The sequence below is a fragment of the Pseudorca crassidens genome, chromosome X (genome assembly GCF_039906515.1).
Source record: "Pseudorca crassidens isolate mPseCra1 chromosome X, mPseCra1.hap1, whole genome shotgun sequence".
Lineage (NCBI taxonomy): Eukaryota > Metazoa > Chordata > Mammalia > Artiodactyla > Delphinidae > Pseudorca > Pseudorca crassidens.
Window position 1 is genome coordinate 90,875,139 of NC_090317.1, and position 142,896 is coordinate 91,018,034.

Sequence of the window (142,896 nt, forward strand, 5' to 3'; positions counted from 1 at the left end):
TCAAGTTCCTTCAGTCCCCACCATCCTCAGGCCTCAGTTTCCCTATCTGCCGGATAGGAGGTGGTGACAGGGCTCGAGCTAAGACTTAGGAGAAGGCAGCTTGGTCTCTCTGCCCATTTGCCTCTGTCCTTCCCTGTGTGTATCTCTGTCTCCCTGTGTCTCTTTTTTCCTGACCCTGTTTCTTCTCAAGTCTGACTCTCTGTATTTCCCTCCCATTTTTCTATGCTACCATGATACATCTTGCTCTCTCTTTCTGTGCTTTTATAAATGTTTAATGTTTTTCCTCCTCCCTTTCTCTGTCCTCCCATGTCTCTGTCTGATTGTCTCTCTCCTTCTTTATCTCTTTTTATCTCTTTGTTTCTCTATCTCTTTCTTTGCTCTCTGTATCTTTTTCTGTTTCTCTTTTTCCCTCTCCATTCATCTCTCTGAGTGTCTGTACATCTCTCCCACTCTGTTTCTTTCTGCTTGTTTGTCTCTTCCTTAGTCTCTCTCTCTGGCTCCTCTGGCCTTATTTCCATGTCTGTCTGACTACTCACGTACCCATGAACACACCCTCCTGCACACAGCCCCATATGAAGAGGCAAGAAACCTACCCCTGCCCCTGACTTGCCCAGTGAATCTGAAGGCCTTGGTCTCCCTGTCTGTAGGGTGGAGTGACAAATATAGAGAAGACCATCTTCCTCCGCTTATGTGACCCATTGTATAGACAGGCTAAGAGTTGGGCCCGGGGTTAGGGGTTGTGCTGGGCTAGAGATGGATCTGTCAGTGTGCCCACCACCAACCTCCTCTAGGGTCCAGGGCACCTGCTGTCTCTCCCTAGGGAGAGTGTCTTGCCTCCTCATCTCCTCATCCATCTCTTTCCTCTCTGTCTCGCCATGATTCTATCTGTATCTCTCTCTGAGTTCCTGTCTCGCTCTCCTTTTCTGTTCCTGGGTCTCCCCCTCTTTCTTGTCTCTCTGTCTCTCTTACTCTTTCTTTGAGTCTCTGTTTTTCTTCTTTCTCTTCATGTCTCTGTCTTTTGCTTCTTTTCTCTCTCTCCATCTCTCTTTGTTCTTTCCTCCCTTCTCTCTGTCTCTGTTTGTCTCTTACTCTTTTTGTCTCTATCACCACTCTTCCTTTATACCCTCATTCTCACCTCACCACCACCCCCAATCTCCCTCCAGCCCCACTGCCCCCCGTCCCTGCACCTTGTACCTTGGTGGGTCCAGGACTGCCCACCCCTCCCATGGCAGGGGCCCAGCCCCGCCACCCCCAGTTATCACTCTCCAGACAGAGATAAAGTTTATCTCGAGGCTGGGGGATATGAAAGCTCCTTATCAGCTGCCCCACTAGAGTAAGTGCTGCCCCAACGGGCAGCAGGCAGCAGGCCGGCACCCTCAACTCTCCTTCCGCCCAGCCCCTCACCCCAGGTAACGTCCCTATCCCAGCCCTCAAGGGAGGGTCCCTCGGGACTGAAGGGAGCAGAGCTGGGATATGGGGGCAGATAACTCTTGGGAGAGTTTGAGGTGGAGTTTGAGGATTAGGTATGGGGGTGAGGAGTCAGAGTTTGGAGAACAGCTGTGGAGTTTGGGGTAAGCAGATATGGGTTTGAGGAGCAGAGAAGGATCTGCTTGAAAGGTCCCATTTGGGGATCAGAAATAAGTTGGGAAAGCAGAGACAGGGTTGGGGATCAGAGCCAAAGTTTGAGAGAAAGTTGAGAAGCTGGAGATGTAGTTTAGGGGTCGGGGTGGATTCCAAGAGTCATGGAAAAGTCTGAGGGTCCAAGTCTGAGGGGAGCGGAGGTAGAATTTGGACAGGCAGGCAGAAATGTGTCTGATGATTAGAGATGGCTTATGGGAGCACAGGAGGAGTTTGAGAACAGAGATAAAATTGGAGTACAGAAAGAGTTGGGGCCAGAGAGGACACCTGGGGGAGACACAAAAATATTTGGGGGCTAAGATGGGGTTTAGGGAAGGCAGACATGAGGATTCATGTGACAGAACAGATTTTGGGGGGTAGACTTGGTGTTTGGAGTGACAAAGGGTTGGGGCAGAGATGGTTTTAGGGGATCAGAGAGAAGTCACAGGGAACAAATATGGGGTTTGAGAGGTGGAGATGGGGGTAAGAGCGTGGAGCTAGGGTTTGGCAGGCCAGAGACAGGTTTGGGGGGTCAGAGAGAGGATTGGGGGCAGAGACAAGGATGTTGTGGAGTAGACAAGGGCTTGGGGAGCAGAAATAGGTATGGGGGGACAAGAGTGAGCCTTTGTGGAGAATTCAGAGACAGAGACAAGTTTGGGCGAGTGAAAGTCAGATTTGGGGCAGAGGTAGGATTTGGCAGGATGAAAGCATGTTTCAGGGGTCAGAGGTGGGGTATGGTGGGCAGAGTTAAGGGATCGGGGGAGCATAGATACCTTGGAAGGAGTGGATGGGAGGCAGGGCAGAGAGAGGTGGGGTTTGGGGAGTAGATTTGGGGTAGAGATGGGGATTGGAAAGACAGAGGTGGTCTGGAGGAGCTGTCAGGGGATTCAGGGGTGGTAGACACTTTGGGGACCAGTGGTGGGTTGGGGAGCCTAGAGCAAGCTGGGGGAATAGCCTTGAAGTAAGGGGCAGCAGGCCCAGGCTTTGCCTTGCTGGGGGCTCTTGAAGGGCTGAGACTGACCTGGGCTGGTTGGTGCGGAGGGTTCAGCTGCTTTGGGGATGTGGCGAGCTCAGTGTGATCCCAGGGGGTGTCCTGGCTGGCCTTGGCCTTTGAGGCTCCCTTCCTCCTTCCCTCCCTCCCTCCCCTCTCCCTCCTCCCTCCTCCCCAGGGAGTGGCTGGTGCCCCAGTGGGTGGGGCGGGCCAGGGGAGGGGGCGGGCCCCCCTCCTGGTGGGGCACCTCTTGGGCAGTGGGGGCCTTCCTCCACCCCACCTGCCCACCTCATGGATTCTTGGACCCTGTTTGACTTGGGCTTCTGTGGATTTCAGTGTCCAGCCAAACAAAATGGGCTGAAGCCAAGATAAAATGAAAATAGCAGATGTGGTTTCATGACCTCTCGGCTTTTCAGTGAGTGTTTGTAAAGCCCCTACTGTGTGCTTAGCCAAGTGTGGGCTGGGCCCTTATGTATGTGTCTTCTTGGCCAAAGGGAGAGGAGGTATGTGACTGTACCCATTTTGCAGGTGACAAGAATGAGGCTCAAAGAGGTTTGGTGGGAATTTGAATCAAGATGTCCGTGGGACATCTTCAGGACCCAGGCCCACCCTGGGGACCAGGCCAGGACTGGCGGGAGGCAGAGGCACATTCACTCAGCGCCCCACTTGGGGCTTACGCCAGCTCCGGCCTGCCCTGGGGCAGCAGATAAGTCTTATCAGATGGAGGCCAGTGTGGCTGTTGGCTCCGCGGTGGTAACAGGCTGTCTTGGGATGGGGGGCGGGGCTCGGTGGGGGACACCCAGGGACAGCGGCCTCAACTTCTTGCCCGCCATGCGGCGTTGGAGGCGGGAAACAGGTGGGACTTGGGGCTGGTTCCTCTGTGGACCCTTGAGTAGGATAGGGTGGGGGAAGGGAAGGAGGATTGAAGGGATAGAGAAGGGAGAGAGGCAGAGAGACAGAGAGATGGGAATGGGGAGATGCAGATAAACAGAGAGAAAGAGACCTAGAGCTGGGAGGAGACAGAGGGCACAGAAAGGAATGAGAGACAGAAGGGTGAGAGATGCACAGAGAGAGCCGGAGACAGTTACGGACAGATAGAAAGAGGGGCAAAGAGAGCGGGAGGCAGGTAGAGATGGACAGAAGGGGAAAGATAAAGCCTGAAAGTGACAGAGGCCAAGGATACAGGTGGAGAAACTGAGAAGGGAGAAAAAGATGATGTAGAGAGGGGGACAGAGACAGAGATTCAGAAACAGAGAGTCTGAGAGGAAGTCCATGAGACCCCAGGTAGCAGCCTGGGGTATGCCCTGGGCAGGTGGTGCCAGGGTGGGGTGGGAGGGGGTGTGGATTGATGTGGACCCATGTGGCCTGTGGCTCTGCCCTCAACTTGCTGAGAGGGACCTCCAGAGAGTCACTGGACCCCTGCGCCTCAGTCCCCACCTTGTTGCCCTGTCCTGCCTCCCCCAAATAGTAACAACGGTGACAAGGACCAGTGTCTCATTGCTGACACAGACCTGTGCCTGGCCTGTTCTGGGCACTTTCCCCATGTAAAATCATTGAACACACATGTATGCAGTAGGTGTCCAACTTGGGTCCCTGTAGTGGGTAAGACTAACCAGTCAATGGCCCTGGGACTCCATGGGACAGGGAGCTCCCCTGACCACCCATTCTGTAGATGAGGAAACTGAGACCCACCAAGGGCAGAGGGCAAGGATGGAGCCCTGGGTCAGTAGGGTCTGCTCAGTCACTGGCCCACCCCAGAGGGAGTTTACCATCCTCATCTTACCTCTCTGGGCCTCAGTGTCCTCATATGCAAAATGGGAGATTTGAGGAGGAAAGAGAGCAAGGCCATTTATTGAGCTCCTGCTCTGTGCCCCACTCTGTGCCAAGCCCTTGTCAGTAAGAACAAGGACAAAGACTCCTCTGACTCAAGTGGCGATGGTTTCAGGACATCCACTCTGGAGCCAGTCCACCCTCATTTATAGGCTGCCCTTATCAACGACTGGCGTGTGGCCTTGGGTGAGTTACTGTCCCCTCTGGACCTCAGTTCCTCATCTGAAGAGATGGGGTAATAATAGCGGCTACTCCATAGGGTGATGAGGGTGACTAAATGAGATTTAATCCATTAAGTGATTTTAACTCATTTGATTCTGAAATCTCAATAAATATTAAGTATTCTTATTTATTCATTGAGTACCTACTGTATACGAAGGATAGTATTTGGCCCTTTTTTATCAGCACTACTACTAATTCTAGTACTAATGCTAATAATATGCTGACACCAATACCAGTACTAATTCTAATTACTACTATTCTAATATTGATATGAGCACTAATGCTAGTTTTCATAGTGACAGTAATAATAATACTAACTGTAATCTAACACGAGTACTTTATGAATATTAATACTAATTCTAGAACTAATATTCATTTTAATTCTATCAACGCTAATGGTAATAATAATAATAATTCTGATACTAATACTTTTCCTAGCATTAATATAATAACAACAGCAGCATTATTTTGCCCTGCCACCCCAGGCACTGTACTAAATGTTCTTCATGCATAATTTTATCCTATTCTCACCAGGTCCTTGTGGTATAAGTGCATATAATTGCCCCCATCTTCTAGACTGGGAGTAGGTGCAGAGAAATGATGTTCGTCTAAGGCCCTGGGTTCTTGTCTCAGCTCTGACTGATTTGTTGCATGATTCCTGGGGAGGCCACCCTCTGAGCCTTAGTTTCTTTGCCTGGAAAATGGGTATAATCATAGAATCCACCTCAAATGTTGTTGAAAGGCCACTCAACACAGGGCCTGCCTGCACGCCATAAATGGTGAGCTCTGTAGTGGTAACTCTCCTCATTGTTACTATTACTAGAAATAGCGGTTGCAATGTTGGGATGAGGTAGGGAAAGCTGCCCCCCCCTTGGGAAGGGCAGGCTGGAGGCATGTCTCAGACAAGGGTTTGGCTGCTGGACCTACAGTCCATTTCTTCATAACTGGAGCAGAGAAAGGGCTCAGGAAGGGAAGTAAAGGGTGGGGAGTGGGGGCCTCAGGGCTCTGCCTCCATCAAGGGCCAAAACCCTGTGGCTCTGAGGCCAGGCCTCACCCCATTCCCTCCCCCATCCCTGTGGAGGGGGCATAGGCCCAGAAGCCTGTGGCGGCAGTTCAGCCAGCAGGGAGGCAGCTGGGAGTGGGCAGATAAGGGAATCGGCAGGGCCAGGCCAGGCTTTGGGGGAGACCGACGAGGGTGGGGGCAGGGGTGGGGGTGGGTGTTTGGGCCAAGCATCCTTTCCATCAGGCCTCCATTTGAGACTCAGCCCCAACGGCCTTTCTTCCCCTCTCTTCCCGGAAGCCTTCCCTGACTTGTTCCCTCCCTCCTGGCATCTTCTGGGGCTCCAGAGCTTGGTCCAAGCCCATGGCATTTGGATTATTCTTGTCTAAATCCTACTTGGTCATGGTGTATAATCCTTTTATATGTTACTGAATTCTATTTACTAGTATTTTGTTGAAGATTTTTGTATCTATATTCAAAAGAGATACTGGTCTATAGTTGTCTTTTCTAATTATGTCTTTGGTTTTGGTATGAAGTAATGATGGCCTCATAAGTTCATTCCCTTTTATTGCCAAGTAATAGTCCATGGAATCGATATACTATAGTCTGGTTACCCATTCATCTGCTGATGGACATCTGGGTTGTTTTCAGTCTTTTTCTTATTACAGCAAACCTGTAACTTACAAACTCATATGTCTTTCTCTGTGCACACACACGTGGAAGAGTTTTTTCCTGGGGCAGGGGATACCAGTCTATCCATCCATCCACCTACCCAACCATCTATCCATCCACCCATCCACCTACCCATTCATTTATCCACCCATTTGCTGCCCTTCCTTCCTTCTTTCCTCCCTTCCATTCTTTCCTTCCTTCCTTCCATAAATCATCTATCTCTAGGCATATAACATCTGGGTCCAAGACAAGCTGTTTTGTAAAAATAGGCAGGAAACCTGCTGCAGCCTTTGGCAAAGCCTTTCGTGTGCTGAAACTCACATCCTTAACCATCCTCTATTCCCAACATTTTGGGGGCTCCCTGGGAGTTTACTCAGAGGGCATGGCTGAACTACCACCTGGAGACTGTTTAGAGACCAGAGTCCACAGGACTAGGGGCTCCCTCACCTCCAGGAGATCCTCATATGTACTCCTTCATCCATCTCTTATTTGCTCAGGGACCGTACTCTCCCCTTTCCTCTTTTCCGGCCTCATTTGCTGTTTCCTCCTCTTGTTCCAGAACTCTAAATGTCCCTGGGCCTCTTCTCTAGTTGACATTTTCTCTCTTGGTGAACTCATCCAGTCTCCGTCTTCAGAGTATCTCCAGAATCTAACCATTTTTTTTTTTATCACCTCCCCTGCCAGCACCAGGATCGCTCACCTGGACCACTGCAGTGGCCTCCTCCTCAGGGTCCCCCAGCTTCCACCCTCAACCCTGCAGTCTATTTTCCTCACAGCAGCCAGAGGAAGCCTGTTAAATCCTAAGTCAGATCATGGACCTCCTCTGCTCAAGACCCTCCTGCGGCTCCCCTGTCATTCAGAGTAAAACCCAGAGTCCTCTCCATGGCCCGTGAGGCCCCACGTGATCTGTGCTTCCACTTCTCCCACCTCACCTCCTGCCGCTCCCCCTCACTCACTCTGCTCCGCTGAACGGCCTCCTCCTCGCTGTTCCTCACACATATTAGCCACGGCCCCTTCATGCCTCAGGGCCTTTGTACTGGCTGTACTCTCTGCCTGGTATGCTCTTCCTCCAGCTATTGGCGCGGCTCCCTCCCTCATCTCTTCAGGTCTGTGCTCAAATGTCTCCTTAGTGAGGTTTCCCCTGACCATCCCATTACACATTGGAAACTGCCCCAGTGATTTTTATCTGTGTCACCACTTTTCCATATTTTCTTTTTCTCCAAAGCACTTATCCTCTAACACCCTTGATATTTTCCTTACTTAATATTATTTCTTTTCTGTCTCTCCCACTAGAATGGCAGCTCCACAAACATAGATGTGCTTATCTCTTCTGTTCAACACTGTGTCTCCAATGCCTGGAACAGGGCCAAGCACGCAGTAGGTGCTCAATGTATGTTTATTGGTTGGTTGACTGAGTAAATGGTGGGGGAAGGGAACAGAAACAGAGGAAATTTGTTCTTGTCCCATCTGTCTACTCTGTCAGGAGCTGAGCCTCAGTTGAGATGAGTCTGAATGTACCAGATCCAAAGGTAGAAAGTGCCACATTCCCCGGGGATGAGACCAGCTAAGGCGCTCCAGGACGAGGTAGTATCATCTGGGCTGTGAAGGCCCCATGGGAATCACAGAGATCTTGGGGTTCAGTCAAGCCAATGTGGTGGAGGAAACAGCAGGCAGCACTTGGAAGGAGTGAGAGGAATCAAAAAGGGTGAAAAAGGATGGGCTCACTGACAAGGAGAAATCTGTCAGGGGCCTTGAATCCGAAGGCGATGACCCTAAATTTGGTCCTCAACGATGTCATACCCTGGTCACTGACCCCCAAACAGCTCAGAGACCTCACGTCCTAGACAAACACCCATACATAAAGCTGAAACAGTAATTAATGAAGAGTTCATATTAATTGAAAGTTATTAATTTATTGGGGCAGCTTGGATGGAGGACACTCAGACATGTTGGTCCCAAACCTGCCTCAGATCTTCCAGCAGGATGTGTGAAGTGCCTAAGTCCTCAGTTCTTAGAGGTTTCTGGGCCTGGGCGAGGGTTTGCAGGAAGGAAGGGAAAGGGCGACATAGCAGGGGACAAGATGGCAGAGAGCTAGCCTCCATCACAAGGAGATGTAGTTGGACACCTCAGTGAGGTTTCTGTCAGGGTCTTGGAAGTAGATGGACATACTTTTGCCCCCTTTTTCCCCCATGCTGGGGACTGGACCCTCCTCAATGGGGACATCACAAGCCTGAAATGGGAGGAGAGAACAAAAGTCATTCATCACAGTCCATGTGTGGGACCAAAATTTCATTCTTTACAGTGGCCTAGAAGACCCCTGTATCTTTCTCACTTCATCTCCTACCATTCTTCCCTCCCTCACCCTGCTCCAGCTACTTACTAGCTTTATGACCTCAAGAAGAGTACCTAACTGCTCTGTACCTCAGTTTCCTCATCTGTCAAATGGGGATGATAATGTACCTAGTGTTATCTAGTAAGTTGCAGAGTCAGAATTCAAACCCAGGCAAGTCTGGGCCAAAGTCCATACCCTTAATCCCGATGCTTTACCCACTTTCCTTCCAAACCAGACTTTTTCACTGATATTTTCCAAAGCAGTCCAGGTCAATTTGCATGAAGTGTATTTAATACCTCAATCTGTGTTCCCCAAAAGGAGAACAAATGACCCCTTCAAATGAAATCATTTTAGGTATTACAAGGACACTAAATTAAATAACAGTGAGTCAGAAATTATTCCCTCTTCAATCCTCTTTCAGTCCTCTGATTATACAAAGAGGAAAGTCTCTGGTGGATGCGAAGTCCTTAACCACTTGCCACATCTAAATTTGTCAGCCCAGAGAGTGGGGCAATGGAAGTGGCTATAATCTAATGGCATTGTGATGCTTTTATAGCTGTTTGTTTTTACAGTTACCTCCCCTTTATGCCAAGATATAATGGGTTTTCATTTACTTGGTTGAACATTTTCTTTTTACATAAATGTATTTATATAAATAGAGTTTAGGTATAATTTTTTTCACAAGGGTGATGTAAGGTTTTCTTTTAAAATACATTTGTGGGCTTCCCTGGTGTCGCAGTGGTTGAGAATCCGCCTGCCAATGCAGGGGACATGGGTTCGACCTCTGGTCTGGGAAGATCCTCCTAAGCCTGTGCTCCACAACTACTGAGGCTGTGCTCTAGAGTCCACGAGCCACAACGACTGAGCCCGCATGCTGCAACTACTGAAGCCTGCATGCCTAGAGCCCGTGCTCCGCAACAAGAGAAGCCACCACAATGAGAAGCCCGCGCGCTGCAACGAAGACCCAACACAGCCAAAAATAAATAAAATAAGTTTATTTTAAAAAAATACATTTGCTTACAGGGAAAAATGATGTCAATAAAAATAGTGAATAAACAATTGTGCATAGATCTTATCTGGATGTGATGAAACCTGTTATGTCTGAAGTTTGAGTCATGCTTCTGTTTTCACTGCATCTGCAGCAGCTTTCTCAAAAGAGGATGGAAGTCTGACTCACCGCGAGGTGCTGGACCATTTCCTTCAAAGGCTGTGATCAAGCATATATCCAGGGAGCCAGGGACTGGGTGAGCGGCTTTGGGTTCAAATTCCTTTCCCGCCTCATGGAGGTTAAATTTCTGGTCTCCAAAACACAATGCTTTCCGGTCTCCCTATTTGGGGAGAGAAAACAACCTGGAACTAAACCTCCAAGATGAGTGTGAGGCAAAGCCCCCTACCTACCCCAACAAGGTTAAAAAATAAAAAGTAGAACAAGGTTTTTGATGAAAAACAGCAGCCCGTTGTCCCACACTTGTCTCATTCCCTAGAGGCAAACTGCTTTCAACGTGTGTATATGTTTCTTCTGGAAATTATTTCCATACCTCCAAATAATATGTTTATACTACCCATGGCAGAGACTGCAATCTGTCTACTTAATATACATTTCTCCCCTTTTCTTTTAAACACAACCCAAGTTTCAGTGGGGTTTATTGTACACCCAGCTTTAAAAACCTGCATTTCCCAGCATTCCTTGCTGGGTGACCATGTAAGAGACGATGAGATGTCCGCAGAGGCTGTGAGCAGTGCATCTGGGAACCTCCCCACCCCACTAAGCTGATGCTTTTTGCCCACTCACTTCCTCCTTCCAGCCACTGCCCGAGCCCTTCCTGCCTACCTCTGGACTGATTGTTGAATGAGAGAAAAAGAAAACTCTATTTTATTTAACCCGCTGGTAGTTAAATTTTCTCCCACATGCCTCCAAACAATCCCTAACTGATGTGCCACTATGTCTTGATTTAGCAACTTCAGACATTTTCTATCCTTTCCCTGTTAAGATAAATGAGAATTTAGCTCATCCACATTACTACCCCTCCCAACGAAATTCTGTCATCGGTTTTAGCTCGTCTTTTGGTTCCTTTACAATTTTAAAATAACCCACTTTCGTCTTTATGTTTTGATGGACGAACATAGTATCTCATTGGCCCGACTATCCTCTTCATCCTGCCTCCCTCTCCTGTGCCTCTCAACTTCTGCCATTTTTTAAAAAATCATTTTATGTCCCTTTCATCTCACCATGATGGATACTACATCCATTCTATCAGAAAATGACTTTATTTCACTTGAATGATAGTTCGGCTGAGTATAGAATTTGAGGTTGTAGGTTATTTTCCTGCAGCCTTTTATTTTTTATTTAAAAATTTTAATATTTTACTTTTTAAAATAAATGTATTTTATTTATTTATTTTGGGTCTTCATTGCTGTGTTGGGGCTTTCTCTAGTTGTGTTGAGTGGGGTCTACTCTTCTATGCAGTGCGCAGGCTCTAGGCACACGCAGTAGTTGCAGCACACAGGCTTCAGTAGTTGCAGCACTCGGGCTCAGTAGTTGTGGCTCACGGGCTCTAGAGCGCAAGCTCAGTAGTTGTGGTGCACGGGCTTAGTTTCTCTGCGGCACGTGGGATCTTCCTGGACCAGGGATCGAACCCATGTTGCCTTCATTGGCAGATGGATTCTTAACCACTGCGCCACCAGGGAAGTCCCTATTTTTTTATTTTTTTAAAAAATATTTATTTATTTGGCGGTGCCAGGTCTTAGCTGCAGCGTGCAGGATCTTTTTTTTCAGTTGTGGCATACAGGCTCTTAGTTGCGGCATGCATGTGAGATCTAGTTCCCTGACCAGGGATCAAACCCGGGCCCTCTGCATTGGGAGTGCAGAGTCTTAACTGCTGGACCACCAGGGAAGTCCCCTCACAGCCTTTTAAATATGTGGCTTCGTTGTCTTCCTGAATCTGGTATTGCTGATAAGAAGTCTGATGTTAATCTGTTTTTCATTCTTTTTATAGATGATGCACCCACCCTACTACTGCAGCTCTTAGGACTTTTCTTGATCCTAGATGTACTGAAATTTCACTCAAGTGTGTCCAAATAACGGGGGTTGAGGCTTCATATGCCTCACTATCATTGTTGGGCCACGCAAGACCCTTCTCTAGTTTTATTTGTATGTTTAATCTTTTTATCTCCATTCTTCATTCCTGTCCCCACCCTGGGCAATGATTTTAATGTGTTTGATGTTCATCCTTTGGTTTTTCATAAGTTATTGTAAAAAGTGTATTTTTTATGTGTGTATGTTATAAATGGTACCATGCTATAGACCTGATTTGGCTTCTTCATTTTTCATTCAGCATGATCTTTTAAGAGCTGTCCGTCTTGCTATGTATATATCCAGTCTGATACTGCATAATTCTATTTTTATGCATAGCATTCTGTGTTAGTTTTACATTTTTTACCCTGTTTGCCATTCCATGGGCCCCTTCAGTTTAAGACACATTCAGTGTCTGTGCATCTCCCACTTTTGAAGTTCCAAATTCTCAAGGATTGTAGTCAATCTCTGGAAACCTCCTTTTTACCTTGAAGCTCTTTTTCTTGAGACCTTTCCTTCTGATCCAAACTGGACTGATTGTTTTCTAGGTATCTTTCTGGATCTTCCTCTTGGGATCCACGGTGTCCTGACTTTTATGTCTTTCTTTTTCTTGGATTAAGCACTCATTTTGATATAGCATATTCTCAAGTAATTTTCAAAGCAAGTAGACAAAGTTTCTGCATCTTTTTATGTCTAAGAATGTTTCATTCTGTACTCACCTTGATTAATAGCTTGGTCACAGAATTCTAGGTTGAAATGTTTTCCCTCAGAATCTTGAAGTTGTTCTTCAATTGTCTTCTGGTCTCTGACTCTTGGGAAATCTGAAATCTGCGTATTTCCTTTTCCTTTGTAGTTGAACTACTTTTCTTTTTAACCTCTCTGAAAGCTTCTAGGAGATTTGTTTTTATTTTGATGTTCTGTAGTTTCATAGGAACATATCTAGGTGTCAGTGTGCCAGATACTCAGTTAACCCTTTCCATATAAAGACTGGAAAGTTCTCTTGCATTATTCTATGATAATTTCTTCCCTTCCTTTTTTCTCCATTCTCTCTCTGGAAGTCCTACTATTCAGAGTTTGGAATCTCCTCCATTGATCCTTTAAATTTTTCTCACAGATTCTCGTGTGTGTGTGTGTGTGTGTGTGTGCGCGCGCACGCGCGTGTGTGTGCGCACACGCGCGTGTGTGTGTGCGCTTTGGAGTTTTAAGTTACTTTTTAAAATAGTATAATCAAGTTTTACCCCACCTGCAATTTGGCATTTGGGGAAGTGATTACCTTGAAAGTCATGACCTCCATGCCCAGGATCTTAGAATAAAACATAGAGGTGTCTTTGATGCTCTTTACTGTCATCACAATGTGGTCAAGTTTATGGATAAGACACAGGGAAGGGGTCTGACTGTTGTCCCTCCATGACTAAAAAAAGAGAAAAAAGAGAAGAGACCACACTGCCACTAGTCACACCCATGTTTCCTGTGTTTCCTTCTCCCCACCTCCTCTCACCTCCTCGGTGACTATACTTCCTTCTACCCCCGTTTCAAGGGGAAAGTCCTGGGAGGAATCTTCAGTACTTATTGCTCATGTGTAGATTCATAAGAGTCCATGTGTCTGCCATGACCACTCTCCACTGTTTTCTTGTTCTTTTCCTCCTTCCAGAGGGATAGAGGTGAAGATAGGGGAGTGGAGACTGAAACCAAACTCTCCCTTGTTTTCCCTGAGCTGGAATTGATCTCTTTTGTAAGCAATGATAAGACACAGAGGAGGCCCAACCCCATGAGTACAAGCCCTTTATTGGCCAATTTAACCCAGTCCCCTCCTTTCTCACTCTACAGTTACGATAACAGAGGACAGGACAAGAAGGGAGCATCTCAGATGCAATAAATGTTTCTGGGCATGTGTGCCTACAGATCAACCTTGACACCCAGTGGGAGGGCACACCGCCCCACCCCTCACTTCCTGCCTTCAGCACACCTCCCACCAGATCTTTCTCTTGATTCGCATTCTTTAGTAATTTGTATATTTACATTTCATCTGCTACAGGATTATAAGATGCCTGTGCACTATAAGTTGCAGAGTATAGTGGTTAAAATAACAGATTCTGGAGCCAGACTGACATTTTACTCTCTGTGCCTTGGTTTCCCCTTCTGGAAAGTGGGCATGATTTTATATGTGTTTTATAGGACTGCTGTGAACAATTTTAAAAAAACGAGTTGGGGGGAATTCCCTGGTGGTCCAGTGGTTAGGATTCAGCACTCTCACTGCCAGGGACCCAGGTTCAATCCCTGGTCGGGGAACTGAGATCCCACAGGCTGGTGGGTGTGTGTGTGTGTGAGGGGGGTGACCAAAAAAAAAGGGGGGGGCTTAGGACAATGCCTGACATAGCAAGTGCTGTAAGAGTTAACAATGATGATGATGATGTCATGGTCATCTTGTTAAAATTCCAGACTCTCTACCAGGACCCACAATCTCTACGGCCTCATCCATTGCTCTTGAACTCCAAGCCACATTGTTCTTTTGCCTGTTCCTCATAAAGGCCATCCTTGTACCTTTAGCCCTCAGGCCCTTATTTTTTATTTATTTTATTTATTTATTTTTGGCTGCGTTGGGTCTTCGTTGCTGTGCGCAGGCTTTCTCTAGTTGCGGTGAGCGGGGGCTACTCTTCGTTGTGGTGCGCGGCCTTCTCATTGTGGTGGCTTCTCTTGTTGCAGAGCACAGGCTCTAGGCACGTGGGCTTCAGTAGTTGTGGCACGCGGGCTCTAGAGCTCAGGCTCAGTAGTTGTGGTGCATGGGCTTAGTTGCTCCGCGGCATGTGGGATCTTCCCGGACCAGGCCTCGAACCCATGTCCCCTGCATTGGCAAGCGGATTCTTAACCACTGCACCACCAGGGAAGTCCTAGGCCCTTATTTTATTTTTATTTTTATTTTTTTGCGGTACGCGGACCTCTCACTGTTGTGGCCTCCCCTGTTGTGGAGCACAGGCTCCGGACGCGGAGGCTCAGCGGCCATGGCTCATGGGCCCAGCTGCTCCGCGGCATGTGGGATCTTCCTGGACCGGGACACGAACCCATGTCCCCTGCATCAGCAGGCGGACTCTCAACCACTGCGCCACGAGGGAAGCCCCCAGGCCCTTATTTTTAAATTAATTTTTATTGGAGTATAGTTGCTTTACAATGTTGTGTTAGTTTCTGCTGTACAGCAAAGTTAATCAGCTATATGTACACATATATCCCTTCTTTTCTGGATTTCCTTCCCATTTAGGTCACCACAGAACACTGAATAGAGTTCCCTGTGCTATACAGTAGGTTCCCATTAGTTATCTATTTTATACATAGTAGTGTATATATGTCAATCCCAATCTCCCAGTTCATTCCACCCTCCCTTTCCCCCTTGGTATCCATACGTTTGTTCTCTACATCTGTGTCTCTATTTCTGCTTTGCAAGTAAGTTCATCTATACCATTTTCCTAGACCCCACATATAAACAATATTATATGATATTTGTTTTTCTCTTTGTGACTTACTTCACTCTGTATAACAGTCTCTAGGTCCATCCATGTCTCTGCAAATGGCACAATTTCGTTCCATTTTATGGCTGAGTAATATTCCATTGTATACCTGTACCACACTTCTTTATCCATTCATCTGTTGATGGACATTTAGGTTGCTTCCGTGTCCTGGCTGTTGTAAATAGTGCTGCAATGAACATTGGGGTGCATGTATCTTTTTGAATTATGGTTTTCTCCAGGAATATGTCCAAGAGTGGGATTGCTAGGTCATATGGTAGCTCTATTTTTAGTTTTTTAAGGAACCTTCATACTGTTCTCCATAGTAGCTGTACCAATTTACATTCCCACCAACAGTGTAGGAAGGTTCCCTTTTCTCCACATCCTCTCCGTCATTTATTGTTTGTGGATTTTTTGATGATGGCCATTCTGACCAGTGTGGGCCTCAAAGCCTTTTACGCATGCTAATATCTGTCTCCCTGATTAGAATATCAGCTTCGTAAGAGCAGAGATTTCTGTTTTGTTCCCCACTGAATCCCAGACAACTAGCAGATGTTCAATAATATTTGTTCAGTTAATGAATATCTACTACAATAAGTAGGCCCAGTGCCTGGCACAAATCTGACTTCTATTCTGTTCTATTCTATTCTATTCCATTCCACCATGCTATACCATTCCACCCTATGCTATTTTATCCTGTTCTATTCTACTGTGTTCAATTCCATTTCAAACCATTACATTTTAAACAGTTGATTTCACTTGAGCCCCAGCTTTAAAAAAGTACTGTGCTTTTCTATTTTCATGAGTGAAGGAAGCATTAGCAAAATTCCTGAGTTCTGCTGTCCTCATGGATATAGAGGATCCATATGAACACAGAAGCAGTAGAATGAGAAAATGACTGATGTTTGGGCTTCACTGAAAATAAAGTCATATGTTTAAAAAAGTCTTATTAACCTTTTAATGTCTGTAGGATTCGTAATAGCACTCCCTTTTCAGTCCTGATATTGGTATTCTATACTTTTTCTCTTAATTTATTAAGAGGAAAAAACAGAAATTACTAATAGGTTATTAATCTGTTCAAGGAACCAATTTTTGACTTTATTGATTTTCTCTGTTGTATGATTGTTTTCCAATTTACCAGTTTCTGCTCTTATCTTTATAATTTCCTTCCTTCCACTTTCTCAGGTTCAATTTGCTGTTATTTTCCAGACTCTGATATGAAATCTTAGGTACTTGATTTTCAACTTTTCTGATCTATAGGCATTTAGAGCTACAGATTTCCCCTAAGCACTGCTTTAGCCACATCCCCCAACTTTGATCAGTTTTTGGAAATCAGCTCAACCTACTCCTCCCATTATTCAATGCCCTGCTAGCTCATTAACTCCCCGGATTCTGCTTTGCAGATGCAGAGCTCCATCCTTGCAAGTTCAAGGGTAAGCAAAGCTGGCTCTCTTAAGGAACTGGAAGAAGGCCCATGTGGCTTAGAATCCAAGAGTGAGACAGGAGGAGAAGGGGAAGACAGGGCCAGATCATGCAAGGTTTTCAAGGCGAGGTTAGGGAGGCTGGTTTTCAAAAAGATGACTGAAGAAAAATGCACAGCCTAAAAGTTGCGGGTTATGCTTTATCTCAGGACCTTACTGAGGACTGAGGACTGTAGCCCAGGAGACAGCCTCGCAGATAGCTCTCAGGAACTGCCCCAAAGAGGTAAGGGAGGAGCCTGGATATATAAGAATTTTTGCTGAAAAAAAACCCTCAAAACAACCATGTAGTCAAACATCAAAAGATTGCTGCTAATCACAAAAAGCAGACATTCCAAGTTAATGATTTTAGTGCTTTATGTATGAGAAGATGCAAGAGTCTGGGCTCATTGAAATCATTTCTCAGATATGCATGTTAACTATCTAGGGCCAGTATCCTGTTTTTCTCTGTCCTAAATTCCTCCAGGGCGCACCGCTGCGGATACAGTGGCTGATGGCTTGAGGGCAGGCAACATTCATTGTTTACTGGAATGGCAGGCAGCTTTTCCTTTCCACAGCAAGACATAGTAATCACTTAAGCTTACAGTGTGCCAAACCTTGTTCTAAGCACTACACAAAATATAATCCACTTTATTCCTCACAACAACCGTATGTGTATATACGTATATTATACATGTAAATATATATAAACTAGAGTATCCAAAATATGATTCTCTCCCTCCTGCCTCCTCCACAGGGAAGGCTTCTATCTTTCAACAAAGTCCTCTTCAAAGTCTCCTTCAGGGTGCCAGGGACCCCTGGAATTCTTCTAGCAAACCTCAAGGTCAGCGCTGTTTCCTGGCCCCTCCCCGCCTCACCCCACCCCATCCAGATGGCCCTGGCTGAACTGGCTCCCCGGAACCACCCCGAGGGAGCCGGGAGCCGAGTGAAGCAGCAGCCCACTCCTGGCAGACGTGCTGATGGCAGACTGTGTGTTAGAACAGGGACTTTCCGTGTCCCTCTGCTGCCCTCTGCTTGTCTTAGAAAGAGGAAGGAAGAGAGGACGGGAAAATGGATGAAAGCACACCGGGATAGCCCGCATGAAAGGGAAGCAGGTTACCAGGCCCGGCTGGGAACGCCCAGCCTTGGTGCCAATACCAGTGCCCCAGACCCCCATGGGCCACGCTGTTCACCTGCTTCTCCGAAATCCTGCTCCACATCCTGGCTGGCAGCCTGGAGGGCAGATGGCGCAGCATGGTAGGCTTCCTTGCCCCCGGCCTCTGGACAACCCTCTGGCTCAGTGCCTGGAGATCAAGGGGCAGGAATGGGAGGGCCACGGACCGGGGACTGCTGGTGTTGACCGAGGTAGATGGGGCAAGTATAAGGACTCTGACATAAAACTCAGCGCCTCGAAAGTAAAAGCTTAAGGTGTGTTTTAGCCAGCTCAGGCCACCATAATGTAGCACTATAGACAGGGTGGCCAAAACAACAGAAATTTATTTTCTTACCATTCTGGAGGCCAGAAGTCCAAGATCAGAGTGCCAGCATGGTTGGGTTCTGGTGACATCTCTCTTCCTGGCTTGCAGGTGGCCACCTTCTTGCCATGTCCTCACATGGCAGAGAAAAAGAAGAAACTTTCTGGTGTCTTCTTATAAGAGCACTAATGCCATCACCAGGACTTCACCCTAATGACCTCATCTAACCCTAATTACCTCCCAAAGGCCCCTAGTATCGTCACATTGGGGGTTAGGTCTTCAAGGCATGGATTTGGGGGGCAGGGCGCAAACATTCAATCCATAATAAGGGATTACTTTGTAATAACATAGAAAAACCACCCATCCCAAAGTTTTGTGGGGGACCTTTATTCTAGGGTGTGAGGCCTCTGTTCTATTTAGATTGTGTCTGCAGAATGTGAGATCTTTGATCTGTTTGGGAGTCTGTGTCCAGGGTATGAAGTTAGGAACAGTCCAAGTTAGAGTATAACCACTCTAACTTATAATGGGTCTGTTTCCAAGCCAAGATTGCGAAGCTATTAAGTGTTCTCTGTCCCAGGGTGCAGTGTTTCTGAATCCTTTTGGGGTGTGAGCCCTGGAGTCCTCCCCGTCCCCACCCCTCTCTCAACCCCACCCTCACCCTTCACTGCTAAGAGGGAACATTCATCAGCCCCATTGCTGTTCGCCTTACCTTGAGCTGAGCGCCCTCTCTTTTGAGGATGACCTGTCCAGCCCCTGGGGCATGTGAGTTTCAGATTCTTGTACCTAGACACACCCCAGATACTCAGACAGACACACAAATGCTCTGTGCTATGCATATTGTTTTTTGCATAAGATTTTCCTTTATGAAGAGTTACACAAATAATATGTGAATAGAGGTTTGTATAAAAGGTTCCAACAACACATCAAGTATATGGACTACACAGGTGATCCCCACTCCACTCTCCAAAAATGACCACTGCTGTCAGTTTCTGGTGTTTCCTTCCAAACACAGGCCCGCACACATGCACACACACACAGACACACACGCGCATGCAGTGTCACCATAACCATCTCCCACCCACTACTTTTCCTTGTCAACAGCATGTCCTGTGGAAGGCACTCCCACCCCAGAGGCACACACAGGTCCCACTCATTCTGCGGCACATCGGGCGGGGCTCTGTGGTACATCGTAAACCCCCACCATTCATTTCACTCTGCAACAGTCATTGGCTAGAAATGGACATTTACAAGGTTCTCCCAGTTGTTTGCTCCTACCAGCCTTGCCCACACAGTTCTGTGCATGTGTGTACATTTTCAAGTTAGAAGTGGGGTTGCTGGGTCAAAGGGTTCATTCGTTCAACAGACACCTAATGAGCGAGGTCTGTGTACCAAGCACTGTTCTAGGTGCTGGGGAGACATCAGAGAACAAGACAGACAAATGTCCCTGCCCACGTGGAGCTGACATTCTAGTTGCGGAGGAGGGTGTCCAATTTTAGATGTTTCACAAGGTCCTGGAACGTTTCACTCTCATCCGTGGTGCCTTTACTGGCTTCTTCTCCACTGCTTTCTGTGGGGCAGGGTCTGCAGCAGGAGGCTGGCTGCTTTGGCCTTTGCTCTCTACGAGACCTGCAGGGGCTGAGGCTGAGACTCTCTATTTGGGGATGTGGGTGTGCACGTGTGCGTGTGGCTGGGGAGGGGGATCTGGAAACTGAATGGTCCCCTGGAGAGCGTGAGGGGAAATAGGGATAGAAGAGACCACTTTATGGTGTTGGAGGGAGCTAGGGACAGAGCGATCCCCTGAATCAGGCCTGAGCAGCAACCCCCCAGGTCACACCCACAGGGTGTGCAGGAATGGCAGCGCTGAGGAATCTAGTACCGTCTCAGAACATACCATTGGGTGGTTGCTGTGTGGACAATCCTAGGGCCACACAGACTGGTTTGTGGACACCCTTGGGGTCACAGAGACAGGGGTGTGGATAATCCTGGAGTCACACAGGGTGGGGTGTGAACACTCCTGGGGCCACATAGACAGGAGTGTGACGTCCACATGAGGCAGAATACACAGTGGACAATGGGGGTCGGGCTTTCCAGAAGTCACACACATTGGGGCGTGGACACTCCTGGAGTCACACACACTGGACACGGCACACTCTTGTGATCACACAGAGTGGAGTGTAGATGCTTCCGGGGTCAGATTGGTTAGTGTTGTCAACACTGTTACAATCAAACAAACTAGGGTGTGGATGGTCCTGGGGTCAAACAGATCTGTACGTGGACACTTCTGGGCTCACACACGCTAGGGGGTGGATACTCCTGAGTCACCCAGAGTGGTTAGTGGATATTCGTAGGGTCACACATACTGGGGTGTGGACACCCCAGGGCTCAGTTAGCCTGGGGCATGGACACAGATTGTAGAATAGAACCTCTTGGGTCACTCAGACTGGGATGTGTGCTTCTGGGGTCAGACAGCCTGAGGTGTGGGCAGCAGTGAGGTCACATAGAGTGGGTGTGGACAGATGTGGGGCTACAAAGATGGGGGTTTGGACACTCCTGGAGTCACTCAGGTTGGAGTGTAGACAGATGTGTGGTCACTCAGAGGCGTGAACACTCCAAGGGTCACACGTGCTGGAGAGTAAACATTCCCAGGGTCACACAGAGGGAGTTTGGGACACTCTGGAAGTTAAACACACTGGGAAGTGGACACTCCTGAAATCACACATGTTGTGGACTGGACACTCCTTGTGTTGCACAGGCTGGGGTATGAATATCCATGGTGTTCCACAGAGGACGGGACACTCCTGGGGTCATAGTGACTGATGCGGGGACAGTCCTACAGTCACATAGGCTGTGTTGTAGACACCACTATAATCTCAGGAAAGGGATGTGGACATTCTTGTGGTCAAAGAAATGATGAGTCGGCACCCCTGGGGCTAGAGACTGAGGTGTGGACACTCCTGCGGTCACACAGAGTAGTTGATGGACACTCCTCGGTATAGACTGGGGAGCAGACACTGCTGAGGTGATAGGCTGTGGTGTGGGTGGCTCTGGGGTCACACACATGGGTATTTGGACTCTCATGGGGGGGTCACACATATTGGAGAATGGACATTCGTGGAGTTACACACATTGGGGAGTCAACACTCCCGGGGTCACTCATAAGGGGGTTTGAACACTCATGATCACTGGGACTGGGGTGTGGATACTGCTAGTGTGACACAGCTTGGGGGGTGGGCACTCCTGGGGTCACACATAATGATATTTGGACACAACTGTGGTCACACAGATTGGCATTTGGATAACCCTGGGGTCACACACTGGGGTGGGGACACCTCTGGCCTCACACACAGTAGTGTGCACACTCATGGTGTCACAGAATAGGGAGAGGACTCTCCTGAGGTCCAGGCTGGGGAGAGAATGATGCTGAAGGTGTGCATTCGGGGACCACTGATGAAGAAGGGAAAGTTCAAATACCACCTGCTCAAGTAGTTAAACAAGGAGCCCGTTAGATTGAGGCGGCTCTGATGCCTTGCAGCCAACATGAGCCAGAGTCAATGCACTTGTATCCGAGAAATCGAAATTTAAGAAAAACCAATCACAAACAGCCAACTGGGTTTTCCCAAATAAACACCCTCTTCAGCTCTAGCCAATCAAATAATCTCACTTTGCTTCTACATCTGCCCCATAAAAGCCTTGCCTGGGGCTTCCCTGGTGGCACAGTGGTTGAGAGTCCGTCTGCCAATGCAGGGGACACGGGTTCGTGCCCCGGTCCGGGAAGATCCCACATGCGGCGGAGCGGCTGGGCCCGTGAGCCATGACCGCTGAGCCTGTGCGTCCAGAGCCTGTGCTCCGCAACGGGAGAGGCCACAACAGTGAGAGGCCCGTGTACCAAAAAAAAAAAAAAAAAGCCTTGCCTGGAGCTCCTGTCGTGGAGCACTCCTAACCACTTCCAAGCACTGCCCAGTTCCAATGTTTGCTCAAATAAACTCCTGAAAATTTAAATGTGCCTCAGTTTATCTTTTAACACACGTAAGCCACACACATGACAGGCTCTAGAATGTGTGCTTCACTTTTAATCACCATGTAAGACCCACAGACTGCCTCTTTTGGTCCATATTGGTGATGCCTGAGGAAGGGAAACATCTATAATCTATGGCTTGGAAGGTCTGTAGTGCCTGTGACCTGGGGCTTCTCACTTATCTTCAGAGTTTATCTTACTGTTTCTTTTTTTTTATGTTTTTATTTCATTGTACAGTCTTACACCACCACTGAGATTAGGAGAGCAAGGACACTGAAATCTACTGTATTTAGGACTTTTGAATGTAACATATACTTTTTTTGCGGGGGGGGGTGCTGTGTTGGGTCTTCGTTGCTGCGCGCGGGCTTTCTCTAGTTGCAGCGAGCTGGGACTACTCTTCGTTGTGGTGCGTGGGCTTCTCATTGCGGTGGCTTCTCTCGTTGCGGAGCACGGGCTATAGAGCACGTGGGCTTCAGTAGTTGTGGCACATGGGCTTCAGTAGTTGTGGCTCATGGGGTCTAGAGCGCAGCCTCAGTAGTTGTGGCGCATGGGCTTAGTTGCTCTGCAGCATGTGAGATCTTCCCGGACCAGGGCTCGAACCCATGTCCCCTGCATTAGCAGGCAGATTCTTAACCACTGTGCCACTAGGGAAGTCCCCTATCTTACTGTTTCTTTATCTGTGAAATGGGGATCACTTATTTCCCACCTCCTTTGCCAAGACATTTTGAGGGTGAAGTGAAGTTCTCAAGTTAAAACTGCTTTGTAAAATAAAGCACCAGGCCTAAGACTTTTCCTAAAATTCAAAGCAGTGAACTGGCTGGTCCAGTGGCATGGGGCAAGGAGCTGGGAGAGTGGACACCAAGTTTGTAATCACGGATCTAACTGTGTGACCTTGAACAAGTCACTTGCTTGCACCAGCCTGAGATTCCTGGGGATAATACCCATCTGACAGGGTATCACAGTGACAGTTGGCTGTCCCCAAAAGTCATACTTCATCTTCCCTAATGTTGAGCTGTTGCAAAGCAGCTGCCCAGCCAGAAATTACATTTCCCACCCCCACTTGCACCTGGATGGGGTCATATGACCAGTCCTGCTGAATGGAACTTGAGCTAAAATGACATGTGTCCTTAACAAACAGTGGTGTTTTCTCCATTTGCATTTGTCCATCTTTTGGAGGTCTAGAGCCCCAGCAGAGAGTGAAGCCACAGTGTACAAGGACCCCGGGGTTCTCAGCCACCACATGGAAGTCCACCTATCAACCAGGAACACTCACAGTAGTCTGTGATGTTTATTATTGTGTGAAACCATTGACATTGTGGTGTTGGTTTGTTACTGCAAGAGAATTAATTCCTGAACACATACACAGTGTTGTGTGGATCGAATCCTCTGTGGAAATGGGCTCTGCAAGCTGAGGAGCCCATGGACAGGAGAGGCTTCTTCTGGGAGGTCCTACTGGCTTCTAGGAGCTGCTTGTCCTTCCTTTACAGCAGGCAGAACTCTGGCCAGGGTGAGGGGCTGGGAGGGCATTTGAACCTCCAAGCTGGACACTGGCTCCCCTGCCGGGGTTGGGGGGACCCTGGACATGGGACCCTGTTCTTCAGAGACCCAGAGGTGAATGAAGTGCTGGTGCTCCGAAGCTTGGTTTGGCTTTAATAATGGGCTTCGGGGTACATCTAGAGTTGGTAGAATTCAGCCACAACCTTCTATAGATGGATTAAAGACAGCTTTGATTTCACTAAATGTCTCCAACAGTGGATTTCTTCTTCTCCTTAGAATGAAGGCACTTTCTGCTGTTGTAACCGAGACCTACCATGCTCTTCCCCCACCAGTGCTGGCCCCAGTGCTTCTTCTTGGACAAAGCCCCCGGGGCTAGTGGGGCAGCAGCCAGGGTTTCCCAAACCATGCAACTTTCAGGGCCATTTGATGTTCCTATGACACAGGCCCACACAGTGTGCTGGGACAGTGCTTGTTTAAGGAATGTTATTTCTACCCCAAAGAAAATGCCTGCCTGAATTCCCCAGCTGTCCAGTGGTTAGGGCTCTGCGCTTTCACTGCCAAGGGCACGGGTTCAGTCCCTGGTTGGGGAAATAAGACCCTGCAAGCAGTGTGGCACGGACAAAAAAAAAAAAAAAGAAAAGAAAATGCCTGCCTTTCCACCAGATCCAGACATTTAAACCACATACGCTCTGTAGCTCAGTTTCCTTGTCCATAAAAAGGACATGCTAGAACCTAGCCTAGCCATCTCAAAGGGTAGTTAAGAGATTATGTGATTTGGATTCCTTTTATTTCTTTTTCCTCTCTGACTGCTATGGCTAGAACTTCCAAAACTATGTTGAATAAGAGTGGTGAGAGTGGGCAACCTTGTCTTGTTCCTGATCTTAGTGGAAATGGTTTCAGTTTTTCACCATTGAGGATGATGTTGGCTGTGGGTTTGTCATATATGGCCTTTATTATGTTGAGGAAAGTTCCCTCTATGCCTACTTTCTGCAGGGTTTTTATCATAAATCGGTGTTGAATTTTGTCGAAAGCTTTCTCTGCATCTATTGAGATGATCATATGGTTTTTCTCCTTCAATTTGTTGATATGGTGTATCACGTTGATTGATTTGCGTATATTGAAGGATCCTTGCATTCCTGGGATAAACCACACTTGATCATGGTGTATGATCCTTTTAATGTGCTGTTGGATTCTGTTTCCTAGTATTTTGTTGAGGATTTTTGCATCTATGTTCATCAGTGATATTGGCCTGTAGTTTTCTTTCTTTGTGACATCTTTGTCTGGTTTTGGTATCAGCGTGATGGTGGCCTCGTAGAATGAGTTTGGGAGTGTTCCTTCTTCTGCTATATTTTGGAAGAGTTTGAGAAAGATAGGTATTAGCTCGTCTCTAAATGTTTGATAGAATTGGCCTGTGAAGTCATCTGGTCCTGGGCTTTTGTTTGTTGGAAGATTTTTAATCACAGTTTCAATTTCAGTGCTTGTGATTGCTCTGTTCATATTTTCTATTTCTTCCTGGTTCAGTCTCGGCAGGTTGTGCGTTTCTAAGAATTCATCCATTTCTTCCAGGTTGTCCATTTTATTGGCATAGAGTTGCTTGTAGTAATCTCTCATGATCTTTTTTATTTCTGCAGTGTCAGTTGTTACTTCTCCTTTTTCATTTCTAATGCTATTGATTTGAGTCTTCTTCCTTTTTTTCTTGATGAGTCCGGCTAATGGTTTATCAATTTTGTTTATCTTCTCAAAGAACCAGCTTTTAGTTTTATTGATCTTAGCTATTGTTTCCTTCATTTCTTTTTCATTTATTTCTGATCTGATCTTTATGATTTCTTTCCTTCTGCTAAATTTGGGGGGTTTTGTTCTTCTTTCTCTAATTGCTTTAGGTGCAAGTTTAAGTTGTTTATTTGAGATATTTCCTGTTTCTTAAGGTAGGATTGTATTGCTATAAACTTCCCTCTTAGAACTGCTTTTGCTGCATCCCATAGGTTTTGGGTCATCGTGTCTCCATTGTCATTTGTTTCTAGGTATTTTTTTATTTCCTCTTTGATTTCTTCAGTTATTACTTCGTTATTAAGTAGTGTATTGTTTAGCCTCCATGTGTTTGTATTTTTTACAGATCTTTTCCTGTAATTGATATCTAGTCTCATAGCGTTGTGGTCGGAAAAGATACTTGATACGATTTCAATTTTCTTAAATTTACCAAGACTAGATTTGTGACCCAAGATATGATTTATCCTGGAGAATGTTCCATGAGCACTTGAGAAAAATGTGTATTCTGTTGTTTTTGGATGGAATGTCTTGTAAATATCAATTAGGTCCATCTTGTTTAATGTATTATTTAAAGCTTGTGTTTCCTTATTTATTTATTTTTTGGATGATCTGTCCATTGGTGAAAGTGGGGTGTTTGCAGATGACATGATACTATACATAGAGAATCCTAAAGATACTATCAGAAAACTACTAGAGCTAATCAATTAATTTGGTAAAGTAGCAAGATACCAAATTAATGCACAGAAATCCCTGGCATTCTTATACACTAACGATGAAAAATCTGAAAGTGAAATTAAGAAAACACTCCCATTTACCATTGCAACAAAAAGAATAAAATATCTAGGAACAAACCTACCTAAGGAGACAAAAGACCTGTATGCAGAAAATTATAAGACACTGATGAAAGAAATTAAAGATGATACAAATAGATGGAGAGATATACCATGTTCTTGGATTGGAAGACTCAGCATTGAGAAAATGACTCTACTACCCAAAGCAATCTACAGATTCAATGCAATCACTGTCAAACTACCACTGGCATTTTTCACAGAACTAGAACAAAAAATTTCACAATTTGCATGGAAACACAAAAGACCCCGAATAGCCAAAGCAATCTTTTTTTAAAATTTTTTTTTGCGGTATGTGGGCCTCTCACTGTTGTGGCCTCTCCCTTTGTGGAGCACAGGCTCCGGACACGCAGGCTCAGCAGCCATGGCTCACGGGCCCAGCCACTCCGCACCATGTGGGAACTTCCCGGACGGGGGCACGAACCCGTGTCCCCTGCATTGGCAGGCGGACTCTCAACCACTGCACCACCAGGGAAGCCCCAAAGCAATCTTGAGAACGAAAAATGGAGCTGGAGGAAGCAGGCTCCCTGACTTCAGACTATACTACAAAGCTACAGTAATCAAGACAGTATGGTACTGGCACAAAAACAGAAATATAGATCAAAGGAACAGGATAGGAAGACCAGAGATAAACCCATGCACATATGGTCACCTTATCTTTGATAAAGGAGGCAAGAATACACAATGGAGAAAAGACAGCCTCTTCAATAAGTGGTGCTTGGAAAACTGGACAGGTATGTGTAACAGTATGAAATTAGAACACTCCCTAGCACCATACACAAAAATAAACTCAAAATGGATTAAAGACCTAAATATAAGGCCAGACACTATCAAACTCTTAGAGGAAAACATAGGCAGAACCCTCTATGACATAAATCACAGCAAGATCCTTTTTGACCCACCTCCTAGAGAAATGGAAATAAAAACAAAAATAAACAAATGGGACCTAATTAAACTTATAAGCTTTTGCACAGCATAGGAAACCATAAGCAAGACCAAAAAACGACCCTCAGAATGGGAGAAAATATTTTCAAATGAAGCAACTGACAAAGGATTAGTCTCCAAAATTTACAAGCAGCTCATGCAGCTCACTAACAAAAAAACAAACAACCCAATCCAAAAATGGGCAGAAGACGTAAATAGACATTTCTCCAAAGAAGATATACAGATTGCCAACAAACACATGAAAGAATGCTCAACATCATTAATCATTAGAGAAATGCAAATAAAAACTACAATGAGATATCATCTCACACCAGTCAGAATGGCCGTCATCCAAAAATCTAGAAACAATAAATGCTGGAGAGGGTGTGGAGAAAAGGGAACACTCTTGCACTGCTTGTGGGAATGTGAACTGATACAGCCACTATGGAGAACAGTATGGAGGTTCCTTAAAAAACTACAAATAGAACTACCATATGACCCAGCAATCCCACTACTGGGCATATACCCTGAGAAAACCAGGAGTCATGTACCAAAATGTTCATTGCAGCTCTATTTACAATAGCCAGGACATGGAAGCAGCCTAAGTGTCCATCAACAGAAGAATGGATAAAGAAGATGTGGCACATATATACAATGGAATATTACTCAGCCATAAAAAGAAACGAAATTGAGTTATTTGTAGTGAGGTGGATGGACCTAGAGTCTGTCATACAGAGTGAAGTAAGTCAGGAGAAAAACAAATACTGTATGCTAATACATATATATGGAATCTAAGAAAAAAGTCATGAAGAACCTAGGGGTAAGACGGGAATAAAGACACAGACCTACTAGAGCATGGACTTGAGGATATGGGGAGGGGGAAGGGTAAGCTGTGACAAGGTGAGAGAGTAGCATGGACATATATACACTACCAAACGTAAAATAGCTAGCTAGTGGGAAGCAGCCGCATAGCACAGGGAGATCAGCTCGGTGCTTTGTGACCACCTAGAGGGGTGGGATAGGGAGGGTTGGAGGGAGGGAGACGCAAGAGGGAAGAGATATGGGAACATATGTATGTGTATAACTGATTCACTTTGTTATAAAGCAGAAACTAACACACCATTGTAAAGCAATTATACTCCAATAAAGATGTTAAAAAAAAAAGAGATTATGTGAAAAGTGTCTTTCTCAGTAAAGCATTATTCTCCCTGCAAGTAACAGAAAGCCCTATTAGATTGCCTTCAAGTGAGAGGGGTTTATGTCCTCCCATTACCAGAAAATTTGAGGTGGGCAGTCCCAGGCTCAATGATATTGTAAGCAGCATCAAATTTTTCCTTCCCTCTTTCATCTTGACTGTCTTTAAGCATGCTGACTTTTGTCTTCATGCTTATTGCCTTGTGGTCACAAGATGGCTGCTGCACTTCCAGCCCTGACATCTGTATCCAATGCAGGAAAAAGGGATCTGGACAAAGCTTTCTCTTAATGACGCATTGTCTTTTTATTTGAGATGGACAACCCTCCCTATAGATTATCCTTCATATCTCATTGGCCAAAGCAGCATCATATGTCCCCCTCCCCCAATTTATAACTCCAAAGGAGGCAAAATAACTATGACTGATTTAGATCAATCATAATCTATTCACTTGGTCTGGGGGAGGAACTTATCCTCTTTAAGGACTGGGGATCTCCATCTACCATCTGAAAAGAGTGGGAACGAGGTAGTAGAGAGGGAGGGAATGGGGTAAGGACAGTAGGGGAGGCGGTGGGAAGCATCTACCATAGAACCACAGAGTGGGAGGCAAGGTGAGTCGAGTTCTAGCCCTAGTTCTGCATTGGAGTTGCTGTGTGGCTTGTTTTGTCCCTTGCAATCTCTGGGCCTTGGTTTCTCTTCTGTACCAGAGGGAGTTGAGGTCAAAGGTTTCAAAGGGCACACCATGGGTTGATCGCCCTGTAGACTTGACCTGGACATGGGGGCTGGGCTCTGGAATTCACTACATGACAGCGAAGGTCCACTGACTCCTTCATTGGGGAAGGTCCAGAAGCTACTTGGCTCTTGTCTCCTTCCACCTGGCAGGGGCAAGGATCTCTCGTCCTTCTGGGATCAAGATCATTTTGGTTGTCCTTGAAGAGGTCATTCTGAGTGTGTACAAGGGACTCCTGGGGCAGAGCAGGGGCTCACATCTGGGTCCAGTTTTCAGCTTCCAGCTTCAGTTTTGTTACTGATGTCACAGTAGGTGACCTTGAAAGGTCCCTGGCCCTCTCTGTCCCTCATTTTCCCCAGTTGTTCAGTGAGGAGTTTAGATAGGATGGCCTCTGCTGGACTTTACAGCCCTAAACTGCTGAGGCTAAGTGGGCTCAAGAAAGACAGAAGAGAAAGATGAGGTCTGCATTCCTGGGACCTTGGGAGGCCCTTGGAGGCAGGGATGGGGGAGTTAGGAACTTCCAGTGATTGCAGCTGAAGCTTTGAAGCTGATGCCCACTCAGTGTTCCTACTCGTGCCTCAGAGTCCTTGCGGGAAGGGCAGATTCTCTGGTGCCCATTCCAGCCTCCCTCTGTCCACTGTTTCACTGCCACCTGAGAGCAGGGCTCAGTCAAAGCTGTTCTTCTCGTCTTGAGGTTTTGTCCCCACAGCTTCCCTCTCAGTAAAACCAGAACTTTTGTGGATGGCCTGCCTCCCTTCCTTCCTTTCTTCCCTTTTTATTATTTATTGGGTGCACTGGTGCTGGGTGCTGGGGATACAACAGGGAACTTGGCAGACCCACTTCTGTTCTCCTGGAGCTCAGAATCTGCTGGATGAGTCTGCAGCTAAGCATTAATATTCCTCATCAGGAATGTTCTAAAGGGGGGCAACCAACAGAGCCAAAGAGGGTATACTGGTGTCCAAGGGATGTTGTAACAAGGTACCACAAACATGGTGGCTTAAACATAAAAAATTATTCACTCATAGCTCTGGAGGCCGGAAGTCCTAAGTCAAGGTATGGGCAGGGCTGCACTCCCTCCAGAGGCTCTAGGGGAGAATCTATTTGTTGCTTCTTTTAGCTTTCGGTGGCTGCTGGCATTCCTTGGCTTGTGGCCCCATCACTCCAATCTCTGCCTCCATGGTCACACTGCCGCCTCCTCTGTGTGTGCATCTTCTCCTCTTCTGTCTATGTCAAATCTCCCTCAGCCTCCCTCTTATAAGGACACTTGTGGTTACATTTAGAGCCCACCAGATAATCAAGATAATCTCCCTGTGTCCAGATCCCTCACATAATCACATCTGCAAAGTCTTTTTTTTTTTGCCGTATAAGTGAACATTCACAGGTTCCAGGGATTAGGAGGTGGATAACTTTGTAGGGCTATTAGTTAACCTCCTACAGTTGGGGACGCCAGGAAGGAGTCCTTGGGTAGGTAACATCTCAGTTGAAATCTGAAGGATAAGGAGTTAACCGAACAGAAGACCGGGAGACAGAATGTGCCAGTGGCACGTGTAAAGCTCTTGGAGATGAGAATGAAAAATTTTAACGTGGGAAAACCAAGGAGTTGAGGGTAGCAGACTGGACCGTAGAGCAATAGGCGGGTTGCAGAGGCTCAGATTAGCCCAGCCAGGCAGAGGCAAGATAAGGAAATGGGCAGCCTGACAATATCCCAGTGCAGCTCCAAAGTCGTGTGTGATGGACAGGCTGAGGGCTGGCTTGTGCCTGAGAGACGCAGCCCCTCACCAGACCGGGAAACTTGGTCCGCCAGCCCCCACTCACTCACTCAGGAAGGCAGGTCTCTGGACCGGGGTGCCTCCACCAGCACAGGTCAGTGTGGACTGACAGTGGTTAAGAGCCTGGCTTCTAACGTTGGATGGCCTGGGCTGGGATCGCAGCTCTGCCACACCCTGGCAGGATGACCTCGGGCAATTTGCTTAGCCACTCTGGAGTCCCCTCCTCCCTTTCCTGCACTCAAGGTAGTAGGTACTTTGCAAATGTTAGTAATTATGGACGCCAAGAAGTCTTGTTAGCCTCGGGATATTTCAGGGGAGAGAGGTAAGAGGAATCTGGGGCCTCTAGGTCAGCATTAAGTGAGCCCAAAGCCCACTTGCTCTTTTGTGAGCTGATCTTATTGACTCTTATTGGTCAAGCTGGTTCAAGTTGGTTTCTGTTACTTGCAGATAAAAACATCTTATCTGATAAAGGTTTTTCATAATCTTTTTCAAAAATTTAATTATTTTATTATTATTATATTATTTATTTTTGCCTGCACTGGGTCTTTGTTGCTGTGCGCGGGATTTCTCTAGTTGCAGCGAGTGGGGGCTACTCTTCTATCTTCTCATTGCGGTGGTTTCTCTTGTTGTGGAGCACGGGCTCTAGGTGCGCGGACTCAGTAGTTGTGGCTCGCGGGCTCTAGAGTGCAGGCTCAGTACTTGTGGTACACGGGCTTAGTTGCTCCGTGGCATCTTCCCAGACCAGGGATCGAACCCATGACCCCTACCTTGGCAGGCAGATTCTTAACCACTGTGCCACTAGGGAAGTCACTTTAAAAAAATTTTTTTTATTTATTTGGCTGCATTGGGTCTTAGTCGTGGCGCGCTGTCTTAGTAGTGGCGGCGCGTGGGCTTAGTTGCCCCGCTGCATGTGGGATCTTCGTTCCCAGACCAGGGATCGAACCCATGTCCCCTGCATTGGAAGGTGGATTCTTAACCACTGGACCATGAGGGTAGTCCCTAGGTCTTCTTAAGTTCCTTAAAGTAATGATTTATTTCTTTTACCAGACAATCCCCTTGTTTGGGTTCAAACCACAAGTTTTGTCTCGCCTTTTGTGGACAGTAGTTCTGATGTCAGTTCCATTTTCAAAGCTTTGCTATCCTGTTTGGGTCTGCTCATGCATGTACAGCTCAGGAGCAAGCTGGAGACTTGTGTAAGTTTATGCACAGAATTAGGGGATTCCTTTCTCCAGCTCTCTCTTCTATGGCATTGCCCTCCACATTCTCCAGCTTTCAGGGGCCTGTTTTCCTGGTCCTCTGGCCAGAATGATGTCATTTCTCTTGGAGATTTAGCTGCCTACACTACTGCCATATGGTTCTGGACTGGGGCCACCACTGGGGGAAAGCCAGGAGAGAAAAAAGAAAAACAAGTCCCCAGAGATTCCCACCCCAACTCCTCCCCACACTCTTCAGATTACAGTTGGGTATTGTGGTTCTGGGTATCATGGTTCTAGGTGGAAGATCCTTATACTGTTTGAAGATCATTTTCCAGAATATGTGATCTCTCAACTCTTTTGGGGTTTCTATCTGAATTAGGATTTATTTCAACTATTTGGGCACCTGTGGCAAAGAATTTGAGAACTCTGAACTATGTGTGTGTGTCTGTCCAGTGGGTGAGGTCTCTGAGAACCTTTGGTTTCTGTATCCCATGACGTGAGTTCCCTAAGTTGTTTGGGGTATATTTCCAGGTGTTAAGTTTCTTTTCCATTTCGGGGTATCAGTCCCAGGGTGTGATGTTACTAAAGTACTGTTTCTAGTGACTGAAGTCTCTAAGCCATTTATGAGCCAGAATCCCAAGGAATGACAGCTCTAAGGTGTTTGTAATTTGTATACTTGGGTGTGAGGTCTTTGAGCTATTTTGGTGTCCAGATCTTAGAATGTAAATTCTCAGAACTCCTTCGGCATCTGTCTTGCATAGTGTGAGTTTCCTGAACCATTTGGGGTATGCTTTTAGGCATGATGTTTCTGTTCCTTTTGGAAAATCTTAATTCCAAGGCTGATGCTCTGTGCCTTATGGTATGTTGTATCTGAACTCTTTTGGAATGTGTGTCCAGAGTATGAGATATCTGAAATTTTGTGCATTTTTTCTTAAGAGTTTGAGGTCTCTGAACTACAGCATGTGTAGGATTTTGTCCAATAGCATGAGGCCACTGAGTCGTTGGGGTGGGGGACTCTGTCCCAAGATATGAGCTCTCTGAGCTGTTTGAATTACTGTGTCCCTGGGTGTGTTCCACAGTGTGCTGTCTTGGAAGTGGTTGCATATCTGTGTCCCAACACATGAGGTCTCTGAGTTTCTCTGGGTTGTTTGTTAATGTTATGATGATTATGAATTATTTTTTAGTCAGGGTCCAAGAAATGAGGTCTTTTAGCTGTTTGGGGATCTGAACTGTCTGAAGGGTATGAGGTGTCTGAGTTCCTTTGGGTCTGTGTACCATGCCATGAAATCCCTGTGTCACTTGGGGTATGTTCCAAAGTGTGAGGTCTCTCACATTTTTGGTGGTTTCTGTGTAAGGGTGTGATGCCTCTGACTACTAAGTGGTCTGTTAGAATTTGATCAGGTTTATGTCTCAAGTTGGAGATTTCTTTGCCAATTGGTTTCCATGAAGTTTGTGAGCTATTTAGGAGCCTGTTTGAAATCTGTTACAAAGGTAGGAGGTTTCTGAATAGGTTTGTTTGTTGTGGGTTTTTTTGTGGTCTGTGTCCAAGGTGTGAGATGTCTGAACACTTTGGGTGACTGGTGACTATGTCTAGGCTGCAAAGACTCTCTAGGGGGCATGTACCCCATAGTGTGAAATCTCTGGGAAATTTTGGATCCTGGTCCCAACACATGAGGTCTGTGAACTCATGGGCATCTGTGTTCATGGCCTGAGGTCTCTGAATTGTTTTGTGGCCTGTGTCCAAGGGTGTGAGTTCTCTGAGCTGTTTGGGGTCTGGGTCCCAGGATGTGAACTTTCTAATATTTGGGGATCTGAGTTCAGGCTATGAAGTCTCTGTGTTCTTTGGGGTTCTGTGTCACATGATGGGAATTCTGAGCCATTTGGGATGTTTCCAGGTGTGAAGAGTCTGTTCCTATTGACAGTCACTGTCAAGGGTGTGATGTCTCTGACCTCTATTCTGTTTCCAAGGGATGGGGTCTATTTAGCCATCTGTGTGACTGTGTGGGATCACTGTCTGTTCATGGATTGGGGTTCCAGAGCATGAGATCTCTGAGCTGTTTGGGGTTTTGTGTCATGTCCTCTGAGCTGTTTGGGTTAGCTGAATCTCAAGGAGATGAGATCACTGAGGTACTTTCCATCTATGCCCCAGAGTGAATTGTTTGAGCCCTTGGGGGGTTGTGTATCCTAGGGTAAGAGTTGTCAAACCTTTTTGGGGTATGTGTTCAGGTCTGAAGATCTCTGAGGTATTAGTATTCTGTGTGACAAGATGTGAGATCTCTGTTCTGGATTTTCTGTGAACTCGCGAGGTCTGTGAGGTTGGGTGGGAGTAGGGGGTGGAGAGAGTCCAGGTCCAAAGCTTAAGGCCTCAGAAATGTTTTCTGCTATGCCCTGAGTGTGAGATCTCTGCGCTCTTTGGGACGCTGTGTCTCAGGGTGTGAGTTCCCTGCAGTGTTTCTGAGTCATTGTCCCAGCCTATGAAATCTCTGAGCTTCTTGGGAATCAGTGTACAAGGACTTGGAATTGTTTTATGTTCTGTGTCCAAGTGTGTGAGTTCTTTGTGGTCTGGGAGCCTAGTACCACAGAATGAGATTGCTGAGGTGTTTATATTTCTTTTTGTCTCAGTGTAAGTTTTATGAGCTGTTGGGATGTATTTTTCCCCATGCATGTGAGGATTTGGGTTTTGGGGGGATGTGGGTTCAGAGTTTAAGGTTTCTGAACTTTGTGGAAGTCTCTGTCAAGGATATGAGACCTCATAACTCTTATGGATCTAAATCCCATCATGTGAAATCTTTGAGCCTTTTGGCAGATGTTTCCACGTGTGAGGTCTTTGATGTTTGTGTGGGTCTCAATTACAAGAATGAGGTCTTGTATTTATTTCTGGTATATTTCCAGAGCCTGGGGTTTCTGAGGTATTTTTGTTGAGTGTGTCATGCCATGGTGTGATGCCTTTAAGGTGTTTCAGGGTCTGTGTCCTGACGTGTGAGGTCTCTGAGCTGTTTGGGGTCTGTGTTCAAGGTGTGAGTCCCCAGAGCTGTTTCAGCCTTTGTGTTCCAGGGTGTGAGGTGTCCAAGGTCTTTGGATTCTGAGCTCGTTTGGGATGTGAAATTTCTTTTCCTTTCAGAGATGTCAGTCTCAGGGCGTGGTTTCTCTGTCCTATTAGGGATTACTTCCTTTTTTAAAAAAATAATTTATTTTATTAAAGTATAGTTTATTCTCAGTGTTAATTTCTGCTTCACAGCAAAATGATTCAGTTTCAGTTTTATATATATATATATATATTCTTTTTCATATTCTTTTCCATTATGGTTTATTAAGGATATTGAATATATTTCTCTGTGCTATACAGTAGGACCTTGTTTATCCATTCTCTATATAATAGTTTGCATCTGCTAATCCCAAACTCCCAATCCACCCCTCCCCCACCCCCACATTGGCAACCACAAATCTCTTCTCTGTGTCTGTGAGTCTGTTTCTGTTTCGTAGATAAGTTTTAGATTCCACATATAAGTGATATCATATGGTATTTGTCTTTCTCTTTCTGACTTACTTCACTTAGTATGATAATCTCTAGGTCCATCTATGTTGCTGCAAATGGCATTATTTCATTCTTTTTTATGGCTGAGTAATATTCCATTGTATATATATACCACATCTTTTTTTTAACATCTTTATTGGAGTATAATTGCTTTACAATGGTGTGTTAGTTTCTGCTTTATAACAAAGTGAATCAGCTATACATATACATATATCCTCATATCTCCTCCCTCTTGCGTCTCCCTCCACATCTTCTTTATCCATTCACGTGTCAGTGGACATTTAGGTTGTTTCTATGTCTTGGCTATTGTAAATAGTGCTGCTATGAACACAGGGTGCATGTATCTTTTCGAATTAGAGTTTTCTCCAGATATATGCCCAGGAATGGGATTGCTGGATCATATGGCAACTCTACTTTTAGTTTTTGGAGGAACCTCCATACTGTTTTCCATGGTGGCTGCACCAATTTGCATTCCCACCAACAGTGTAGGAGGGTAGGGATTACTTTCTTGATTGTGATATCCCTGCCCTATTTGGGGTTAGTTTCCAAAATTATTTATGGGGATGTGTCATGCTAGGTAGGGCATCTCTATTCTCTCAGCAGGTCTTTTTCCCAGAATGTGTGATCTGGGAAATGTTTTAGAGGCCTGTGTCTAGTGTATAAAGTCTATCAGGTTCTGGGCACCTGTGTCTGGAGATCTGTGAGTGGTTTGGGATTCTTGGTCTTCGTGTGCAAGTTTTCCAAGCTCATGTGCATCCTGAGTTCCATGATGTAGCGTTTTTGAGTAATTTGGGTTTTGTTTCCAGGCATGAGGTTTCTGAACTTTTTGGTGGTCTCGGTTGCAGAGAGTGATATGTCTGATCTATTAGGGTCTGTGTCCAGGCAGTGAGGTCACTGAGTTTTATCAGTGTCCCTTTTCCCAGGTGTGAGGTGTCTGTGTTTTTTGAGTGTCTGAGTGCTTAAGTATAAAGTCTCATAGGCTATTTGGGGTTTGTTTCTAGGGTCTGAAATCTTTGATCTATTTATTTATCTAACTTGTGTGCCAAGTTGTAAGGTCTCTGAAATGTTTCCAGGTCTGCGTCCAAGGTATGAGGTCTTTACATTGTTGTAAACTTTGTGTCTCAGGGTTTTGGGGTATCTGAGATGTTTAGGGGCCTTTGTTAGAGGGTATTAAGTCTCTGCACTGTTTTGGAAACTTTCTTCCAGGGTGTGGGGTCTCTGAGTGTTTGGATGTCTGTGTTCCTGAGTATAAAGTCTCATTAGCTGTTCAGAGCTCTGTTTCCAGAGTCTCAGGTCGCTGTACTATTTTTGGTTCTGTGTCTTGTCCCAGGGTGTGAGGCTCCTGAGTTGCTTAGGAACTTATGTGCAGGATGTCACCTTTCTGAGATGTTTGGGGTCAATATCACAGCAAGTGGGATCACTGAAGTGATTATGATTTGGGGCACAAAGTTTGTGTCACGGCTCTCTGAGCTGTTTGGGTGTGAGGTCTCAGAGCACTTTGCAGGGCCGTGCTCATCTTATATCTTTGAGCGTTTTTTTCCCACTTGCTCGCCCATTAACATTATGTCCTTTAGACAGTCCTTCCTGCAGGTACATGTGTGGCACCCTCATTCTGTTTGTGTCCAGGCCTCTGCATTGTTTTGTGGTGTATGTCAAGAGCGTGAGGTCTTTGTCCAGATTCTTAAAAAAAAATTATTTATTTATTATTTATTTATTTTTGGCTGTGTTGGGTCTTTACTGCTGCACGTGGGCTTTCCCTAGTTGCAGTGAGTGGGGCTACTCTTCGTTGCAGTGCACAGGCTTCTTACTGCAGTGGCTTCTATTGTTGTGGAGCACGGGCTCAGGCACGCGGGTTTCAGTAGTTGTGGCACGCAGGCTCAGTAGTTGTGGCTTGTGGGCTTAGTTGCTCCGCAGCACGTGGGATCTGCGCAGACCAGGGATCGAACCCGTGTCCCCTGCATTGGCAGATGGATTCTTAAACCACTGCGCCACCAGGGAAGTCCTGTCCAGATTTTTAATGTAAATCTCAGGTGGCAAGGTGTCTGAGCTGTTTTGGGGCCTGTGTCCGTGGTATGAGGTATGTGAACTATTTGGGGTTCACGTCCCGGTGTGGAGGGTCCCTGAGGTGTTTTGGTGTCCCAGGGAGTGAAGTCTCTGAGATGTTTGTAGGAGTCTGTGACTGGAGGATAAGATCTATGAACTAACTGGTTATCTATGCCTCATCGTGTGAGTTCTCCAAGCTCTTCTGTGCTCTGTGTTCAAAGATGTGACAACCCTGAGCGATTTGGGGTATGTTTCCAGTGTTGGGGTCTTATTCTGTCTCACAGCCAGCCCGTACTCCATGGCATAAGATGAATCACCCTTCCCCGCCAGTTGTGTGCTCCTCCCATTCTTGTGCACACAGACCTGTGCATGTGTATTTCCTTAGAACACATATTTAGAAGTGGAACTGCCGGGTCAAAGGAGTCACTTATTCAACAACCCCCCCCCCCTTTGAGCAACTACTGTGTACAGGGCACAGTTTTAGGTGCTGCGGAGACACAGGGGAACTAGAAATCCATATACACCCTGCTGGTACTGTCATTCTAGTGGGAAGGGGGTGTCATTTTTTTATTTTGATAGATACTGGCACACAAATTCACACTTCCATCAGTGGCATCAGGGGAACGAATGCCTTCTTACAGGCCACTGCTCTGCAGCAAGGGGTCGGATCCCTTGGCATGGCTCTCAACAAGATCATCAGATTATGGGGCTGGAACAGTCTATCGAGGGATGTGTAAGAGGGAGACGGGGATGGAACATGGGCCGGGGGAGGAAGATATGAAAAAGAGAGAGAGTCTAGTTGTTTTGGCATGAACCGAAGTTTGAATGACCCTCAGGACATTGACATGAAACAGCCCTTCTTAGATCGCATACACGAAGGGCATGAGGGTTGGGAATGAAGAGTTAAGGATGAGACTTTGCAGCTCCGGGACACACTATTGCGTGATGCGAAGATGGAACAGTCTGCTCTGGGAGGTACCACGGGGGTGAGGGGTCGTGTATTTTGGAAGAAACCACTGTATGTTTGGGGACACGAAAGATCCCACGCGTGGATCGGCCCCTACCCCAGACGGAGAGAATGGCGATGCCCTGACTGGCCTTGGCCCCGGGGGCCAGGGTGGGGATAACCCCACCCTCAGCATAGAGCCCCCACCTATCTGGAAGCCGCCTTCTGGTCCCGCCTGCGTTGGCTCTACCGATTCTAATCAACAGCGGGGGTGTGGAGTGGGTGGAAGGGTGCGGAGCGGTGATTGGCTCCTGAATGAGTAGGGCGGGATCAAGTCCTGCTCTGAGGCTCTGACTGGCCGCCGCTAGATTGTTTACCCAAGCTCTTCCAGGGTACCGAGGTTTTCCGGAATCACGTATAGGCTGCGAGCTGGGTCCTCCGGCTCCGGGCTGCCATTGGCTGCTGGTTCGGCGCAGGCGCTATGGTTCCCGGGTTGGAGTTCGGGGTTGCTGAGGCAGGGCTTTGGCTACTGGAGACTATAGGTTCGAATCCTATCTAGGAACTTCAGTTTGCGCACCTGTAAAAGAAGCTGGCATTATTGGCTGGCACAGAATGTGTCGGGTAATCTTTTCTATTCTCTTCTACCTGTTCTTTCTCTTTTTAAAACAATGCTTATTACGTCCCATTATATTGATTAGAGGATCCATTCACCATTCACAACAGCACTGAGAAAAATTCTTCTCCAGGGTTCATGACATCGTTGTATCAGGCTGCCTCTGTAGGTCTGAGCCCTGCAGCGAAGGTTCAAGGCGATCTCATGATCCTTCTTCAAGCCATCCCCTCCTCCCCGCAGAGAGGATGACTTGGAGGTTTCCTGCCCCCTCTGGACCAGGCCTGACTGGGGTGTGTGATGGTGGTGTGTGTGTAGTAGGGTGAGGGGTTGGGCCATAAATGACTAGAGAGCAATGCGTGATTTCATGCTCTAGGATAGAGGGGTGTGTGGCAGTTAAAGGAGAATTTTGAAGGGAGGCAAGTCTTAAGTCAAAGGAGTAAACTTTTTAATGATGGGATTTTAAGCATCAGGCAGGGGAGGTGTTTGGCTGAGTGTGAGTAGGAGGAGAGTGGTTCTCAATTCAGTCAACTCATAATGTGGTTATTATATGCTGTGTGCAGTTTGGAGGACCGTGTCCAGAATGTGAAATCTCATTTTTTGGAATCTCAGTTCAGGGCATGACATCTATGAGCAGACTGCGAAATTTCTCTCAGCTGTTTTGGGGGTCTGCATCACAGGGGTTTAGGTCTTCCAGACGTTTGTGGATCTCTGTCCCAGGGTGTGAAGTCTCTAAGCTCTTTGAGGGTCTTTGTCCTTGGGTATGCCGGGGTTTTTTTTTTCCTTAAAGTTGAATTTCATTTTTGTTTTTGGCATTTCTCTGACTACTAAAGGGGCTTAATATTGTTTTCTGAGCTTGTGGAACGATGTATTTAAGTTTTATAAATTCCCTTTTATGTTCTTTGATCTTTTTTTTTCTTTAAAAATTTATTTTAAAATCATTTTAGACTTAGAGAAAAATTGCAAAAATAGTGCAGAGTTCTTGTATACCCTTTGCCCAGCTTCCCCTAATGTAAAGAACTTACATAACCATAATACAATTTTAAAAGCAGGAAATGAATGATACTATTGTTCGTGAGGTGTTGTTCACCTATTTGCTGTGTGTCCAAGGTGTGAAATATCTGAGCTCTTTAGACCCAGAGCTCTCTTGGGATCTGTGTCCCATGCTATGATATCTCTGAGCATTTGGTGTCTGTTTCTAGATGCTAGGTTTTTCATCTTCTTGGTGGTTTCTGCCCCAGAGAATGTTGTCTTTGACTTGTTAGGGGTCTCTTGAGGGCATGTCTTCTCTGAGCTGTTTAGGCTTCTGTATTCAGGGTGTGAGGTCTTTGAGCACTTTGGGGGTCTATGTCCAAAGCTGTGTGTACTCTCAGTTACTTTTTATTGGTCTTTATCAGAGATTCTGAGGTTAGTAAGTACTTTCGGGTTCTGTATCTAAGGCAGGGTTTCTCAACCTCCGCACTATTGACAATTTTGTGTTTTTCTTTTTTGGATATTGCTGAAATTTATTATGTAAGTGAAAACTCAGACCTTGAATGTTTGGATTATGGTATTCTAGATGAATTTTCCCCAAATCAAGAATAAGTGGATATGTATAGCACAGGGAACTCTTCTCAGTATTCTGTAATAACCTATATGGGAAAAGAATCTGAAAAAGAATGGATATATGTATATGTATAACTGAATCACTTTGCTGTACACCTGAAACTAACACAACATTGTAAATCAACTGTACTCCAATATAAAATAAAAAATTAAATTAAAAAACTAACTAAGATGTGTGAAAGAATAAGAAAAAACCTCTGTGTTTTAAGCCAGTGTGAATAGATTTCTGTTATTAAAAGCAGAATTAAAACAACCGTTAAACTTAAAAACAACAAAAAAAAGACGAATACACTAAAAAAAAAGAATAAGCGGTTAAGTAATACATTTTTAAATTGAAGTATAATTGACCTACAACACTATGTTAGTTCCAGGTGTACAGCATAATGATTTGATATTTCTATACATTACAAAATGATCACCACGCACTACTGACATTTTGAATTGGAAAATTCTTTACGGAGGGCATTGTAGGATGTTGTATTCATTTGCTAGGGCTGCTGTAAAAAATAGTACCGCAAACTAGGTATCTCAAACAACAGAAATTTATTTTCTCACAGTCTGAAGGCTGGAAGTCCGAGATCAAGGCGTCAGTCGCGTTGGTTCCTTCTGAGGGCTGAGAATCTGTTCCATGCCTTTCTCCTAGCTTCTGGTGGTTTGCTGGCAGTCTGATATTCCTTGGCTTTTGCTGCATCACTCTGATCTCTGCCTTAATCTTCACATGGCGTTCTCCCTGTGTGTGTCTCTGTGCCCAAATTTCCCTTTTTATAAAGACACCAGTCATACTGCATTAGGGGCTCACCCCACTCCGGTATGACGTCGTCTTACATCTGCAATGACCCTATTTCCAAATAAGATCACGTTCTGAGGTCCTAGGGATTAGGACTTCGACATGTGAATTTTGAGGGGACACAATTCAACCCATAACAGATGTTTAGCATGAGAAAGAAAGGAAAGGAGGGAGAGAGAGAGGGAGCAGCCCCCAACATTCAGAAGCTATCCTGGCACTCACAGCTAGGCTATGTTATTCTCTTATTAGACATAAACAATCTCACAGAATACTAACCTCAGACAAGGTTATTCTAAGACCATGCTAAAATGAGACAAAGCAAAGCCACTTTATAATGTTATCCAAGCACAGACAAAAACAAGTTCGCTCTGCCACCCACAAGATACCAAATATTTCCCTCTTTTGGTTAAAATGAGTGACTGCTACTCCTCTATCAATTTCAGCTTTATCCTTACTCTAGTTTTCCCTCCCCATAGATTTAAAGGTTTACTGAGATACCCAATCAAAATTTCCCTCACTTTCTGACAGCCTCCAATCTAGAGTGAGCCCCCACTTCCTTAGACCCTCCCCCAAACCACTCAACTGAAGCCCAGATTCTGTGATCCGTTCTTTCGAACACCCTCTTACCAAGATGTCCCATGGTTCCCCACGTTCTTCTTCACTGCAATGAGTAATAAGCCCAACTTGTTTAACTACAGGTATGTTCCTGGGGGTGGGGGTCTTTGGCTAAAGAGCACCGACAAGCATCACCCCTGATCTCCACTCACAAGATGCCAATAGCACCTCTGCCCTCCCAGCCTTGACAACCAAAACTGTGCCTAGATATTGCCACATATTCCCTGGGGGCTAGGGTGTGACGTGTTTGAGCAGTTAGGGGTCTTTTTCTGAGGTTTGTGTTCTCTGAGAGATGTTTGGATCTGTGTCTCAGGATGGGAAGTCTCTGGTCTGTCTCAGGGTCTCTGCCCCAATGTTTGAAAGCTCTGAGCTTTTTGGGGTGCTGTGTCAGGAATGAGTGACCTCATCATGTACCAAAATCCAGACATGAGGTGTTTGTGGCACCCCCACCATCCCTGGCCATTTCATGAAGGCAGTGAGAGGTGGGGGTCACGTGATTGGTTGTGAACTCCTTCACATGGATTCATAGCAAGCCCAGCTTCCTCGTCTGGATCATGAAGTATAGGTGGTCGGCTTCCTTCAGAACCTGTCTTGCCCTTTGTTCTGGAGGTCACAGGGTCTCCTTTGACACTCTTTGTGGAGATCGTATTATAGGGAGGTATTTGTTGTGTCTCCTGACATCAGCTCCAGAGTGGAGACCCCTGTCTCTCAGGATGGGCATTGCTCATATGGATGTTGGGGTCCATCTCCCCTCAGGCCTTGTTCACACCTAGTACTACCAGTTCACACCCAGTACACATAGGTTTTGGAGGCTGGTAGACCTTATTTCAGAGTCTGGAACCCCCAAGTCCTGGTTGGATGGTAGGAGAGTCTAATTTTTTGGATCATCTTTCTAAACCTTAATTTGCTGAGGTTTTACAAGACTTCTCTGAGTCAATAGGACAATGTACAATCCACGCACCTACAGTCCCCTGACTTCTGAAAGCAGAATTCAGGGGTCAGGGGAGGGATGCAATCCAGGTAAGTGCCCTCTCTGGCCAGGGGCCAGTGTGGGTCTGAGATTGTCTCAGTTGGAATGTAGGAGTAACGTGCACATATCATTTACTATAAATGTATGTTGGGTTCAAGAAAGAGTAGACACTCTCCAGAATTGTGTCTCCATCTCTACGAAATCCACAATTTTACTTCAGCTGTTCTCTTGAGAACAGACATAATAGGCTGTATACCATGAGGCAAGGGTACACAGTGAGGAAAAAACATTGTTCCTTTTGTGAAAACTGTAAGTCTGATTATAAGAGAGACAGGTTTGTGCATTTATTCAAGAGGCAGGGGCTGAGGGGGAGGGTGCAGAGGCTCAGTGAGTCAAAGAAGCCTGAAGAGAAATTTTAAAAATAGTTTGAATGAAATGAAAATGATAATAAAATTTACCAATTTGTGGATGCAGCAGAGCAGTGTTTACTTAGAGGGAAGTTTAAAAGGCATTTTGGCTTCTGCCTTGCTCTTTCTTGGATCTCTTGCTCTAGTGGAAGCCAGCCACCATGTTGTGAGGACACTCAAGCAGCCCCTTGGGGAGACACCTGTACCACAAAACTGAAGTACCTCAGCCAAAAGCCAGCACTAACTCACCAGCCATGTGAGTGATCCAACATGGAAGTGGAGCTTCTGGCCCCACTCCAGCCTTCAGATGACTGTAGCCCAAGAGACCAAAGCCAGAATGATGCAGCTAAGCTGCTCTGAGTTCCTGACTCCCCAAAACTGTGTGAGATAATTAATGCTTACCATTGTTTTAAGCTGCTAAATTTTGGGGTAATTTGTGGTGTTTCTGAGCTCTTTGAGAGTCTCTGTTCAGGGTTCCAGTTTCCTGAGTTTTTTGTAACCTGTATCCATATCTGCATGTTTTAAGCATTCTGTGTTTCACATTTTTAGGTCTCTGATCTCTTTGGGTTCTCTCTCTGTGTTTTAGATCTCTGAACTATTTGAGGATCTAGGTCCAAAATTAAGGGAGTTCTGGGCTGTTTTTCTGTTCATGTCTAGAATGTGATCATAACTATTTGGGATCCTTAATCCCAGGGTATGACATCTCTAAAATACTTTGTACTTGGGTCCAGGATTTGAAGTCTCTGAGCCCTCTAGCAGTCTGTTCTGGATATGAGGGCACTGAGGTGTTTGGGAGTCTGTGTCTCAGGTTTCACAGCCTTGAACTCTTTGAAGGACTGTGTACAGGTTTTGTTTCTTCTTTGAGTTATATGGATTTTTATGTCCTAGAAAGCAATATCACCAAGGTGACTAGAGGCTGCATCCAGGGCACTGGGTGTCAGAGCTGTTTGGGCCACTGAGTTCCTGGATATGAAGTTTCTGTGGTGTTTGAGGGTCTGTGTCCAGATATTGATATTACTGATTTTGAGGGCAGGGGGAATCTGTGTCCTAGGGCTTCAGCTCTCTAAACGGTTTATGGGTGTTATAAGGTTCCTATGCTGTTTGTGGATGTACGTCCCAAATGTGTGGGATCCCAGACATGACTGTGACTGAATGTTGCAGTATATGACGTCTCTGTTCATGGGTATATATACCGGGGTGTGAGGTATCTGAGCTCTTTGAGTGTGTGTCTCAGGTTATGATGTCTCTCTGATCTGTTTGGGTGTTTGTTTCCCAGGATGAGAGATTTCTGATTTGGTTGTGGGTGTATATTCCAGGATGTGAGTTCTCTGATCTATTTGGATGTATATGTCCAGGGCATGAGGTTTTTGCTCTGTTGTGGGTATATGTCCAATGGTATAAGGTTTCTGATCTGCTTGAGGGTATATATCTCAGGGTATGAGACCTCTGATCTGTTTGTCATTGTATGTCACAGGATGTGAGATCTCTCTTCTTGGGTGTATGTCAAATGTATAAAGTCTCTGATCTGTTTTTGGGGTTTATGCCCTTGGATGTTAGAGCTCTGATCTCTTTGTGCGTATATGTGCCTGTGTGTGAGCTCTCTGATCTGTTTGTGGTATATGTCCCAAGATATGAGGTCTCTGAGCTCTTTGTGGATATATTTCCCTGGTTGTTATATTTCTGAGCTTTTTTGGTTGTGGTTTTCTGGGGGTATAAGTACTCTGATCTGTTGGTTAATTGTGTGTTGCAGGATATGAGGACTATTCTATCTGAGGGTGTATGTCCCAGAGTGTGAGGTCTCTGCTGTGTTTGTGGGTGTGGGTATGAGGTCTCTAAAGTGTTTGTGGGTATAGTTCCCCGTATGTAAGTTCCTTGAACTCTTTGTGGGTGTATGTCCCACAATGTGAAATCTGTCATCTATTTCTGGGTATATGTCCCAGAATGAGGTCTCAGATCTCTCTGTCCCTGTATATGTCTCAGTATGTGAGGTCTCTCTTCATGGGTATATGTCAAGGATATGAGCTCTCTGATACTTTTGTGTTCATATGTCCCAGGGAATGAGGTCTCTGACCTGTGTTTTTTTTTGGGAGGGTTGCATAATGTGAGTTCTCAAGTATGTTTGTGGCTGTATGACCTATGATGTAGGTGTCTGACCTCTTTGGGCATGTGTGTCCCATGGTGAAAAGTCTCTGAGCTCCTTGTTGGTATATATCCCAAGGTGTGAGTTCTCTGGTCTGTTGGGTGGTATATTTCCTAGAATGTAAGGTCTCTGATCTGTTTTGTTGCTGTACACTACTGTGTAAGTCTGTCTTCCTTGGTGTATGTCAAGGTCTGTTGGTGGGTGTATTTCCCAGAGCATGAGGACTCTGATCTGTTTCTGGGTGTATGTCCCACAGTAAGAAGTCCCTGATCTGTTTGTCCATATAAGTCTCTGTATGTAAGGTCTCTGATCTTTTCATAGCCGTATCAAGAGTTTGAAGTCTTTCATCTCTTATGGTTATAATTCCGAGGTGTGATGTCTGTGTTGTGTTTGTGGCTTTATGTCTTGGAATTTTAGGTATCTGGGTTGTTTCTGCAATATCCCAGGATGTGAGGTCTCCAATCTCTTTGTGTGTATAGGTCTCAGTTGTGAGGTCCTGATCTATTTGTGGGTATATTCATCAGAATGGGAGAGCTCTGATATGTTTGTGGATGTCTGTCGCAGAGTGAGAGGTCACTGATTTGTTTGTGCATATAGGTCCTGGGATCTGAGATCTGTGATCTTCTTGTCACTATAATTACCAGTATGTGAGGTATTGTTCATGGGTGTATGTCAAACATGTAAGTCCTCTGATATGTTTGTGGGTTGAATGAACCTGGTTGTAAGGTTTCTTTTTCTTGTGGGTTATGTCTCAGTGTGTGAGGCTTATGAGGTCTTTTTGGGTATAGGTCCCATGGTGTGAGGTCTCTGATCAGTTTGGGGGATTATTTACTAGTTTATGACCTTTTGAGGGTTATGACCTTTTTTGTCATTGTATGTTCCAGGATGTGAGGTCTGTGACTGTTTGTCATTGTATGTTCCTATATGTGAGGTCTCTTACATGGGTGTGTGTAAAAAAATGTTGTCTTTGACCTATCTGTGGTTGTGAGTCCTTGGGTGTAAGGTTGCTGATTTATGGGTTTAATTCCTAGAGTTTGACATTGCCAACTTGTTCGCAAGCATATGTCCCATCATGTGATGTCTCTTATCTTTTCAGGGGTGTATATCCCTTGACGTGAGGCTGTCATCTATTCCTCAATGTATTTCCCCAATGAGAGAGGTAAGGTCTCTTACCTGTGTAAGGGTGTATGTCCTGTGATGTGAGGCCCCTAATTTATTTGTAGGTGTATTTCCAGGATATGAGCTGTCTCCTCTCTTTTGAGTGATATATTCCAATTTGAGAGGACTCTGCTTCGTTTCTGAATGTTTTTCCCAGTATGTGGGGTCTCTGATCTGTTTTTGGTGGATACTGCAGGATTTGAGTTCTCTGGTATATTATGTATGTATGTCCCAGGTTGTGAGGTTCCTAATCTCTTTGTGGGTGTACATCACAGAATGGGGGTCTCTGATTGTTTGTGTGTGTTTATCAAGGGTGTAAGGCCTGATCTGATTGTGCATTTATGTCCCAGGATGTAAGAACCCCAGCTGTTTGTAGGCATTTGTCCCAGGATGTGAGGTCTCTGATCTGTTTGGGTATGTTTGTCCATGGGTGAGATTTCTAATCTGTTTTAGGGTACATATCCCAGGATGTAAGGTCTCAGATCTCATTGTGGGCCTAATTCCCAGGATTTAAGGTCTCTGATCATTTGTGTGTTTCTCTACTTTTTTTTTTTTTTTTTGCGGTACGCAGGCCTCTCACTGTTGTGACCTCTCCTGTTGCGGAGCACAGGCTCCGGACGCGCAGGCTCAGCGGCCATGGCTCACGGGCCCAGCCGCTCCGCGGCATGTGGGATCTTCCCGGACCGGGGCACGAACCCGTGTCTCCTGCATTGGCAGGTGGACTCTCAACCACTGCGCCACCAGGGAAGCCCTCTCTGTTTTTTAATGGGTGTACATCTCACGCTGTGAGTTCTCTGATCTGCTAGGAGGATTATTTCCCAAGATTTGAGATTTCTGATTTGTTTTTGGGTACATACCATAGCATATGAAGTCTTAGATCTCTTAGGGTGTGTATGTCCAGAGAGTGTAAGGTTTGTGACCTCTCTGTGGTTGTGTTTCATGGTATGAAGTTCCTTCTCTGTTCATTCCTATGTTCCAGTATGTGATGTCTGCTCACGAATTTTTTCGGGGTTGTGGGTGTTCTGATCTGTTTGTTTTATATTCCAGGACTTGAAGTCTCTCATCTGCTTGGTGGTGAATGTCCCAGAGTGAGGTGTCTGAGCTCTTTGTGTGTGTATGTCCCAGGGAGGGAGGGCCGTGATGGGTTTGTGGGTATATATTGTGAGGTTTCTGATCTGTTTAGAAGTGAATTCCAGCAAGTGATATATCTGAATTCTTTATGAGTGTATGTACCAGGCTTTGAGGACTCTCACATGTTTGTTAGTATATGTGCTGGTGTGAGAATGCTAATCTATTTCTGGGTGTACTACCCCGCACGTGAGGTCTCTGAACTGTTTTTAGGCTTATGTTGCAGGATTTGAGGTCTGTGATTTCTTATTTATTTATTATTTTTGGCTGCATTGGGTCTTCGTTGCTGCATGTGGGCTTTCTCTAGTTGCAGTGAGCAGGGGCTACTCTTCGTTGTGGTGTGTGGGTTTCTCATTGCGGTGGCTTCTCTTGTTGCAGAGCACGGGCTGTAGTGCATGGGCTTCAGTAGTTGCAGCACGTGGGCTCAGTAGTTGCGGCGCATGGGCTCTAGAGCGTAGGCTCAGTAGTTGCAGTGCACAGGCTTACTTGTTCCACGGCACGTGGGATCTTCCCGGACCAGGGCTCGAACCCGTGTCCCCTGCATTGGCAGGCAGATTCTTAACCACTGCGCCACCAGGGAAGTCCCTGTAATTTCTTTATGCCTATATTTTCCAGGTTTTTAGGTCCCTGATCTGTTTGTGGGTGTGTATTTCAGGTGTGAGCTCCCTGATTAGTTTGTGGATGTGTGTATCCCAAGATATGTGTCTATGCACGTATGTCTCTGTTCAGTTGAAGACTGGCCCTCAGCGATATCCATGTCTCAATCCCTGGAGCCTGTGACTATGTTAACTTTCTGGCAGAAGGGACTTTGCAGATGCAGTTACGTTAATCACTTTAATGCTGGGAGTTTATCCTGGATTATCCAGGTGGGCCCAGTGTAATCACTAAGGTCCTTACGTGTGGGAGGCAGGATGGTGAGAGTCAGAAATAACACTGGGACAATGCGAGCTGTCAAAGAAGGTGATGTCATGATGGAAGCAGAGTCAGAGAAGGAGATATGACACCTGAAGCAGAGAGCAAAGAGATAAGAGAGACATTTGAAGATGAAACACTGCTGGCTTTGAAGATGGAGGAAGGGGCCATGAGCCAAAGACTGCAGACAGCCTCTAAAACTGGAAAATGCAAGGAAGTGCATTCTCTCTTGGAGCCTCCTGGAGGAAGGTAGCTCTGCCAACAACTTGATTTTATCTCTGTAAGACTCAGTTTTGGGTCTCTGACCTATAGAAATGTAAGATAATAAATTAGTGTTGTTTTACAACACTAAGATTGTAGTAATTTGTTACAGCAGTGATAGGAAATGAGCACAGTGTCCCGGGTTGTGATGTCTCTATCTGGTTGTAAGTGCACATCCCAGGATGATAACTCCATCATCTGTGAATGTGCGTCTGATGGTGTGAGGGTGTGTGTCCCCAAATTTGTGGTCTCTGAGCTGTTTGTTGGTTTACGTCTCAGAATGTGAGGTCTCTAATCTGTATGTGTCCTAGGATGCTAGGTCTCTGAGCTGATTCAGGGTGTATGTCCAGTATATGAGGTCTTTTTTTGGCCTTGTGGCTTGTGGGATCTTAGTTCCCCAGATCAGGGATTGAACCCAGGTCCATGGCAGTGAAAGCACTGAGACCTAACCACTGGACTGCTGGGGAACTCCCATAGTATATGAGGTCTTTAAGATGTCTGTGGTTTGCATTCCAGGTTATTAGGTTTCTGGTGTGTTTTGGAGGTATTTCTGATGATAGTGAACTTTCTGCTTTCCTTGGTGGTACATCTACCAGAATATGAGGTCTCTAATCTGTTTAGTTATGAATATCCAAGTTGTGAGGTTTCAAAGAGCTCGCTGTGAGTGTATGTCCCTTGGCCCGAATCCTCTGATCTCTTGTGAATACTTGTCCTTGTCTATGAGCTCTCTGATCTCTTTGCAGGTATATGTCACAAGATATTCGTTCTGTGATCTATTTCTGGCTCTTTTTCATAGCATGTCTGGTCTCTGACGTACTTGTGTGAGTGTACGTTGCAGGATTTGAGATCTCTGATCTAGTTGTGGGTGTCTGGTTGTATATGGTCTCTGATGTGTTCTGGAGTATATCCCGTGATGTCCCCTGTTCTGTTTGTTGGTATATTTCTCAGAGTTTGAGATCTCTCATTTTTTTTTTTTTTTTTTGCGGTACGTGGGCCTCCCACTGTTGTGGCCTCTCCCGCTGCGGAGCACAGGCTCCGGACGCGCAGGCTCAGCGGCCATGGCTCACGGGCCCAGCCGCTCCGCGGCACGTGGGATCTTCCTGGACCGGGGCACGAACCCGTGTCCCCTGCATCGGCAACCACTGTGCCACCAGGGAAGCCGCTCTCTGATCTTTTTGAAGGCATAGGTTGCAGGGTTTGAGGTCTGTGGTCTCTTTGTGTTACATGTCCAGGTTGTGAGGTTTCTAATCTGTTTGTTGAGGTGTATCCCAGGATGTGAACTCTCTGATCTTTGTGTGTGTGTCAGGAGGGGGCGGGGTGGTATATGTCTAATGGTGTGAAGATTCAGATCTGTTTTCTGGTAAATGAACCAGGTTAGAACGACTCTGATGTGTTTGAGGATGTTTTCCCAGGATGTGAGTTCTCTGATCTGTTTCTGAATACAGGTCCTAGGACGTGAGGTCTCGGAGCCCTTTGTGGATGTACATCCCAGGCGTGAGTTCCCTGAGCTGTTGGAGGTTGTATACCGCAGGGTGTTAGATCTCTGATGCTTTTGGTGTTATTTGCAAGCGTATGAGATTTCTGATTTATATGCTCAAACATATAACAGGATGAGAGGTTTATTATGTGTTAAAGTGTGTATATCCAAGGTATGAGGTTTCCAAGCTCTTTTTGGATGTATATCTCAGGGTTGAGGTCTCTGATCTGTTTGCAGGTATGTGCCCTAGGATTTGATCTCTCTCATCTCCTTGTCGGTATATTCTCCAAGATGTCAAGTATCTTTAATTACCTATATGAGCTCATTACTTTATATGAGCTCTCTAACATGTTGTAGGTTCTTATTGCTGGGTTTGAGGTCTCTGAGCCATTTTTGGTTGTATTTCTCAGATGAGGTCTTTGATCCATTTGTGTGTGTATCACAGTATGTAAAGTTTTTTTTTCTGGTCTCTTTTGCGTGTTAGTCAAGGGTGTGAGGTCTGTCTGTTTGTGGGTATGTGTCCCACAATGTACATCTCTCTGCTCTCTTTAGATATATGTCTGAGGGTAGAAGGTCTCTGATTACTTTCTAGATGTGTGACTCCGGATGAGGGATGTGAGCTATTTCTGGTGCATGCCCCAGGATTTTAGCTTTTCGAGCTTTTTGGAGGTGTGTGTTTTGGGATGTGAGGTCTCTAATTGTGTGTGTATGTCTCTGCTCTGCCGACTTAAGGCCTCCTAAAGATGTCGTAATCCTTGTCTCATGTTCTCATCCTTGGAAACTGTGAAGATGTGACCTTACATGTTAAAAGGTACTTTGCAGATGTGATTAAATTAAGCATATTGAGATGGGGAGATTTTCTTAGGTTTTCTAGGTGGGTCCAATGTAATCCAATGAAATGAGGGCGACAGGATGGTTATTGTCAGGAACACAAAGTAATGACATGGGCCAGGTCAGATACAGTGATCTCATGATGGAGATGTTTGTGGGTATGTGTCCCAGCTTGTGAAGTCCTTGAGCTGTTGTTGGGAGTATATTCTAGGATGTGACATTTCTAATTGTTTGTGCATATAAGTCTGTAGTTGGGCAAATAATAGGTCCCAGCAAAGGGCATGTGACCAGGGAGCCCTAATCGGGGAGGAGATATGATGATGGAAGCAGAGTCAGAGATCAGTGAGATTTGAAGATGAAGTGATTATGGCTTTGCAGGTGTAGGAAGGGGCCAGGGACCAAGAATGCAGGCAGTTCTGGAAACTGGAAAAGGCAAGAAAATGGATTCTCCCTAGAGTCTCCAGAAGGAAGACAGCTGTGTTTGCACCTTACTTTAGGACTGTAAGACCCATTTTGGGGTTTCTGACCTACACAAATGTAATATAATAAGTAAATTTGTGTTTTTTCATGATACTAAGATTGTGGTGATTTGTTAGAACAGCAATAAGAAACGAATACGGTGTCCCGGGTTGCAGTGTCTCTATCTGGCTGTCCGAGGATGTGAACTCCACAGTGTTTGTGAGTGTGTGTCTGATGGTGGGGGTCTCTGAACTGTGTGTGGCTGTGTGAACCAGGGCGAGAGATCTCTGACCTGTTTGAGAGTGTTTGTCTCCCTAAAATTGTGGGCTCTGAGATTTCTGTGGGTGTACATCCCAGGACATGCGGGCTCTGGTCTGTTTGTGAGTGCATGTCCCAGGATATGAGGTCTCTGCACTGATTATTTTTTAACTTTTTCTTTTATATTGGAGTATAGTTGATGAACAGTGTTGTGTTAGTTTCAGATGTACAGCAAAGTGATTCAGTTATACATATATATGTACCTATTATTTTCCAAATTCTTTTCCCATTTAGGTTGTTCCATAATATTGAGCAGAGTTCCCTGTGCTATACAGTAGGTCTTTGTTGGTTATCCATTTTAAATATAGTAGCGTGTACATGTCAATCCCACACTCACTAACTATCCCACCCCCCCACCCTTCCCCCCTGGTAACCATAAGTTTGCTCTCTAAGTCTGTCTGCACTGTTTTTGTGTATACGTATATGAGGTCTCTGAGATGTCTGTGAGTTATGTCTAGGTTGGTAGGTCTTGGATGTTTCACAGGTATTTCTGAAATAGGAGATTTCTGATTCATTTGGTGATGTATGTATATACATATATAGATACACATATATACATATACATATATAAAAATACATATGTATATGCATATATACATACCAGGATGAGCGGTCTCTGATCTGTTTCGCTGTGTATATCCAGGTGTGAGGTTTGAAGCTCATTATGGCTGTATTTCATAGGGCTTGAGGTCTCTGATCTTTCTGTGGGTCTGTGTCCCAAGACATGAACCCTCGGAACTCTTTGTGGGTGTTCTGTGAAGATGTCAGGTATACAGTCAGCCTCGAGGTGTTTTTCCTAGAATGTGAGGTCTCTTCTTTGATTGTGGGTGTGTGTTGCAGGACTTGAGATCTCTGATCTGATCGTGGGTGTATGCCTTGGGATACAAGGTCTCTCTTCTGTGTGTGGGCGCATTTCTCAGATGAGGTCTCTGTTCTGTTTTTGCCTTTCTATCTCAGTATTTGTTTCTGATCTCTTTGTGTGTGTTTGTCAAGGATGTGAGATGTCTTCTATTTGTGGTTATATGTACCAGTTTGTGAGGTCCCTACCCTGTTTGTGGGTAGATGACACAGAACGTGTGCCTCACTTCTTTTTTGGATGTATGGCCAAGGTTGGGAGGTGTCTGACCTACTTGGAATTGTATGGCATGGAATGTGAGGTCTTTGAGCTACTTATGCGCATACATCTCAGGATGGGGTGTTTTTAATTGCTTGTGGAAGTATATCTGGGGTTGGTGGAATAAAGGTCCCTGAAAGCTGTCCATGTCCTAATCTCTGGAACAAGTTAAAAAGTCCTTTGTAGATGTGATTAAGTAATCATCTTGAGATGGAGGAGATTATCCTGAATTTTCCAGGTGAGCACAGTGTCATCACAAGGGTGCTTATAGGAGAGAGACAGAGCGGTCAGTCAGAGAAGCAGATGTGATGACAGAAATAGAAATCAGAGAGAGAGATTTGAAGATGAAAACGCTGCTGGCTTTAAAGTTGGAGGAAGGGGCCACGAGCTAAGAAACGCAGGCAGCTTCAGGTACTGGAAAAGGCAAGGAAACAGCTTCTCCCAGAGAGCCTCCAGGAGAAATGAAGCTCTGCCCACAACTTGAGTTTAGCCCATTGAAACCCATTTTTTGGCTTCTGACCTGTGGAAACGTAAGGTAATGAACTGGTGTTGTTTTATGATACTAAGATTGTGACTTGTTACAACAGCGATAGGAAATGAACAGTGTGCCGGGTTGTGATGTCTCTATCTGGTTGTCGGTACACATGCCAGGATGTGAACTCCATGATCTGTTTGTGAGTGTGTGTCTGATGGTGGGAGGTCTCTGATCTGTGTGCGGGTGTATGAACCATATTGAAAGGTCTTTGAATGTTTGAGGATGTGTGTCCCAGAACTTGTGGTCTTGTAGCTGTTTGTGGGGATATGTCTCAGAATGTGAGGTCTCCACACATTCTTTGTGTGTGCGTGTCCTAGGATGTGAGGTGTCTGAGCTGATCTGGGGAGCACATTCCAGTATGTGAGGTCTCTGATCTGTTTCTGATGTTTTCTTACCCTGAAAGATCTCTGACTTGATTGTGATTGTGGGTTGCAGGACTTGAGGTCTCTGATCCATTTGTGGGTCTCAGGTATCTATGACCTCAACATTGTGGAATATATCCCAGGATGTGAACTTTCTGATTTGTTTGTTATATATGACCCAGGGCTTGAGGTTTCTGATCCATTTGTGGGTATGCGTTGCAGAGTTTGAAGTCTGTGGTCTTTTTGTGACTTCATGTGCAGGTTGTGAGGTCTCTAATCTGTGTGTGGATGCATATCCCAGGATTTCAGCTCCCTGATCTGTTTGATGGTGTATATCACATGGTGTGAGGCCTCTGAACTATTTGTTTGAGGTCTCTGATCTGTTTGTGGCTACATGTCCGGGTGGTGAGGTCTGTAATCCCTTTGTTGGTCTGTGTCCCAGGATGTGAATGCCCTGATCTGTTTGTGGGTAGCATCTGATGGTGTGAAATGTCTGATGTGTTCACTGGCCAGTGAACCAGAGTGTGAAGTCTCCAACCTGTAGGAGGGTATTCTCCCAGGACCTGAGTTCTCTAGTCCATTTGCTTTTGGCTTGTCCTAGGAAGTGTTTGGTCTCTGAACTCTTTATGAATGTTCATCCCAAGGATGTGAGTTCTCTGAGCTCTTGGGGTGTGCACGTCCCAGGTTGTCAGATCTCTGATATTTGGGGAGGATACTTCCAAGCTTATGAGATTTCTGGTTTGTTTGCTGATATATGTGTGAGTCTGTGTCTATATATCTATATCTATGTCTATATCTATATACTTACCTGATCTGAAGGTGTGTATGTCCAGGCTGTGAGGTTACTGAGCTCCCGGTGGGTCATTTCCCTTGTTTTGAAACCTCTGACCTGTTTGGGAGGATGTCCCAAAATACAAGCTCTCTGACCTTTTAATGGGCATATGTTGTAAGATCTCAGGTCTATGATTGGTTTCTGGTCCTTTTTTTCCTAGCATATGAGGTCTCTGACTTGATGGTGGGTGTATATTGCAGGATTTGAGATCTCTGATTTGGTTGTTGGTATCTATCTCAGGTTGTGAGGTCCCTGATCTGTTTGTGAGTGTTTATCACAGTATGTGAGTGCCTGATCTCTTTGTGTGGGTTTATCCAAGGTGTGAGGTCTGCTCAGTTTGCTGCTCTTTGTGGGTTTATGTCTAAGAATGTGTTTCTCTCTGCAATTTGTGTGTGTATGTCCCAGATGGTGAGTTTAATTCCAAGTGATTGAGGACTCTGAGCACTTTTGGGGTATGTGTTCCAAAACGTATGTCTCTCTGTTCTTTTTGGAGGAATATGACAGGGTGGGAGGTGTCTCATCTATTTGGAAGTGTATGACTCAGAGCGTGAGCTCTGTGAGCTGTTTGTGCATGCATGTCTTTGGTGTCTGAATAACAGCCCCCCGCCAAGAGGTCCACTTCCTAATCCCTGGAAACTATGATTATGTTAATTTACATGGAAAAGGGGACTTTGCAGGTATGATTAATTTAGACATCCTGAGATGAGGAGGTTATCCCAGATTACCTGGGTAGGCCCAGTGTAATCACAAGTGTCCTTATATGAGGGAAGCATGAAGGCAAGAGTCAGAGAACACAATGTCGTGACAGAAGTGGAGTCAGAAAAGGTGACGTGATGACATAAGCAGAGATCAAAGAGAGATGGAGATAGAGATAGATGAATACAAAGAGAGAGACATTTGAAGATGAAACACTGCTGACTTTGAAGATGGAGGAAGGGGCCATGAGCTCGGGAATGCAGGCGGCCTATAGGAACTGGATTCTCGCTTAGGAACTCTAGAAGGAGGCCAGCTCTGCCGACACCTTGACTTTTACTTTGTAAGACTCCTTGCCAGTCTTCTGATCTGCAGAAATGTAAGATAACATATTTGTGTTGTTTTATGACAATAAGATTATGGTGATTTGTTACAGCACCAAGAATGTGCGGCTCTCTCATCTTTTGCATGTATGTCCCTGGGTGGAAGGTCTCTGATTTCTTTGGAGGTGAGTGGTTCCAGATGTGAATTTTTTGAGCACTTCATGGATGTATGTCCCAGGATGTGAGGTTTCTTTTTGTTTGTGCATGTATATTCTGTTTGCTCAAATATGTCCTCACCCCATTCCTGGAACTTGTTAATGTGTTGTCTTACCTGGAAAAGGGGACTTAGCAGATATGTATTAGTAAGCATCCTGAGATTGGGGCAGTTATCCTGGAGTACTTAGGAGGGTCCAGTATGGTCACAGTATAATCTTTATATGAGAGAGGCAGAACCTTCAGGATCAGAGAAGACCAAGTGACTGTGTGTGTCGAGACAGGGAGGACTATGTGGTGACATAAGTAAAGTCACAAAAGGTGATGTGATGGCAGATGTTGTGAGGTCAGAGAGAGAGATTTGAAGTTACAATGCTTGGATCCTCTGACCTGTTTGTGGGCTATACCACAAGATGTCCCGTCTGCCATCCGGTGTATTTTCTGGGTGTATTTTGCAGCTCATGGAGTATCTAACTTGATTGTGGATGGATGTTGCAGGCTTTGAAGTCTTTGTTTGTTTGTTTTGTATCCAGGCTGTGATGTCTCTAATCTTTTTGTCAATGTACATCCCAGGACTTGAGCCCTCTGATCTATTTGTGGGTGTATCCCCCTATATATGAGGACTGATTTCCATGTGTGATTTGTAGGGTTTTGTTTTTTTTTTTTTTTTTTGCGGTACGCGGGCCTCTCACTGTTGTGGCCTCTCCCGTTGCGGAGCACGGGCTCCGGACGCGCAGGCTCAGCGGCCATGGCTCACGGGCCCAGCCGCTCCGTGGCATGTGGGATGTTCCCGGACCGGGGCACGAACCCGTGTCCCCTGCATTGGCAGGCGGACTCTCAACCACTGCACCACCAGGGAAGCCTGATTTGTAGGTTTTGATGTGTCTGGTCTGTTGGTGAATGTCCAAGGATGTGAAGTCTCTGAGGTGTTTGTGGGTGTATTTCCCAATATGTGATTTTTGGGGAAGCTGTTTGTGGATGAGTATTCCAGAATGTGTGTCTCTCTCCACTTTGCGTGTTTATTTTGCTGATGCGAGGTCTCTGATCTGTTTGCTGTTGTCTTCCCAGAACCTCAGGTCACTGATATGCTTCTGGGTGTCTGTCTGAGGATGTGTTATCTGTATTCTCTTTGGGTGTAGTCGCCAGATGTGAGGTCTCTGATTTGTTGTATGTTCCAGGATGCAAGGTTTGTAAATGGTTTGTGGGTGTTTTGCAGGATTTCATGTCTGTGATCTATTTGAGGGTGTGTGTCCTAGGATGCGAGGTTTCTGATCTGTTTCTTTCTTTCTTTCTTTCATTTTTATTTTTTTTGGCCACGCTACGCAGCTTGCAGGATCTTAGTTCCCCAACCGGGGATTGAACCTGGGCCCCGGCAGTGAAAGTGCCAAGTCCTAACCACTGGACCATCAGGGGATTCCCTCTGATCTGTTTCTGTGTGTATTTCCCAGTATGTGAGGTCTGTGAACATTTTGTCGCTATATGTCCCAGTATGTGATAGCCCTGATATCTTCATGTGTATTGTCAAGCTTTTGAGGTCTCTGATTTGTTTCTTGCTGTTTATTCCAGGATGTGAAATCCCAAACTGTTTGTTGGTATGTGTCCCAGGTTGTGTGGTCTCTGATCTGCTTGTGGGCGAATGTCCCAGTGTTTGAGGTCTCTAATCTCTTTGTGGGTGAGTATTCCAGAATGTGTGTCTCTCTCCACTTTGCGTGTACATTTTGCTGTTTCCCAGGATTTTAAAGTATATTTCCTGGAATGTGCCTCTCTCTGGTCTTTTTTGATGTATGTCCCAGGGTGGGCAGTATCTGATCCCTTTGTGGGTGTACATTCCGTGGTGTATGCTCTCTGTCTGATGTTTTGTGTCTCAGGGTCTGAGGTCTCTGTTGTGATTGTGGGCATATGTCCCAAGACATAAGTTCTCTGACCTCTTTTAGGGTCTATGTCCCAGCATGAGAGGTATTTCATCTAGTGCTGTGTGTATTTCCAGCTTGCAAGGTCTATTACCTGTCTGTGGGTGTATGTCCAAGGGTGTGAAGTCTCTGATCCATGTGGGGGTCCCTGTCCCCGGCTGTCACATTTGTTTGTGGGTGTACTTCAAGACGTGAGACACCTGATCCCTAGTGGTGGTGTGTCTCAGGATGTGAGGGTCTGTTTTTGTATGTCCGTCAACAGTGTATGGTGTCTCACCTGTTTGGGACTCTGTGTCCCAGGTCACACGGTTTTGACCTGTCTTTCTTTGTCCCAGCATGTGAGGTCTCAGAGGTGGTTGTTTTTTTTTTAACATCTTTATTGGAGTATAATTGCTTTACAATGGTGTGTTAGTTTCTGCTTTATAACAAAGTGAATCAGTTATACATATACATATGTTCCCATATCCCCTCCCTCTTGCGTCTCCCTCCCACCCTCTCTATCCCACCCCTCTAGGTGGTCACAGAGCACCGAGCTGATCTCCCTGTGCTATGCGGCTGCTTCCCACTAGCTAGCTATTTTACGTTTGGTAGTGTATATATGTCCATGCTACTCTCTCACCTTGTCACAGCTTACCCTTCCCCCTCCCCATATCCTCAAGTCCATGCTCTAGTAGGTCTGTGTCTTTATTCCCATCTTACCCCTAGGTTCTTCATGACTTTTTTCTTAGATTCCATATATATGTGTTAGCATATGGTATTTCTCTTTCTCTTTCTGACTTACTTCACTCTGTATGACAGACTCTAGGTCCATCCACCTCACCACAAATAACTCAATTTCGTTTCTTTTTATGGCTGAGTAATATTCCATCGTATATATGTGCCACATCTTCTTTATCCATTCATCTGATGATGGACACTTAGGTTGCTTCCATCTCCTAGCTATTGTAAATAGAGCTGCAATGAACATTTTGGTACATGACTCTTTTTGAATTATGGTTTTCTCAGGGTATATGCCCAGTAGTGGGATTGCTGGGTCATATGGTAGTTCTATTTGTAGTTTTTTAAGGAACCTCCATACTGTTCTTCATAGTGTCAGAGGTGTTTTGGGTTTGTGTCCCAGGATTTGAGTCTCTGGTCTCTTTGTGGGTGTGAGTACCCAGTCCGTCCATTCTTTGGTGTATTTCCCAGGATATGAATGCTCTGATCTGTTTGTTGGCATGTATCCCGGCATGCGACGTGTCTGTATTTTTATGTGCAAATGTTGCAGGGATTGAGGTCTGTGATCTGTTTGTGGTTATATGTCCCTGGATGCTGTTTCTCTGAAATGTTTGTGGGTGTATATCTCAGCCTGTGTGGTTTTTGATCTTTATGTGAGTATGTCACAGGATGTGAGGTCTGTTCTTTCAGGGCATGATTTCCTAGAATTTGAATTCTCTGAGCTGTTTGTGTGTGTGTGTGTGTGTGTGTGTGTCCCAGGGCGTGAGTTTCCTGATCTGTTTGGGTGTGTATGTCTCACAATTTGAGGTCTCTTGAGTTATTCAATGTTCTGCATCCAGCATATTTTCTTTGAATTATACTTTAGGGTCTATATCCTAAGTCTCAGAAGGATTTCTGAATCCTGGATTTGGGGGTTCTGAGCTTCTTCTGGTCTACATTCCAGGGGTGAGTTCACTGAGCTGTTTGGGTGACTGTCCTAGAGTCTGTGGTCCCGTTTGGGACATATTTTCAGGTGTGAAGTCTTCTTTTCCAGAGGCCTCAGTCCCAGGGTGTGAGCTATCTGACTCATTAGAGGTTTGTTCCAGGGTCAAGTTCTCTGAGCTTTTAATGGGGGGATGGGGGTGGGTGGGTGCCGGTTAGTGAGTTTTCTGAGCTATTTGGAGGTCTTTATTCGGTGTGTGAAATCTCTCAACTCTGTAGTGGTCTCTGTGCAGAGTATGATGTCTCTGAACTACTTAGAAGTCTCTCTTTCCAGGGGAGAGGTGGCTGAGCTGTTTGGGTGTCACCCCTCTGATCCGTTTTGAGCCCATGTCCCAGGGAGTGAGCTCTCTCTGATGCTGGGGGTTTTGTCTTTGGGTGTGATTTTTCGGGGCAGTTTCAGGATCTGCTTCCAGAGTTTGAGGTCTTTCTGCTGAGGTCTTTCTACTGGTTCAGACCTCTGTGTCCCAGAGTGTGAGATCTCTGATCTCTGTATCCCTTGATATTGAGGTCCCTAACCGTTGGGGTATGTTTCCAAGGGTGAGGTAGCTCCTGTTGGGGGAGTCTCTGTCCCAGGATGTGAGGCCTCTGACTTACTAGGGGGTCTGTTTCCAGGGTTTGAGGTCTCTGAGCAGTTTGGGGTTCTGTCACCAGTTTATGATGTCTCTTGGGTGTTTGGGGGTCCGTGTCCTGGTTATTATGTTTCTGAGCTGTGTAGGGGTCTGTCTCCTAGGGTGTAAGGTTTGTTAACTCTGAGCATTTTGGTGTTGTATGTCTGACATGTGAGGTCTCTGGCCTGTTTGTGGGTCTACTTTCCAGGCTGTGAGGTTAATGAACTCTATGGGGGTTTCTGTCCCAGAATGTGAGGTGCTTGTGTGTGGGCACACGTAGCCAGAATGTGCTGTGTCTGAGCCGTTTTTGTGCCTCCATGATGCGAGGTCCCCAAGCTGTTGTGGGTCTGTGTCCCAGTTATGAGGTCTCTCTGCCATTTGTAGCAGACTTTGCCCAGGTTTGTGAGGTTTCTGGGCTGTTTGGTGATCTGTGTCCATAAAGGTCAGGTATCTGAAATCTTTCTGGATATGAGTACAAAGTGCAAATTCCTTGAGTGGTTTTGAGGTCTGAGTCCAAGGTGTGCTATTTCTCAGTCGTTTGCGGGTCTGTGATTTTTGCTGGGGATGTTAGCCTAGGATGTGAGGTTTCTAAGCTGTTTGGGGTCTGTGTCCAGGACGTGTGACCTCAGAGTTATCTGGGGTCTGTATCACAGGACCTGAAGTCTAGAAGCTGTGTAAAGGATCCATGTCCAGATCTTCGGATCTCTGAGCTCTTCTGTGAACTAGAATATGAGGCCTTTGAGCTGTTTGGGGGTCTGTCTCAGTGTTTGAAGGCTCTATTTGGGGGAAATCTGTGTTCAGTACGTGACATCTCTGAACAGGAATCTGTCGAGAGTGTGACGTTGCTGAGCTGGGTTAGGTCCCGTGTCCCAGCGGATGTGATTTTGGTGCTGTCTAGCATCATGTTCGTGTTGTGAGGTCTCTCAGCTGTCTGGTGGTCTGAGAAGAGGGTTTGAGGTCTCTGAACCATTTCTCCATCTTTACCCAAGTTTGTAAGTTCTTCAAGAAGTTGGTGGGTCTTTATCTCCAGCTGTGAAGTCTCTGAGCTTTGTGGGGGCCTGTAGTGAGATTTTCAGGTCTCTGAACTCTTTGGGTATGTATGTGGGTTGCAAAGCGTGAGGTCTCTGAATTGCTTGGTAGTCTTTCCTAGGATGCCCTGACTCTGAACTGTTTAGGGGTCTGTGTCAGAAGGTGTGAGGTCTCTGAACCATGTATAGATGTTTCCCAGAGTCGGAATTCTCTGAACTGTGTCTGTTTCTGGGCTCTGAGATCTCTAAGCTCTTTGGGGTCTGTGTTCAAGACTTGAGTCTGAGTTGTTTGCGGCACTGTGTTCTAGGGAGCAAGGGCTCTGGGGTGTTTAGTGCTCTGTGTTCCGGGGTGTCTCAGCAACTTGGGGGTCCATGTCTAAGGTATGAGGTTTTGGAATAACTTAGGGATCTGTGTTCAGAGTATGAAGTCTCTCGGGTGTTTCGGCGGTCCATGTCTGGGGTGTCACATCTCAGCTGTTTTGGGGGGGTTATCTGAGGCTATGAGGCCTCTGGGCAGTTTGGGACTCGATGATCAGGGTGTGAAGGCTCCAAATAGCTTGGGGAGCAGTATTCCAGATTGTGAGGTATTTGAGATGTTTGTGCATCTCTAGCCCATGAATCCAATGCAGTGTATGAGGCAGCATCTGAGGTCTCGGAGTTCTTTGGAAGTCTGTGTCCCCTGGCTTCAGTGCAGCCTCAGTGATGTGGGGTTTGTGTCTAGGTATGAGATTGCTGAGCTGTAGGGAGATGTATGTCCCAGGGTGTGAGGTCCCTGAGGTTTGGGGTCAATATCCAATGTATAAGGTCTATGAGCTGTTTGGAGGCTCATGCCCTAGGTGCCCTGAGGTCTCTGAGCTGTTGAGGATTCTGTCACCTGTGTGTGAGGTCTTTGAAATCTTTGGGTATGTGCCACAGCATGTGCAGTCTCTGAGCAAAACCAAAGGGCACTGGCTCACGTTCAGGTTGAGGGGTGATAAAAACAAGTACATATACTTGAAACACCATCTCATTGTTATCTGCTCTATACCCTGGCACGTATAGGTGCTCAATAAATATTTGCAGAAAAACCTTCCCCTAGCACACACAAACTTTTCTCTTTGAATGCAGTAGGCAGGCTTTGGGCTCAAAACTTTGAAGAGCAGGGAGGATCCAGCTAGAATTGTGTCTTATTTCTGTATCTATCTCCACTGTATTTATTTCTCTGGTTTTTGTTTATGGCCAGTGATAATGGTTTGTCCATTTAAACAGCAATGGATTTAGTTTGCTTTTTCAGTGCATTATAAAATTTAAGTATAAAGCAAGCTTATTTTAGGTCAGGATGTTATGTAGACAGTGCAAGTGGTGCACTGTGGGGAGTGTTAGTCAAATGGCTGAGGTTGGAGGACTGCGTTCCTGGGCGCCCCCGGCTCCCAGCCTCTCACCTCCCCAACCCCCACCTACACAAGGTCTTCAATCCCCACACCTTGGTTTGTTCAGTCAATAATTTGTTTTATTGATGCCCATCCCAGGCTGGGTAGGGCTGAGGGATATACAAGAGAAGAATCAGATTCAGTCCATGCCTGAAGGTCAGTCTGGGGTGGGAGCACGGACACACAGACGGACATATAAACGGACACACAGATCTGGTGGCAGGGCACACAATGTCACGTAGGGACACTACGCACAGGTAGTCAGGGAAGGCTTCCTAGAGAAGACCTCACAGGGGAAGCAAGGGGCGAGGCAGCCATCAGAGCCTTCACCTTTTGTACATTTGTGGGCAGGTAACTTTTGAGACCAGTGGACCCAAGGTGAGCACAAAGGGCCAGGGCTGGGAGGCAGCAGAGGCTCCCCTCGCCTCACCACACCCTCGTGGGTAAGCCAGCCCCACCCCCATTCTTGGCCTGCGCTTTGCCTTCTGCCACATGGGCCCGTTCCTGGGATCCACCTCCATTGTTTCCAAGGCTTCCCTGAGACAATCCACATGGACCAGGTGCTCTGCCCAGTGCCTGGCACCTCATCAACGCCCCATCAATGCACATTTTGTCCTAAGTGCTATCTACAGCCTAGCCAGGTCTCAGTTCCAGCTCTGGGTACTCCCAGCAGTCGTCGCACCCCAGGTTTAGAGCTCCCAGCACCCTTTGAGCTCCTGAGAGCCCTGGGCACCTTCTATGTACTCCCAAAGGCAAAGCTCAGTCCCAGCCCACCTTAAGGGCTGGGAAAGTCTGGACTGCCTTTCACTGGCCAACAGGCCATGGGCATCCACTGTCCTTCCAGTGGCATGTGGGTGTCCACTTCTCAGACGCACAGCCCTGAAAAAGAGACCCTACGGCTCTTAGGCCAACACTAGGAGCATGCAAGCATAAGCAGGAACCAGCCTCAGACCCCAGCCTTGGAGACCCCCTTTCTTTCACTAGCACAACGTTTCTGTGGTAGGGGAGACAGTGGGCTGGGAACCCTGGGCTCTGGTATCAGCCTGTCCTGGGGCCGCTTCCCCACACCCTTGGGGTAGTGGGGAGAGGGCCTGCAACAGACCCCTCAAGCTCCAGGCAGAAGCAGGTGCAAAAACAAACGTCTTTCTGTTCTGGGTCTGGGCTGGGGCTCAGCCCTTGGACCTCCTTGCTAGGCGATGAAATCCCAACTGCAGAAAGTCCTGGTGCTGAAAAATCACTTCCGAAGGTGGGCAGGGGTAAGTGCAACCCACGGATGGGGCTGGGACAGGGAGAGGGAACTCCTGTAGTCTGTCCTCCCCACGGCCCCGCAGCGCCGAGCATGGGGCAGGTGGGGGCAGGCAGAGGCAGGCAGGAGGCCCTGGCAGTCGTTCCTCAACAGGAGGGCAGCAGTGGGTGGGTGGGGTACGCATATTTAGGCCCCCATGGTCAGTCTGGCCTCAGACTTCAAAGGGCTAGAAGAGGTATTTGCGGCAGGATTCAGTCCCACACTTGCATTCAATACGGACCCGCTTCTTGGGGGAGCCGGGGAGCCCGGCCAGGCCAAAGTTGGAGTCCATGCGGGTGCTCTCCATGTCCACGGGGTCCACTGTGGAGTCATAGCCGGGGGTGGGGTGGGGGGGTACTTGTTAGATAGAAGGCCTAGATGAAGTTGTCCCACTGCCCTTTTTACCACGGGACCCAGGGATCTTAGGGGATGGGAGCAGGTCTGAGGTCTGGGTCAGGAAGGGGTCATGGGGTTGGTGGTTTCAGGCAAGGGCCAGGGCTTAACACTAGATGGGTGTTCAGGTATTAGGAAGATGGCCAGGGATTGGGGGTTCTTGGAGGAGGGGTGTCAGGGAGCTGTCAGGGGCAACCAAGAGGGTTGTGTCAGGCAGGGGTCAGGAATGGAGGGTCACCTGGGCATCCAGAGGGGCATCTGAACTCTCCTGCCAAAGATCCCCCCTCGAGTGTCTCAGAGGTGGCTAGTTGGTCAAGAAGGGGACTGGTTGGAGGCCACAAGGGTGTCCAGAGGCTTAGAATGAGGAAGGCCAAAGGGGGTTAGGAGTGGGGAGGGTTGGGGGACTGGGGAAATTCAGACAAGATTGGAGTCAGGAGGAGTGTCATAACTGTTGAGCCAAACATCCTCCCCCGGGAGCCCTGGGAGAAGGTGGCATGAGTGTATCAGAATGGGGGTCCAGTGGCTGGGAATTAAGGGACCCCCAAAGGGTAGGCAGGGGTCCAGGAGTCCAGATATGAGACTGGGAGTAAGAACATCTTAAAGTTCCTTGGGGAAGGGTCCTTGTGCCCCACGTCATCGTGTGTCCCTGCCCGCGGTCCCCTGCCACCCCCACCTTGCATGTTGTAATCGAAGGTAAGCTCCTCGCCTGCCCGGATGGTTCTTGTGGCAAAGAAAGCAATGCGGGGCAGCCGCTCATCAAGGTTGTCTATGAAGACGTTGTACACCTGGAGGTTGGGGTCACACTGGGCAAAAAAGAACAGTGGGAGGGTGAGGAGGGGCCCAGCCTGCTCCTCCCGACCCCCCGCCCGCCTTCGGGGTACCCACACTGTGGTTGACAAAATGGGAGATGTTGCCGTAATAGGCGGCGTCCACGGTGTACACATCCTCCACGTAGTCCAGGTCGAAGAGGTAGGTGGCGCCCTGGCGGTCGTAGATCTGGCCCCGCCGCTCTGCCTCCTCTGAGGTAATGATCTGAGGAGAAGGCCACAGGGGAGGGGAGGTTGGCCAAGAAGGTTCAGGAAAGCCAGCACAGCTCCCGACCCCCTAGCATGGCCCCCCTGGAGGAGAACAAGGGAGCAAGGAGGCACCCGCACCCTGCAGCTGGCTCAGCGGGGCTGGGCGGTGTGGACACATGCGAGGCAGTGACGCACAGGGTGTGTCAGCCCTTCTCAGCCCTCTGGAGGGCACTGGGAGTCTCAACGGTAGGCGGAGGGCGGCCACAAGGTCCAGGAGTGACAGACAGAGGTCCCCATAGTGAGATACCCATAGTAGGACATAGTGAGGGGACCCAGATCAAGGGTGAGAAAGAAGAAGACCCAGTACTCAACAGAGAGGGGTGGGGAGAGTGGGGGTGAGAGAGGCTGACTGATCCAGGGCGAGAGAGCCTGAGGCGCTGCAGGATCCAGCACTAGAGAACCGAGCCAGTGCAGGGCGGTGCAGACAGCAAAAGGAACATGGAGAGTAAGCTGAAGAGAGAGGCCTGGGAAAAGGGAGACTGAGTGAATGAGAAAGGGACTCAGAAGAGAGAGCTAGAGGCAGAGAGTTAGAAACAGACAGAATCTTAATGCAAAAGATCCAGGTCCAGAAAAAAGGCCCAAGACCCCAAGGAGTCTGAGATCACAAAAAAGAGACCAAGGCCAAAAACTCAGAGATGGAAGAGGAAAGAAAGGGGACCAGAGCACAGAGTAGAGCACCTCGCTCAGCCCTGACACCGCACACTGCCAACAACTGGTATTTAAGACAGCAGTAGGCATTTCCTCCTCCCCAGATGGGTCCCCATCTGTCCTAGTAACTGGACCATTATCCTAGCCCAGCCTGTCCTTGCCTCCCAAATGCTGGTGACGGATTCCTCACCCCAGCCCCTGCCACACTCCATCCCTCCTCTCCATCCCTCATGTCCCCTCTTCTGGGCCCATGCCTCTGGGTGAGGTCCCGCGGTAGCCAAGATTGCCCCCTCCTCAGCCTGGGTGCCCCTAGACCAGGGCCGGCCTCGTTCTCCACTCCCGGGTTTCTGCCCGGCCCTCAGACACAAGTGCCAGCACAGTACACAGCAGACACACAGCAGATGCCCATTATTTGTATCCTGCTTTCTAGCTCGGAGACCTGACCTCTGTCCAGCAGTGGTTCTATAGGCAACTCAGGCACTCTCTTCTCGCCACACCCCTTATTCCTTCCTTCTCCCTTCATCAGAGACCCACTGCCCACCACCACCCTCCTGCCACACTGGGCATAAGCCCAAGACCCACCCAGGCCTCCTTCCTTGCTCATCCTCAAGCCAGCCAGTGACCTTGCTCTTCCTACTTCTGGTCTTGACCAGCCTCCGTTTTCTCTAGCCTCCTCCCTGCCTCCTCCACCATCACCTCCAGCCTCTGTTCCGTGCTGAATGCCAATCAACAACCCCCTTAGAAGACCAAGGCCTATCCCTCAGGCCGCACTGCTCACTGCCCCATACTCCAGCTCCATTCCGTGAGGAACCTGGCTCCCCCATACCCTCAATTTTTGTTTGTTCACTCATTCATTCAGTGGATTTTCATGAGGCCTACCCTGTGCCTGGTCCCAGTACTCAGGGGTTACAGTTGGGTGGGGGAGACACAGGAACCAGGCTTTGTCCTGGCCCTCAGGGGTCAATTTGGTGGGGAAGTCACAGGGACCAGGTCCAGTCTGGCCCTCGTGGGTCACAATCTGGTAACATAGATGGACTCAGACACCCACAGTGCTTAGAGTTTAAGGGGCAGTGGAAAAAAGATACACCATCAAAGCAAACTGCAGATCACACAAGGGCTTTGACCAGATTGAAAAGTGGGGACTCTCCTGAGGGACAAAACAGGAGCCACAGAAGCATTTTGAGGAAGAGTATATCAAGGTCAGTTTCCCTCTACCTCCCACATACTCTTCCTTGTGACATCAGCTCCCAAAGATGTCACTTCTCTGTGCAGCCTTCCTGAAGCTCCCAATCCCCACCCACCGCTGCCTTCAGAAGCCTGGGATCAAAGGACAGCCTCTCCTGGGCTCATGAGCATACTGGGTGGTGTCTGGGCCAGCTTTTCCCTTTGGGCCCCTCCCCAACCAGAGGGAATGCCCACCTCCTCCTCAGTCTCCATCTTCCTGCCTGTTCTGCCCCTACCTGCTCCCCCAGTCTCCCCAGGTGTGAGTCACACTGCAAACCCTGCAGGGCACAAACGGTTCCTTCTCTCTGTCTTCTTTTCATTCCCACTCTGTAAGGGGTGGTCCACCCTGAAAACCTGAGAACAAATCAGTCCATTTCCCTGCTCCCCAGCAATTCTCTGGAGTGACTGGGGAAGACAGATGGGCTAGAAGCTGGCAGCCGGGAAAGGGTTTTGATGGGAATGGGAACCAGAAGACTCAGAGTCCAGTTGCTGCTCTGCCCCGTCCCAGATATGGGATCCTGAATGTTCTCTCCCTGCCCCTGTTTCCTCAGCCAACCCCGCCCCCCCAAATCCAAAAAACAACACTCCACCAGGTTTGGCAGCACACCAGTTTTAGACATTTGGGCCTTTTTTACCCACTTTACTAGCTTGGTGACTGAGCACTTTACTATACCTCTCTGGGCCTCAGTTTTCTCATCTGTCGAATGGAGATGACAGTGACAATCATCCCAACCTGATAGGGGCTGTTGTCAAAATCCAACAAGATCAGAGATGTGAGAGGGATTTCTGTTTGTTTTTGTGTTAGGAGTGGTTATGAGTACCGTAGCTTGTCAAAATCTAACAGGCTCCCTGATTTTGTGCGCCCTTTCCCGAGAAAGGAAAAACTGCTGCTAATTAAATGATGATATGCCATCATTTAATTAAACTAAAGCGAGACTCACTTTCATTTCAGAGTTGTTAAAATATGAAGAAAGTGCATGTTTCAGAATTGATAAAACAGGCTATGTTCTCTGCTGGGTGAGGGTGGAGATGTTCTGACAGAACGTGGAAGGGCAGCTCACGTGGAAGGACTGTCAGTGCAGAGGTGGAGAGTGAACGGAGGTCCAGATTGGAGGAGGACAGTGTGGTGAACGGGTCGGGGATATGCCCTTGATAACACCCGGTAAGACAGCACCGCAGGGTCCCCAGAAACCGCCATGTTTACAGCGTGGAGGAGTAAGGACACTAAGGAAGAATGGTGGGAAAAGTATTGGGCCCAGGGGACCTTGGGGTGCCAGTGAGATGAAGACTCTTCCTCCTCCTTGCCTGTCAGGATTCTCCTGTGCTGTTGACAGCTCCTCCAAAGGCTGTCAGTGCAGTGAAGCTAGGGATACCCACTGCTCTGGACTTCCTCTAGGACTGTTGACTCCTGTGGGTGTGGACACCTCATCCCCTGCACTGCTAACATAGCTCTGGGGTGTGACATCTCTTCCACACTGTCACTGTCCCTCTAAGGTCTGGACATCTCCACCAGAGTGTCAGGGCGCTGAGGGTGTGGACACTTCCTCCAGGCTGTCAGAGTCTCTTAGGTGTAGACCTGAGCTCCTTCAGACTGTCATTATCCCTCTGGAGTGAGGACACTTCACTTTCCTGAGTGTCAGGGCAGTGTGGGTGTGGACACTTCCTAAGTCAGACCGCCAGGGTCCTCTGGAGAGCCTGCTCTCTTCCTCAGGTCGTTCTGGGACATGGACACCTCTTCCTACAGATTGTCAGGACCCCCCCTTCTCTAGACTGTCAGGAACCCTCTGGGCTGTGGTCACCTCCTTCTTCCTCTAGACTGTCAGGTCCTTCAACATGTGGACATTTCCTCCACCCAACCACTGGGATTATCTGGGGTGTGGACATCTCCTTGTCCAGACTGTCAGGGTCCTCTGCAGTGTGGACTGCTCTGCTTCTAGACGGTCTCTGCCCCGCTCCCAGCCCCGGGGGCTATGACCCTCTCTACTTTACAGTTCCTCAGAGCAGGAGCCTCTCCTCTTCATCAGTGTTATCACTACAGTGTAGACATCCTCAGGTGTGCGTCCCTTAGGCCAATTCTGTCACTTCCCAGCCATGTCATACCCCTAAGAGACCCACAGAAATACGGAGGTGTTTGGGTTTGTCATCGTGACAAGGCACACTCATGGATTTAAATGGTCAAGGTCCAGGGATGTTAAATGTTCCCCAATGCATGAGACGGTCCTACGTAACAAAGAACTGCCCCACTCCAAATGCCCACCACGTCCCATCTTAGAAGATGACACTTGCTGTTGCAGATACTTGCTAGTTATTCACCCAAATCCCTTTTTGTTTTCCACTTGGGCATATGGCTGAATCACACTTCACAGCTGCTTTGCACTGAGGTAAGGCCAGTGACTCGGTTCCAGCCAGTAGGTGCGGGCAGACATGATATGCACCGCGTCCAGGCCTGGCCTCTCAGAAATCTCCCCTTCTGCAACCCCCAGCCTACTTGCCAGGCAATGCTGAGGATCAGAGGCGACTCTAAGGCATGGCACAGGCACAAGAGGGAAAGAACCTAGGTGGCCACGCCGTCGTGTGGAAGGATACGACCCAAATGCCCACACTGGTAGAGCAAACGGACTTATAGCATGCAAAGCCATTAAGATGTGGGGCTCGTCTGGTCCAGCGGCTAGCCTGCTGGACACAGCCCGCCTTTCCCCAGTGTCCTGCGCGGCTAAAAGAGGAGGTAGCCAACCTCCCCAAGGCATGTCTATGTCCTACTCCAGACTGTGTTCCTTTTGTGCAGATAAGTAAAAGGTGCTCCTTCTGGGTAGACACAGCTTGGTGATAAGCTGGACCCTCGTGAAATGAGAAGAGGAAGTGCCTTTTCAGGTGACGCAATCCTGTGCAGACCACACGGCCTGTTAAAAGGAACGCTGCCTGGATTTCAGTTCCCGCTTTCCTCTTTGCTAGGTACCCTTATGAAGTCAACCCAGTCTGGAGGTATTTCAACGTGCCTTTACCAGCTTGGAATACTCGCCCCTGCCAGGATGTCCCTCTCACACTCAGGTTAACCCCCTCAACACCTTTCCCACAGGGAAAGCAGGGAAGCTGCAGGCACACAGTGGGGAGAGCTGGGCGCGCACGGTGGGAACACACGTGGGGAGAGCTGCGCACAGCCCCGTCTCCCTACCTCTCCCACGTACTCCATGACGAAGCTGTTCTTGCGGATCTTCTCCAGCGTGCGGACACCCCAGCCACGTCCATCATCCGTGCGGAAGATGCAAAGGTCATAGCGGATGCCCTTCTGTACCACGCGGTTGGGGCAGTCATAGCCACAGCGGCAGCGGGAGTTGCACTCGTAGATGGGCAGCCCGGCTCGCAGGCGCACCTGGCCCTGGTCATTGTAGGCAAACTTGTGCAGCGACGCCCCAGGGCAACAGCCTCCAGCAGGTGCCCACAAACAGTCTTGGCACTCGCAGCCCACAGCCACCTGGTTGAGGGTGATGCCCTCACCGACACGGTACTCGTTGATGTACACGAAGGCCCGTGGGGGGCCATCCAGGTCCACCTCGTTCTCCACGGTGATGCGTCCCAGGTGGCTGCGCTTGGCGTTGAGCTCCTGCTCCCAGCGCCGGAGCGCCCGCCTCTGCTTGGCCTTCTGCACCAGGTAGTTGGCCAGGCTTGGGTCCAGGTGCCGGGGTGGCTTTGACCGGTGGTGCCGCCGGAGCAGCTCCCTTTCCAAGTCCTTGTGAAACTGCTTGAGAATGCGCACACACTTGAGATTCTGCCGTGGCTCCCAGGTGCTCTCTGAGTCTGGGTACCCACGCCATTTTACCAGGTAATACTCCTGTTCCTGGGGGGTGGGGTGGGGAGGGATGAGGTCACTGTAAGTGATAGACGAGACCCTTGGGCCAGCCCTCATGGGACTTCCATCCCAACGCCTGTGGACAACACCCAAACTGTTCCCCCCGTTTCCTGGAATGACTCTGTGCAGTGGTTAAAAAGCATGGGCTCTAGAGTGAGGCTCACTGGGTTCAAATCCCTCACTCCCGCTTACTATCTGTCTAAATCCCAACTTTTAATTTAATCTCCCAAACATATTCCCTCCTGCTAGCTGTTCAGTCCAGCTCTCCAAGTCATCCTTGACTCCTTTTTCTCACACTCCCCACATCCACTCTCAGGAGATCCTGTCAGCCCTGCCTTCAAGCTACATCCAGAATCCTACACTTCACACCTCTGTCACCGTCACCACAGTCATTGCTCGCCTGGAGTGCAGCAGCCTCCTCACCTGTCCCCCTGCTTCCACCCTTGCCCCTACAGTCTGTTCTCCACACAGCAGCCAGAGGGATCTTTTCTTGCTGAGTGGCAGCTATAGGATAGAGTTTAACTACACAGATTCTACAACTAGACAAATCCTGAAACTGCCGCTCCCTAGCAGTGTAAACTTAGGCAGTTATTTAACCTTGCTGGGCCTGTTTCTTCATCTGTAAATAAGAAAAAAAAAGCTGACATTTTTCTAGCATTCGTTATGTAGCAGGTACTGTTCTAAGCAACTTACATGTATTAACTAATCTAACCCTCACAACTCTATATGAGGTAGATACTACTAATTATACCCATTTTATAGATGAGGAAAATTAAGTACAGAGAATTTGGGTAAGTATCCCGGGGTTACAGAGCCAGGATCTGAACCCAAGCATGCTGGCTCCAGGCTGCTCTCTTAACCATCCTGCCATTACCTCCTCTGGCAACAATAACAGTTCCCATTTTACAATGTTGCTGGCAGGATTAAATGAGTTTCTGAAAGGAAGTGCCTGGCAGGCAAAGTGCTCATAACCATTAGCTGTCATTATCTCCACTACTGGGGTCAACATCTCAATCTTTGCAATTGGTTTGTATTCCTAGGGAGGTGGGAGGAGAGATTTATCTGGGGATTCATTCTGGCTCCTGCCCCTCTCGGAAAGCCACTTAGTTTTCCCACCTGTAAAATGGAGATGATAAGAGGGCCTACTAATCCTATTTTTTTAAGATCAGAGGAGAAAATTACTTTTGGAAACAGATGTGGGTAATTGGGGGTAAGGGGGCAGGAAGCCAGCTTCCTTGAGTCACCCCTGCCCCAGCCATGGTCACCCCAGACTCACGCGGATCTTTTTGTAATCGCACAGGTACTCGACTTCAAAGTCATAGAGATTCCTCTTGGAGATGCCAAGGGCAGGGCAGGAGAGTTTGGCCAGGCGGCACAGGTCCTGTAGCTGATTCCAAGAAGACTTGCAACACACACTGCAGCCTAGAACAAAGGGGGCCATGAAGGAACTATTGCTGGGCATCCTGGCAAGGCCAGGGGTCAAAGAGGACCCCAAATCTTCCCTGGGACTTCCAAAGGACTACCTCAGAGTCAGTGAAATTTAATCCACAGGCCTTCCCACAGGCCTTCCCAATGCTAAGACCCTTCTACAACAAAAATGTGCCACTCCCATCTCAATGCTCACTGTCCAAGGCTTTCCCTGGAGCAGCAGACTTCCAAGTGGGATCTGCTGCATGGATTGTCCTAAAGGAATCTATTCCCAGAGCTTCCAGCTCCCTCTATACCATTCCTTAAACTGCCTGCAAACCTGCCTGGAGTTCAAGACCTAATCATCCTTCTCCCCACTTTGCAAAAGAAAGAGAACAACCCCCTCCATCTCAGTAGGGTGCATTTCTCCAAGGTGTGTGGGTAGGGATGGGATTAAAACCTCCAGGGCACCAAACAAAGGCGTAACTAGAAAGACTGGTCCATAATCCTTTATCTGAAGCTCCCGGGGCCAGATGTTTTGGAATCCAAATTTCTTTTTTAGATTTTACAAGTGCAGTTCTAGGTATATCCCATACATTCCCTAACACACCCCTAGTGTGGTCAGGGCATCAAGACATAATCAAATACATTAATAGTTCTGTAGCAAAAGTCTGAATTTTCACAAACATAGAAGAAATAAAGCTGCAAGATAGTGGCACTGAACAGTCCCTCCATCTAGCCTAGTTTTACCACTGAATGATACCAAATTTAAGTTTTCAGGGCTTTTTGGATTTCAGAATTATGAATAAGAGATTGTGGAGTGGTATTAGATTACAGGAAGCTTCCCCAAATGGTTAGTGCAGGTGCCTTAAACCCACAAGGTATATTTTTTCACACTGCATTTTGATTTTCTCTGTCTCATCCACATTTCTGTGAAGGGTAAAGCTGGCCCAAAGGGGTGTGCTCTGAATTCAAGAACAGACAGAACAATATAGGTTAGTGACAGTAATTACTTTAAATATACCTGGAATGTTTTGGGGGGCTACCAAAAGTTTTCAGGACACACAGATTTTTTTACTTAAAAAGGCTTCTTTCAGTTCAAGGCATATTCTTGATTACTGTGCTTTAGAAGCCATTTTATCAAATCATTTCACAAAACCCTTATTCCAAATATAGTCAGTCAGTCCTTATCCTATTTCATCTTTTAAAAATGTTTAATATTTTCTACCTTCCATTACAAAAACCAAACATTTAAACTCATGATGAAATACTCTAGACGTCAACCTACAAATGTACAAGAGCTTTGCAAAATTATTACGTGTGCATTTCCCCCCCTCCACTTAGGCAGGCCTAGTGGAGACTCGGCCTGTACCCACGCCTTCCTTTCCCTGTGATGCCTCTCCCTTTCAAATCCTTAACTTGCTTTTGAAGCCCCGCTAACGTGGTCCCAACTCACATCAGCTGCTGTCTCCGCACTGACCACAGATGGACTCTCCTACCCTCAGAGCTCCCCCTCACACCTGTGGAACCCATCCTCCCCGCAGCTTCCCTCACCCAGAGGGGCCCACCTTCCCCAACACACTGAGTCACCCCTCCTTCCCCGCGCATGGGGGAGTCCAGCTCTCCCATTAGGGAAGCCCCCTTCCCCTCTTCCTGGGCGAGCCCTCTCTGCCGCAAACCCCTCCCTCACCACGCTGCGAGGAGATACCCTCACCCAGAAGAGTCCCCCGTCCCCTAACTCTGAAAAGGAGGTCCGTCCCCTTCCCTCCCCTCCCCTTCCGGCGTCTCGCGTGGACACCAAGAGGGTAACGGTCACCGGCGACCAATTTTCCCGCGCGCGGGCGCGGCCTCCCAGACAAACCCCCGTGCGTGCGCGCGCCGTCCGGTCGCGACCTGCGGCGCGCGCGCCCCTCCCGTGTCCCCACTTAGCCCCTTGCCCGCCGCGTTCCGAGGCACGCGCCCCCTCCCCTCAGCCCCGCCCAGCCCCGCGCGCCAGGCCCGCGCGCCCCGAGCTCCAGCCTTTCGGCGCCGAGCTTCCGGCTCCCGACCCCGTGGCCTCGGACGCCGGGGCCCCGAGCCAGCGACGCCACCCCTCCAGCCCACCCGGCCCGGCCAGCGGGCCCGCGTCGCTGCCGCCACTGCTTCACCTTTTAAATTTTCCGCCATCTTTCCCCACGGCTAACTACATTCGGGCCTAACCGGCCTCGCGAGAGGAGAGCTCGCGCGGGCGTGGCCGAGAACGCGCAGCCTATTGGCCGCGCCGCGCCGCGAGCAGCGCCCGCGCGGACCAACCGGCGAGCCGTGACCGGATCCCTCCCCGCCTCCCGACTCGGTCCAGAAGGCGGGTGCTCGCCGGCGCTTTCCCAGAGTGCGTCTGGGAGGCGGAGGCGGCGGCGGCGGCAGCTGAGGTTGCCGGAGGCCCTGCCCGTAAGCCGGTCTGTCTGTCACGCTGTCAGCCAATCACGTTGTCAGCCAGCTGCACTGGGGGATTCTCCGTCCTGTCAGACCCCCAATTACCGCCGTCAGTCCGTCACCACATTTTAACCCCAAGCAGGCCGTGACTCCCCAGGTGGATTACCTCCACATACAGCTTGCTCAGTCAGTCACCCGACTCAAATCAGACAATCACCACGACCACTGTCTCATCAGACCTCCGCCCCCCATTCACGCTGTCAGTCTGTCAATAGCAGCATCCATTCGTGCCCTCGGGCCAGCTGCGAGGCCCTCAAGGCAGACACACGGCTCTGACAACAGCTACGCTACTCGCTGCTCGTCAGCCAGCCTGTCATTCCCTTAGACTGTCCCTTCATAGCACCGACAGTCGGTCCAGCAGCCGGGCTCTCTATCTACCCTGGCTCTGGGAGTAGCTCCGAATCCTCTGGGGAGAATCATCTCACCACCGCCCAGGAAGCCACAGCCGGGTCCTCGGGCTGGCTGTGATTATGTCAGGACAGGCTGTCATTGTCAGCATCTAATGTAGCCCTGGCAGTCACGCTCTCCACTGTCAGTTGGTCACTCTGTAATTCCCTCAGGTTCCTCCTCATTCACACCATGATCAGGCACTTTATTCCCTCAGAGCACGTAGTCACAGCAGCTAAAGCCTCCAGGCAACCTGTCAGTCGTCAACAATCTGTCATTTCTCAGGCAAGGCATGCCCCCCATTGGTCGGTCAGTCAGCAGCCTCTGACCCCGGGGCCCTCTTGGGGCGGCTGTGATTCTATCCATGGACAGCCATGGGGTCAGGCAGCTATACTCATCTTTCAGTGGGTCAGCTGGTCTGTGACTCATTCAGTCTGCCCCTCATATCAGTCAGCCAGGTAGCCATTCTCAGCATCCGACTGGCCACACAGTCTGTCAAGCATGCTGTGATTTGGTCAGGATAGACAGTCAGTCACCAGATACAGTTGCCTATCAGGCGGCCACAGATCTGTCCATCAGTCAGCCTGAAATTCCCTCAGGGTAGATCTCCTTTACACATCGCCAGACAGTGTAACATCCAGACAGCCCCTCGGGCTGGGTGTGATTCCTAACAAGTCAGCCATTTGCAACATCCTGCCACCGAGGCAGGCAGCAGCAGCGTGGATCATCAGTCAGCCAGCCTGTAAGTCCCTCAGGAGGCTGCCCATCTTTTGCACCATCAGGTCACCAGCCCCAGCCTGTCCCAGGCGGGCTGTAATTCAGTTCGATTTTCAGTAGCTCACAGTGTCAGGAAACTGCACTGTCATTTCCTCAAATTGCCCCTCTCCCTGTCAGTCCATGAGTTATGTAGTCAACCAAACGGTTATACAGTTAACCAAACGGTTATTCTGTGCCTGCCAGTCCACCTGTGCACCGGTTGGATAAATGGCTGGTCAGGCTGAGGTTCCATTAGTCCCTGCTTGCCGTGAGTGGAACAGTTAACAGTGAAGTCCCACCATAGATTCCCCTTCCCTCCCTTATTCCTTCTAGAACAGAGTCCGATGCTGGTCCTCACATGCCCCCAGTCTCCCCCGGCAGGCAGGACCCTCCCAATCCCAGGAGTCCAGGAGGCTTGTCCAACCCACGAAAGTGGTTTAAGGCATGACCTCTTTCTGCCTGAATCTAGGGGGAAATGTAGAGGTTTATGGGTATTGGGAAGCATCCCTTGGTCTTCCCCAAACAGTACAGTGTAGTGGGTAAAGGCTTGGATTCTAGAGCCCAAGTACCTGGGTTCAATCCCAGCTCCACCATTTACTAAAGTGTGTGACCTTAGGCAGTTTCTGCATCTGTAAAACCTCGGATGAATGACCTTGGGTGGGCATCTCCTACTCATCTAGAAAATGAATCTTTCTGGGGCTTCCCTGGTGGCGCAGTGGTTAAGAATCCGCCTGCCAGTGCAGAGGACACAGGTTCGAGCCCTGGTCCGGGAAGATCCCACATGCCGTGGAGCAACTAAACCTGTGCCCCACAACTACTGAGCCTGCACTCTGGAGCCCGCGAGCCACAACTACTGAGCCCACGTGCCACAACTACTGAAGCCCACGTGCCTAGAGCCTGTGCTCTGCAACAAGAGAAGCCACTGCAATGAGAAGCCTGTGCACCGCAATGAAGAGAGTAGCCCCTGCTCGCCGCAACTAGAGAAAGCCCGCGCACAGCAACGAAGACCCAACCCAGTCAAAAATAAAATAAATACAATAAACAAATTTATAAAACAAAAGAAAATGAATCTTTCTGTACTAGCACCTTTTCAAGAGACCTCAAAGTAAGAGGCTACCCTGTTATTACTGTGTCCTACTCCCAGCCACTCGTCTGTTCATTCAGAATTAATTTAGTGCCTAGCTGTGTATACTGCATCTCCCAGTGTGAGGCCAATACAAGGTTTTATCCATTCCAAGCTGCACAAGTTTGACCTGCTTTTAATGTAAACCTCACATGGACTGTACCACACATACAGAAAGCTCATAGACCATGGGTGACCCATGTCATGAGTTTCACAAGTGAACATACATGTGGAGCCAGAATGCAGGTTAAGGAACAACATCACCAGCCAGGGCTCCAGAAGCATTTAATTTTTTAACATCTCTGGAATCAGGCTGTGTCTTACAAGCGCTGATGGGTCATAATTTAATTGGCAGTACTTTTTTGTCTTTCTTAGCGATACATAGAATAACGATGCATTTTGTAATCAATGGTGACTCAAGATCAGGGACACCCAGTAATAACAATAGTAACAACAGCAGTAGCAGCATCTGATGCTTATAGATGCCTACAAGGAGGCAGGAACTTTGCAGACACCATCTACTTTAATTTTTATCTTCATTTTAAAGACTGAGGAAACTGAGTCCCAGGGAGGTCAAGCAACTCACCCACAGTCAACTCTTTTACCACAGGTCTGTGCTTGCTCTAGCCTGTGCTCCTGGGGCTTCAGAGGTTGTGTGATGTAAGGTCTTTTCCAGGACAAAGCCTGCCCAAGGGGTTACAGAACTCTGGGTTTGGCGAGGGGAGGTGGGGGAGAAGTGATATGATAGGCCCTTCCTAGACTCAGTGCTCGCCACGGGAACCGACCAGGGTTGGGTGGGTAGTGGAGTAGGGGATGAAGAGTAATGAAAGAATTAAAGGGAACCTGAGGCTCCCCCCTTCTCCAGCTTCCACGGCTGTGGGAGAATTCTTAAGGGGCAAAGCCAGCTCCACTCCCCACACCTCTGCCCTCCCCTAAACCCTCAAGCTGCCCTTGGATGGTTCAGAAATTCTTCCACTAGTCTTGCAGATGGAAGAAGTCTGCCCTCTTTGAATTCCTCCTCACCTTTATCTTCCTCCCCGCTTTCTTCTTCCTCTAAAGGTAGGAAATCTGAGATCTTGAATCCACCAGGTTTCAGAAATGGGAAGGAGTAGCCACCTCTATTCTAGGCTTTGATGTACAAGAGTTTCTAATTACTCCTTTGGAAACAGCTTTAAACACCACGGACAGTTTTGAGTTGTGCTTTTTTTTTTCCTGGAGAGAAAGTTCTAGAGGACGAGGGTGACCCAGTGGGATCCCAGTTGGAAAAGGTTACATATTGTTGCCTCCATTGTATAGATGAGGAAACTGAGGCTCAGAGGTGAGGCATCTTGCCCGGGTTCTAGAGCAGATCTATCTGATTATTAAATTTTTGCTTCTTCCATTGCCATTGGCCAGGACTTGGTTTGCACTGGGAACTGGGCAGAACCAAATTTTAAAATTGAGAGGGAGATCCTGCCCATCAGGATCGTAGTGTGTGAGTTGTGTGCATGGAGAATGGGGAAGTCTGACCATCAAGTACTCTCTTGATCTAATATTATGTTGATTGAACTTTTAAAAAAAAAATAAGTAAGTGATTGAACAAATAACTCTCTCACACATTCACCACACTCAGCCTCACACCAAGCTTTTTCCCACCTCAGGGTCTTTGCACTGGCTGTTTCCTCTGCCTGGAATGCCCTTCTCCTCAAATATTCACATGGTTGATTCCTCTCTCTTTAGATCCAGAATAACGGTCACCTCCTCCAAGTGGCTTTCCTTGAACATTCCATCTTAATGTCACTTCCCCTCAGCACATCATAGCACTTATCATGATCTATGACTATCTTTTTAAAAAATTAATTAATTTTATTTTTTGGCTGTGTTGGGTCTTTGTTGCTGCACGCAGGCTTTCTCTTGTTGGGGCGAGTGGGGGCTACTCTTCGTTGCCATGCACAGACTTCTCATTGCGGTGGCTTCTCTTGTTGACGAGCACGAGCTCTAGGTGCGCGGGCTTCAGTAGTTGTGGCACGCGGGCTCAGTAGTTGTGGCTCGTGGGCTCTAGAGTGCAGGCCCAATAGTTGTGGAGCACGGGTTTAGTTGCTCCACGGCATGTAGGATCTTCCCGGACCAGGGCTCGAACCCGTGTCCCCTGCATTGGCCGGCGGATTCTTAACCACTGCGCCACCAGGGAAGTCCTATAACTATCTTTTGTTTTGATTTAATTCCTTGTTTCTTGTGTGTCTTCTGCCCTAGAATGTTGACCTCACAAGACCAAGAATTTTTGTTGTTTTTTCCCCACTGCCTTATCCCTAGCCCCTAAAGTAGTTCCTGGTAATAAATATCTGTGGAAAGAAAAAAGGGCAGAAGGAAACAAAGAAGTACAGGCTAAATGACCGAGGGAATAAATGAATGTATACCTATAAGGTTAAATAAATGAAATGGGAATAAAAGGGACTTTGGGGAAAAAGGACCCCAAATTCCCACATTTGGAATATAAAGGAAGTAAGATTTAAAGAAACAAAAAGACAGTTATTTTATTTTTGTTTAAAAATCCTTGAGTGAGGAGAACTGAGAAAGTTTGTATAAAAAGGTCCCCTACTATTGCTAGGGTGAGTATTGGGGGGGCAGTCAGAGATAACAGCATTGAAGGGGTGGGTGGAGAAGAAACAGGGCTTAGGGGCCTGGAAGTGGAGGGTGGCGAGCAGGGCTGCCAAGGGAGTGAGCACAGAACAGTGAGGGGGGTGGTGACTCAGTCGTCCCATTCATCATCCTCATCGTCATCGCCAGCCTGGTCCTCCCCTTCGTCTAGAGGGAGAGAGAGAGTAGAACTCAGGATGGGCAGGAGGGTTCAAAAGCCCTAGGGAGGGGGGTTACTAGGACCTGGGAGGTTGGGGCTCAGGACCCTGGGGGACTGAGATCTCATGCTTGGAAATTAGATCTGGGGCCTGTGTGTTGGATGAAGAAGGGACCCCCTCAGAGGAGGGAGATTTAGGGGCAAGGTAGGGACTATAGCTGGGGTCTGGGTTCTAGTTGGAGTTGAGGTTAATATTATTGTCAAAAATGTGTGGTTAGTTGGGATATTATTGTCATACAAAGGGTTGATTTTAACAGACTTATCACTTAATGGGGTGGATTTAAATATTAGCCAAGGTGGAGGAAATTACAATATTATGGTTTCATAATGGGTTAAGGTTAACATTGTTGACACGGAATGGGGTTAATGATGATGTCATGGTCAAAAGATGAGGTTCGTTATGATATTGTCATGTAATGGATTCATGTTTATCTTGTGAACAGACTCTGGGGTTGATGTTAGTATTATTGTCAAAGTTGGAGTTAATTATATTATTGTCACATAATAGGTTGAGGTTAATATTATCCTCATATAATTGTCATATAATGACAATATTGTTGACACATTAAGGGATTAATGTCAACATTATTGTAAAAGATTGGGTTAGTTATAATATTATCACATAATGTGTTAAGGTTACTCTGTTGACGCATGGAGTTAGAGTCAATATGATGGTCAAAGATGGGGGCTCCTTATAATATTATCATCACATAGCGGCTAATGTTAATACTATTGAACATATGGGATTAATGTTAATACTATTGTCAAAGATAGATAGAGTTAATCATATTACTGTTACATAATGACAGTTAACGTTGTAGAAAAAGAGACTGATAAAAGATTCATGTTCATGCTCTCATCAACATATGGGCTAATGTTACTATTGATGGTGGCTGTTAGGGGTGTTTTTAGGCTGACACTAGCTGGGAACCAGGGTCGGGGTCCTGGCAGGATGGGCTCCGAATGGCAGGCTCGCAGGGGAGGGGGAGCTCTTACCCGAGGAGTGGATGGCTCTGCTTCTCTTCTGCATCACGTGCATCAGGGCCCCCACCAGCCCCTCGGAGCTCTGAGGTGGCGGTTGCAGCGCTGAGCTCTCTGGGGCCCCAGGGGTCTGCAGCAAGCAGGGTCCAGCACACAAGGCTCAGGGCCTGTGAGAGAAGCGCTTCTCCCCGCCCCTCATCATCCTTTCTCCTCCCACACACTCCAGTCTCCCCACCAACCTCCCAACCCTATCACTCAACCCCCAAATCCTGGGACCCCCATCAGTCTCGGCCCTGGCCCCCTAATATCCTGACTTGTGCAGCACACCCCAGAGTCCCAGTCCCCCAATCCTCCATCACGCCGGCCCTCACCTTGTTCAGCTGAATTCCCTGCCGGATTTGATCCAAAAGCGCCCCCCGACCCCCACCAGGGGCCAGGCCCCCCACAAGCCCCAGAGGAGGAGGGGGTGGGGGAGCGATCGGTCCGACCCCAGAGCTGGGTGGTGGCGGTGGTGGTGGTGGTGGCGGAGGCAGGGGCGGCCCCCCAGCTCCAGGGGGGGGAGGGGGCGGTGGTACAGAGCGTCCAGTGGCTGGAGGGGGTGGTGGCGGAGGGCCCCCTCGGCCCGGTGGTGGGGGTCCCCGGGGAGTTGGCGGGGGAGGAGCACCTCCCGAAGGTACAGGGGGTAGTGGGCCAGAGCGACCCTTGTTACTCCCCACAGCTGGGGGCCGGGGGGGCTGGTTCCCTCCTCGGGATGGCGGTGGGGGCGGTGGAAGCGGCTCTGAGGGGGAAAGATAACACAGAGCTATTATTATAGTTTTCTTTAGAGCCTCAGTTTTGCTCATTTGTAAAATGGGTATCCTAACCGACCAACTCCCAATTTGAGCGGTATAGGGGTTTCCATGAGGACTGAGTGCCTGCAATGTATCTCTTAGAGATCAGCTACCAGGGTTGGAGAAGAAGGGGGTGTCCAGAAAGAGGGGGGCTCACCCTGGCGCCTCATCTCCTTCCGCACAGCCTCCAGCCCACCCTGGTTCTCAATGAAGTCATAGATAAATTTGGAGGTCTCCGCGTCAGTGAGCTGGGCCTCACTGATTCCAGCCCTGGAGAACAGGCTCCGCAGATCTGGGTCCAGATTGTTCACCTGCCCAGGAGGTAAAAGGCCGGGGCAGGGGTGTGAGAATAAGGTGGGGAGGGAAGGGGCACAGATTATCATGGGGTCCACCCCAGAGAGGGATCTAAGAGGGGTGTGGGAAGGGTGGGGTCTGGGGAGTAGGTCTGGAGCAGTGGACTATGGAAAGGTAGGTGGGAGTTGAGTGGGGTCCAGGGGACTTTGGAGTTACTCACGTCAAATCCATTCTGGGGGTCCCACCCCACGTGGCTGACATGTCTGGGGGAGGTGAGGAGACCCCAGTGAAGCCCCACGGCCCTTCCTTCCCTCTCTTCCTAGTGAAGCCCTCTTGCCCTCTCCTGCCCAGAGGGACTCTGAGGGGCCAGAATTAACGTATGAGTCTTAAGTGAATGAAGGAGTGAGAGCAGTAGTTATGGAACTAGAAGGGGTCCATAGTTTGTGGTACCCATCTGTCCGCCCAGCCCTCTTTCCACCATCCATCCACCCATCTATTTGCCCACGTAGCCATTCACATTCACCTGTAGGACCATTGATCTATATACATTTGTCTCCCCACTCATCTGTCCACACACATCTATTTACCCATTTGTCCACCAATCTGTCCTAACCCACACTTGTCCATCCACCCATCCATCTACCCATGTGCCCATCTTTCCATCCATTCACTCACTTGACTACCCATTCAACCACACACTTCTGTCCATTTACCCATTGAACTGTCCATTCATCCATATATCTGACCACCTATCCATCCCCATCCACCTTGTCTGTGAACAAATCAGCCTATATACCTATCAGACCACATACTCATCCACTCACCCATCCATCTACCTACCCATTTCCCATTTACCCATCCATTCATTCTCCAATCCACCCATTCATTCATTCATCCAATTATCCATCTACCCACCGATCCACTCACCCACCAGCCCACCCAGGGTGGGACTAGGGTGGGACTAGCTTGAGGTGAGTGAGGAGCAAAATTTCAGGAGGCATTCACTCTCTGAGTCATGAATTGTAGTTGCATGGCCCGGAGAGTGACTGCCTCTGTAAAAGTTGGGAACCTTGGTGCCTTTGGTGCCTCTCCCTAGTCCCCGGCTTTGAACCCACCCACCTACCCATCCACTCATCTACCTACTCCCCCACCCACCCATCCATTTTCCCATCCTTCCATCCACTCAACTATCCTCCTATCCACCTGCTCATCTGCTCCCCCACCCCCAGGATCTGTGGGCCCACTGGGGAGAGATTCTCACTTGAATCCACTGGGTGCACCAATATCAGCCTTGCTGATCTTTTTCTTCCCTGAGCGTTTCTTATCACCTGGACCAGGCCCAGGTGCAGGGAGCCCACGGTATCGTGAATTCGTGATGTCTGGGTTCTGGATGTCCACTGTCACCAGCCCCAGGGACAGTGAGCCAGCTGCTGGGCCTGTGGGGAAAAATGGGTGACTGGGCCACTGACCCATTTACCTACCAACCAGAGCATAGGAGCAAGAGACAGGAAGATGGTTGAGGGAATCTGTGTGTTTGATGGTCATGGAGGGAGTGGATGAGGGGTCCAGATAGGGTTTATGGAGAAGCGGCTGGGTGGGTGCCACAAACCATCCATACATTCACTGATTAATTAATTAATTTATTTACTCATGCTTATCACTTAAGTACTGACTCATTTATTCACTGGCTCATCGACTAATTTGTTAAATTATTTGTTCACTCATTCAATAGTTACTTTCTTCACCGATTGAAATGTTGTCACTTATTCATTTATTCACTACCGAATTCATTCAATCACTCATTCATTAATTAATTTATTCAATCATCCATCCATGTATTCATCCATTTATCCACATACCCACTCACCTATACATCTCTACACCCACTTATACATCTATCTATATTTTCATCCTTCCATCAATTCATGCCCCCGTTCAACCATCTTTCCACCACCAATCCATCCACCCACACATTCACCCACTTATTGCTGCACCCACCCACCTACTCATCCATCCACCCACTCCCCACCTGTGTATCCATTCACCCCCCCACCACCTGCCCATGTAGAGACACAGGGAAGAATAGCACTCACCCCCTTGGTCTCCACCTGGGTGTGGGGGCAGGGGTGGGAGCCCTCCTCTTCTCTCTGGGAAGACGGAATGGGTAGAGAGCTATCGCAACCCTGCCACAGGCTCCTGGGCTAGCCCCTTCTTACTCTTCCTTGCACTAGAGGACTCACCTTCATTGGCTGGCACTGGTGGAGAGGGGAGCTGGCGCCTGTCTGTGGAGAGACAGGTGGACTGGGAACCAGAACGATGAGAGGGGCTTTTCCAGCTCCCTACTCTTGCGCTCACTTCTGCTCAACCTCTTTTCCTCCCCCAAGGCCTCCTCACCTCCGCTTTGCCTCTGATTTCGTTTTTGTATCTTCTCCTGCACCAGGGTCCGGAAGGCCTGGGCCTCACCCTCGTCTGCGAAGTTCAGCCCCGCTTGGCAGTCCTGCACGTGCGTGGGGGGGTCAGTGGCCTTCCAGGCCCCCCCCACATTTCCCGTCTCCTCCCTGCACCCCAACTGAGGCCCAGGGGTTAGGTGGTCACTTACATCTCCAGCGAAGGTGTGGAAAAAGGGGGTGGGAGTGGAGTAGACCAGCTGTGAGTACAGCTCCTGTTCCCAGAGCAGCCGGCCAGCCTGGAGAAGTGGGGAACACACTGGCACTGAGGCGTGCCCTGGGTGGCAGGCCTCTGTTTTCTGGACAGGGAACATGGTATACAAACTTGGGGCCCAGGGATCTGATTTGGAGATTTCCAGCTCTGCATCGGAGAGTTGGGGGTCTAGGTGTCAGATGTGGAGGGTTGGGGTACAGTATGGGAATCAGACACTTCAGTGAGAGATTTGGATTTGGGGTCCAGGGCCCTAGATGTGGAACTTGGGGGCTTGAATTTGAGGATTTTGGACTCTAGTCCTAGGAAACTGAGCCCATTCGTAGAATCATCCCAAATCCCCCCTTTTATGGGGGCCTTCATTTGGGCAGGTAGGGCTCCAGGATTAGGAGTTGGGGTTGAGATTTGAGGTTCAGACATATAGACTTGGGAGGTTTTTCTGGAGGTGGGTTTAGCCAACGTATGTGCAATTTGAGGTTTGTGGAGCAGAGTTATGGCTTAGGGGTTTAGTCAATATTTTATGGCCCTGGGATCTTGATGTGGTCCTACTGGATCTACCTTTATGGTTTAGAAGGATGAATTTGGGGTTTATGCTTAGAGAGTTTAGGTTGAGGATTTGTGGAACAGATTTATGACTTAGGAGCTAGGCAGAATTCTGGAGTTCAGGAGTTTTGATGGGCGATTTCTGAGACCCAAAATGTTGAGTTTCGAACAGATTGGAGGTTCAGGTAAAAATACAGTACTCATTTTTTTGGAGTTTGTGGAACAGATCAGACTTAGGAGGTATACTAATATTGGGGGTTATAGATCTTGACATGAAGACTCTGGGGTCAGTCATCACGGACTTAGAAAGACAAACCAGAGGTTGACATTTGGATGAAGTCTTTGGTTCTGGGGCTCAGGGGTTCATTGATCTGCCTGAGGGCTCAGGGCTATGGACACAGCTCTGGGTTTGTCGGTTGAAAACTGGGTTGTCTGTCCAGTGGGGGGCGGGGGTCACCTGAAGGCCGTAAAGGCGAATGAAGTAAGACTTCTGGGGGTTATCCTTCACGAAGCACACAGCCCCACAATGTTCCTTGGTCCAGTGCTCGGCTCCACGGGGCAGCGCCAGGTACAGCTGAACAACCGCGGTGGCCAGCGTCTGGGAGGGGAGAGCAGGACTCAGTGGAATCTGGTCAGGGGCAGCCAGAGGGTCTGGGAACCAGACCTGGTCCTTCCTTGCCCATGGCTGTCATGGCTCTGAAGGAAGAGCTGCAGCCAGAGGGAAACTGAATGGACATCGAGATCTTCCTGGGATTGGTGAATGGGGGTAAGTGGATTCTAGGAGAGATGATGGAGAGGAAGAGGAGGAGGGGAAGAAAGAGAAAGAGAGGAGGATGGGGAAGATGAGGAGAGAGGAAGGAGGGGAAAGGAGGAGAGGGGGAGGATGGGGAAGATGAAGAGGCGGAAGAGGAGGAGGAGAGGAAGAAGAGGAAAGGGAGACAGGGAGGGCCAGGAGATCCCCAGCTCACCCAGCATTTCCGTCCGAGCATCTCAAAGAGTCGCTGGTTCTCATGGTCCTGGAGGAGGGTGGAGGGTATGTTCTGCTGAACCCCGGGTCCTCCACGGCCCCCAGGCCTGCCTCCCGAAGGGCCCCCACTCATGGTGCCTCCTGCCCTTGTCCTCTCCGGCTAGGCTCTGAGTGCAGGGTAAGAAGAGGAACTTTCGCAGCGAGCAGGGGAACAGGAAGTGCAAAAAACCACAAGGGAAACAAGTCCTCCAGGGGCCCCTCAGTGGGCCTGGCCTCCTCCTCCTCCCTTAGACTGGGGCCCTCCTCCATTTGACTGGTTAGACCCATGTTTTGGACCAGCTCATGTCCTCCTCCTTTTTTCTTACTGTCTGGGGCCCATCTCCCTCTAACTAGCTCGGGCCCTCCTCCCCCTGGTTGGCTGGCAGCAAGAGCTAGGCCACTGCGGCATTTTTGCAGTGTGGCGGGGAGCAGTCATGGGCTGGGCGGCCTCCTTCCTCCCCAAAGCATCTAGTTAGTCTGGGCCCGAGGTCCAAGGCCCCTAGCGCTGAAGGGTTGCTGTGCTAAAGCTTTTCCTTTAATTACACAGCGAGCGCCTGGGATCCCACCCCTCTCCTGAGACCCCAACAACTTGCTCGCACCCAGCTCATCTTCCCCATCCCTACTCCTGCCTCCCTGCAGCTCCCAAATTACTTGCTGCTTATCATCCCCTTTTTGTAAGAAACGGATTTTATAGCATATATAAATGCCTAAACAACATTTTGTTTAGTTGCTGTTGCCTTTGAACTTTTGAAAGTATGTGATATTTGGAGACTTGTCTTTCCCCCCACTCAACATTCTATTTTTATCTAACAAACATTCATGTAGCACTGAACGTGTGTGCCAGGCACTGTTCTGAAATATTGACTCATTTAAATACTGACTCATTGAAATCCTCACATCAGCCCGGGGGACACACACAATTTTTACCGTGCCCATTTGATGGAGGGAAACTGAGGCACAGAGTGGTTAAATGATTTCCCCAGTAGTCCTAGCTAGCAAGTGGTAGAGCCCAGATTGCATGCCAGGCAGGCTGGGTACAGAGTGTGCACTTTTCGTCAGGATGCTCCACGCCTGCTCTGTTACTAAGATTCATATTTGCCTGTTACTGCTATATAGTATTCTATTGTGTTACTGTACAATTTGTTCATATTCTCCTGTTAACAGACATCTGAGCTGATTCTGGCTTTTGTGGTTGGCAGCAAGGCTGCTGTGTTCCCTCCTGTATGCATCTCCTGGTCCACGTAGGCATGCACACTCAGGATGGGAATTGGGGCGTTGTAGGGTTTGCGTAGCTCTAACTTTGACAGACTGTTTCCCCAAGTGAATGCCAGCTCGGTCCCCACTCCTCCCTGGGCCTGTTGCCTGTTTGGAGACGTGAAGTTCTCAGGTACGCATACAGCAGCTTGGGGGAGCTGAGCATGTCTGGGGTGTGCCTGGCATTCCCAGGTACCTGAAGGGAAACAGCACATCTCAAGGCAGGACCCACAGTCCTACCTGGAAACCTGTATGGCTCCCACACCTGCAGGTGCCAAGCTTCTCTCCTAAGCCTAGGCTCAAGGCCCCTTCTGGTGTGGCAATTCCAACCTCCCTCCCTCCTTTCTCTGTTCACAACCCAGCGAATGGTGCTCCCAACTTACCGGGTGATTTCATACCTCCCGGCCTGGAGCCCCTTCCAGCCTGTTCATTAGGGCAAGGTCCTGCTTTTTCCTTAGGAAGCCACTGCATTCATTCATGTTGACACTGTTCATTGAGCTCTCACTGTGTGCCAGGCGTCTCTTCAGTATCTGGCACTAACTAGACACTCAATAAATGTTTCTTGAAGGAATGAATGAGGGGTTAATGTCTAATTTGATTTAGTGTTTTCTGATCTTTAGCTAAGTGCCTCACACTTATGTACTCATTTCATGGGCACAGACGACCCCCTGAGGTAAGCACTCCAGCTATCTACATTTTACTGATAGGGAAGCTGAGGCCCAGAGAAGCTTAGCTAACTTGCCTGAGGTCACACAGCTTGTGAGTGGTGGAGCTGAGGCCAATTATGTGAGAAATGGTTCCTAAACTGTTAAATGCCACATGGGGCCCCAGAAAAAATTCTTCTGCTCCTTCTCTGTCTTTTGTTCTCCTTCTTTCTCCGCTCCTAGATCTGTCCCCTTTAAGTCTACATCAGGGGGCTTTAAACCTCTGCTACATTTGCTGGTTATTTTGTAAATTAACATTTAAAAGTTGTATATTTCCTGTTCTTCTAAGGAGCAGACAGGTTTAAAACTTATATTTTTCTCCAAATGAAAAACCTAAAGTAGATTTTTATTATTTTAGTCCCTAATAGAATGAGTTTCCCCACCCTGGAAAACAGTGATTTATTCATCATTTTACAATCATTTTTCATCTTATTCAGATTATTGAATTGCTCTGGTGACCTGCACTAATAATTTGGAGCTGGTTTATTTTACTTTTATTTGTTCCCATCAACTCTTGCTTTTCTGTACTGGATGACAGTATTTGGTGAGGTGATGACCTCAAAGGTAATTTGCTCTCCTGGACCTTCAAATAGATTAAAAAAGAACAAAAACCCTAATCTAGCTTTTCTGGTTGTTCTAAGCAGGAGAGTGGATTGAATACTTACAAGTCAGCCCACCACAGAGGGGAGCAAAAGTTTTAACGTACTTCTTAGTAATCCAGTGAATACCCAGGAACCCCCAAGAACCAGGATATGCCTAATAACTTACACCCACCTGATGCTCCCCCATCACCTCTCTCTGCCAACCCCCAGGGATCACCAGACAGAGAGTCATTTCCTATTTATATCTTGTGCTTATTTTGCTTTATTTTGAGGGGATATTGCTTACAAGATTCTGACTGCCATGCCTCAAGTCCTGAGTAGGTAATAAGACATTGTCAGTTATAAGACATGGGAGTGTCTTCCACACCCCAGTCACTGCCACGCGGTTGAACCCACGGAGGAGATATAGGAATGGGCAGGGTCCTGCTGAAATCGCGCACAACTGAGATTGGGACTTGAACCCACAGGCTGGGACTCGAACCCAGCCAAAACCCAGATTGGGACTTGAACCCACTGTCTTTTAATTGAGATCACACACCTGGTCTCAGAACTTAATGAAGCTCAGGTTCTTGATGTCTCCTTACAGAAAGAATTCAGTGAGAGACAAAGTGATAGGTAAGAAGTGGATTTATTTAGAGAGAAACACACTCCACAGACAGAATGCGGTCCATCTCAAAAGGCAGGAATGGCCTTAGGAGAAGCACTCTACAGAGTGTGGGCCATCTCAGAAGGCGAGAGGCCCCGAAATACAGCGTGGTTAGTTTTTATGGGCTGGGTGATTTCATAGGCTAATGAGTGGGAGGATTATTCCAACTGTTTGGGGGAAGGGGCGGGGATTTCCAGGAATTGGGCCACCACCCATTTTTGACCTTTTATGGTCAGCTTTGGAACTGTCATGGCGCTGATGGATGTGTCATTTAGTGTATGCTAACGTATTACAATGAGCGTATAATGAGGCTCAAGGTCTACTGGAAGTTGAATCTTCCACCATCTTGCACCTAGTCGGTTCTAGTCAGTTTTTGTCATGTCTTATGGCTATGCCATTCTTTTAAAAGTTATGCCCTGCTCCTTTCCCTCCTGTTTCACTACCGCTGTCCTCAAAGGCCAAACTGAGGCCAAGGTGGCAAAATTTTCCTTTGCCATGCCATCCTTCTCCTCCCCCTTCCTTCCTGCCCCTCGTGGTCCTCCCTACCCCTGACTGAGGGGTGCTTCCTGGGGACAGGCCTAAGGAAACAGCAGTTCCCAACCCTTGGACCCAATGCTCCCTTTTCATAAGAAACATTTTGGGAGGCCTCTTTTTACCATCCAGGAATGACAATCATGGATGTTACGAGCCTTGGTGGTGTGGAGCTGTCCCCCAGCATCTCAGGCCCCTGCCTATTCAATGCCAAAGCACCTCCATCATTGTGATAACCAAAGTCTGCCTACCAGGAATTCCCCAAACACTTCCAGGGCAGGCAGGAACCGGACCCTCGTCTGCCTTGTTCATTGCCATACCTCCACCACCTAGCATAAGACCCTGCATGCAAAAGCTCAATCAATATTTGTTGAATAATCGTTGTACGGTCTAGATATCTATGCTGTGATTTACTGCCCTCTTCCCACTGGGCTCCCCTGTCCTCTCTTCACCTCCCTGCATGGGGAAAGAGGGAAGAAAAACAGCTCAGAGTGTGCAGGGGCCAGCCCCTCCCACAGAGATGTCTACACTGTTCACTGATGCTATGGGCAAATGGGTGCTTTAGGGGCCCTCAGGAGAGGGGCTGATTTCTAGTCCTGGTCAGGATGGAGTGAGGACAGGGTGGGCACAGAAAAGCAGAGACGACTGTAGAGATACGAATTGCTCAGTGGATAGAACCAGATTCTGGAGCCCTACAGCCTGGCTCTGGCTCTGGCACTTACCAGCTGTTTAAAGTCTGGTAACCCCTCAGTGCCTCAGTTCTCTCACCCATAAAGTGGAGATAATAATAGTAGTGACTATTGGGAAGATTAAATGAGATAATTCATCTGATGAGGGCAGAGCTTAACACGTTATAATTTTGCATTGTTGTTTGTTTTCATGGAATAGCTGAGTAACTTGGATGAATTAACTATCCTTCCCTCAGTCTAGCATTCTCCCCACTCCTGCACCAATCCTCTCCTCACCCTCCTCCATCAGACGTTCAGGTCCCACCACCATTGGTGGATGGTCAGAGACCGAACACGGCCACCTTCCCACTGCCCTTTCTCTACTTTTCCTTGCTGCAAAGTCCAGCTCAGAGATCCATTGTGTGGGCCCAGCTAGACTCTTCCAGGGCCGTGACATGTTCCTGGAGACCTCCCTGCCAACCTCGGAGGTCCCACCCACCACATGTTTCCTGCCCTACTCCTCCCACCTGCACGGGAAAACACTGTGCCAGCCAGCTCTCTCCTTCCCTTCTAGGTTTGTGCTGCTAACCTCGGACCAGCCGGGGAGCTAAAGGTCCCCTCCTGGTCCCTACACTGCCCACAACATCAAAGTCACCACCAACTTTCCCTAAATGGGTACTCCCTACCCCCTACCCCGATCTGTGACCCCAAGTGTCTACTTCCCAGTCTGTGACACCAGAAGAATACACACCCGAATGTGTGTGACTCTAAGAGTTTCAACTTTCCGGTCAGTGGGTCCCAAGGGCCGCCCACTTCCTTGACTGTGTGAGCCCAAGACTGTTAACAGGGCAGTCTGGAATGGACCACTGCGGGCGTGGGGAGGAACGCAAAATGGAACTGTCGCCCAGGATCATACCACTGCGGAGGGGGTGGCCATCTTGCAACATACCATTTTGTTTGTGGGGGAGGGATAAGACGGCTGCCTCATTCCCTAATGGAGAGGGGAGTGTCACAATTCTGCTTGTCCCAAGATGATTCCCACCTGCTTCGGGCGAGCCTCACTCTGTGGTCTCACCCTCAGCCTTCTCACATCTGCCATCTTAACCACTTTCACCACCCCCTCGATTCCTTAATTTCGAAGCAGCTCGTGACGCACCGAAGCCGGCAATTGGCTCACAGGTGGGGAGAGCAGGAGACCGCCGTGGCCTCTGATTGGTCGATGACCGAGTTCTCGTCCTTGTTGTTCTTTGAAGCTACGCGAGTTCGGAGAATAATATAGTCCCGCCTCCGCTCCCTTGCTCCGGGCTCCCATTGGTCATGGGTTCGAGGCATGCGCAGTAGATGCCAGTCCAGTGTTCCGGGCCACTTAAGCCGGGCTTTGGGGATTTCGGGTGGTGGGTTTGAATACAGCCTCAGAAGTTCAGATTGTTCAAGTGTAGGAGGGGCAGAAGGTGGAGTTTACTGTTGGGGTTTTCTAAGATCATACATCAGGGCGTGGCGCCTCGTGCACTGGGCGTTACAATCGTAAACTCTGTAACTCACCCGCTAGGATTTTCATGCCTGTGCCGTGGTTCTTCGTTCATTTATTCTATACTCAAAATAAAAAGCGTTCTTTGAGTTAGGGTTTTAGGAAAACTCTCAAAAGTTACTTTATTTTTTTAATTAAAAATTTATTATTTTTAAATTTTTAAATAAATTTATTTTATTTATTTGTTTTTGGCTGCATTGGGTCTTTGTTGCCGCGTGCAGGCTTTCTCTAGTTGCAGTGAGCTACTCTTCGTTGCAGTGCACGGGCTTCTCATTGCGGTGGCTTCTCTTATTGTGGAGCGTGGTCTCTAGGTGCACCGGCTCAGTAGTTGTGGATCACGGGCTCAGTAGTTGTGGCGCATGGGCTTAGTTGCTCCGTCATATGTGGGATCTTCCCGGACCAGGGCTCAAACCCGTATCCCCTGCATTGGCAGGTGGATTCTTAACCACTGTGCCACCAGGGAAGCCCCTCAGAAGTTACTTTAATAAAATTAAATCCTGCCACAGTAGGACGGGCACCGTGGGGTGTCTGGCTCTCCCAAGACCGTAAATCGCAGAGTGAACATCTTGTGGTCTTCGAATACGATGTACTAAAATTATTAATTTTACTGACAAAACAGGTACAAAGCTTACAGCAGTTAAAAGCCCTAACTGGCGAGGCCTTTGACAAAACGTGTTTAAGAGAATAAACACTTTACCCAGTATTCAATGTGCAAAGTGATGGTTTTGGAGCATTAGGCCTGCTCAGATGGGACAGGATTGCTATGATTGACATGTGTTATTTAATATACATCATAGGCAATATAGCCAGTTACCGATTTTAAAGTCTGCAACTTTTACATTATATATGTAAATTAAAATACAAATATAGATTACATGAATTATAAAAAATATGAATAAATACATGATTCATAGGGATATAGATATAGATGATATAGATGGAGCAGTGGGGCCCCTGTTCACTGCCCTGAGTCAGTCACATGCTGAAAGGGAGGGGACGGTTTTTGGGGTTTTTTTTAATTTATTATTTTTTTTTTGCCGTGCCGCGGCACTTGTGGGATCTTAGTGCCCGACCAGGGATTGAACCCGGGCCATCCGCAGTGAAAGTGTGGAGTCCTAACCATTGGACCGCCAGGGAATTCCCTGGAGGAGACTGCTGATAATTTAACACAGTGCCCCAAATTTTAGGAAGGCTGATCCCTGAGTCCCCTGCTTTCACCAGATAGGACAAGTTTCCCTTAATTCGCTTGGAAATTCCAAGTCTATGCCCAGCACTGCCTCCACTGCTGAAAACACAAGCTGGCCTTTGTATCAGCTCTGATCCTAGGAAGATTGTTATTGTAAGTGTGTACATGGGCACTTGGGGTGCTGGGTAGAACAAATCAAAGGGTTGGTTAAAGTGTAGGCCCTTGGTCATTACTGAATGTTTCTTTCTGATGGTGACTGGATTTGTAACATACATACTTCAATTTAATATCTCCACTCAGGGGCCATAGATAGAGAGGGGTGAATTGTTTTTGTTTGGGATCTTGCCCTAATGGTTATAGTATGGTATAACCCAACATGCAATAAGCTATATAGTCTCTATTACAGAAATATACCCCGAAGTGACACAATTAAAGAAGACAGAGGGAAACAAAAGAAGATCTTTAGCTTATGAATAAAAAGATGAGCCTATTTGAATAAAATAAAATGCTTTTTTTAAAAAACCTCCAAAAATATGGCTTGCACTGTATGTCTGGAGCCCTTTAAATTATACAGATTTCATCATCATCAACTTGTTTATACCCTGATTATAGGCAACTTGAAGAGAAAAAGAGTTTTTTGTTTTTAATCTGCTAAGTTTGGCAATTATGGGAGAACCCACTGTGTGTGTTTATAATCTTATAATCACTAGAGCTTTCAGAAAATTGGGTGATAAAGGTGTACATATGCATAGTGTTAGCATAGCTTGTGTGAGTGCTACAAGTTGGACAGGAAGCTTTAAAAACTTCTTTGAGGGACTTCCCTGGTGGTCCAGTGGTAAAGAATCCGCCTTACAATGCAGGAGACGCGGGTTCCATCCCTGGTCAGGGAACTAAGATCCCACATGCCGCGGGGCAACTAAGCCCGCGTGCCACAACTACTGAGCTCGAGCGCCTGGACGACAGCCCGCGTGCTGCAAACCACAGAGCCCACGTGCCCTGGAGCCTGCGCGCCACAACTAGAGAAGAGAAAATCGTCGCACCACGACTAGAAAGAAGCCTGCACACCACCATGAAGAGCCTGCATGCTACAACTAAGACCAGACGCAGCCAAAAATAAATCTTTAAAAAAATATATATATAGTAAAAACTTCTTTGTTGCCAACAATGGTCTTTTTAAATCAAAGTAAAATCTATTTTTGTTTTTTGGCCGCTGTGCACGTCATTCGAGATCTTAGTTCCCCGACCAGGGATCGAATCTGTACCCCCCTGCAGTGGAAGCGCAGAGTCTTAACTACTGGACCGCCAGGGAAGTTCCCACAAAATCTTTTAAAGAAATGAAACTTTTTGATTTTCTTTGATTTATGACTAAAAGGTATTTTGTCAATGTTTAAGAGTATTTAGGCAGCTGGGTGGGGGGGGCAAGCTACATGATGGAATGGGGCAGCAAGACGCAGGCCCAGGACATTCTGGGGAGCAGGGATTAAAAAAAGAGAAAAATATTCATCCTTTCCAAGCTTTTTTTCCCTGATAATTAGTAACAGTCTTATCAAAGACAGATGAACTCCTTATGTAAAATTTTGATCATAAAAAAATTATAGCAGTGCCGGGTATTCGGCAATGAGTGAGGCCAGTTACCAAACAGGATCGCTCCTCCCTCCCCAAATCTCTGAATACCTGCTTGTGATATCCCTGAAGGTCCTAATGGTTTGGATTTCACAAAGGGTAACAGTAGATGCCAGGCTACAGTCCAGTTAGTGGCTAGACAGCTTCTGAGTCTCATCCCAAAGATTTATTCTCCCAAAAGAAATAAACCTTGTACTCAAATCAAAACAAGTAAATGGAGTAAAATATCTTGTAATGTGTTTATAACTAAATGCATTGCGTAGATTGTTTGCAAAGATGATGTTATGGACCCAATTGTGTCCCTCCAAAATTCATATATTGAAGTCCTAACCCCTAGTGTGACTGTATTTGGAGATGGGGCCTTTAAAGAGGTAATTAAGGTTAAATGAGGTCATAAGGATGGACCCTAATCCAATATAACTGGTGTTTTTATAAGAAGAGGAAGAGACACCAGAGATGCATGCGCACAGAGAAAAGTCCACATGAGGACACAATGAGGAGGCAGCCAACTTTCAACCAAGGAGAGAGGCCTCAGGAACCAAACCTGGCAACATCTTAATCTTGGACTTCCAACCTCAACTGAAAAAATACATTTCTGTTGTTTAAGCCCAATAGTCTATGGTACTCCATTAGGATAGCCCGAGCAGATTAATACAGATGGCCGCAAACATTCCTCCCCTGTCTGTAGCTGAGTCCCCTGGCAATGTGACTTTGCAGCTCCCCATCCAGAGGTGGAGTCTATTTCCTCACCCCTTGAACCTGGGCTGGCTTTGTGACTTGCTTTGGCCAACAGAATGCAACAGAACTCCCATTATGTGAAATCTAGAGCCTAGGCCTCAAGAGACCTTGCAGCTTCTGCCTGGGCCCTAGTACAGTGCTGCCCTGAGCCCTCCATGCAAGGAAGCTGGTCGGGAGGATGAGAGGGAGCGTGAAAGAGAACCAAAGCACCCCTGCTGACAGCGGCACCAACTGCCAGACATGTGAGCAAGGCCATTGGAACTTCCAGCCCAGACGATCCTTCCATTGACTGTAGCCACATGATTGAGCAGAGAGATATCCAAGAGTGGAACCACCAGCTGATCCCAGCTCAAATTGCCTACCTACAGGATTGTGAGCAAATACACTGTTGTAATTCAAAGTCACAAAGTTTTGCAGTCCTTTGCTTTGCAGCAGTAACTAAGCTGACACAGCATTCTTCTCTCCCTGCCTAGCACTGAGTGAACCTGAACATATTCCTAAAGGGAAAACGTTTTTTGGGCAGCCAAAGGGCCAATTCTTTTCTTTTCTTTCTTTTTTTTTTTTTTTTTTTTGTGGTACATGGGCCTCTCACTGTTGTGGCCTCTCCCGTTGCGGAGCACAGGCTCCGGACGCGCAGGCTCAGCCGCCATGGCTCACGGGCCCAGCCGCTCCACCACATGTGGGATCCTCCCAGACCGGGGCACGAACCTGTGTCCCCTGCAACAGCAGGAGGACTCTCAACCACTGTGCCACCAGGGAAGCCCTCTTTTTTTAAAAAATATCTTTATTGGAGTATAATTGCTTTACAATGTTGTGTTAATTTCTGCTGTACAACAAAGTGAATCAGCTGTATGTATGCATATATCCCCATATCCACTCCCTCTTAAGCCTCGCTCCCATCCTCCCTATCCCACCCCTCTAAGTGGTCACAAAGCACCGAGCTGATCTCTCTGTGCTGTACGGCTGCTTCCCACTAGCCACCCATTTTACATTTGGCAGTGTATATATGTCAATGCTACTCTCACTTCGTCCCAGCTTCCCCTTCACGCCCTGTGTCCTCAGGTCCATTCTCTACGTCTGCGCGAAGGACAAATTCTTTCTTTCTTTTTTTTTTTTTTTTTTTTTGCGTTACTTGGGCCTCTCACTGTTGTGGCTTCTCCCGTTGCGGAGCACAGGCTCCGGACGCGCAGGCTCAGCGGCCATGGCTCACGTGCCCAGCCGCTCCGCGGCATGTGGGATCTTCCCAGACCGGGGCACGAACCCGTGTCCCCTGCATTGGCAGGCGGACTCTCAACCACTGCGCCACCAGGGAAGCCCTTTTTTTCTTTCTTTCTTTTTTTTTTTATTTTTTTTTATTTTTTTTTATTTTATTTTTTTTTCGCGAAGGACAAATTCTTGTCCATAAGCCAGGGAACTCCCACACGGAGGTAGAGAAGACACTCCAGCCCCATGTCTGGGAGCCCCATTATGACACTCAACACTTGTCCACTTCAATTCTCTTTCCCCAGATTCAGAGTTCGTAGCCTTTGCTGTCTTTGAAATTGTGGTAATAACTACTGGAAATTCAAAAAAGAAAAAGGTTTTTTTTTTTTTAAGCAATTATGAGCCTTCAACCAAAGAAGTGTCACTGCAAGGTTTATATCTATATTTATGTCACTTTTTATTTTATTTTATTTATTTTTAAATTTTTTGGCTGCATTGGGTCTTCGTTGATATGCGCGGGCTTCCTTGAGCGGGGACTACTCTTCGTTGCGGTGCGCGGGCTTCTCATTGCGGTGGCTTCTCTTGTTGCAGATCAGGGGCTCTAGGGCACAGGCTCAGTAGTTGTGGCGCGTGGGCTTAGTTGCTCTGCGGCATGTGGAATCTTCCCAGACCAGGGATCGAACCCATGTCCTCTGCATTGGCAGGTGGATTCTTAACCACTGTGCCACCAGGGAAGTCCCCTCTATCTCATATTTTGATTAAGCTTTGAATAGGTTTGTTTTTGATCAACATAAAGGCTTACATGCTAACAATACTGCCTTGAGATATTAGCTCTCAACTTCCAGCCTTTAGTTTCCTCAAAGTTATTCCCTGTGGTCAAGTGACATTTTTCATTCAGGAAAGTGGTATCACAGCAATCCTTCTAAACCTTCATTGAAATAGGAAACTGAAACACATCCCCACTTGGCAGAGGGAAAGCTAAACCACAAGGCTGAGAAATCTCCAGAAACTCAGCTAATGAGCTGAAAAGGCTTCTGACAAGCTATGTGACCTTTATATGGCCCTTCTTCAGACAAACACATGTGTATATACTTTATATGAACACTCACACAGACAAGTGCATGCGTGCTTGTGAGGACTGTTAAAACCATAGATTGGTCAGGGGCCTCGAGGTGAAAAGCCTAATTATGTGGACTGATCAAAGTAATTTGGTAGGCAACACCCCACCCTAGAGAGCCAGTTATTCTTTTAAAATAATTCAGTGAGGTTTTCACACAAGAGTTTGGGATTCGATCTTAGGCAGGAGAGGAACACCTGTAAAATTTATAGAATGTATTAGATCTGCCTAATCAAAATTCATTTACTCAACAAACATTTTTATTGAGGTATAATTGACATATAACATGATATTATTTTCAGGTGTACAACATAATGATTGGTTATTTGTATACATTGCAAAATGATAACCACAATAAGTCTAGTTACCATCTGTCACCACATAAAATTACAAAATGTTTTTTCTTGTGATGAGAACTTTTAAGATTTAAGATTTTACTTCTAGCAACTTTCAAATATGCAATACAATATTATTGATTTTAGTCACCATTCTGTACATTACATCCCCATGACTTATTTATTTTATAACTGGAAGTTTATACCTCTTGACCTCCTTCATCCACCTTCCCAACCCCCAGTCCCTCTGGCAACCACCAATCTGTTCTCTGTATCTGTGAGTTTAGTTTAGTTTGATTTGGTTGTTCGTTTTGTTTTCCAGATTCCACATATAAGGGAAATCACACAATATTTGTCTTTCTCTGACTTTTTTCACTTAGCATAATACCCTTAAGGTCCATCCATGTTGCTGCAAATGGCAAAATTTCATTCATTTTTATGGCTGAGTAATATTCCATTGTGTATATATACCACAACTTCTTTATCCCTTCATCCATAGATGGACACCTAGATTGTTTCCATGTCTTGGCTATTGCAAACAATGCTGCAGTGAACATAGAGGTGCATATATCTTTTCAAATCAGTGTTTTCGATTTTTTTGGATAAATACCCAAAAGTGGAACTGCTGGATCACATGGTAGTTCTATTTTTAATTTTTGAGAAACCTCTATACTATTTTCCATAGTGGCTGCACCAATTTACATTCCCACCAACAGTGCACAAGGGTTCCCTTTTCTCCACATCCTCACCAACACGTGTTCTTTCTTCTCGTTTTTTTTTTCTTTAATTTTTTCTTTATTTATTTTTGGCTGGCCATGCAGCATGCAAGATCTTAGTTCCCCGACCAGGGATCAAATCCCTGCCCCCTGCAGTGGAAGCACAGAGTCTTAACCACTGGACCGCCAGGGAAGTCCCTCTTTCTTATCTTTTTGATGATGGCCATTCTGACAGATGTGAGTGAGGTGGTATCTCATTGTGGTTTTGATTTGCATTTCCCTGATGATTAGTGATGTTGAGCATCTTTTCATGTGCCTGTTGGCCATCTGTATGTCTTCTTTAGAAAAATGTCTGTTGGACTTCCCTGGTGGCTCAGTGGTTGAGAATCCGCCAGCCAATGCAGGGGACACGGGTTTGAACCCTGTTCCAGGAAGATCCCACATGCCGCGGAGCAGCTAAGCCTGTGCACCACAACTGAGTCTGCTCTCTGGAGCCTGCGAGCCACAACTACTGGGCCCACGTGCCACAACTACTGAGGCCTGCATGCCTGGAGCCCATGCTCCGCAACAAGAGAAGCCACCGCAATGAGAAGCCCATGCACTACAACGAGGAGTAGCCCCCGCTCACCACAACTAGAGAAAGCCTGTGCACAGCAACAAACAACCAATGCAGCCAAAAATAAATAAAAATAAAATCAATTTTTTTTTAAAAAAAGAAAAATGTCTATTCAGATCCTCTGCCCATTTTTTAATTGGATTGTTTGGAATTTTGCTATGGAGTTGTATGAATTCTTTATATATTTGGATATTAACCCTTTATTGGATATATAATTTGCAAATATTTTCTCCCATTCCATAGGTTGATTTTTCATTTGTTGATGGTTTTCTTTATAGTGCAGAAGCTTTTTAGTTTGATGTAGTCCCACTTGTTTATTTTTGCTTTTGGAGTCAGATCCAAAAAATCATCTCCAAGACTGATATCAAGGACTTACTATCTTTGTTTTCTTCTAGGAGTTTTATGGTTTCAGGTCTTACATTCAAGTCTTCAATCCATTTGAGTTAATTTTTGTGTGTGGTGTTAGATATTGGTCTAGTTCCATCTTTTACATGTGGCAGTCCAGTTTTCCCAACACAATGTATTGAAAAGACTGTCCTTACCCCATTATATATTCTTGGCTCCTTTGTCATGAATTAATTGACCATATATGCATGGGTTTATTTCTGGGCTCTCTATTCTGTTCCATCAATCTATGTGTCTGTTTTTATACCACAATCAAGTTAGTTAACACACTCATCACCTCACAGAGTTACTGTTTGTGTGTATGTGTGTGTGTGTGTGTATGTGGTGAGAACACTTAAAATCTACTCTCTTAGCAAATTTCAAGTGTACAATACAGTATTGTTACTATAGTCACCACACTGTACATTAGATCTCTAGAACTTATTCATCTCATAACTGGATGTTTGTACCCTTTGATCAACATCTCCCCATTTTTCCCAATGCCCCCTCCCCCCCAGCCCCTAGCAACCACTATCTCATTCTAAAGACATCATTACAGCATTGTGTCTTTTAAAATCCAGTTAACTATGTTTCCCAAACTCGGCTAACTCAGCAAAAATGAGGGATTTCTCAGTCTCAATAACTTGGTTCTATTTTGGACACAGAACTGAACATTTCCCTGCTTGAGTAAATCTGATCTTCTCACTTCCACACAGGGAAATTTAGGACCCTAAACACCAAATCTGCCCTTTTAGTAGAACATGAAGCTGCTGCCAATGATGGGAGGTGACAACTAAGCCAACCAGAGCACCATCAGCTGCCCTTTCCCCGGCCTCAGGGTAGAAATTTCTTGAGTGTGCCCCTGCAGCCATGAATTGGAACTTTCAGGATCAATTTCCTTTTTGGCCTAATACATAATTTGCAAAACAAAATTATTTGGCGTCTGATGGCCTGCAACTGTAGTAACCACCTACTGGTTTGGTCTGTTGTCATTGATAGCTGAACTCTTGACGTCTTCTTGGTTCACCCTTAGTTGACTCGAGTTTTCAGAGCCAAAGTGAATTGGATCTCAAACTGAATCCTTGCCCCCAGACAAAAGCTCTGTCCCTGCTTTAATACAGGGGATTGACCTGATGAATTACTCAGGCATCTCTATTCCCTGAGAGGTCTCTTGAATATCTACTGTTCAAGGTGTTCTGCCAGAGGCTTTACATACATTCTCTCCTTTAACCGTCACAACCAGTCCACAAGGTAGCTACTTTTGTCTGCATTTTACTAAGGAGGAAACTGAAATTCAGAGAATTTAGGTGACCTGTTTGTTCAAGGCCACACAACCAGCACAAATAAAGCTGAGTGGTGTCTTCTAAAATTCAGTCCCCTGTTCCCCTATCCCCTCACCTCACTCATCTATCAAACTCCTATTCATCCTTCGGATTTTAGCTGAGGCACCTCTTTCCACAGGACTCCTTCCCTGACACCCCTAGCTCAGGTTCTGTGCCTCTCCTGTGGGCTCCCGTGGCCCCTGGACTTACCCCATCATCCCTCCTCTGTAATCCGTAAGTGGCCAAGAGACTTGTGGCTTGACTTTACAGTTTCAAGCGTGTAGGAGATGTTCAAGAAATAGCTGGGGGATGAGTAAATAAATGAATGCATGAACGGTGCACTCCCCAGGTTTCCACAAAACCTCATAGTCTCCCATAACCCACAGTAAGCCCAGCGCTGAGCCCTCTGGGGTGGGGGACAAAAATGAATGAGTCCCGCCCTTGTGGTTTCTTTGCTAGTTGAAGAGACAATCCAGAAAACAATGATTGGTAATGCAGTGTCCTCTGAGCTAGAGGAGAGGGTGTGGTGGATGGAGGGCAACTGAGGCAGGAAGATCAACTGATGTCATTGGTGAGGAGGCAAATAAAGTTTGGTTCATCCAAATTAGTTTCTCAATCCAAATATGAGAACAATCACATGAATATAAATTATGAACTGGGGAATCAAGCCTGATACCTTCATAGTCAGATGCGGATGGATAGGCTAAATGCACTCTTACCTGTGAGTGATGTATTATCTACAAGTAGGTATTATTACAAGTGATGTATTATTTGTCAGTAATTCCGGGGCATTTTGCATGCCACTTGTCCCCTTCTCCCTGCTCTCACCTTCTCAAGCCCGAGTCTTCCATAGAACCTGCCCTCCTTGGTCACGGTCATGCGTTGCCTTCCCTCTGGACTTCACCCAGTCCTTGCTCAGCCACGCCGGCTCTGCTGGTTCCATTTTGGGGCAGCACGGGCCTGGGCTGAGCTGTGCTCTGAGGCTGATGGCAGTCCGAGGACAAGAATAGTGCGTGCCTCATATTCCTGTGTTCCCTCCACAGTGCCTGGGTTAGAGCAGGCCGAAAGATAGAGAAAGGTATACTATATGTGTGTGATAGAGAATTTATTACTTCCTTAAAAATGTTTAGAGCAATCTGTCTATCAGACTGTGATTCAGAGTTTCCTGGTCTAATAGTTTGTGATTTCACTCCTGCAAGCATCAGAGCTTTGCCTCTGGTTGAAGCACACGCTAACTTCAGCCCAAAGCCAAATAGCTCTCCTCTCATCATTCACTGGCCAGCCTGAGGGCAGCTGGATGAGCCGGAGGGAGTGGAATTTATTCTTTTTTTTAAAATATTTATTTATTTATTTATTTGGCTGGGTCGGGTCTTAGTTGCAGTGCACGGGCTCAGTAGTTACGGCATGGGCTTAGTTGCCCCTCGGCATATGGGATCTTAGTTCCCCGACCAGGGATTGAGCCTGCACCCCCTGCATTGGAAGTGTGAAGTCTTAACTACTGGAACTCCAGGGAAGTCCCTGGAATTTATTCTGTGTGTTCTTTTTGTCATCCTGAAAGGAAAAGGACTATCGCTTTTTTGTTTTACTTTTCCTTCTGTAATGTATCTTTTTTTTCTTTGCAGATAAGAATAGATAATATTGTGCCTTTAATTAAGGAAAATAAAAGCAATTTGAGCACATTGCTTCAACACTGCAACTCGAGCACCAAATTACAAGAGAAAGGGAGAAAATCCCCTTTTCATCTGTTGTTATAAAATTCTTAGGATTTATAGATATTATGTACCTACTGTCAATAGTTCTAAAATGCTCAGGTTAGTGTATATAGGCTGGTGACAATTATAGGCAAGAAATGTGAAAGGCATACATATTAAATATAAAAAATATAAATAATAAATGTAAGAAGGTGTTGTACAGCAGAAACTAACACAACATTGTAAGTTAACTATACTCCAGTAAAAAATTTTTTTAATGTAAAAAGGGAATTCCCTGGCAGTCCAGTGGTTAGGACTCCATGCTTTCACTGCCAAGGGTCTGGGTTCAATCCCTGGTCAGGGAACTAAGATCCTGCAAGCCATGCGGCGTGGCCAAAAAATAAATAAATAAATAAAATTAAATAAATTAACCTTAAAAATATATACAGTGCTTCAGGTTTCATGGGAGCCATTTTATTTGCAGAAGGTAAAAGTCTAGTAGGAACACAAGAGAGAGGATAGCTGAGAGAAAGATCGTTGAGGAGGTAGGAGGCAATGGGGGTCAGAGCCCAGGGAAAGGGTTGCCTGGAATAGGAGAAGCCATCTCTACCCCTCGGATCTGAGGCAAAGAGGTGAGAGTGCAGCAGACAAAAAAAAAACATGATAATGTGGTAATCATTTCACAATATACACATATATCAAATCATTATATTGCACACCTAAAACTAATACAGAGGTATATGTTAATTATATCTCAATTTAAAAATAATAAGCATTTAAAAAAAAAGGAAACAAACAACCTGATCAAAAAATGGGCCAGGGACTTCCCTGGTGGCACAGTGGCTAAGAATCCGCCTGCCAATGCAGGGGACATGGGTTCGATCCCTGGTCTGAGAAGATCCCAGATGCTGTGGAGCAACCAAGCCCGTGTGCCACAACTACTGAGCCTGCGCTCTAGAGCCCGCGAGCCACAACTACTGAAGTCTGAAAGCCTAGAGCCCATGCTCTGCAACAAACAAGAGAAGCCACCACAATGAGAAGCCCGCACACTGCAACGAAGAGTAGCCCCTGCTCGCTGCAACTAGGGAAAGCCTGCACACAGCAACGAAGACCCAAGGCAGGGCTTCCCTGGTGGCGCAGTGGTTGGGAGTCCGCCTGCTGATGCAGGGGACGCGGGTTCGTGCCCCGGTCCGGGAAGATCCCACATGCTGCGGAGCGGCTGGGCCCGTGAGCCATGGCCGCTGAGCCTGCGCATCCGGAGCCTGTGCTCCACAACGGGAGAGGCCACAACAGTGAGAGGCCCGTGTACCGCCAAAAAAAAAAAAAAAAAAAAAAAAAAAAAGACCCAAGGCAGCCAAAAATAAATAAATACATTTATTTTTTTTAAAAATGGGCCAAAGACCTGAACAGACACCTCACCCAAGAAAATATACAGATGGCAAATAAGCATATGAAAAGATACTCCACACCATATATCATCAGGGAAATGCAAATTAAAACGACAATAAGATACCACTACAGACCTATTAGAACGGCCAAAATCCAGAACACTGACAACACCAAACGCTGGTGAGGATGTGGAGCAACAGGAACTCTCATTCATTGCTAGTGGAAATGCAAAATGGTACAGCCACTTTGGAAGACAGTTGGGCAGTTTCTTAAAAAAGTAAACATACTTTTACCATACAGTCCAGCAATTGCGCTCCTTGGTATTTACCCAAAGGAGCTGAAAACTTATGTCCACACAAAAACCTGCACGTGGATGTTTACAGCAGCTTTATTCATAATTGTCAAAACTTGGAAGCAACCAAAATGTCCTTCAGTGGGTGAATAAGTAAACTGTGATACATCCAGACAATGGAACATTATTCAGTGGTCAAAGGAAAAGAGTTATCAAGCCATGAAAAGACACGGAGGAACTTAAACACACATTACTAAGTGAAAGAATCCAATCTGAGAAGCCTCCATACTGTTTGATTCCAACTATAAGACATTCTGGAAAAGGCAAACTATGGAGACAGTAAGGTCAGTGGTTGCTAGGGGTTAGGACAGAGGGAAGGATGAATAGGTAAGAACACAGAGGATTTTTAGGGCAGTGAAGATACTCTGTATGATACTGTGATGGTGGATACAAGTCATTAAAAATTTGTCCAAACCCATAGAATGTGTAACACCAAGAATGAACCCTAATTAGGAGATTGGGATTACCAGATACACACTACTATATATAAAATAGATAGCTAATAAGGACCTACAGTATAGCTGAGGGAACTCTACTCAATATTCTGGAATAACCTATATGGGAAAAGAATGTAAAAAAGAGGGGATATATGTATATGTATAACTGATTCACTTTGCTGTACACCTGAAACTAACACAACACTGTAAATCAACTATACGCCAATAAATTTTTTTAAAAAAAAGAGTGAACCCGAATGTAAACTATGGACTTTGGGTGATAATGGCATGTCAATGTAGCTTCATCAATTGTAACAAACGCACCACTCTGGTGGGGGATGTTGATAGTTGGGGAGGCTGGGGGGGGGCAGGAGGTACATGGGAACTTTCTGCTCAATTTTGCTGTGAACCTACAACTGCTCTAAGAAACAAAGTATGTATATTTTTTAAAAAGATTAATTCCTGGGGCTTCCCTGGTGGCACAGTGGTTAAGAATCCGCCTGCCAATGCAGGGGACATGGGTTCGAGCCCTGGTCTGGGAAGATCCCACATACCGCAGAGCAACTAAGCCCGTGCACCACAAGTACTGAGCCTGCGCCTAGAGCCCGTGCTCCGCAACAAGAGAAGCTACCTCAATGAGAAGCCTGCGCACCGCAACGAAGAGTAGCCCCCGCTCACCACAACTAGAGAGAGCCCGCATGCAGCAACGAAGACCCAATGCAGCCAAAAATAAATAAATTTAAAAATGTTTTTAAAATAAAATAAAAGTTTAAAATAATTTTTTTTTAAAATTTTTAAAAAGGAGAAAAGACATAATCTCAGAATATAGCCACATCATCCTCTGGGGCTCCAGAGACCCAGAGAAGGAAGCAAGAATGGGGGTTAAGATGGCAATGACTGAGCAGGAAGGAGAGAAGAAAGGTAAGGAGAATTCCATTTTTCCAGATCATGTAGGATGGGACATCTGCTGGAAGAAAAAAGGAAATAAGCTTGGGGTTAGTGGTAAAACTTTGGAAGATCTTTTGAGGGAAATGGGAATTTCTTTCCAGAGGCAAACAAAAGGTCTGTTTGATGGTATTAAGGCCCAATAGCACCTGTGATCCCTTCTTGGTTAAGAAATTGCTGCAGCTGCACCTCACTAGTTATTAGTATGATTTGGGGAGAAACAGGGAGATAGCACAGAAATTACGGTCTATTTGTGGAAGACTGGAGAAGTCTGATTGCAAGCCAAGAAAATGAAATCTTTTGTGGCAAAGAACGCTAGAAAAGCTTCTCACAATTCTAATAGCAGGTCCTTGAGGAAGTCAGTAGTCTTTGGTCAAGAGAACAGTGGTGGCAGCAGCATCTCCTTATCCCTGGTTCCTCATCTGGCTTATCTTCCAGGCACACACTGTGGTTGGTTGTTGCTGTGACTGCTGGGGCAAGATAAAGCCTGTTCATCTCTCCTGAGTCTGGGCACATGTTTTATAGCTTCATCAAGGTATAATGTACATATCATAAAATTCATGCATTGTAAGTGTACAATTCAATGATTTTTTTAAAAAATTATTTTTGGCTGCATTGGGTCTTTGTTGCTGTGCACAGGCTTTCTCTAGTTGTGGTGAGTGGGGGCTACTCTTCCTTGCGGTGCACAGGCTTCTCATTGTGGTGGCTTCTCTTGTTGCGGAGCACTGGCTCTAGGTGCGTGGGCTTCAGTAGTTGTGGCACGCAGGCTCAGTGGTTGTGGCTCACGGGCTTAGTTGCTGCGCGGCATGTGGGATCTTCCTGGACCAGGGATCGATCCTGTGTCCCCTGCGATGGCAGGAGGATTCTTAACCACTGCGTCACCAGGGAAGCCTAATTCAACGATTTTTAATAAATTGATAGAATCATACAACCAACATCACAATCCAGTTTCAGAATTTTTTCATCACTTCCAAAATTTCCCTCAAGCCCACTTTTAGTCACTCCCCACTCCCGACCTCCCCAGCCCCAGGCAACCACTGACCTTTCTGTCCCTGTGGATTTACCTTTTCTGGACTTTTCACATAAATGGACTCATACAACATGTAGGCCTTTCTATCTGGCTCCTTTCGCTCAGTGTAATGTTTTTGAGGTTCATCCATGTGGTAGAATGTATCAGTATTTTGTTCCTTTTTATTGCTGATAGTAATCCATTGTTTGGATATACTACATTTTATTTATCCATTCACCAGTAATGGACATATGGATAGTTTCTAGATTTTGGTTATTATGAATAATGCTGCTATAAATATTCACATACAAGTCTTTGTGTGGACATGCTTTTATTCTCTTGAGTAGATTCCTAGGAGCAAAATTGCTGGGCTGTATAGTTAGTTTATGAATAAATTTTCAAGAAACCTGTCAAACACCTTTCCAAATGACTGTACCATTTTAAATTCCCATCAACAATGTATGAGGGTTCTAGTTTCTCCACATCCTTGTCAACACTTGGTATTATTTTTCTTTTTGGCACTAGCCATTCTAAATGGTGTGTAGTGGCATCTTATTGTTTTTTGGTTTTTTTTTTTTTGCAGTACGCGGGCGTCTCACCACCGCGGCCTCTCCCGTTGCGGAGCACAGGCTCCGGACGCGCAGGCTCAGCCGCCATGGCTCACGGGCCCAGCCGCTCCGCGGCATGTGGGATCTTCCCGGACCGGGGCACGAGCCCGTGTCCCCTGCATCGGCAGGCGGACTCCCAACCACTGCGTCACCAGGGAAGCCCTTATTGTGGTTTTAATTTGCATTTCCTTAAAGACTAATGAAACTGAGCATCTATTTCTCATGTGGTTATTAGCCATTCCTATATCTTCTTTGGTGAAATGTCTACTCAAATTTTTGCCAATTTTTAAATTGGGTTGTTTGTCTTCTTACTGAGTTTGAAGAGTTCTTTGTATTTTCCAGATATAAGTCCTTTATCAGATATGTGACTTGAAAATATTTTCTTTCAGTCTATGGTTTGTCTTTTTTTTTGAGAAAAATACGATTTTATTTTACAATATTCATTGAAAAAAATACTGGAAGAATATATATAAAGTCTTCAACAGTGTTTATTCTGGGGTGATAGAAATTTTAGGTAGTAAACTTTACTCTTCATGCTACATATTTCTGTAATTTAAAACATTTTTTTCATTTTAATGGGTATTACTTTTTATGTTTTAAAAATATGGAATGCTTCATAAATTTGTGTGCCATCTTTGTGCAGGGGACATGCTAATCTTCTCTATATTGTTCCAATTTTAGTATATGGGCTGCTGAAGCAAGCACTGTCTTTGCATTTTCTTAGGTATATCTTTTGAAGTGTAAACATTTAAAATTTTAATGATGTCTAGTTTACCAACTTTTTTCTTTTATGGGTTTTTTGGTGTCTTTTTGAAAAACTCTTTGCCTAATCTCAAAGTTGCAAAGATTTTCTCCTATGCTTTCTTCTAAACATTTTATAGTTTTACATATAGGTTTATGATCCATTTTGAATTAATTTTTATGTGTGGTGTGAGATAACAGTCTTTTCCCCATTGAATTATCTTAGTACCTTTGTCAAAATCAATTGACCATAAATTTAGGGGTTATTTCTAGACTTTCAATTCTATTACATTGATCTATATGCCTATCTTTATGCAAATACCACACTGTCTTGATTATTGTAGGTTTATAGTAAGTTTTGAAATTGGGTAGTAAAAGTCCTTCAGCTTTGCTCTTTTTCAAAATTGTTTTGGCTATTCCAGGTCCTTTGCACTTCCCTATAAATTTTAGGTTTAGCTTGTCAATTTCTACAACAAAGCCTCCTAGGATTTTCTTAGAGAGTTCATTGAATCTATAGATCAATTTTGGGAAAATTGCCACCTTAACAATATTGAGTGTTTCCCATGAACATGAATTGTTTCTCCATTTATTTAGACCTTCTTTAATTTCTCTCAGCAATGTTTTAAGTTTTCAGAGCACAAATCTTGAGTTTCTTTTGTTAAATTTATTCCTAAGTATTTTATTCTTTTGGATACAATTGTCAATGCAGTTGTCTTCTTCTTTTTTTTTTTTTTTTGCGGTACGCGGGCCTCTCACTGCTGTGGCCTCTCCCGTTGCGGAGCACAGGCTCCGGACGCGCATGCTCAGCGGTCATGGCTCACGGGCCCAGCCGCTCCGCCGCATGTGGGATCTTCCCGGACCTGGGCACGAACTTGCGTCCCCTGCATCGGCAGGCGGACTCTCAACAACTGCGCCACCAGGGAAGCCCAATTGTCTTCTTTTTTAAAAAAATTCTTATAGAGGGACTTCCCTGGTGGTCCAGTGGTAAGACTCCGTGCTCCCAGTGCAGCGGCCCGGGTTCGATCCCTGGTCAGGGAACTGGATCCCACATGCTGCAACTAAAGAGCCTGCATGCCACAACTAAAAATCCCGCATGCCACAATTAAGATCCTGCGTGCCGCAACTAAGACCTGACGCAGCCAAATAAATAAATAAATATTTTAAAAAATCTTATAGAAATATAGTTGATTTACAATGTTGTGTTAGTTTCAGGTGTACAGCAAAGTGATTCAGTTATATATAGGTATATATTAATATACTCTTTTTTATATTCTGTTGCATTATAGGTTATTACAAGATATTGAGTATAGTTCCCTGTGCTATACAGTAGGTCCTTGTTGGTAATGCAGTTGTTTTAATTTTACTTTTGGATTGTTCATTGCTAGTATGTAGAACTGCAATTGATTTTGTATGTTGATCTTGTATCCTGAAACCTTGCTAAACTTATTTATTAGTTCTAGTAGTTATTTTTATTTTTAAAAATATTTATTTATTTATTTGGCTGTGCCAATTCTTAGTTGTGGCATGCGGGATCTTCGTTGTGGCATGTGGGATCTAGTTCCCTGACCAGGGATTGAACCTGGGCCCCTGCATTGGGAGCGCAGTGTCTTAGCCACTGGACCACCAGGAAAGTCCCTCTAGTAGTTATTTTTAAAAGGATTTCTTAGGATAGGATTTTCTACATATAGGATCATATCGTTTATGAATGAAGATAGTTTTACTTCTTCCTTTCCAATGTGCATGTCTTTATTCTCCCTTCCTTTTTTTTTTTTTTTTTGTTGTTTGCACTGGCTTGAATCTCCACTACAGTGTTAAATGGAAATGGCAAGAGCAGACATCTTCACCTTGCTCCTGACACTAATGAAACAAACTTTTCCTTCATTTCAAATAAGGCGCTCTATGCAAAGATATTTTTGATGATGCTTGAACAATAACAAGGGCTTAGTTAAAAATATCTTTTTCCATCTTTATGTTGGTATTATATAAATCACTTTAAGAATTGAGTATTGGGACTTCCATGGTGGTGCAGTGGTTAAGAATCCGCCTGCTAATGCAGGGGACATGGGTTTGATCCCTGGTCCGGAAAGATCCCACATGCTGCAGAGCAACTAAGCTCGTGCACCACAACTACTGAGCCTGCAACCTAGAGCCCGCGAGCCACAACTACTGAGCCTGCACCCTAGAGCCCCAGCTCCACAACAAGAGAAGCCACCGCAAGTGAGAAGCCCACGCACCACAATGAAGAGTAGCCCCCGCTCGCCACAACTGCCCGCGTGCAGCAACGAAGACCCAACACAGCCGAACATAAATAAATATTTTTTTAAAAAAAGAATTGCGCATTAGTTGGCTTTTGCTGCATACGACACAGCCCCAAAACTTAGTGTCTTAAAACAATAAACATTAAATTACTTCTCATGATTCTGTGGGTCAGCTGGGTGGCTCTTCCGGTGTAGGTAGGCCAGCTCAGTTGGTGCTGGAGGGTACAGGATGGCCTCGCTCACATATCTGGCAGTTGGCAGGCTGGTAGGTATATGAGAGACCTCTGCTGGCCTGGCTCACATCCCTAACCCTAACCCTAACCCCTAACCCTAACCCTAACCCTAACCCTAACCCCTCACCCTAACCCCTCACCCTCACCCTCACCCTCACCCTAACCCCTAACCCTAACCCTAACCCTAACCCTAACCCTAACCCTAGGCTTAGGGTTCCCAAGAACAGCATATGTAAGCATACCTCAAGCCTCTGCTTTCATCACATTTGCTACTGTCCTATGGGCCAGAGCAAGTCCTAAGGCAGCTTAGATTCAAGAGGTGAAGAAATAAACTCCACCTCTTGATGGGAGGAGCTGTGAAGTTACATTGCACAAGGACATGGAAACAGGGAAGAGTGGAGAATTAGGGCCATTTCCACAATCTACCACAAATAGGTTTGATTTCTACCTTTAAATACTTAGAGGCCTCTGGGTATCACTTACATTAATTATGAATTTTATGTTTGTCAACAAAGTGTGCAGAAATAAAGCCTATAATTTAACTAAATCATCCTTGATTATGCTTTGCACAAACTAATTTTTCTTCAAATTATCTGATCTTTTTTTTTTTGCATGCGAGATCTTAGTTCCCCGACCAGGGATCGAATTCACACCCCCTGCATTGGAAGCGCGAATTCTTAACCATTGGACCGCCAGGAAGTCCCTATCTGATCTTGAGTATGATGCTGAACTGGAGCATAAAGAAGAGACTGCTAGGTGCTCTCTCACTTCCTTCTAAGTTCTCATTCAGATCAGAGGAAACCATGGACCATTCAGGAACTTCTTGGGAAAACAAAGACCTTCATTTCAGAGGCAAACCATTAGGCTGACTGGGGCTTCCAGATGGGGCTGAAGCTTCCAGTAACTTCACACAAAGGCTCACATGGGTGGTGGCCTGGACTCTCATAGGACATTTGGCATTCAGTTCCACTGCTAACAGGAAATACTCTTACTTTGCAAGACCCAATGAAGTTAAAGAAATTACCCTTGTGGCACAACTGGGTATTATATAAATCATTTTAAGAATTGTGTATTGAGACTTCCCTGGTGGTCCAGTGGCTAAGACTACATACTCCCAATGCAGGGGGCCCGGGTTCGATCCTTGGTCAGGGAACTAGATCCCACATGCTGCAACTAGGAGTTCACATGCTGCAACTGAGTCCGCATGCCACAACTACAGATCCCACATGCCGCAACTAAAAAGATCCTACATGCTGCAATGAAGATCTCGCACGTGGCAATGAAGATCCCGTGAGCTGCAACTAAGACCCAGTGCAGCCAAAAAAAAAAGAACATAAAGGACAAAGAAAACCACATGATCATCTCAATCGATGCAGAAAAGGCATTTGACAAAATCCAACACCCTTTCATGATAAAAAGTCAACAAACTAGGAATGGTAGTGAACTTCCTAAACCTGATAAGGGCATTCACAAAAAAAGTCTACAACTAACATCATACAGGTGAAAGACTGATTGCTTTCACCCTAAGATTGGGAAGAAGGCATGAATGTTCACTCTTACCACTTCTACTGGACATAGTACTGGCAGTCTTCACTAGTGCAATTAGGCAAGAAAAAGGGAAAAGGCATACAGATTGAAAAGGAAGAAATTAATCTGTCCTTATTCACAGACAACAAGATTTTCTATGCAGATATAGAGAACAAACTAGTGGTTACTAGTGAGGAGAGGGAATGGGGGAAGGGCAATAACGGGCTAGGGGATTAAGAGGTACAAATTATTATATATAAAATAAGCTACAAGGATTGTAGCTTATTTGTACAACACAGGGAATATAGCCAATATTTTATAATAACTATAATTGGAGTATAACCTTTAAAAATTGTAATCACTATATTGTACACCTATAACTTGTAAAATATTGTACACCAACTATACTTCAATAAAAATTTTTTTAAAATTAAAAAAAAAAGATTGCCTATGTAGAAAATCTCAAGGAATCTACAAAAGCAAAACAAAACAAAAAATGCCTGGAACTCATAATTAAGCAAAACATGGTCAGAGTATACGAGGTCAACAAACAAAAATCAATCACGCTTCTATAAACTAGAAATGTACAATTGGAAACTTCCCCAAAATGTACAACAGTTCCAACAAAAATGAAATAGTTATAAACCTAACAAAACACATACAGGAACTGTATGCTGTAAACTACATGTTGATGAAAGAAATCAGCAAGAGCGCAATAAATGTGTTCAGTGACTGGAAGACTCAGTGCAGGAAAGATGTCCATTCCCCCAAGTGGATCAAGGTATTTAATGCAATACCAATCAAAATCCCAGCAGGAGTTTCTGTAGATTTAGACAAAGTGATTCTAAAATTGATACGGAAGGACAAAGGAATTAGAGTAGTTAAAAGGATTTTGAAAAGGAAGAATAATGTTGGAGAAATCACCCTACTCGTTTTTAAGAATTTCGGTAAAACTACAGTATTCAAGACAGTATGGTATTGGCAAAGGAATAGACACATAGATCAATGGAGCAAAAGTTCAGAAATAGACTCACGCAAATACTGACCTTTGATTTTTGATGAAGTTGCAAAAGAAATTCAATGGAAGCAGGATAGTCTTTTTTAAAAGTGGCACTGGAAAAATTAGTAATCCATGTGCAAAAAATGAATCTCAATGGAAACCTCAAACTTTAGACAAAAATTAACAAAAGCAGATCATAGAGCTATATGTCAAACATAAAACTATCAAACTTTTAAAAGAAAACATTGGGGGACTTCCCTGGTGGTCCAGTGGTTAGGACTCTGTGCTTCCACTGCAGGGGTTGCAGGTTATATCTATCTCTGCTTGGGGAACTAAGATCCTGCATGCCACTCAGCCCAGCAAAAAAAAAAAAAAAAAAAAACTTTTTAACCAGGAATTAGGGGAAGAGTTCTTAAACATGACATTAAACACACGATCCATAACAGAAAAATGATTAAATTCGACCTCACCAAAATTAAAAACTTTTGCTCTTTGAAAGAGTGTTAAAAGAATGAAGCTACAGATTAGGAGAAAGTATTTGCACATCACATCAGACAAAGAACTTGTATCCAGAGTATGTAAAGGATTCTTGAAGCTCAACAATAAGAAAACAAGCCCATTTTTTAAAATGGGGAGAAGATCTGAATAGATATGTCATCAAAGAAGATATAAGGTGGAATATAAACACATAAAAAGATGTTCAACCTCATTACAATTAAGTAAATGCAGATACCCACCATGATGAGATACACACGTTCTAATGAATGACTAAAATAAATAATATTGACCACACCAAATGCTGGCAAGAATATGGAGAAACTGGATCACTCATACAGTGCTGGTGGGAAAGCAAAATGTCACAGTCACTCTGGAAATTGATCACAGTTTCACATAAATTTAAATATACACTTACCTCGTGACCCAGCAATTTCACTTCTGAGTATAAACTAGTATACCCTTGTACATGAATGCTTATAGTAACTCTGAGCATAATTTCCCAAAGCTGGAAACAATCCAAATATCCATGAATATATAAATGTATAAACAAACTATGGTGCATCCACATAATAGAATATTACTCCCATGTTACTCATACACAGCACAACGTGAAGAAATCTCAACATCATTATGTTGAATGAAAGAAACCTGTCTGAAAAGATTACATACTTTGTGATTACATTTATACGATATTCTTGAAAAATCAAAACTCTAGTGATGGGAAGAGATCAGTGGTTTACAGAGGGTTGGGGTGGGGTGGGGTGTATCTAGAAAGGGATAGTTGGGGTGATGGAAGTGTTTTGTATCCTGATTGCTGTGGTGCTCACGTGAATATGTGGTAAAATTCATAGAACTGTACAATAAAAGGATAAAAGTCCATTCTGTGTTATGATAAATAAAACAAAATAAAAGACACAACCCTTGTTCTGAAGAGTACGCAGATCAGTCAGAGAGCTGGAGGTTTAGACATATCCTACACTGTATAAGACATAGGTCACTGACAGCACTGTGAGAGCACAGAGCAAGGAAATTATCACTTGAGGGGGTGGGAATCAAAGAAGGCATCACAGAGAAATAACACTTCTTTGATTATCAGGCAGCTGTTGAATATATTTTCATGTGTATTTTTTTTAATATGTGAATTTATTTATTTATTTATTTTTGGCTGCGTTGGGTCCTCATTGCTGCGCGCGGGCTTTCTCTAGTTGCGGCGGGCGGGGGCTACTCTTCGTTGTGGTGCACAGTCTTCTCATTGCCGTGGCTTCTCTTGTTGCAGAGCACGGGCTCTAGGCGCGCTGGCTTCAGTAGTTGTGGCACACGGGCTCAGTAGTTGTGAATCACAGGCCCAGTTGCTCTGCGGCATGTGGGATCTTCCCGGACCAGGGCTCGAACCCGTGTCCCCTGCATTGGCAGGTGGATTCTTAACCACTGCGCCACCAGGGAAGCCCTTTCATGTGTATTCTGACCACTTGTGGTGTTTAAAAAAAATAATTTGTCATCCTTTACCCATTTAAAAAAATTGAATTTTTTTTTTTTGGTTTGTAAGAATTCTTTATGTATTAAAGACAACACTTTGGATTTTATTTCTGTATATTTTTCCATTTATTTTCCTTTTATTTGTGTGTTGTAAGTTTGTAATAAACACAATTTTATTTTTGAGCAAGAAGAAGAGTAGATGTTTTTGTTGATCTTGAACCCCTTATGGACCTTCATGTTGGACAACTTGAAGGATAGGTGGATCACCCCAGGCTGATCCCAAGGCCCTTCTTGTTCACCCCACTTCTTCCCCACCCCTTGCCCCATCCACCTCCTTCCCTGACTGGCTCTCACTGGCAATGGCTGACAGAGGAGTGTCCCCACCCATCCTTTCAGTGAAGCTGAGGCCCCCTCACAGCATTCCTTATCACTTTGGATAAAAATGTAAAGATCAAATGTAAAGATCAAAAAAAAATGTAAAGATCAAAAGAAAATCCTAAAAAGGTAAAAGAAAAAAGGACAGATTAAATTTGTGAGAATAGGATCAAAGTGATATCTCATTTCTCATTCGATTGAATGGTGAAGATAAGAGCTGTTTGTTCATTGTTTTTCCTCTCATGTATGCAGTCTCTAGAACAGTACCTGACACCAAGTGGGCACTCAATAAATATTTGTTATATGACTGATTGGAGTAGTAGCTTGAAAACTAGCTTTAAACTTAGATCTATAACACTACTCAGTTAACGAATAGGACAAAATACAGTTATGACTGGACAAATAAGGATGTGATGACCATACCCACAGACCTGAGGTGAAAAATGTACCAAAGAATGTACTCCAGCTAACAGGAATATAACACAACGTAGTAGTGGGATGCAAGGGTCAAAAGTGAGCAAAAAATTTGGTATAGAATGCTGGTATAGATAAACAAATATTGACTATCAAAAAAGATAACAGTAATTATATACTTTACACTTCTGATAAGTTTTGATAACAAGCTAGGCATTAAATTACCAAAAATATTAACAGGAGAGATGGGAGGAAGAAGAGTGTCCTGTGATGCTGATGAATCTGTTTTGGTTAAAGTGATTCCTCGGACTTTTAAAAAGCAGACAATAGAGATACTAATTAACTCTAGTCATTGGTAGGAATAGAAAATATAACTTCCAAGCCACTGAGGAAAAAAAAAAGAATAAAAACTCCTAAATCAATCCAAGAAGTAAAACAAATGTACATATACATTGATATTTTGTTGTAAAAATATTTATAGCCATATATGGGTAGATTAAAATTAGGAGTTATGGGGCTTCCCTGGTGGCGCAGTGGTTGAGAGTCCGCCTGCCAATGCAGGGGACACGGGTTCGTGCCCCGGTCCGGGAAGATCCCACAGGCCGCGGAGCGGCTGGGCCCGAGCCATGGCCGCTGAGCCTGTGCTCCGCAACGGGAGAGACCACAGCAGTGAGAGGCCTGCGTACCGCAAAAATAAATAAATAAATAATAAAAAAATTAAAATAAATAAAATTAGAAGTTATACTACTAATTAAATTAAATCATACTGCTAATTAAATATAAAAGTAATTAGGTCTGAGGAATAGGATTAGCCTGTTTAGGCCTTTACTTTTTGGATAATTTTTGGAATACAAACTTGTGAGTAATGATCATAATATGAGGAATAGAGAAATATTATATAAAACTGTAGAAATTCATTTCATTTTTATGTGAAATATAAATATTATTCATGCAGAAAATGAATGCACCTAGAACTTTTAAACATGTGATTTTATATGAGGGTTAAAAGTAAATGATTTTCTCTTTTATAATTTCTAATTTTTCTAAACTTTGTAAATGAATGTGTTGACTTTCCAATTAGAATAAACACTAGGTATTTTTTTAAATCTATAAAAAAATAAAGAAATAGCAGGCACTTTGAGAATAACTATATGGGACATTTTTATAACATGAGGGTGAATGATGAACTGAGGGCATGAAACACTATATGTGATACGATCTTAATTGTATAAAAATGTGTAATGTGTTGTTTATAACTATGTTTACATATACAATTAGATGTATCTTACAAGATGAATATTATATGGATTGGTCTGATGAACCCTGGGCATTTGTATTCATGCTCATATATATTAGATATAATTGAATGATTGTATACAAATAGATATAGTCTGAAATTATGCAAATCAAGCTGGTAATGTTGGATATATTTCTAGAAAGTTAGGTTGAGATTTGAAATATTTATTTTATGTTTCTATATTTTAAAATTTTCACTATAATCAAGTATTACATTTTAATTTTAAAATTGTAAAATACGCATTCAGAAGTTATCATTACTGGAAAACTGCATATTATATAACAATACATACAGAAGTGAAAAGGTATGATCCAAAATATAATAGTACGTACAAGCGAACCCAATTTTAGAAAAATATATTTATGTAAATAAAAACACGGAAATTTAGAAATATATAAACTTGTAAAGTACAGAAATGAGAAACTATTCCTAGGATGTTGGGTTTATGTTTGTAATTTATTTCTACTACAACGTCGTAGTTCCTTCTTTTCTGAAAAACTTGCAAGCAGCGTGGATGACCTTTCTAATGATAAAAGAAAACACCATTTCTGGAATGAAAGTAAAAGAAATAGGAAGCAACGGAAGGCTATTTAATGGGTGGGAAAGGGCTCCCGTTCCAATATAAATGATAAAACCGCAAGACAAAACTGTATCCCTCCCCTAGAGCGCACGCGCGCGTCCTCTGTGTGAGCATTGTATGGTGCACACCGATCAATTGATGGGGACCCTCTGACCGGGCTTTTGAGGACTTGCCCCAAATAGTTATTTCCCACTTAGCACACCTGGCCTAGTGCACTGGTTCACAGAATCTACTGGAGGGCTTGTTAAAACCTAGGCTGCAGGGCCTCATCCCCAGTGTTCCCCTTCAGTGGGTCTGGGGTGGGGTCCGAGGATTTACATTTCTAACACGTCCGCAGTATGCGGCTGCATCCCCGCTTTGAGAACTACCGGCCTCCCGTCTGGGTCCACAAACAGAGGAGGACACCCAGAGCCTGGCGGGTGTGTGAGGCCCGGGACCTCAGGGCTTGGTGGCTAGGGACGCCCTCCTCCAGGCCTTTAGCCTACAGCATTTCTTGACAACGTGCGAAAATTGCGGGGATCTAATGTGGGGTTAACTAGTGCGGATTTACAAAGCCCAGATCGAGTAGAAACGGAATTCTAGAAGTGATGTCTGATGGGACTTTGCAGTTTAGACCTCAGATTTATTTATTTCATATTCAAAGGAGAAAGAAAGGCAAGTTCTCCGGCAGTGAGCAGGTTTCCCGCAAACCCTGCAGCAAGCAACTTCCTTTCCAGCAGCCATCTGGCTCGGAGGCGTTTTTTTCAGACGCGAAAGGCGGGCGAAGAAACAGTGTAGATGCAGATGAGGTGAGGGATTGAGGGCATCTTGGCATTTCTGGAGCAACATTGCCATCAAGAGGAAAATTTAACAAAACCTCAAGCCATGTGGGCAAACAAAATGAGGCTACAATACCAGAAAGGAAAGCTTTGTTGGAACAGAAAAACCAGAAGTCATGAGTGATTGATTCAGAAAACAAATTGAAGATGATCCCACTGATTTGTAGATGGGACGATTTGAGCGTCACCAAAGTTTTAATTGTAATGGATTGAAATACATGAAATGTAAACCTGTTTGTTTATTTTTTTTGGAGGGCGCACCTGGCGGCTGGCGGGATCTTAGTTCCCAGACCAGGATAGGACTAGGGATCTAATCGCTCCCCCTGCAGTGGGAGCCTGGAATCTTAACCACTGAACCTCCAGAGAAGTCCCTAAACCTGTTTAAAATCCACAAATTCATGATGATACAAATAAAAATAGCTTATTGGTCACCTTGGGAAACAACTCTTTTTTATTTTATTTTATTGGCCACACCGCTTATTGGCCACATGCGGGGATGGCTCAAACCCATACCCCTTGAAGTGGAAGGGCAGAGTCTCAACCACTGGACCGCCAGGAAAGTCCTGGGAAACAACTCTTTATATTGGAAACTGGGAAATACAGGGAAAGAATCAAGCATTTATCCTGGTTTTCTTTTTTTTGCAGTACGCGGCCCTCTCACTGTTGTGGCTTCTCCCGTTGCGGAGCACAGGCTCCGGACGCGCAGGCCCAGCGGCCATGGCTCACGGGCCCAGCCGCTCTGCGGCATGTGGGATCTTCCCGGACCGGGGCACGAACCCGTGTCCCCTGCATTGGCAGGTGGACTCTCAACCACTGTGCCACCAGGGAAGTCCTATCCTGGTTTTCTTATACAAGGCAAAGAATTGGCAAGGGGAAGTTCCCTTTATAGATGTATTTGGGCTAATAAATGAAGAAGGAACGAGAGAATCAGAACATTCCATTTTGTCACCCCCTTGTGAATAAATGGATCCAGGCATCGCCCATCAATGACTGATGACATCACAAAAAGAGACACAACCAACAGTATGTGCCTATCTATATGAAGTCATCCTGAATATATACAAAAAATCAGGGTAATATGAAGCCTGAATGGATATTTGACACTATTTAGGATTTTTAAATATTTTTAGATGAGGAAATGGTACTGAGGTTAGATTTTCTAAAGAGTCCTTATCTTTCAGACACACATACCGACATATTCTAGATAAAATAATATGATATCTGAGATTTGCTTCAAAATAATCTGAAGGGTACATAGTGCGTGGAATATAGATGAAATAAGGTTGGCCATAGTTTATAAAGGTTGCAGCTGGGTGATGGTACAGAATGCTCATTTTGATGTTCTCTAGACTTCTGTGTAAGTTTCTAATGTACCCTAATATAAAATAAAAATAAAATTTGATTAGTGGAATTATGCCTTTTATAAGCACAGTGCCCTTAATTCAGAGCTAGCTGTGAATACACTCTTAGCATATATTCCATTTATATAACTTGTATACAAAAAGCTTGAGTGAAATGGGACTTAATAAAGTTTTACATGGCCTAGTTTCATACAATCCTGAGTCATGTCAACACTTATGAGTCATTTCCCAAATCCATGACACCTACTTACTGTTAAGGAAGTAGCAGTTCAATCCATGTTCAGCTTTTCTTTTTCTAGTAAAGACTGACACAAATTTATGTGGTGCTGCATTTTATATGTACATGGAATTATGTTTTACTCATAAGGGTCTAGTAAACACAGTCAGAAGTTCTCAACTTGCCCTGAACCATTTCATAGTTAATTGCACATGTAGGAAATTCATGTTTCAACTACTTGTGACAAATGAAGCTTCTCTCAATCAGCAATGTTAGCAGTTGTGTTGCTTAAAACCCTTCAATGACTCCCCGCCAAATAAAAGACACACTCTGGGGACTTCCCTGGTGGTGCAGTGGTTAAGAATCCGCCTGCCAATGCAGGGGACACAGGTTCGAGCCCTGGTCCAGGAAGATCCCACATGCTGTGGAGCAACTAAGCCTGTGCGCCACAACTACTGAGCCTGTGCGCCACAACTACTGAAGCCCATGCACCTAGAGCCCATGCTCCGCAACAAGAGAAGCCATCGCAGTAAGAAGTCCGCACATCACAACGAAGAGTAGCCCCTGCTCGCCGCAACTAGAGAAAGCCTGCGCACAGCAACGAAGACCCAACACAGCCAAAAATAAATAAATAAAAAAATTTTAAAAATAGATAAGCAACAAGCATATCTATTTAAAAAAAAAAGACACACTCTGTCCTTTAACCTGTAGGGATGGCTTCTGCTCACACATCCACTTCTGGTTTTGTCAGCTGTGGCCAAGGTAGCAAGAAGGTTCTCAACACACAGGGAAGGGATCATTTTAACCTGGACCACAAGCACCAAATGGAGCCCCCTTCCTCCCAGGGAACAATGTGACTGTCAGCCATTTCAAGGCTTCTGGAATTGGGTTTGGAGCCTGTGCTGGAAAGAGTTAACATAGGAGGCCTGCTTGCAAAATTGGCCCTTGGTTAGTGTAACAGACTTAATTGTGTCTCCACCCCAGATTCATATGTTGAAACCTTACCCCCAAAGTGATCGTATTTGGAGATGTGGCCTTTAAGGAGGTAAACAAGGTTAAATGAGGTCATAAGTGCGGGGTCCTGATCCAGTAGGACTGGTGTATTTAGATGAAGAGGAAGAGACCCCAGAGATCTCGCTCTCTCGGTGCACACAGAGGAAAGGCCATGTGAGGACATAGCGAGAAGGCAGTTGTCTACAAGCCAGGAAAAGAGTCCTCACTAGAAACCAACCCTGGTGGCACCTTGATCTTGGACTTCTAGCCTCCAGAACTGTGAGAAAATAAATTTCTGCTGTTTAAGCCACCCAGTCTGCAGTAACTTGCATGGCAGCTGACTAATGCAGCTGACATCTGGGAACTCAGATGTGGGGAGAATTCCCAGCACTTTCTAAATGGCAAGTGGCTGACTGTGCCTAAATGGTTGTACAAACCCTGTACCCTGTTATGCTGAACACCTGCTTTCCTTCTGGGGGTCTGGCATTTTGGTACATGTTAACCAGAGGGTGCCTACGTGACTGGCCCCTGAGAAAAATCTTGGACTCTAACCCCGGGTGAGTTTCCCTGTAGACAGCATTTCAGATGCATTGTCACTCTTCATTTCTGGAGGAATGAAGCGTATCCTGTAGGACTCCACCAGGACGGGAGTCTTAGAAGCTTGTTCCTGGTTCCCTCCCCACTTCACCCTGTGTGCCTTTTCCCTATGCTGACTGTGCTTTGTGTCCTTTCATTGTAATAAATCATAGCCGTGAATACGACTACACAGTGTCCTGTGAGGCTTCAGAGTAGATCATCAAACTTAGGTACCCCTGACACAGAGCCTCTTGTCCATAGTAGCATGCCATCATTCTCAGAGCCCCTCCATTCATTGCTTTACTGCTTGTATTGCTGCCCGCCCCTCGGAGGCAGAGTCCTTACCTTAGTCATCACTATATTCTCAGTGCCAGGAAGAGTAGGGTGCCTGTGTCTGCTGAGTCTTTTGGCGGGGGAAGCTTAAAACAACAGACATTTTGGGAATTTCCTGGTGTTCCAGTGGTTAGGCCTCCGCGCCTTCACTGCCAGAGGGTCCAGGTTCAATCCCTGGTCAGAGAACTAAGATCCCACAAATGGCGCTGTGCGGCATGGCAAAAAACAACAACAAAAACCCCCCAAATTTTTGATGGCTCTGGAAGTTACAAGTCTGAAATCAAGGTGCTGGTGGCAGGGCCATGTTCCCTCTGAAGGCTCCAGAGGAGGGTCCTTTCTTGCCTCTTCCAGCTTCTGGTGGGTTGCCAGCAATGCTTGGCAGTCCATAGCTTGCAGACGCACCACTCTAATTCCTGCCTCCTTCGTCACACGGCATTCTCACTGTGTATGTATCTCTGTGCCTCTTCTCATCAGGAGCCAGTGATTGGAATCAGGATCTACCTTAATCTAGTATGACCTCATCTTAACTTACATCTTTTTAAAAAAATTTATTTATTTATTTTCAGCTGCGTTGGGTCTTCGTTGCTGTGCACGGGCTTTCTCTAGTTGGGGGGAGCGGGGGCTACTCGTCGTTGCGGTGCGCGGACTTCTCATTGCGGTGGTTCCTCTTGTTGCGGAGCACGGGCTCTAGGCACGCAGACCTCAGTAATTGTGGCTGGCAGGCGCAGGCTCAGTAGTTGCGGCACACAGGCTTAGTTGCTCTGCAATATGTGGGATCTTCCCAAACCTGGGCTCGAACCCGTCTCCCCTGCATTGGCAGGCGGATTCTTAACCACTGTGCCACTGGGGAAGTCCCTTAACTTACATCTTAATTACACCTGCAAAGACCTAATTTCCAAATAAGGTCACATTCACAGGTACCAGGGGTTAAGACTTGAATATATTTTGGGGGGCGGATACAATTCAACCCACAACACCTTGTTTTGGCTGTACCAAGATGCCTCATTGATCAATGCTAATGACTGTTGACAATAATTTTTTTTTGCCACACTATGCAGCATGCAGGATCTTAGTTCCTTGACCAGGGATTGAACCCATGCCCCCTGCAGTGGAAGCATGGAGTCCTAACCACTTGACCGCCAGGGAATTCTGACAATAATTTCTAATCTTCCCTGAGCACTTGCCATATTGCAGGCACTGGGCTAAGTACTTTATATGCATTATCTCATGTGATTCTCTCCCTCCACCATAGACACTATTATTATCCCCATTTAATTGATGAGGAAACTGAGGCCTAGTGAGGTGAAGCAACTTGCCCAGTGTCTTATTCAGTTAGTGGTAGATCATAATTTCCAAAAATGGTCACAGCAATATTTCTGGCCCCATGTGCCTTTCTAGAACTTTGTTGCTACCCATCAAGAAGCAGAACCTTGGGGCTTCCCTGGTGGCGCAGTGGTTGAGAGTCCGCCTGCCAATGCAGGGGACACGGGTTCGAGCCCTGGTCTGGGAAGATCCCACGTGCTGCGGAGCAACTAGGCCCGTGTGCCACAACTACTGAGCCTGCGCGTCTGGAGCCTGTGCTCCGCAACAAGAGAGGCCAAGATAGTGAGAGGCCCGCGCACCGCGATGAAGAGTGACCCCCCCTTGCCACAACTAGAGAAAGCCCACGCACAGAAACGAAGACCCAACGCAGCCAAAATAAATGCATACATAAATAAATAAGTAAATAAAAAAACTCCTACCCAACACCTAGGTATTGAAAGGTTGGTTTTTAAAAAAAAAAAAAAAAAAAGAAGCAGAACCTGTTTTCTTCTCCATCTGAACTTGGGCAGGACCTTGTGACTGCCTCGATGAATAGGAGATGGGGGAACACTATGTAACTTCCAAAACCAGTCATGAAAGGTGGTACAACTTCCACCTGTCTCTCTCTCACAGGGCTTGGCCTTGGAAGCCAGCCACCATGCTGTGAGGAAGCCCAAACCAATCACATGGAGAGGCCCAGGCTGCAGCCAGCATCAACTACCATGCGTGTGAGTAAGGGAGCCTTCAGACGATCCAGCCCCTGGCCTTCAAGCCTCCCAGCTGAGGCCCCAGACAAGGAGGAGCAGAGATAAGCCATCATTGCTGATGTGCTCTGTCTGAATTCCTGACTCACAGCATACAACTGGGAGCTTCAGGTATAGTTTGGACGAGGCTGGATCCAGGGGCTCAGAAAATACCATCAAGACTCAGAATCCCTGCATTCTTCAACTTCGCCTTCTCCACGTTGTCTTCATTTTCCAGCTCCTCTTGGGGTCCCCTGGTAACCTCTGGTTCCCCATATCAAGTGATGTTTTTGAAGTTCATCCACGCTGTAGCAGGGATCAGTACTTCTTTCCTTTTCATGGTTAAATACTATTCCATCATAGGGATAGACCACATTTTGTTTATCCATTCATCAGTTGACATGTCTCCTTAAATTTTACACTCTAGACACCTTGTTTGCCTCATCCTAGCCCTGGGAGATGATTCCAGGAAGCAATAAAATCTAAAATGGGTATTTCTAATGGGCAGGTGGCTTCTCCTCCAATCACTGACTCAGAAACCCTGGTTCCTGACATCCCATGGCGCCACCATCTCTGTCACGCTGTGTAAGAGCTCTGCTGAGTCTTTAATTGTGTCAGTGGAAAGCAAACTCTGTACAAAAACATAAACAAACACTTATCCAGACTACCTGGAAGGAAAACAAGTATAAATTCTTTGCAAGTTTTAATTATAGTTTTAGAATGCAGTTTCATATTTTAAAATATATCCAGTAACTCAAGGTTAATAAGAATTATTCAGTAGCTCTTTTGGGGGCTTTTAAAATGACACACATCTGTAATTAGCACAACTTCTAATATACAAATGGTAGCTGCTGACAAACTTAAACATGAAGATCTTTCCATTTTGGAACGCTAAGTATATCCCCTCTCTGTTTTCTTCACTTCACCCCACCCTTGAACTGAATTTATAAAGTTCTATTAAATAAATTTAACCAATAGTATTTGTACTAGCTACCTTTTGCTGTGTAACAAATTATCCCCAAAACTTAGTGGCTTAAAACCACAAACATTTATTATCTTGAACATTTTCAGAGGGACAGGAGTCCAGGAGTGCCTTAGCTGGATTGTTCTGGCTCCAGTTCTCTCACAAGTTTGCGGCCAGGATGGTAGTTGGGGCTGTGGTCTCATCTGACGTCTCATTTGGACAGAAGGGTCTGCTTCCAAGCTTACTGACAAGGCTGTTGGCAGGAAGCCTCAGTTCCTAATCACATAGACCCCTCCATATGGCCGCTTGATACAGCCTCACAACATGACATCTGGCTTCCCACAGACAGGTGATCCAAGAGAGAGAACAGGCAGGAAGCTGCAGTGCCTTTTATTAGCTAGTCTAGGAAATTACATACTGTACATTTCACCAAATTCCGTTCATTAGAAGTGAGCATACTCACTATACTATACTTAGACTATACTAAGTTTAGCATACTCTCAAGGGGAGGGGAATTAAGTACCATCTCTGGAATGGAAGCGTGTCGAAGAATTCATGGACATATTCTAAACCCACCACATTAACATATTACAAGCTAACTTTCTTTAATAATGTTCTGATGAAAGATTATATGGAACCTAGTACATCTTGTACATAAGCCACAGGCAGTGCAAGTAGGATCCCTGCTCCGGGCCCTGAGATGCAGGGGCCCCCATGCTTTGGAGTGGCTTCCTCAAAGTGGCCTAAAACCCTGTCTGGTGGCTGGGACTGACCGGGCCAGAAGTACCACTTGAGTGAGGTCCTGGTCTGGACCAGGACCCCCATGAGCCCTGATCCCTATTTTTCCTTTTTGAAGGTGCTCTCTCTTACCCTTTACCCTATGTATAGGGTCAGACAGATGCCCTGATGAGCTCTGGTACTTACACCTATAGGACTGTCCCAGAGCTCTGTGGCCAGTTCTGGGCTGGGGCGTGGGGCTGGCAAGTAGATCACTCCTGATGGCTGGTGTGGCATTTCTTTCATAAGATCTTATGAGACTGGGGCATCAGAATGGTGGCGACAGCCTGATTTTGAGTGACTATCACTCATGTTGTTTATAGGCCAAGTTCAAGGCTCTAGGCCTGAACATTCAGTTCCAGCCCTTGGGCTTGAGCTGCATGTGTGCCAGCTCTCACCGTGACTATTCCAACTGTGGGACTACGTCCAGTCTAGGGCACCTAAAGGTGCAGAGGTGGTGGCAGGTGCCTTTACCTTGTATGGCACCCAGGGCTGTCATTCCCTCCACAAGCTCTGCACCAGGTGTCAAGCAGTACTCTGGGCCACGTCCACTTCCTGCAGAGACTTTCAAGACAATTGCTCCACAACTCCAATGGGGTCTCTTGGCTCATCAATGCGGTGACATCATGCTCCCCAGGTCAGTCTCAAGCCATGCCAGATGAAGAATGGACATTCTTTGTACAATTGGGACTTCCGCCATGGGCACCTTTCTTTCCTCCCCCCCGGTGGTGGTGAGTGGAAGGCAGGGGTGCAGTCAAGCTTGCAGTAGATCTCATTCTAGGAGGCACTGATTATTGTTCAAAGAGTTCAGGAGAAGACGTGGTTACAAGTTATCTTGTTCTACCTTTATGCTATAAAATTCCAAACAGAAAATTTAACATGACCAGAAAAGGAAGTATTATTCACATTTCCCCATATCCTCTGTGTAAGGCTTGCTTTTGTGGTTTTTATCAACAAAACACAGTAACTTCTGTATGAGGAGTCACTGGAAGCCAGTATTTATGGGCAGGCCAATGGATGATGCAATGTCCCAAGTAAGATGTAACCAGCATTAAATAAATGGTATTAGGGAACTGTGGAGGCTAGTGATCTATATCTTTCCAGTACAAACATGTTCTAAAGAGCCATGGCATTGTGAGTAATAATGGCGTTGCTACCTTCTTGTGGTGGAAGATGAAATTAGCCAGGAATGGCACTGTGAGATAATAGAAAATATATATTGTTTCTGCCCCGGTTTCTGACACAGAGCTCCTGAAACCCTTGTAAATTCCTACGTGATAAGAGCATTAGCAGCACCTTTATTTTATTGAGGCGACTCTGGGTGGGCTCCTGGATGGTCACCAGAAAGACCAAACCACGATTAGGAGCTTGGCATTTTCAGCCCCAGGCCCCCATCCTCCAGAGAGGGGAGAGGGCTGGAAATGGAGTTAATGATCAATCATGCCTACGTGGGGAAGCCTCCATAAAATCCCAATAGCATGGAGTTCCAGGAGCTTCCGGGTGGGTGAACACATCCACATACCAGGAGGGTGATGCACCCCAACTCCACAGGGACAGAAGCTCCTGCACTAGGGACCCTCCCAGACCTCACCCTAGGTATCTCTTCATCTGGCTGTTCATCGGCGTCCTTTATCATGTCCTTTAACAAACTGGTAAATGTAAGTAAGTATTTCCTTGAGTTCTGTGAGTTGCTCTACAAACTAATCCAACCTGGAGAGGAGGTCGTGGGAACCTCCAAGTTGCAACCAAATCAGACAGAATTTGTGGGTAACCTGGGGACCTACTACTAGCAAATGGCATCTGAAGTGGGGTGGGGGCCAGTCTTGTGGGGCTCAGCCCTTAACCTGTGGGATCTCCAGGTAGACAGTGTCAGAACTGAGTTCAATTGTAAGACACCCAGCTGATGTCACAGAGAATTGCTTGGTGTGGGGAAAAAACCCCACACATGTGGTGTCAGAGGTGTTGTGAGTGTTCTGTGTGAGTAGTAAAGGAGACACATTGGAAAGAGAAACACAAAAGGAGGTGGAAAACTTGTTTTTTCCCTACATGGGAGGTGAAAAATTGTTATTTTTCCTTTTTAGGCATACTTGACAATAAAAAACATAAGGAGATGGTTCCTGGACCTAAGAGGAAGAGATGGAGCCTGGACACACAAGGATTATTCAGGTGTATTGATTGGACAATAAATGAATACATAAATACCTCTTCTCTATACTTTTTTCTAAATCTTCATCAATAAATCATAATACTTCATATGGACCCATGATTTTAGTACATTTTTATTCAAATTATTCATATAGACAGAGGCCTTGCAAAAAATATTTGTCTGTGGTCCCACATACCTTATTTTTTTAAATTTATTTTATTTTAAAAATTTATTTATTTGTTTGTTTATTTATTTATTTATGGCTGCGTTGGGTCTTTGTTGCTGTGCGCAGGCTTTCTCTAGTTGCGGCGAGCAGGGGCTACTCTTCGTTGTGGTGCGCGGGCTTCTTACTGCGGTGGCTTCTCTTGTTGCGGAGCACGGGCTCTAGGCACGCGGGCTTCAGTAGTTGTGGCTCGAGTGCTCAGTAGCTGTGGCTCGAGGGCTCTAGAGCGCTGGTTCAGTAGTTGTGGCTCACGGGCTTAGTTGCCCCTCGGCAGGTGGGATCTTCCCGGATCAGGGATCAAACCCGTGTCCCCTGCACTGGCAGTCAGATTCCTAACCACTTCGCCACCAGGGAAGTCACACACACACCTTAGAGGCAACCTCTAAGATGGTCCCCAATGAACCCCTCCTCCTGGTGCTCATGCCCTTGTGTCATCTCTTCCCCTTGAGTGTGGCCTGGCTTTACAGAGTCACTTCTAACAAATAGAATAAGGCAGAAATGATGGAACATCATCTCAGGTTAGTTTATAAAAAGACTGCAGCTTCTGTCTTAGGTGCACTCTCTCTCACTTGCTGGTGCTCTCTCTCTCTCTCTTTTTCCCTCCCTCAACTGGAGCCCAGCCAATATATAAAGAGGTCCAAGCTACCCTGTGAAGGCCACATGGAGGAGAGAGGCCCTGGAGGGTCTAGCTGCAAAAGGTACAGCCTAACAAACCAGATACCCTGTGGTCAGATCATAAAGGCAAATCCCCAATCACTGCTGCCATCGATGGGCAATAACTTGGTTACAACAAGCCGAAAACATTTAACACACAGCTCGGCAGGCAGTGTGGCCTGGCCTCGGCTATCTATTTTTCTTTATTTGACCCCTGCAAGGAGCAGGGTGACACGAAGTAAAATTTTCTTCTTCCTGCACTTTTGTTATTGACTGCTGCTGGAATAGCCCTTCTAAAGCTCACACTTATCTCTTTGCTCTCCTGCTCAAGAAGCCACAGTGGCTCCCTCCTTCCTGCTATCACATGGATCCCACTGATCATTTCCTCAGCTTCCGTGCCAGCCAGTCATCTGTCCTAATATGCATTGAGGCCACGGCACTCACTGTGTGTCACAATCATCAAAAGCAAGGCCAGAGGTGACCTCTGCTCTGAGGCTGCATCACTGGATGGATTTTAGGGGTCGCTGGGAATGCTGGTTTCCTGAGGGCAGAGGTTTTACCTGTTTTGTTCCCTGTTAAATCCTGGCACTGTGTCTGGCACACTGTAGAGGCGCAGGCAATATATGTCAGAAGAATGAATGAACTGACTCCCCAACTCTCAACTGGGTCTGGATAAAACTGAGGCACAGAGTGGAGTGGTGACTGGCTCAGGACCACAGATTAAAAAACTGGGTCCCCAGTTGCTCACCCAGTGGCCAGACGTTTCTTTCCCAGCCCCTCTCCTCATGTCTCTCCTGGCAGTGGTAGATGCGGATGTGCACCACCCAGACCCCCTTTCAAGGAAGCACTGGCTGCAGCTGTCAGCTTGGCAGGGTGGGCCTCAGCTGCTGAGAGCCACCTCCCTGAGGTCAAGCCCTGCCGGGGCCAGCCCACATCTGGTGACCCAGAGAGGCTGAGACGTGAAGCCCAGCATTTCCTCCCAACAGGGGGCGCTCTGACGAGCAGACCACTGCGCCACCAGGGAAGTCCTTGTTTTTTGTTCTTCGTTTTTATAACTTGAGGGTTTCTTGTGGTTCAGTAATAGAGCAGTGCACATCTTTTTTAGTCAGACGAGGCTGTGAGGTAGAATTTGACCATCAGTGACTTCTTTTGAATAAGCACCTGAAAATGGACCTTGTGGGAGGTGGATGCTCATAGATGCAGAGAGCAGATTGGTGGTTGCCAGAGGTATGGTGGGGGGAGTGTAAAATGGGTGAAGGGAGTCAAAAGGTACAAACTTCCAGTTATAAAATAAATAAGTCATGGGGATTTAATGTACAGTGTGGCAACTATAATAATACTGTAATATTATAGTAATACTGTTAATAATTCTGTATTGCATATTTGAAAGTAAATCTTTCTTTAAAAATATTTATTTATTTGGCTGTGCCAGGTCTTAGCTGCAGCATGTGGGATCTAGTTCCCTGACCAGGGATCGAACCCAGGCCCCCTGCATTGGGAGTACGGAGTCTTAGCTACTGGACGAAGCCCCCTGAAAGTAAATCTTAAAAGTTCTCATCACAAGAAAAAAAACTGTAACTATATATGGTGATGAATGTTAACAAGACCTATTGTGGTGATCATTTCACAATTTATACAAATATCAAATCATTATATTTTATTATATTTACACCTGAAACTAATATTTTATAGTATGTCATGTATACCTCAATTTAAATTTTAAAAAAATTTTTTCGGCTGTGCTGCACGGCATGCGGGTTCTTAGTTCCCTGACCCAGGATGAACCCGTGCCCCCTGTAGTGGAAGCACGGAGTCCTAACCACTGGACCGCCAGGGAATTCCCTAAAAAACAATTTTTAAAAAAACACGGACCTAGCGTCGTCAAGATCTAATAGGAACGTTAAACATTGTACCTGTGGCCACTCATATTCACTGCAAGAGAGAACACCCAAGGCCATGAGAGTATCCCTCTTTGAGTCCGGGATAGGAAAACAAGTAGACCACTTCCTCTATTTTGCTGCATTTTCCACTAAACCTAATTTATAAGCCTATATCATATTTTTAATGTCTGGTGTGGAGACTGCTCAACTTGATCCAACCATATGGATAAGTTGGCAAGGATTCAATTGGCTGTCTTCTATTTCTTTAGCTAAAGGTCTGGTCTCTGTTATATGGACTATAGAAATTTATGACTGTTATATTTTCAATGTTGGTCATGCCCTGGATCAATAAAAAGGGTCCTTTTTAACTGCTTAATGCTTTTTTCGTTAATTTTATCTTGAATTTATATTGCAACTACTGTTTTCTCTGTCTTTACTTTTCTCACACATTTTTACTCATTGTTTAAAACAATCTTTCTGAATCATTTTGATTTAGACATTATTTGGTTGATTTTTGAATTTTTACTCAATCTGCGTACCCTTGTCACTTAATGTATGGACTTTAATCCATTAATGTTTATTGTCAGAAAGTGAAATTCTGTGTTGTTTTATGTTTTTGGTATTTTTTATGCCTTCTTGGTATTTCCTTAGTGGTCTACCTTTTGTTATGGAATCATTTCTCATTCTTTTTCAAGTGATTTGAAAGTTCTCTTTCCTGTCTTTAATTCAACTTGTGATTATTGTTAAGTTTTTTTAAAAAAAACTTAGTTGAATCTACATTTATCTAATTATCTGCAGCAGAAATGAAAGAATATCTATTCATTTCTTCTCTCCTTTGTGAATGGAGTGTGAACACTCCTATGGTCATAAGATAGGTGTCTGAACACTTAGGGTAACAGACCGGGATGTGGAGTCCCATGAGTCATGCACAGAGCACTTTGGAAACAGGTCAAACAGACTGGGTACAGACACTCCTGGTGTAACACAGATTGTGGTATGAACACTTCTGGAGTCATACAGACTAGGGTGTTGACATGCCTCATGTCACAAAGACTAGAATGTGGACACTCTTGGGTACATATGTACTAGGGTAGGGACCTCCTGCAGTCACACAGATTGGGGTGTAGACACTTTGGGGGTCATACAGACTGGACTTTGGACATATGCGGTCATGCAGACTAGGTCGTGGAGACTCCTCGGCTCACACAGAGTCAGGTATGGATCATGGGAGTGTCTGTGTTCCAGTCTGTGACTCCACTAGAATCTACATTTATCACTGTGAACAGTTTGGTCCACATTGCAATCTCCCACCCTATTATATCTGACTGTAGTCTGTATTTCACCAGTAGTGACCACTTTGAAGTCCTTTTAAGTTCAGTAGTTTTCATCCCCTATATCTGAATTCAGACAAGAAGGCCATTAATGCCAGAGTATTTTCCATAAGCCCAGGTTTGAAGTCTTAACCAAAGGGGCACAGATGGTGAAAGACTTAACAATGGTCCAGGTTCAAGGTCAGAAGGTAGGGCACGGATAATGGACTAGTTAACATGCTAGGGTCCGTGCTCTAAAAGAGTACTGACGGTGAAATTACTAACCTTGTTTAAGGTCAGGCCAGAGGGGCAATAACAGTGCTAGCCTTATCAGAGGCCCCAGTGGAAGGCAACACTGCCAGAAGGGAACTGACAGTGGAAGAATTAACACGGACTGTGGTTCAAAGTCAGAGAAGAGGAGCATTGATGGTAGAAGAGTTTACACACAGGGTTCAATAACAGACGAGAAAATCACTGATGGTGGAATAAAGAGACCCAGATTTGGGGTTATGTAAGAGAGGCCGGGATTTTTTTAATTAGTTAACAATAGTTCTGTTTGATTATCTAGACAGAGAGATGTTGATGTTAGAATAGTTAGCAAATGATTGAACTCAGACTAGAGGGGCATTAAGAGTTAACAGAGGTCCTGGTTTAGGGTCAGACCAAAGAAACAGAGATGGAGACAATTGAATAAATATCTGGGTTTGAGCTCAGTCAAGAGAGGAACAGATTCTAGAATAGTTAACAGAGTCCGGGGTTTGAGTTCAGATTCCAGGAGCACTGATGTTGGAAGAAATAACTGTACAAGTTCAATGACAGACTCACAGGCTACTGGTAACAGAACAGTTATCAGAGGATCAGGTTTGAGGTCAAATCACGGGGGAGTTAATGGTGCTATATTTAACAGAGGTTTGAGGATAGGCCTGGAGTGGAGGGATTTAAATGGCTGTGTTGGATAATTAGACCAGTAGATCATTGAATTTGGAAGGGTAAACATCAGACAGATGGCAGAGCAAGGATAGTGGAAGAGCTTTGATAAGGAAGCAGGATGACATTGAAGGTAAAATGACAATAAAAGAGACCCTGGTTTGAGAATAGACCAGCAGGACATTGATGTTGCAGCAGTTGACAGTGGACCAGGTCTGAGGTCAGACCAATGGAGCACTGTGGCTTAAGAGTTAAAATGGCCTGGGTTCAAAGTCAGATCAGAAAGGACTGAAGGTTGAATAGTTAAAAAGAAGCCCTGCACGTCTGGAACCTGTGCTCTGCAATGGGAGAGGCCGTAGCGGTGAGAGGCCCCCGTACCACACACAAAAAAAAATTAAAAAAAAGAAGCCTAGGTACAACAGTGTCAGAGTCTTGGATGAAGAATTAATAAGAGGTCTGGGTTTGATTTGAGACCAGAGGGGCCTTTCAGTTAGAATATGAAATGAAGGCCTGGGTTCAAGGTCATGCCTAAGGAGCAGTGATGGGAGGATACTTAACAGAGACCTTGTTTTTATGGCAGACCAGAAGGGCACTGATGGTGGAATTATTAATAGAGGGGGTCAAACCAGAGAGGCTGGCATCTTGGAATAGTTCAAAATCAGATCGGAGGCTCCCTGACTTCAGACTATACTACAAAGCTACAGTAATCAAGACACTATGGTACTGGCACAAAAACAGAAATACAGATCAATGGAACAGGATAGAAAGCCCAGAGATAAACCCACATACATATGGTCACCTTATCTTTGATAAAGGAGGCAAGAATATACAACGGAGAAAAGACAGCCTCTTCAATAACTGGTGCTGGGAAAACAGGACAGCTACATGGAAAAGAATGAAATTAGAACACTCCCTAATACCATGCACAAAAATAAACTCAAAATGGATTAAAGACCGAAATGTAAGTCCAGACTCTATAAAACTCTTAGAGGAAAACATAGGCAGAACCCTCTATGACATAAATCACAACAAGATCCTTTTTGATCCACCCCCTAGAGAAATGGAAATAAAAACAAAAATAAACAAATGGGACCTAATTAAACTTAAAAGTTTTTGCACCACAAAGGAAACCATAAACAAGATGAAAAGACAACCCTCAGAATGGGAGAAAATATTTGCAAATGAAGCAACTGACAGAGGATTAATCTCCAAAATTTACAAGCAGCTCATGCAGCTCAATATCAAAAAAACAAACAACCCAATCCAAAAATGGGCAGAAGACCTAAATAGACATTTCTCCAAAGATACACAGATTGCCAACAAACACATGAAAGAATGCTCAACATCATTAATCATTAGAGAAATGCAAATCAAAACTACAATGAGGTATCACCTCACACCAGTCAGAATGGCCAGCATCAAAAAGTCTACAAACAACAAATGCTGGAGAGGGTGTGGAGAAAAGGGAACACTCTTGCACTGTTGGTGGGAGTGTAAATTGATACAGCCACTATGGAGAACAGTATGGAGGTTCCTTAAAAAACTAAAAATAGAACTACCATATGACCCAGCAATCCCACTACTGGGCAAATACCCTGAGAAAACCATAATTCAACAAGAGTCATGTACCACAATGTTCACTGCAGCTCTATTTACAATAGCCAGGACATGGAAGCAACCTAAGTGTCCATTGACAGATGAATGGATAAAGATGTGGCACATATATACAATGGAATATTACTCAGCCATAAAAAGAAACAAAATTGAGTTATTTGCAGTGAGGTGGATGGACTTAGAGTCTGTCATACAGAGTGAAGTAAGTCAGAAAGAGAAAAACAAATACCGTATGCTAACACATATATATGGAATCTGAAAAAAAAATGGTTCTGAAGAACCTAGGGGCAGGACAGGAATAAAGACGCAGACGTAGAGAAGGGACTTGAGGACACGGGGAGGGGGAAGGGTAAGCTGGGACGAAGTGAGAGAGTAGCATTGACATATATATACTACCAAATGTAAAACAGATAGCTAGTGGGAAGCAGCCGCATAGCACAGGGAGATCAGCTTGATGCTTTGTGACCACCTAGAGGTGTGGGATAGGGAGGGTGGGAGGGAGATGCAAGAGGGAGGAGATATGGGGATATATGTATATGTATAGCTGATTCACTTTGTTATAAAGCAGAAACTAACACACCATTGTAAAGCAATTATACTCCAAGAAAGTTGTTTAAAAAAAAATCAGATCAGAGGACCTTGATGTTAGAATAGTTAACAGAAGTCTCCACTCCCAGTCAGACCAGAGGGCTGATGATGGTGGAACAGTTTATAGAGGTCAGGGCAGAAGGGCACCAGCAGTGGAATAACTGAAAAAGCTCTGGGCTTTGGTTGAATGAGAAGCCTATCATGTTGGATTAGTTAAGAGATACCCCCGTGAAACTTCAGAACAAAGCGGGTCTTGAAGGAGTAAAGGCTAACAGAGCCCGAATTTGAGGTCAGACCAGAAATGCCTTGATGATTCTAGAGTTCAAAAAGGCCCAGTTGGGACTTCCCTGGTGGCACAGTGGTTAAGAATCCACCTGCCAATGCAGGGGACATGGATTCGAGCCCTGGTCTGGGAAGATCCCACATGCCATGGAGCAACTGAGCCCGTGTGCCACAACTACTGAGCCTATGCTCTAGAGCCCACAAGCTACAATTACTGGAGCAGGCGTGCTTAGAGCCCATGCTCTGCAACAAGAGTAGCCCCTGCTCACCGCAACTAGAGAGAGCCCACATGCAGCAACGAAGACCCAACACAGCCCCAAATGAATAAAATAAAATAAATAAATTTTTAAAAAAGGCCCAGTCAGAGCAGAAAGCCAGTGATAGTGAGATATTAACTAGAGGCCTGCATTCAAGTTTGGACCAAAGAATAGTCAGCAGAATTTCAGTTCCAGATAAGACCAAAGGGGTATTGATGGTGGAGTGGTTAAGAGTTCCAGATCTGAGGGCTTCCCTGGTGGCGCAGTGGTTGAGAGTCCGCCTGCCGACGCGTGTTCGTGCCCCAGTCCGGGAAGATCCCACATGCTGCGGAGCGGCTGGGCCCGTAAGCCATGGCCGCTGAGCCTGTGCGTCCGGAACCTGTGCTCTGCAGCGGGAGAGGCCACAACAGTGAGAGGCCCGTGTACCGCACAAAAAAAAAAAAAAAAAAAAAAGGGTTCCAGATCTGATGTGAAATCAGAGGCACAGTGATGACGGACAAGTTAACAGAGGTCCAAGTCTGACCAGTAAGTTTATTTTTTTATTATTTGCTCTTTATTTATTTCCCCTTAGGTTGTAAGTCAAGAAAATCATGATGAAGAATTTAAAGCAGAAGGTCAACTCTGTTACCTCAAAATTTCGCAAGGAGGAAGTCCCCCAAATCATGTATAACAACATCTGTGATCAGCCATCTTGAATCCAGATGCAATGAAGACATGAAAAATGTGAAGAAAAGAAGAAAGTATTAGAGAAAAATGAGGCTCCCTGAAATGATTTTGTGATCTGCTAACCTTAGTGGAAACCAAGCGTCTTTTTGGTGCTCCATACTGTGCAGAAAAGAGTTAACAGCAGGCCTGAATTGCTGTCTTTGGAAAGGCCTGCTTTAAGGGGGGCCCTTGGCTGGCATCTGGAAATTTAGATTCCAGGAAGATTCCCACCACTCTCTAATTGATAAGAGTGACCCACTGTGCCTGAACTGTTCGTCCAGGCACCGTGGTTTATGCTAAACACCTGCTTTCCTTCAGGGAGTCAGGGAGTTGGGTATGTGGCAGGCAGAGGGTGCTTACATGACCAACCCCTAATAGAAACCATGGGCGGAGTCTCTAACAAGCTTCCGTGGTTCACAGTGTTTAACATGTGTTGTCATAACTGAGGGAATTAAGGGTGTCCTGTGAGGCCACTGGAAGATGACCCTTGGAGGCTTGTGCCTGTTTCCCCTGGACTTCACCCCACGCGCCATTTCCCTTTGCTGACTGTGCTCTGTATCTTTTTGCTGTAAAAATCATAGCCATGTATACAACCATATGAGGAGACTGAGAATCCTCCTAGCAAATCACTGAGTCTGTGAACAGTCCAGTTCTCTGGACTATCACCACATCTCATCACCATTTACCTTAAGGTCTGTCAGATGGAAGTACCAGATAGAAATGCTTCTGGCTACAAGTAACTGCACTGTCCAATAACAGTGGCTTGAATGAACAAGAGGTTATTTTCCTCCCTCAACAAGACTGCTGGTGTTAGTTCAGCAGCTCAACAGTGTTGGGCCAGGTCGGGGTCTCTGTGACTCTGTGGACTGACCCTGAGGTCTCAAGATGGTAGCTACACTTCCCATTGATACATCTGGATGTGGCAGCCTATGGAGCTGGAGGGAAGGGAGCAGCTGGAGCAAGAGGCTCTTTGATACCCTGGAACTTTGACATTTCCTGGTGACTCAGGTCATTGACAAGGGATTTGGGTTATCAATCTCCTTGTCTACACCCCAAGCTTTCTGACCTCACTCAGGGCTCCTCTCAAATACTGAACATTACTCTGTGTTCTCTGAGCTGTTCCAGGCCTCGAATTTGAGCCCTGGGTGGGCATGGGAGGAGCTAGGGGTAGTCTGGAGTTTCTCTGGAGTGGAGAGAGATTCCCCATCCCTTTCCTCCCACAACAGGAGCCGCTACCTCAGCCTCAGGGTCCATAGTTGCTCTGCACCACCTTGGCGCTCTCAACACCTCTGCTCCCTGCTTGCGGAAAACAACCAATGCACCGACAGGTGTGGGGTCCAGGGTGTGGCTGGCCCAGGGGTGGGGGGAGCCTCCCTGAGGAGCCAGCGGAGTCCTGCAGACTAACAGGATGAAACCCCTGTGGTAGAAGCCAGCATTCCCTACCTCAGCCCCTCTGCTGCCACCACCTTGGTGCAAGTCCCCATCACTGCTCACCTCAACTACTGCAGGGTCTCCTGACTGATCCCCCTGCTCCCGCTCCCCCATTCCAGTCTGTTCTCTTCACAGTGCCCACAAGGATCCTCTTACAACCAAGTGAGATCATGTCCCTACTCTGCCCAAAATGTTCTGGTGACTCACGCCTCACTCAGCAAAAACGCTCAAGTCCTCACTGTGCCCCCAAAGCCCTCCAGGATTGGGCCTGTCCAACCTCATCTCTTAGCAAACCTTAATCTAGCCACACTGGCCTCTACAATGGTCCTCCTGGCACACTCCAGCCTTGGTGCCTCTGAACTGCCTTTTCTCTACCTATGATATTCTTCTTCCTCACACACTATGGCTCTCTCACTTCATTCAGGTCTTTGTTTAAATTTCACACTGTCAGAGGCCCCAAATAGCCAAAGCAATCTTGAGAAAGAAAAACACAGTTGGAAGAATTAGGCTCCCTGACTTCAGTCTACACTACAAAGCTACAGTAATCAAAACAGTATGGTACTGGCACAAAAACAGAAATACAGATCAATGGAACAAGATAGAAAGCCCAGAAATAAACCCTCGCACCTATGATCAATTAATCTACAACAAAGGAGGCAAGAATATACAATGGAGAAAAGAGAGTCTCTTCAATAAGTGGTGCTGGGAAAACTGGACAGCTACCTGTAAAAGAATGAAATTAGAACATTCTTTAACACCATACACAAAAATAAACTCAAAACAGATTAAGGACCTAAATGTGAGACCGGAAACTATAAAACTCTTAGAGGAAAACATATGCACAACACTCTTTGACATAAATCGCAGCAATATCTTTTTGGTTTCACCTCCTAGAGTAATGAAAATAAAAACAAAAATAAACAAATGGGACCTAATTAAACTTAAAAGCTTTTGCACAGCAAAGGAAACGATAAACAAGACGAAAAGACAACCCTCAGAATGGGAGAAAAGATTTGCAACTGAATCAACGGACAAAGGATTAATCTCCAAAATATATAAACAGCTCATGCAGCTCAATATTAAAAAAAAACAAACAACCCAATCAAAAAATGGGCAGAAGACCTAAATAGGCATTTCTCCAAAGAAGACATACAGATGGCCAAGAAGTACATGAAAAGCTGCTCAACATCACTAATTTGGGTTATCTATCTCCCATCTTCTCTATTAGAGAAGTGCAAATCAAACTACAATAAGGTATCACCTCACACCAGTTAGAATGGGCATCATTAGAAAATCTACAAACAACAAATGCTGGAGAGCGTGTGGAGAAAAGGGAACCCTCTTGCACTGTTGGTGGGAATGTAAATTGACACAGCCACTATGGAGAACAGTATGGAGGTGCCTTAAAAAAGTAAAAATAGAACTACCAATCTACCCAGCAACCCCACCATTGGGCATATACCCTGAGAAAACCATAATTCAAAAAGAGTCATGTACCACAATGTTCATTGCAGCACTATTTACAATAACCAAGACATGGAAGTAACCTAAGTGTCCATTGACAGATGAATGGATAAAGATGTGGCACATATATACAATGCAATATTATTCAGCCATAAAAAGAAATGAAATTGAATTATCTGTAGTGAGGTGGATGGACCTAGAGTCTGTCATACAGAGCGAAGTCAGTCAGAAAAAGAAAAACAAATACCATATGCTAACACATATATATGGAATCTAAAAAAAAAGTTGTTCTGATGAACCTAGGGGTAGGACAGGAATAAAGACACAGACGTAGAGAATGGACTTGAGGACACGGGGAGGGGGAAACGTAAGCTGGGACGAAGTGAGAGAGTGGCACGGACATATATACACTACCAAATGTAAAATAGATAGCTAGTGGGAAGCAGCCACATAGCGCAGCGAGATCAGCTTGATGCTTTGTGATGACCTAGAGGGGTGGGATAGGGAGGGTGGGAGGGAGACGCAAGAGGGAAGAGATATGGGGATATATGTATATGTATAACTGATTCACTTTGTTATAAATCAGAAACTAACACACCATTGTAAAGCAATTATACTCTGATAAAGATATTAAAAAAAAAACCCAAAACCAAAAAAAAAAAAAAACCCATATGATCCAGCAATCCCATTCCTGGGCATAGATCCAGAGAAAAAACCATAATTTGAAAAGATACATGCACCCACAATGTTCACTGCAGCACTATTTACAATAGCCAAGACACGGAAGCAACCTAAATGTCCACTGACAGATGAATGGATAAAGAAGATGTGGTACATATATACAATGGAATATTACTCAGCCATAAAAAGGAATGAAATAATGCCATTTGCAGCAACATGGATGGGCCTAGAGATTATCATACTAAGTGAAGTAAGTCAGACAGACAAATATCATATGGTATCACTTATATGAGGAATCTAAAACAATGATACAAATGAACTTATTTACAAAACAGAAACAGACTCACAGACTTAGAAAACAAGCGTATGGTTACCAAAGGGGAAAGGTGGGAGGGGGGATAAATTAGGAGTTTGGGATTAACGTATACACACTTCTAAACATAAAAAAGATAATCAACTAGGACCTAATGTAATACTCCAATATAAAATAAAAATTAAAGAAAAATAAATGTCACACTGTCAGGAACATCTTCCCTGATCAGGACACCAAAAAGAGCCTAACCCTCCCCTCACTCCTGCACTCTATCCCCTGCCCTTTTTCCTCACAACGCTCAGCTTTAGCTGACCTGTTATATATTTTTGTCTATTATCAACCTGCCTCCGCTAGAACGTAAGCTCCACGAGGGCAGCCATTCCTGCCAGTTTAAGTCACAGCTTGTACCCTCAGTGCCTAGAACAGGTCCCGGCGCACAGAGGTGCTCCACAATGTCTGTCCAAAGCGTGACTGTGTAAAACACTTGAAGTGGTGCCTGTGACATGGCAGACGTTCATAAACGGTTGTTGAATGAATCCATCAATGAATCAATGCATGAAGGCATGAATGAGGAGGTGAACCCCATCCCATCTTGGGTCCTAGAGCTGCCCTCTCCCCCATCCCAACCCCAGAAGATCTGGGAGCCAGCCATCGGCACAACCACAGGAACTTTATTTACAAACACAAGGCTGGGGCCGGAGGCAGGTGGGAAGGTGGACAGTGGCAAGGATGGAAGTCTCCTACTTCTGCTCCCGCCTCCAGACGATGACCATGCCGCTAGCGTCGCTGGAAGCCAGCAGGCTCTCATCGCAGTTGAAGCTGACATCCAGCACGGGCGCGCTGTGGCCCTGCAGCTTGTTGACGGCGGCCTTGGCTGCCCGCTCCACGTCAAAGAAATGCACGCACATGTCCTCGCTGCCCGTCACTGCCCAGATGAGAGACCATCAGGAGGTGTTGCAGGAGGCAGCGGGGTGCCCTGCATGTGAAGTCTCTGAGGTGTTGAGGGATTTATGTCCAAGGTGTAAGGTCCCGGGGCTGGGGGCTCTGGGGTGGACCATCCCCAGATGCAAGGTCACCTAGCTGTTTTGGCTCCGCGTCCGGAGTGTGAGGTCTCTGAGCTCTTTGTTGGTGGCGGGGAGGGGTCTGTGTCTTAGGCTGTGAGGTTTCTGGGCTGTCTGGGGGGTCTGTGTTCAAAGTGTGAGGTTGCTGGGGCGTGAGAGTTCTTGAGGCCCAGGAAGTCAGGGCATTAGGATGTCGTGACAGCTGAGCCAGATCAGCACCAGCCCTGGTCCCTGCCCCTCCCTGGCCACCCAGACACCCCGACCCCATGGGACTCACCCACACAGGCCCCCTGGCGGAAGGACATGAGGGGGCAGAAAATGCTGCGTACGGGGTGCGAGCTCTGCTCAATGGGGAAGCTTCTCTTCAGCTGCAGGGTCCCCTCGTTGTCCACCACCCTGAGAGGAGGAAGAGAGTGGGTTAGGGGGCAGCCTCAGCCCCAGAGGGGGACGAATGGTGGGCCAGTTTGTGTCCCCACCCC

The 142,896-nt window shown here is 46.1% G+C and overlaps 4 protein-coding genes, 1 long non-coding RNA gene and 1 other non-coding gene across 11 annotated transcripts in view; 1 reads left to right on the plus strand and 5 right to left on the minus strand.

The window, feature by feature from the left end:
* Window positions 1–8,433: 8,433 nt before the first annotated feature.
* Window positions 8,434–17,947, minus strand: GLOD5 (glyoxalase domain containing 5). The gene is given in 5 exon segments (XM_067723616.1): window positions 8,434–8,562; window positions 9,842–9,872; window positions 9,874–9,992; window positions 13,011–13,148; window positions 17,885–17,947. Coding segments are annotated over 5 exon segments (480 nt in total).
* A 21,048-nt stretch (window positions 17,948–38,995) lies between these two features.
* LOC137217540 (uncharacterized) lies at window positions 38,996–74,681 on the plus strand. Its single transcript, XR_010940131.1, has 3 exons — window positions 38,996–39,249; window positions 46,859–46,921; window positions 72,805–74,681. It is a non-coding gene; the product is annotated as an uncharacterized lncRNA (long non-coding RNA).
* Window positions 64,356–75,664, minus strand: SUV39H1 (SUV39H1 histone lysine methyltransferase). 3 transcript variants are annotated; one of them, XR_010940130.1, is made up of 7 exons: window positions 75,059–75,664; window positions 72,781–72,926; window positions 70,830–71,492; window positions 65,595–65,741; window positions 65,383–65,512; window positions 64,948–65,113; window positions 64,506–64,637 (listed from the first exon to the last, which is right to left on the minus strand). XR_010940130.1 is itself a non-coding variant. In XM_067724508.1 (6 exons), exons 1-6 carry the CDS (start codon window positions 75,075–75,077, stop codon window positions 64,504–64,506), a joined length of 1,239 nt encoding a protein of 412 aa, XP_067580609.1. In that variant the 5' UTR covers window positions 75,078–75,656; the 3' UTR covers window positions 64,356–64,503. The 3 variants fall into 3 exon arrangements, 2 of the variants coding, with proteins under 2 accessions (XP_067580609.1, XP_067580611.1); XM_067724508.1 differs by lacking the exon at window positions 64,948–65,113 and having other exon boundaries at window positions 64,356–64,637; window positions 75,059–75,656; XM_067724510.1 differs by lacking the exon at window positions 64,506–64,637 and having other exon boundaries at window positions 64,661–65,113.
* A 4,473-nt stretch (window positions 75,665–80,137) lies between these two features.
* On the minus strand, window positions 80,138–86,947 carry WAS (WASP actin nucleation promoting factor). Its single transcript, XM_067722959.1, has 12 exons — window positions 86,757–86,947; window positions 86,246–86,386; window positions 85,187–85,273; window positions 84,982–85,084; window positions 84,828–84,869; window positions 84,681–84,734; window positions 83,849–84,023; window positions 82,808–82,850; window positions 82,451–82,604; window positions 81,835–82,241; window positions 81,479–81,593; window positions 80,138–80,433 (listed from the first exon to the last, which is right to left on the minus strand). Exons 1-12 carry the CDS (start codon window positions 86,886–86,888, stop codon window positions 80,378–80,380), a joined length of 1,509 nt encoding a protein of 502 aa, XP_067579060.1. The 5' UTR covers window positions 86,889–86,947; the 3' UTR covers window positions 80,138–80,377.
* Window positions 86,948–108,996: 22,049 nt separating this feature from the next.
* LOC137217725 (U6 spliceosomal RNA) lies at window positions 108,997–109,103 on the minus strand. Its single transcript, XR_010940227.1, has one exon. It is a non-coding gene; the product is annotated as a U6 spliceosomal RNA (small nuclear RNA).
* A 32,904-nt stretch (window positions 109,104–142,007) lies between these two features.
* Window positions 142,008–142,896, minus strand: part of WDR13 (WD repeat domain 13) — a 6,431-nt gene continuing 5,542 nt past the window's right edge. For 3 of the 4 annotated variants that reach the window (XM_067723288.1, XM_067723289.1, XM_067723292.1), the window contains 2 exons: window positions 142,695–142,813; window positions 142,008–142,281 (listed from right to left, as the gene is read on the minus strand). In XM_067723288.1, the coding sequence (XP_067579389.1) occupies window positions 142,097–142,281; window positions 142,695–142,813 (304 nt within the window). In that variant the 3' untranslated portion in view covers window positions 142,008–142,096. Of the gene's footprint in view, window positions 142,282–142,694; window positions 142,814–142,896 lie in introns of those variants that run through there. The other variant, XM_067723290.1, reaches the window with a different exon arrangement.

Bases quoted from the DNA above. Each gene is read 5' to 3' on its own strand.
- SUV39H1 (XM_067724508.1), bottom strand. The intron at 65,742-70,829 runs GTAGGGAGACGG...CCTTCTCCTCAG, and splicing joins TCATGGAGTACGTGGGAGAG to ATCATTACCTCAGAGGAGGC. The intron at 65,513-65,594 runs GTGGGTACCCCG...TTTTTTGCCCAG, and splicing joins CCCATTTTGTCAACCACAGT to TGTGACCCCAACCTCCAGGT.
- WAS (XM_067722959.1), bottom strand. From the start codon at position 86,888: ATGAGTGGGGGCCCTTCGGGAGGCAGGCCTGGGGGCCGTGGAGGACCC. The intron at 84,870-84,981 runs GTGAGGAGGCCT...GTCTCTCCACAG, and splicing joins AAATCAGAGGCAAAGCGGAG to ACAGGCGCCAGCTCCCCTCT. The intron at 82,605-82,807 runs GTGAGTAACTCC...CCTCCTGGGCAG, and splicing joins ACCCCCAGAATGGATTTGAC to GTGAACAATCTGGACCCAGA.